The 121,896-nt window shown below is 45.0% G+C and overlaps 3 protein-coding genes and 1 non-coding gene across 4 annotated transcripts in view; 2 read left to right on the top strand and 2 right to left on the bottom strand.

Moving 5' to 3' along the window:
- Positions 1-334: 334 nt before the first annotated feature.
- On the top strand, positions 335-66,326 carry spock2 (SPARC (osteonectin), cwcv and kazal like domains proteoglycan 2). Its single transcript, XM_078530940.1, has 10 exons — positions 335-592; positions 31,476-31,518; positions 40,207-40,321; positions 46,108-46,213; positions 51,078-51,192; positions 56,967-57,083; positions 58,817-59,035; positions 59,689-59,751; positions 63,913-64,050; positions 65,316-66,326. The coding sequence occupies exons 1-10, from the start codon at positions 422-424 to the stop codon at positions 65,459-65,461; spliced, it is 1,233 nt and encodes a 410-aa protein (XP_078387066.1). The 5' UTR covers positions 335-421; the 3' UTR covers positions 65,462-66,326.
- LOC144668723 (U6 spliceosomal RNA) lies at positions 44,490-44,592 on the bottom strand. Its single transcript, XR_013573547.1, has one exon. It is a non-coding gene; the product is annotated as a U6 spliceosomal RNA (small nuclear RNA).
- Positions 66,327-107,203: 40,877 nt separating the features above from the next.
- LOC144668664 (DNA damage-inducible transcript 4-like protein) lies at positions 107,204-108,969 on the top strand. Its single transcript, XM_078530956.1, has 2 exons — positions 107,204-107,559; positions 108,062-108,969. The coding sequence occupies exons 1-2, from the start codon at positions 107,355-107,357 to the stop codon at positions 108,541-108,543; spliced, it is 687 nt and encodes a 228-aa protein (XP_078387082.1). The 5' UTR covers positions 107,204-107,354; the 3' UTR covers positions 108,544-108,969.
- A 1,114-nt stretch (positions 108,970-110,083) lies between these two features.
- The window catches only part of tysnd1 (trypsin like peroxisomal matrix peptidase 1), a 16,429-nt gene continuing 4,616 nt past the window's right edge, over positions 110,084-121,896 (bottom strand). The window contains 2 exon segments of the mRNA XM_078530945.1: positions 110,084-113,226; positions 115,396-115,581. Of these exon segments, the coding sequence (XP_078387071.1) occupies positions 113,009-113,226; positions 115,396-115,581 (404 nt within the window). The 3' untranslated portion in view covers positions 110,084-113,008.

Here is a 121,896-nt window from a genome sequence, read left to right as displayed (position 1 = left end):
TCTTCTGGTCTGAAGAAGATGACTAATTTTTTTTTGTGGTTTTTAAAAAAAAAAACACCTTATTGACAAAATATCCGAAAGGGCATGACAAAACATTTCAAAATGGCCATGACAGAAAGTGTAATGATGTTCAAATGTTCTACATGGAGCATGTTGCACACTTGAGGTGCTTCAATGAAATGAAACGAAATGAAGTTGCTGGACTTGTACACGCGTGTGTCAGAGTGTTTATGTGTATGAGTGTGAGTTAGAGCGAGGTGCTGTGTGTATAATGTGGCGCAGACTCGCACAGTCTCAGATTAAAAAGGAGAGGGAGGGAGAGAGGGAGGGTGAGTGGTGAAAGCGCCTGGGAAATATAATCAGCTCACATTTCACAGCAACCAACCTGCGGGATAAGTCACATCAGTGAGAGCCTCGGACAATGCTGAAGGCGCTGAACTTTCTCCTCGTCCCCCTGCTGCTGGCTGGTGCAGCCGACAAGGACAATCCCGAAAAGGGGGGGAATAACGGGAATTTTCTGGAGGATGAGCAATGGCTGTCGGGCGTTTCTCAGTATAGCCAGCAGATCAGAGACTGGAACCGCTTCAGAGACGTGAGTTTCCCCCCCACCTAGAATTTCAACCAGATGCATTGACGTGAAGACGAGAAACTGACCTATTCCCGTTTGAAATACAGCAGAGAAATTGGGGGGAGGGGGGTTTTTAAAGAGAAAAAAAAATGGGTTTTTTTTTTAAAAAAGAAAAAAATCAAACCTGTTCAGAAAATGATTACAAAAGGCAAATGGTTTAAAGAGCAGGTGAATTTGTAACGGGGAAAGCTCATTGCTGTTAGAATAATGGGATTATTATGGAAATGCACCAATATTTTCTGTCTGTCTGTCTGAATTCACCTGTCGATAGTGAGAATATTGTCCATTGCACCATTTATATATAGAGGGGGGTTTAGTTCGCTGTAAATTCTTGGAGGCTTCAAACCGATTTGTTTGCATCTGCCAATAGGTATATTAAGGTTGTAACTGATGTTTATATTTATACTTTAGCATCAGAGAGAGTTCGTTTCTCCCTGTATCTGTTGTGATAGGTTTTGGGGGGGGGGAGGAGAAAACAATGGGGTTTTTTTTTGCTGTCGGGATTAAATGCTCGTATCTGCAATGAGACTCCCCCCTAGGGAATGAAACGCGAGCCATAATGTTCGCCAGTATACCGGGCTCTTCCGAGGCTCTGCTTAGTCTCAGTCCCAGCCCTATCCCTGCGTCAATACATCCACCTCCCCCACCCTCCCAGCGCACAGAGCCGGCAGGTTTGAATCTGTTAATAAACCCGAATGTTGTTACCCCACCCCCATTTCACCATTGCTTTTTTTAAAAAAATAACTTTAATGAAGATTGCAGAGGGAGGCTAAAGTCTTTTAAGTAGGTCATCTGCAGGCACTGGGATCAGTGGTCCCCTGCATGATGACATCTTCCAGGAATAGTGCTAGGTGTCAGGGTTGATACGCACTGTTTTTTTTTGCTTTACAGGAGTGGTTCAGAGTGTCGTCTCCCCTTTTATTCTGGGTGTTATTTCAGCCAGTTGCGGTTCCTGAATTAGCAAAATACTGAGACACAGCAGCTCAGTGCGAGGAGACAGGGTGTGTACCTCACTTTCAGCTGCTTCACGGTTGCATACCTGAGGGATCAGAACTTGTCCCTTATCTCTGGGGATGGTGACTGACCTGCTGGCCAGTTCCCTTTGTTTTTTTTTGCAAAGGGAGGTCTTGTGGCGCAGTGGGTAAAATCTCCCAAGTCAGAAGCTCCGGGTTCGAGTCCCATCCTAAGGAAGGTGCATCCATAATGGGGAGACTATCAAATAAGAGCAAAATACTGCAGATGCTGGAAATCTGAAATGAAAACAGAAAGTGCTGGGGGGAAAAAAAAAATCTGCAGGTCTGGCAGCATCGGTGGAGAGAGAGAGAGAGAAGCAGAGTTAACGTCTCGAGTCCAATATGACTCTTGGGCGCAGAGTTTCGAAACGTTAACTGAGTTTCTCTCCAGGTGCTGCCAGGCAGGTTGAGTATCAGCCTTGTGCAAATCCTTTCCAACACTCGCCAATGACAGGCGATGAGAGTGGGAGAGATTCCTGGTCAGCCACATGATGGGAAGAACATTGGAGCCTCTACCATCACTGTCCATAGCTCCAGAGGACAACAGGCATGTAGAAGTGAATGTTGCCACAGCAACTCGGACTCCCTGAGTGAAGTGTAACACACACCAGCACAGCTTATTAAATAGTTTGGGAACCGCCTCCCTCTGAAAAGTATTAAACACACTGTTTATTTTTTTTAAAACCCTTGAAATTATATAGCGCCTTTCAAGACCTCAGGATGTCTCTTCACAGCCAATTAAGTACTTTTTTAAAAAAAAAATACAATCATTATTGTAATGTAGGGAAACATATAATGTAGGCAGACAATTTATGCACAGCAAGATCCCACAAACAGCCATGTGATCATGGTCAAATAACCTGTTTTTCACAATGTTGGTTGTCGAGGAATATTGGCCACAACATGAGTGAGAGATCTTCAATGATCCTTTACATCCCGAAACACTCAAACCTCAAGATAAGCAATTAGAAGTCCGAGCTAGTTTATTCCACATTCACTACTAACAGAAAGGGGTTATTGATTCTGGATCAATTAAAAAAAAAGAGGAACTGGGTCAATGTGCATTTAGAAAAAAGGGTTAACAGTTATGCAAATGTCAATAGATCTGTTTAACTCACCATGTGACTGGGAAGGGAATCTCTCGGGTGGGGAAGGGATTGAGCCAGTTATCCATTGGAGTGTAAAAGGAGCCTGTTCAATGGGCTGAATGGCCTTTTCTTAGTGCAGATTTTATGTTCTCACTCTGGTCCCCAGTTGCCAAGTTTGGGATGCAGTTCTGTTTTCCATAATTGTGTTAAACTCATTCCCTACACACACAATGCTGTGATGCACATTGCTGTAAGCCAAAACCATCTGTGCCCTTGTGCATGTAGACACCATTGGACAGCTTCACCGATCACAACTCGATGTCAGTGATGCTGAGTAGACATGATTTGGCACACTGTGAGACTGCAACACATCCCTATGTTGAGCACAAGTAAACTAATTCAATGCCCAATCACAACAATATTATGTTTAAAAAAAAGTTGCAGATGCAGGGAAACATCTGATTCCTGAAAGGGCCTGAGTGATAAGAAATCACCCACCCAACTATTGATACCTTAACTTTGAGCCAAACACACTGATCCTCTCTGCCTTGCTTTTTAAAAAGAGCAGCATTGCAAAAATTCACAAACGTGAAAACAACATGATAGACTTGTAGGCAAATGCTCAGAATAGAATATTTCTCTAAGAAGTCCCCTTGACAGCAACACATTCACTTAAATCTGTGATCTGAGCCCTGTTTGTACATCAAGCTTCATTTAATTAAAATGGTTCAAGAAGATAGATATTCACGGCTTACAAACCTGTGATTGTGAGGCTGTCACAAAACATTAAAATAAGAAACTGAGGCATGCATATGGTTCATGCCACTTAGGACCCCAAAACGCCTTACAGCCAATTAAGAACTCTTGAAATGTGAACACTGTTGTAATGTTCCAGCAACCACAACAGTGCAACACACTTGTGAATTGGTGCAGGCACCGTGAGTATAAGGGCAACTTTCTTCCCTCCTTCATCCATTCCTCCCCCCCTCAGCAGGGAGTGAGCTATGACCCTCAGAAGCAGACGTGCATCTTCTGGATGAAATTAGCTGCATATCAGAGGTGATGCTGAGTGAGTGACTTGGCTTGAAGCACTTAACTTACAAATCTTTTTGACAGTGTTGTTCCCAGAGCAGCCAAGATCAGTGATAATGACATAAGCTTAGAAATTACTGGAGCTGATATTGGTGGAGCAACACTTAACTCATTTGTGTGAAATTCTCCCACCTGCTATTTTAACAGGCATCGCATCTTATGCATTAGTAGCTCCATCAGTTATCAGCAATAGCAATGTCACTTTGGGGGAAGAAAGTGGTGGGTTCGAGTCCCACTCCAGAAACTTAAGCACTGAATCTGGGCTGACACTCCCAGTAGAGTACTGACAGAGTGCTGCACTGTTGGAGGTACTGCATTTCTGGTGAGACCTCAAATTGTTTGTCCTCATAGGTGGATGTAAAAGATTGCACAGCTTCTATTTGAAGAAGACTGGGGGAGTTCTTTGCAGTGTTGTTGCAAATAATTATCCTTCAACCAACATTACTGAAGCCGATGATCTGATCATTATCACATTGCTGCTTGTGGAACTTTGCTGTGTTTGTATTAGCTGCTGTGTTTCCTATATTTCAACTGTGTCTATATTTCATTACCGTTGCAGCATTTTTGGACATCCTGAGATCACGAAAGGTGCTATATAAATGCAAGTCGTCTTTGATTAAAAGAGTGTATGGAAAAATGGTATTGTGTGGATCATTAATATCACCAATTAATTCCTCTCCCCAAGTAGCAAATAATAATGATTGGTGAAAATGGCAGAAATCTACCAGACTCTGAGGAACCTTTATAGTAAATGTGACTTCCATTAAATGGTCATAACAGGGAACTTTGGAGAATTGTGCGAGATCCTTGAAGATCCACTTCAGAGACACTAGTGAGTCAGTGGGGGTTATTTTGATTTGGGTAGGGGGGTAAAATGGACAATGTCAATTCAGCTACACATTATACCTCTTTCCCAGTTTTCTTTTGATTGACTTTAAACAGAAGAGATATATATCGGGTAGCTGAATTAGTATCGCTGAGTTACCCAAGGTCAAAATTAACCCCAATAGGATTTTGTTTCATTGAGATAAACTTGCATTTACACAGCAGCTTTTCATGTCTCGAGCATCGTAAGTTGTCAGGTCAAAAACAGAATTACCTGGAAAAACTCAGCAGGTCTGACAGCATCGGTGGAGAAGAAATCACCGCATGATTTCTTCTCCACCGATGCTGCCAGACCTGCTGAGTATTTCCAGGTAATTCTGTTTTTGTTTTGGATTTCCAGCATCTGCAGTAGCTTTTAGCTTTTTGTTTTTATATATGAGAGTGGTCAGGTGCTTTGAAGTGCAGTGATTGTGGCCCGGTAAGCAAATGTGGCTGTCATATTTTGTGCACAGCAAGATCCCACAAAGAGCAATCTGATGAATGACTAATTAATCGCTTTCTGGTGGCATCAGTTGAGATTGGAATGTTGGCCAGGATACTGGGAGAGTTCCCAGCTTTTATTTTAATGTCATTTTGGGACCTTTAACACCAGGCAAGAGATTGTTTTAATTTCTCATTTCAAGGGTAGATCTAATGGATACAGATTCATTCTCTGTAGAGAATCAGCAAAAGGACCAGGGGGAGATGAGGAGAATTTCTTTTATGCGGGGAGTTATGATGATCTGGAATGTGCTGTCTGAAAGGGTGGTGGAAGCAGATTCTTCCCAAAAGATAATTGGATAAGTACTTGAAAAGAAAAATTTGCAGGGCTATGGGGAAAGAGCAGAGGAGTGGGACTGATTGGACGGCTCTTTCACAGGGCCAGCACAGAATCGATGGGTTGAACAGCCGCCTTTTGTGCGGTAAGGTTCTGTGAATTCAGAGTGAAAGAGGGTAAGGGTTGGACATTCTTCCTTCTGTTCTCAGTTCCAACGATTCCTACTTCTTTATGAAAAGGGTCCAAGAAATTACATCTGTTGGGAAAATCATAGTAACCCATTTCCCCCAGAATGACAGAGGGATCGTTTTTGGTTTCCTCAATATGCTCTTTCCTATTTCACCCTTGACCTGTACCCTTGCTTTCTATCACTGACGTTGTCTATTTGATTGATCCTTTCTTGACTATGAAAATGCTCCACTTGTTTCTTTCAAGCTGCTGTCCTTTTGCCTCCTTCCTCGATTGTATTCAAAGGCTCATCTCACAGCCTCTTGGTGAAGCACATTTATCTCAGGATTTTTTTAATGTTGTTCAAATTTTAAATTTCTTTCCCCTGCTGTTACTTGTATATTAATTGTGTTTAACTATAGGCAGTTGGTGGGCATTAACTGGAGATTCACTTGTGCCCCAGTAAATAGACACAGACTGAAACTGTGCCAAGAAAGCAAAATACTGCAGCTGCTGGGAATCTGAAATAAAGACCAAAACATGTTGGAAATACTCAGCAGCCAAGCAACATCTCTGGAGAGAAAAATAATCGACATTTCAAATCAATGATCCTTCATCAGAACAGGTCCAAGACTGTGGTTGTTGGATTAGGAGGTTCTTGCTTGTAACCATATAAATAAATGCTTCTAAAAGTGTGTAAGTCCAGTTATATCCTTCACCAAGGAGTTACCTGGAATATAACACCGATATGTTGATGTCAAGCTTTTAAAATCCAAACTTGCAGTCAGCAAATGACTAGTTCTTGAGTTATCATTTATTGCTAATAGTTGTTTGGTAGCACAGAACCTGAGTATTGCTGGAAAAAAAAGAGACATACCATCCAAGTTTTTCGTCTTGCACTCATCAGGACAGATCATGAGATTACCAACAGAAAAGGGAACAACAATTTATACTGCATGAGGGGAGAGTGCTGATTGGTAGTCTGCCAATCAAAGTCCACTTGCCAACCAATCAGCACTATCCCCTCATGCAGTATAAATTGTTGTTCCCTTTACTATTGGCAATCTTGCGATCTGTCCTGATGAGTGCAAGATGAAAAGCTTGGACAGCATGTCTCCTTTTTTATTACTCATTCACAGGTTGAGGGTTTCAATGGCTGGGCCAGCATTTATTGCCCATCCCTAGTTGCCCTCGAGAAGGTGGTGGTGAGCTGCTTTCTTGAACTACTGCAGTTCACGTGGTGCAGGTACACCCACAGCGCTGTTAGGAAGGGAGTTTCAGGATTTTGACCCAGTGACAGTGAAGGAACACTGATATATTTCCAAGTCAGGATGGTGAGTGACTTGGAGGGCAACTTCCAGATGGTGGTGTTCTCATCTATCTGCTGTCTTTGTCCTTCCAGATGGAAGTGGTCATGAGTTTGGAAGGTGCTGTTGAAGGAGCATACTTATTTATTGCTACCTGAGTTAAACCGAGGACCCGTCTGCCCTCTAATGGTGGACGTAAAAGATCCCACGGCTTTATTTCAAAGAAGCCCAGAGGAATTATCCCTGTTGTCCTGACCAACATTTATCCCTCAATCGACAATGGATTATCTGGCCATTATTGCTGTATATGGGAGCTTGCTGTACACAAATTGGCTGCTGCATTTCCTTCATTACAACAGTGACTACACTTCAGAAGTACTTCATTGGCTGTAAAGCACTTGGGGCATCCTGAGGTGGTGAAATGCACTTTTATGTCCCTAGTTTGGACTTCAGAATTTCATTTTGGTTTCTCAGCAGAAGGATGCTCCAACTTGTTTTCTCTAAATCCCTTTCTAGTATAAGCCCATTGGATTGGAACAGCACCAGAGACTCTGGTTGATTTTCCACCCCCATCCTAGTCCAAGGTCAGTGTTAAGGGCATTATTGTCACCTTGGCTAAGATTTAGCAAGATCAGCATAGATTCCCTGGAAGGTGCCATGTTAAGCCCTAAGAGCAATTCTCCAGTTTCCCTTCCCTGCAGGACTACAAGGTGACAGCTCCCCCTGGGAGTGTTTGAGGTCACAAGTGGAGCATGTTGGAGAGGCGACAGCCTTTGGCGTGACCCCATGTCCGGTCATTCTGTGTTGCTTTCACTCGGATCGATCCCGCCAAGGTCACATTGTTAGTGACGACGCACTAACACAGCAGTCCATCTGGCTGCAATGTGTAGAAATCCTTTTGGACTTCTTAAAATAAAATGACAAGTGCACAGCAGTGGCTCTTGAATGAGTGTCAATCCTGACGTTTTGGAAATGAGTTGCAGGCAGCTCTTGCTATTGTTTCCACCCCCACTGTCTAACCCATTTCCATGGCAGCAAGCTGCACAAGTGTAGATCTCCTCTCTGCACAAGCTGCAGTGCCTGTGTACCTGAGCTCGGGTGAACGCAGAAGCTGCTGTACCTGGACATTCTGCTGCCTTGTGTACTGAAAATTAACAAAGCATCGCCTGGTGGGTTTAGGACATAACAAACTGTAGCCCCTTATCACAAATATTTCACAAATGCCCCAGAGCACTTTCACATGCAGTGAACTCCTTTGACGTGCTAGGGCTGTTTTAATGTGGCAGCCGCCTTGCGCACAGCAAGATCCCAACAACAACCGTGATACAAATCAGCGGTTCTAAGTCAGCGGCGTGTGGACCCCCGGGGGCCCATAGAAAATTTCCAGGCAGTTGCAAAATAATGCGCAAGCTGAAGGTGGGAGTGGAGTGCAGCTGTCGTGTGAGCAGCACAGAGTGGGCTGCCTGCCTCAAAGAGGGGAGCATGTAGGGAGGTAGGTGCACTGAGAGCAGCATCAAAAGTAAATACCTGTTTTCTTAAAGACCTTATTTAAACACTCGTCGGGTTCATAATTATAATTTCAATGGTGGTGGGGGCCTGTGATTACTAATCAGTTTGAAAAGAAAGCCTTTCAACTGAAAAGAAGGTTGAGAACCACTGGTATAAAGGGTCAGTCAATCCATTTTTTGGTTTTGAGGGATGAATGTTGGCCAGTGCACCCTGCACATAGTACCATTGGATCAGTGATGTTGGCCTGAACCTCACTTTGTGAAAAAGCTGCCATGTTGAAGCCAGCAATGCTGCCTCCCACACTGGTCAGTTTGAATGCTATGAATTTCCAGGATTGCGACTCTTGCAGGTTTCGGAGAAACACTTTTTTTTTTGCAAAAACATCCCGTTAGAAAATGCAATGTGTGCAGCAGGTGACTGACCTGAGAGCTCAGTCAGACACACCATGAGAAATGCAGGTTTTGGAGGCCTTACGGTGGAATGTGATTTGAAATTGTTATTGTCAGAAGTTTGTAGCTGTCTTTGTACATCGATGTCAGGAGACATTTTGTCCACTGTGGCTATCTTGTGTTGATGGGATCATATAGGAACCTTAGGTTGACTGTCTCTGCCTATTTCGGAATGGTTAAGAGTTGCTTAGCCTGAGGAAACGTTGAAATCTATTGATGTAAGGAACAAAAGCAAACTCACGCTCTCATAATATAATGAGTGATTTGATGTGCATATAAGGCAGGCATAAAGCATAGACTATTAGAATGTTCTCAGAGTGAGACTGGACACATTCATTGTTACCGCAAGGCCACTCAGGATTGTTCACCTCAAGCCTTGTAGATGTTTACAAGTTGTACCTGTCTTTAACTAACTGTGTTATAAGTAGAAATGCATTTTAACTTCTTGTATTATAGCTTCGCTAATAACAGTAGTGAACATATATACTTTGAATAAAGCTTCCTCTGATCTTTTGCGTATTGAAGCAAGAAAGTTATAATAAACCTGTATCGAACACTGGTTAGTCTCACCTGGGGATATTGTGTGCAGTTCTGGGCACCACACTTTTAGGAAGGATGTGAAGGCTTTAGAGAGGGTGCAGAAAAGACTCTCAAAAATGATTCTGGGGATGAGCAACTTCAGCTATCTGGATAGCTTGGAGAAGTCGGGACTGTTCTCCTTGGAGAAGAAAAGGTCGAGAGGAGTAAAAACAGAAAGTGCTGGAAAAACGCAGCAGGTCAGGCAGCATCTATGGAGAGAGAATTGGACTCAATGTTAACTCTATTTCTCTCTCCACAGATGCTGCTTGACCTGCTGAGGTTTCCCAGCATTTTCTGTTTTATTTCCAGCATCCGTAGTACTTTGCTTTTATTTTAAGGTTGAGAAGAGATTTGATAAAGATGCTGAAAATTATGAGGGATCTGGACAGAGTAGAGGGGGAGAAAGTGTTCTCTTTGGCAAAGGATCAAAAACCAGAGAACAGTGAATCAAAGTGATTTGGCAAAAGAAGCAACAGCAGCATCATAGCATTCCAAAAGTACTAAATAATCAAGGGGCGAAAGAGGGGGAGGAAACAAATACAATAACTATCACTAGAGAAAATGTACGAGGGAAACTATTGGGGTTAAAGGCCAATAAGTCCCCTGGACCTGATGGGTTGCATCCTAGGATATTAAAGGAAGTAGCTACATAAATAGTGGATCTTCTAAGAATTCTTAGATTCTGGAAAAGTCCAAGAGGATTGGAAAACTGCCAACGTAATGCCCTTATTCAAAAAGGGAGGGAGAAAAAAAACAGGTAACTATAGACCAGTTAGCTTAACATCCATCACTGGGAAAATGTTAGAGTCTATTATAAAGGATGTAATAGCAGAGCATTTAGAAATACATAATATAACCAAGCAGAGTGAGCAATGCTTCATGAAGGGGAAATCATGCCTGACAAATTTATTAGAATTCTTTGAGGAGGTAAAAAGCAGGATGGATAAAGGGGAACCAGTAGATGTAATATATTTGGATTTCCAAAAGGTGCTCGATAAGGTACCGCACATAAGGCCACTTAATAAGATAAGAGCCCCTGGTGTTGGGGGCAGTATATTAGCATGGATAGAGGATTGGCTAACTAATATAAGACAGAGGGCAGAATTTTATATTCAGCGTGCGGGGGGAATGCCTGACGTGCCGGAATGTAAAATGACACGTGATGATGTCAGGCGTGTGTTTTGACATCATCACGAACTTGCTGGTCATTGAAAGGCCTATTTAGACCATTAACTAGGTAATTAAGTTGAATTTTATGCTGCCCGTCCAACCTAACGGTTGACGGGCAGGTGAAAAGGCCAAGCAGCCTTTAGGATTTTTAGGAAACCTCATCCACAAGCGGGATGAGGTTTCCTAGAGCTAATACTGATGAAATAAAAACCTTATTTTGAAAATAAAAGCATGTCCCATCTCATGTGACGCAGTCATATGAGGGGACATGTTTCATTTAATTTTTAATGTCCTTATATATTTTTTTAAAAAGCGTTTCAATCTCCCTGAGGCACGGAGCTGCCTCAGGGAGATTGAATTGCTCATTCACGTGCATGCGCGAAAGACAGCTGGATCCGACTCCCTTCTCCCCCCATTCACACAGGTAGCGCTCAGTGCTACCGCTCGCGATCCACGCAGGACAGGCCTTAATTGGCCGGCCTGCATGAAATCTCAGTTTGGGGCCAATCGCAGGCAGCGGTTGGCTCCTTGACCGTTCCCGCCAAGATCACCTGACGACTGGAAAATCCTGGCCAGAGAGTTAGATAAGGGGGGCATTTTCAGGATGGCAACCTGTAACTAGTGGAGTGCCACAGGGATCAGTGCTGGGACTTCAACTATTTACAATATACATTAATGACTTAGATGAGGAAAGTGAATGTACTATCGCCAAGTTTGTGGATGACACAAAAATAGGTGGGAAGGCAAGGGGTGAGGATGACACGAAGAGTCTACAGAGGGCAATAGACAGGGTAAGTGAGTGGGCAAAAATTTGGCAGATGGAATATAATGTGGGAAAATGTGAGGTTATGCATTTTGGCAGGAAGAATAGAGGAGCTGAATATTATTTAAATGGAGAAAGACTGCAGAAAGCTGCAGCACAGAGGGATTTGGGGGTCCTCCTGCATGAATCCCAAAAAGCTAACATACAAGTTCAACAGATAATAGGGAAGGCAAATGGAATGTTGGCCTTTATTTCAAAGGGAATGGAGTATTAAAAACAGGGAAGCCTTGCTAAAACTATACAAGGCACTAGTTAGACCACACCTAGATTACTGTGAACAGTTTTGGTCCCCTGATCTAAGGAAAGATATACTGGTATTGGAGGCAGTCCAGGGAAGGTTCACTAGGTTGATCCTGGGTATGAAGGGATTTTCTTATGAGGACAGGTTGAGTAGGTTGGGCCTGTGCTCATTGGAGTTTAGAAGAATGAGAGGCGACCTTATTGAAACATATAAGATTCTTAGGGGGCTTGACAGGGTAGATGCTGAGACGTTGTTTCCCCTTGTGGGAGAGCCTAGGACCAAAGGGCATAATCTCAGAGTAAGGGGTCACCCATTTAAGACAGAGATGAGGAGGAATATCTTCTCTGAGTGTAGTGAATCTGTGGAATTCTTTACCACAGAGGGCTGTAGAGGCTGAGTTGTTAAGTATCTTCAAGGCTGAGATGGACAGATTTTTAATCAGTAAGGGAATCAAGGGTTTCGGGGAAAAGGCAGGAAAGGGGAGTTGAGGATTATCAGATCAGCCATGATCTCATTGAATGGCGGAGCAGACTTGATGGGCTGAATGACCTACATCTGCTCCTATGCCTTATGGTCTTATGAGGAAAAATCATTTTATGAAGTGACTGGTTAGGATCTGGAATGCACTGCCTGGAAATCTGGTGGAGGCAGGTTCAATTGTGACTTTCAAAAAAGAATGTGATATTACTTGGAGAGAAAAAGTTTGCAGAGCTACAGGGAAAAGATGGAGGAGTGGGATGAAGCGTTTTGCTCTTACAAAAGGCCAGCATGGAGGCTGAATGGCCTCCTCCTGTGCTGTAACTATTCTATGATTCTAAGACCAAATGTAATATAAATTAGGAAGGAGGCACACAAAACCAGCGCTCCTTGTGACTGGACATGAGTCACTGTCCATGGTGCCAAGACTGTCTGGTATTAGTTATGTAATTGATAGGGTAAGGGTTGGCAAAGGAGAAGCCTGTCCATTCTTCCAAGAGTGGTTTCCTACCCTGTCCTTTGGATGTGATGTCCAACATCTGCCTGCTCCTGTGGTACAGATGCCACTATTCAAATTGTCCAATGCTTTTCCCTTCGCTTAAAAAAAATACACCCGAAACTAGATTAACTGGTCATTAATTTCATTGTTACTCGCAGGATCTTGCCCCAACAATGACAGTGACCACATTTCAAAGTCTTTCATTGGCTATAAAACGCTTTTGGAGCATCCTGAGGCTGTGAAAGGCACTATAAAAATGCAAGTTATTTCATGCACTTCCTGATTGTAGCATCAAGAGCAACATTTTACAAACAAAATGGATGCAGCAACATATTAATGGCAGGAAGCAAACCAATCGAATGTTAAACATTTCCACAAGCAACTCTGTAGAGGAGCCCAAGGAAAAGATTGTCTTGGCTGAATCATAAGTATTCATCAAAGTCGAGGCATTCTTGTTCCAGAGACTGCTGGTGTAATAGATGCCTACGGTTGAGTCAGGCTCCCGTGACCTTAGTTCAGTGTACAACAGAAGCATTTCACACAATAGCTAATTGCTTTTGCTGAACTACATTAGTGTCGGAACCTAATTGTATGTAATGCTGCTGCAAGAAATTTAATTAAATGGTCCTTCACCTGCATAAATTTGCAATTTTCAATATCGTGAAGCCAAATTATTTTGTATATCCTACAATCACATTGGCCGGGAGTATCTAATCAATGTGTCACCTAGTATCAAGGAGCCTTGGGACCATGTTGAAGACTAAATCCGTGCTCCCATTAATTTCTACAAATTGCTCACACTATCAGACCTTTATATTCTCATTTAGGTTTACAAAGGAAAAGGCTTGCATTTATCAAGCGCCTTTCACTACCTTAAGAGGTCATGAAATGCTTTGTAGCCAATGAAGTATTTCTTGAAGTGTAATCACTGTTGAAACGTGCCAGATAAATTGCACACAGCATGGACCATTGACAACAAAAACAGCAATGAGATAATCTGTTTTGGTGATGCTGGTTAGGAGATAAACATTTTGTCAGGACTGAGGGGACAACTTCCCTGCCTTTTTTTGAACGGTGCCATTAGATCTTTTACATTCTCCTGAGAGGCCAGGCAGGCTATTAGTTTAAAGTCTCCTCCAAAAGGCAGTACCTTTGACAGTGCAACACTCCCACAGTGCTGTGCAGGGACTGTTGACCTGGATTATAATCTGAAATCTCTGGAGGTGGCCTTGAACTCTAAAAATTTCTGACACTGAACTCAGTGCGCTACCCACTGAAACAAGGCTAAGATTTTGAGTTTCTGTTTTAGGTTTAGCCACTGACAAAGCCACAGTGGTTAAAAGGGGCCCTTCCTGAGCCTCCAGGAGGACGGAACTGGATATCTCAGTAAATAACAGCTATCGGTGCAAAGAGCATTGAGTTGGTTGGTCTGCTGTGACTCCTGGGGGCCACAAGTGGCTCTCGGGCCTGCTGTAGGAGTAGTGGGCTGTTTAAAGCCCCTGTCACGTGAGACGCCAGTGAGTATAGTTCATGTTCTGTCATGCTAGCCCATCCAGGCAGATCAGTGAAACATCACAGTCGTTACACAGCTGATGAAGTTGATCGTTGACACTCAGCCCTGTGTTAGCGCTCCCTTGGTTGCTCCAGCTGTGCTGACTAATGAGACCAGCAACAACTAGTGTTTATATAGCACTTTTAACAAAGCACAATATCCCAAGGTGCTTCACATAAAAATTGGCACCAAGCATAAGGGCAGGTGTCAAAGAGGTAGGTTTGAAGGGGAGGAAGTTTCAGAGTTTAAGCTCTAAATGGCTGAAGACATGGCCGTCAACAGCGGAGAGAACCGAGGGCATACTTCATCAATACAACTCAGTATCAGACCAAAGGGGCTCTTTCACCCTGGAACATAACATAAGAACATAAGAAATAGGAGCTGGAGTAAGCCGAGGCCATTAGGCTCCTGGAGTCTGCTCCATCATTCAGCAAGGTCAGGCCTTACTGAGGTGAGAGTGACTGCCCTTGACATCAAGGCAGCATTTGACTGTGTGTGGCATCAAGGAGCCCTAGCAAAACTGGAGTCAATGGGAATTTGTTGGGGGGAACTCTCTGCTGATTGGAGTCATACCCAGCACAAAGGAAGAAGGTTGAGGTTGTTGGAGGTCAATCATCTCAGTTCCAGGGCATCACTGCAGGAGTTCCTCAGGGTAGTGCCCTCGGCCCAACCATCTTCAGCTGCTTCATCAATGACCTTCCTTCCATCATAACGTCAGAAGTGGGGATGTTCACTGATGATTGCGCAATGTCCAGCACCATTCGCGACTCCTCAGATATTGAAGTAATCCATGTCCAAATGCATCAAGACCTGGACAATATCCAGGCTTGGGCTGACAAGTGGCATATAACATTCACTCCACACAAGTGCCAGGCAATGACCTAACAAGAGAATCTAACCATTTACCCTTGAAATTCAATTTTTAAAAATTTATTCATGGGATGTGGGTGTGGCTGGCTAGACCAGCATTTATTGCCCATCCCTAGTTGCCCTTGAGAAGATGGTGGTGAGCTGCCTTCTTGAACACTGCAGTCCATGTGGTGTAGGTACACCCACAGTGCTGTTAGGGAGGGAGTTCCAGGATTTTGACCCAGCGACAGTGAAGGAACAGCGATATATTTCCAAATCAGGATGATGAGTGACTTTGAGGGGAACTTCCAGGTGGTGGTGTTCCCATGTCTCTGCTGCCCTTGTCCTTCTAGATGGTAGTGGTCGTGGGTTTGGAAGATGCTGTCTAAGGAGCCTTGGTGTGTTTCTGCAGTGCACCTTGTAGAAGGTACACACTGCTGTAACTGTGGGTTACTATTGACCAGAAACTGAACTGGACTAACCATATAAATACAGTGGCTACAAGAGCAGGTCAAAGGCTAGGAATCCTGCAATGAGTAACTCCCCTCCTGACTCCCCAAAGCCTGTCCACCATCTCCAAGGCACAAGTCAGGAGTGTGATGGAATACTCTCCACTTGCCTGGATGAGTGCAGCTCCAATAACACTCAAAAAGCTTGACACCATCCAGGACAAAGCAGCCCGCTCGATTGGTATCCCATCCACAAACATTCACTCCATCCACCATCAATGCACAGTGGCAGCAGTGTGTACCATCTACAAAATGCACTGTAGGAACTCACCAAGCCTCCTTAAACAGCACCTTCCAAACTCTCAACCACTGCCATCTAGAAGGACAAGGACAGCAGACACATAGGAACACCACCACCTAGAAGTTCTCCTCCAAGTCACTCACCATCCTGATTTGGAAATATATCGCCATTCTTTCACTGTCACTGGGTCAAAATCCTGGGACTCCCTCCCTAACAGCACTGTGAGTGTACCTACACCACATGGACTGCAGCGGTTCAAGAAGGCAGCTCACCACCACCTTCTCAAGAGCAATTAGGGATGGGCAATAAATGCTGGCCCAGCCAGTGACACCTATATTCCGTGAAAGAATTTTTTAAAAATCGGATTGTGGCCTTAACTTCAGTTTCCTGTCTGTCTCCACATAACCTTTGACTCCCTTGTTGATCAAAAATCTGTCTACCTCAACCTTGAGTATATTCAATGACCCACTGCTCCCTGGGATAGAGAATTTGAGAAATTAACCATCCTTTGAGAGAAGAAATTCGTGCTCATTTCCATCTTGAATGGGAGACCCCTCGTATTTAAATTGTGTTCCCTGGTTCTGGAATCCCCACAAGGGGAAGCATCCTCCCTTTTACCCTTTCAAGCTCCCTCCGAATCTTATGTTTCAATAAGATCACCTCTCATTCTTCTAAACCCCAATGAGTATTGGCCCAAGGTGCTCAATCTTTCCTCATAAGAACATACGATTAAGATCTGGAGTAGGCCATTCAGCCCCTCAAGCCTGCTCCACCATTCAGTAAGATCATGGCTGATCTGACTGTGGCCTCAACTCCACATTCCGCCTACCCCCGATAGCCTTTGACTCCTTTGTTAGTCAAGAATCTATCTACCTCTGCCTTAAAAATATTCAATGACCCTGTCTCCATCACTCTCCAGCGAAGAGAGTTCCAAAGATTCACAACCCTCTAACAGAAAAAAATTCTTCTCATCTCTGTCTTAAATGGGAGACCCCTTTTTAAACTGTGTCCTCTCGTTCTAGTCTCTCCCACCAGGGGAAATATCCTCTCAGCATCAACTCTGTCAAGTCCCCTCAGGATCTTGTTTCAATAGGATCACCTCCCAATCTCCTAAACTCCAACGGATACTGGCCCAGCCTGTCCAACCTTTCCTCATGAGACAAGCCCTTTGTTCCAGGAATTGGCCTAGCGAACCTGACCTGTGATCCTGAGCTGTTGGATTTTCAGGCAGGTAAAAGTGCCACCATCTCGGGGCAGTGTTAAAGGTTGGACTCCCCATTTAACCTTTACATTTGAAGCAAATGGACAAATAAGTAGCTACACGATGGGGAGATGCTTTTAACTGTTAGTATGAACAGTTCCTCACTTCCTCATGCTTTCACATGATGGCCATTCCTAGGTCAGAGATGCAAGCTCTTTAATGGCTCACAAGAAACACACGGTAGTTGGGCTGGTCAAAATGCTGAACTTAAGCTGCCTTTAACCCTCCGTGACCTCACTCGCTTCCCCACGAGTCACTAGGTGTCTCCACGTTGCTGTTCCACACAGGATGAAATTGAACCCGTGCCCTAAAAGCCCACAGCCCACAGTAAGAGGGAGACTCCTCCCATTCACAGTGCCACTTGAACAAGGTAATGGGTGAAACGTTCTGGTAATTCAGGTTTATTGTGGGAAATTAAAAAAGGAAAATGATAAATTAAAATTAAAAAATTAAAAATTTATAAATTTAAAAATCATTCACCAATTGGCAAATTCTATTTAGAAAGATTTCTGTTAAACATCGCCTCAGAGCTCAGACCCTCTCAAACCGCGTCAAATCTAATGAGCTACATGGAGGTGTAGTGGCTGCTGTTAAAAGCAAACACAGCAGCCATTTTAAGCACAGCAAGATCCCATTAATAGTGATGAATTACCATTAAATCTGTTTTTGGTGGAGCTGGTTGAGGGAGAAGTGTTGGCCCTTTGGGATGTGAGGAGAATGTAAGCCCTTGAACATCCTTTCCAAGCTCAGATTGAATATTAATGTTAAGAAACAGATCAGACATAACAACAATCATTCATCTGTGGTGGGAGGTGTACCGTTTAACCATTAGTTTAGCAGGCAAGGATTCATTTGAGATTTCATAAGCATTTCTATTTTAATAATGCAAAATTCAGCATGACCTTGGAGATGCTGAGGAGGATTGCTTTGCCTGACAGCACAGCTCTTAGCTGAAGGTGAAAGCAGCACTATTTTAAAACACAGACTTGAGACCTGGTTTCTTCATCAGAGCTAATTTCCTTAATTCGAGCAGCCTAATTCAGTGGCTGCTGCCTGGGTTCCCTCACGGCACAGAGGGTAAAGGCCTGAGCCACACAGGACAGAATCGCCTCGGTTACAGTAGGGCGTAGGGAAGCTCAGTCTTAAGATTAGAGCTCAGTTGCTCGGGAGTGAAATGTGGAAGCATTTTTTTCACACAAAGAGCCGTAGAAGTGGGTCAGCTCTCTTTCTCCACCTCCCCACCCCCACCACTCCAATCTCAAAGGGCTGGGGTTGAAAGAGATGGGGGTCAAATAAAATTTTCAAGACTGGGGCTGACATTTTTATCCGGCAAGGGTATCAGGGATTTGGACTTGAGGTGCTGATTTGCCATAATTTAATAGATTGGTGGAACAGGTCGGAGGGGCTGATTGGCCCCCTCCTGTCCCACCCTGATGTTCTAGTGGAAACATCACAACACAGGCGATTGGCAACACATATGTTGATTAAATGGATCCTGATTATGGGACTGGTATCAGTTTTATATTTATCCAGATACTAAGCTGTTGTTGTGGCTCGATGCGGTCATTTCATTTCCTCAGTAACTATCTGCAGTAATAGTGATATCATTAGTTAATCAAGTAGTTAACTGGTTTAAGCCCTGGGTGTAGCTCTCTGCCATCTTGTCTCTCCCCTCCCTTCCCCAGCCCTTCCCTATCCTCCGCCCCCCCTCCCCCACCACTTGGCACACCTCCTCATGGCAAAGATGGGCTTCCATCTGCCATTCGCAAACTTCCAACCAATCTACCAGGCAACAAACCAAGACCTGGGAGGTGGGATTAGGCTAGGGGGCAACTCATTGGGCAGCACGGACCTGGTGCACCAAGTGGCCTCCTTCCGTACTGTAAATTTCTATGATTCTGAGACTTGAAGGTGAGGGTGGCACCCGCTGAACCAAGGCTGGCAGTAGCCCAGGGGTTGCTGTAGATTGTTAGTGTACCACGGTGGAGAAGCTGGACGCACTCCTTCTGGTCACGTCACACCACTATCGTAAGTCGCTATCAGCAGTTGGATCTGGCTTAGTGTCGCCGTACCTGGTGATCACGTGCCTTTATTAAAGGGATTGCCTGCAATGGGCCCAAGCTTTAACCTTGATCTGTTGGAGGAACTGGACGCAGTCTGGCATATTTCTCATGAGGTGGGGTCCACTCATAGCCTGTACTGAAGGGATTGTCTTATATTGGTTTGACTTAGTGTAAATTTATTTCCTCCTAACTTACTAATTGTTTTATTTTTCTTTCCCACGCTTTCTCTCCATCTTGTGCTGCCGGTCAGGAAGTGGAGGTTAGTGGTAGTTCTACTCTAGTGAATTGCTAATTTGTGGTTACCGTAAATATTCTAGTATATGGTTTAGTTCCTGGTTACCATAAATACTCTTATTTCTGTTACTGTAATTCTGTAATACATCTTTTAATTACCATAAATACTGTTGTATTACAAAAGAGAAATAGAACCTTATTTAAATTCAAAACAGAGACATTTGAACAAAGAAGCTGTATTTAATTATGTCTGCCAGATGTTATTTCCAAAATGGCTGCTCATATCTCTTATGGATCTGGCCAGCAGGTACAAACATGGCTACCTCTCAGTATTAGGCATCCACCCTGTGCAACCTAGGGCATCAAGCTGTGGATCAATAGGTAGTACTGTTGCCTCTTGCCCAGTAGATTTTGAATTTAATGTCCACTGTAGAGATTTAAGTACAAAAGCTAGACTCACTGCAGTACTGAGGGAGTGCTGCGCTGTTGGAGGTACCAATTTTGGCTGAGTAGTTGAGTGAAGATCTGCTATACAAACGACTGCTGATGTCACTGTTACATCATGGCCTATATCAGTCATTACCATAACCATTCTATGAATCCATTACACCTCCCCTAAGTATGCTATCAGCTATTTTAATAACTGTTCACTATTTTTCAAACTATTTACATTGCATTTACTTTAAACCATTTACATTGCATTGGCTCTACCACCTCCTCCCCGCAAAGTCCACCGGTCAGGGGTTAAGCCTTTGTGGTGCCTTCACCACTCTGCTGGACTGCATTGCTATAACTGCTACATGGTGGTCCTGAATTGGGTCTTTGGGTGGGTCAGCATCTCGCAAGCTGCTTGAAGTGTCCTTGGGGTCTCCATCACATATCTTGCAGTAATCGAAGGCCTGTGTTCTCCTTAACACCAATGAAATCAGGGCTCTCCTGTTGCGTTGGAAAGTACCAGATGCTGTTTGGACCAGGTATGACCTCGGTTGCTCCATTCTTTGAAGGACCACACCTTCTGATTTCCAATCTCGGATTCAAACCCTTTGGTCCAATGTTAAGGGGGCTAGAGTCCTGGCCCTATATCTGGAGTTGTAGTTGTGTTTCTCACAGAGGCCAGTCTCCCTGTTCCTTACCCTCTTGTGGTTGGCACGGGTTACATTGGTTTGGAGGTTCCTTGTGTCTTCAAACCTCAGCCCATGAGCAGTGTAACTGGTGAGAATCCATTAGCAAGAGGTATAGCATGGTGGTGCAGCAGGGCTGAGTGCCAGACTGAATTCTTGGTCATTAGGGCCTTGATGGTCCCTGCCACGCGTTCAGCCTCCCGTTAGCTTGTGGATGGAGAGGGGGAACTAGTGACACAAGCGATCCCATTGTCATCAGTAAATTTCCTAAAGCGGTCATTGGCAAATTGTGGACCATTATCTGAGACAGTTTCATCTGGAAATCTGTGTGTATAGAACATGGTCTGATCACCAATTCTGCTGTAGTGGCCACTTCCAACCACCTGGCATAGTAACCTACAGCAACAAGGTGTGTCTTGCCCTGATAATCAAAAGAGGTCGAGCCCCACTTTCTGCCAAGGTCGGTGTGGGAAGCGGAATGATACCAGGGCCTCTGTGGCTGTTAATTCTGTAGGTGTAGCAGGAGAGAATGATATCTTGGACAGCCTGCCCAGCCACCACACAGATTGCAGCGCTCATGCTCCGCACTTTGCAATTTCCAGGCGGCCTCCGTGGATCCTGTCCAGGATCTCTTCTCGCATGGACTTAGGAATGACCAGGCGGTGATCAAAAACCAAGAGGTCATCCACTATGGTTAATTGTCTGCACTATTCATGGTATTTACAGAGGAGCTGGTCCACAGGACTATATTTAGACCAACCTTTCTGGCAGAGTTCACTTACTTGGGCACATTCCACATCCTCTTTTTGTGCACTTCAGATGTTTTGCGGCTTTTTGGCGGTGATCGGCAAGAAGTTCATTATGGTCGAAGAGAATGCTTCTACTTTGGAGTCAAGTGTGAAATCCTGGGCAGCAGCTTGGTCCACTGTAGCTCTGGAGAGAGTGGCAGCCGTGGTCTGCCACTTACTGTCTACTGGTGATGCATCAGCATCAACCGAAGGCGGAACCTTTGAATGCTTAGGGGCATTTTAACAATCTCTGTGGAATTCAAAAGGATAATGAGAAGTTTGTGATTGGTCACTATGTGGAAGGGTAAGCCAATTAGGTAGTCGGAGAACTGCTCATGTGACTACCAGTGCTTCCTTTTCTATGGAGGCATAGCGTTGCTTTGTTTCTGTGAATGCCCTGGAGGCAAAGTGTGCAGGCTTCCTGTTGCCATCCCTCTGGATTTGAATGAGAACAGCACCAAGACTATTTGAAAATGCATCGGCGGCCACCACTGTGAGCAATGTTGGATCATAATGTGCCAAACACATTTGGAGAGACCAGCCTTTCCTGGACACGTCAAAATGCATTGGTTTGCTCAGTGTTGGCTTTTTTGTAGAAGATCCCTTCTGTGATGGTGGCTAGGTTTGAGATAAGTTTGCCAACCTGATTTACCATTCCGAGGAACCTCTGGATGTCTGTAGCACACTTTGGTTGGGGGAAGTTGCTGATGACTTTCACTTTTTGATAGCCTTTAATTTGAATAATGTGCCCCAGAAATTTGATGGTGGTTTAGGCAAATTCGGCACTTCTCATTTAAAATGAGACCTGCCTCTTGTAGGGCCTTGAGAACCTCCCAAACCCTGTGGTCATGCTCCTCTCTGATGGACCCATCGGTAAGGACATCACCCATGTGACATGCTACTCCTTGTTTACCTTCTAAGATACTGGACATGGTTCACTCGGTATCCCTGGAGCTGATGAGATGCCAACGCGAAGGTAGTTAAAGTGTCCAAACAGCATGATAAAGGTTGTTAACAGCCTGGATTCCCAGTCAAGGGGTATTTGCCAAAACCCGCCATTAGCATCAAGTTTGGTGAAGGGGATGCTGTTGGCAAGCTATGTCAGGCTTACCCTTCCACAGAGAGACCAATCACAAACTGTTCATTACCCTCTTGAATTCCACAGAGATTGTTAAAATGCCCCTAAGCATTCAAAGGTTCTGCCTTCGGTTGATGCTGATGCGTTCACCATTGGGTGGACTTCCCTCTGTTTAGTTGTGTGCAGTTAGCGCACAGCCTGAGCTGACTGTTTGGGGACTGTTTCCAGGCCCGAGTACCACGGGGATGGTTCTGTGACTGGGGATATGACGCCTCTGTGCAGCATGTGGTCAAGTTCCTCTTTGGCTCTCGGCAGTAGAGGATGCGGTTTACCCTCCTGGGGGTAAATGAGCACACCGACGTAGCTCTGGAAGCAGTGTAGTATGGTATTTGTTTTTTCAGATTACCAAGCCCCTGGAAGAGTTGTGGGAATTCTCAGCAGAGTTCAGTCCTGTTGTCTGGTTGAAAAAAATGTATCCACTTTTTGCAGAATGTCCAGTTGCACACATTCCTACCAGGTAAAGAGACACTTTGATTATGCAGAACATAGAGGGTCTCTGATCTGTCGCCCGTTGTGGCAAAGAGTGGCTGTGATCTGACCTTTCACCTGCAGATTCGTTCCCCTGGACCTTGAAGTTTAATATTTGATGGCTGGACAAGAACTGTGTTGTGCCATGCTAAATGATCGGTCAGTATGGAAACACCAACGCCAGTGTCAAGCTTAAAGCGGTTTTTAAAACCTTTAACTTCCAAAGTGACGGACCAGCAGTCTTATTGATGGTCTTGTACCACTCCCAGGAAACCGGAGATGGTGTTTGTTTGTGGCCCCTATTCTGCATGACTTGTAAGTCGTAATTATTCCATTTTCATATTTATTCTGTTGTTTTCTCCTCTTATTGGATGTTTTGAATAAACTGAATTGCTGGAAGTGTCCTGCCCTCCCACATCGGAAGCACTCTGCACCCCCTGTTGGGCAGTCTCGCTGGCTGTGTCGTCTCTTTGCAGCACAGCGTAAGCTCCTCAAGATGGCTGCTGTAGGGTTTCCCGCCCTTTTGGCAGGTGTGGCGAGCTTTTGCGTGGGTGGGTTTTACGTCCTGAGCCCCATGAGTTCATTCGTCGAGGAAACTCAAATTGCACGGCTTCATATACACTTGTTGATTGAAGCTCGCTATCAATCACGGAGAGAGACCGACATAAGAACAAACTGTGATTGTTTATTGCAACAGAGGGCAGAGCACTCAATCCTTGCATGTTCCTACAACCACCTCCAGCTCTAGACTTACAGTTAACCAGTAGCCCACACAGTACAGTGATTGGTCAGTACTGTCACATGGTTGGTCCACTTGCATTCTCTTAAAGTTACATGGTACTCCACTTTACCACATCCCTCCCCCTTTACTTAAAAAACACAGTTGGCAAACTTAATAACGTGAACTATTTACACTAATGTCTATTTATAAATCAAGTCTCTCAAGAGGCTTTCTCAGACGCGTTGAGAGTCGTAGTTCAATAACCTCGGCTGGTTTTTCCCAGATCTCCTTTTCGGGGGACAGTTGTCCACTAGGTTCCTCAGTGGATGATTTCATCATCTCCCGGGTGCAGTCACGTTCACTCCTGCTGCCCCTCCCCTCCGAGCTGAAACAGATAAGGGACAACAAGCACAAAGCCACATAGAGAGAAAAAATTGTTTTTCTTTTCGAGGATTGTCAATAATTCCTCTTTTTCTTCCTGCATGTCCCGTATCTTGGTCTTTTCTTTAATTTTGCTATTGGCTGGATTAAACTCAGGCGTGAGCTGCACATGAGTAAGCTCAGTAGTTGGGTTTTCCAACAGCTCTTCTGAGGACCCAGGGCCTTCTAATTTTAAAACTTCATGGCTTTTATGCAGCTGCTGCTTCAGCTGTTTCAATTCTTTCCTATTCCCATTAATAGTTTCCTGGAGAATTTCATATCATTGCCCCTTCTCAGCTAATTCGTGCCTTAACTCGGCCAGAGACAGGTTTAACTCTTCCTTTTCTTCTTCATATCCTTTTAGTGGCACAAATTGGGAGCTAATTGAATTTTGTAACGCACGAAATAGGCTTTCCTTTTTTCAAAGGATGCTGACTTCAGCTTGAACTGAAGCTTCCAATCTTAAAAGATATTTCCTTTATTCAAGTATCTGAATGTATGTTCTCCAATGATGGACATCGACACTCCAGTATCAACTTCCATCTTACCGGGTTGTCCATTGACTATAATGCCTTTTTGGATTGGTTTGGTTCTACCCACTTTCAGTTATATAATGAATGGGTGTCTGATTCTATTTCTTCTGGTTCTTTCATGAGACATATGTCACGATTTCTCCCTTTGCCTTTAAAATGCTGCCTCAGCCTATCCCTGCAGTGCTGCCTTATGTGAGCATAGCGGTGGCAGAATAAGTATTCGGCTTGTTTGAATTGTCGATCGCCCACTGGATGGCTGGATGCATTTCTCTCATTCATTTTGTGGGTTTTCACTGTGGTACCGCTGTTTTTTACTGATCTGAACATAGGGGGCATTTCCCGTCTTTCTGTGGGGTCCGATGTTTTCGCACCTTGTAGTTGCCGGTCTGTCCCACCCACCAGATGGACGGCACCATTTTGTGCATTTCTTATAGCTTCCGAATTTCTAACAGCACTCTCCATGGCTGTGGCTAATTCTAATGCCTTATTGAAGTCTAGATTAGTTTTGGCTAGCAAACGCCTTTGAATAGTGTCATCTCCAATCCCGCATATCAGCCGGTCTCTCAACATATCACCAATGAAAGTTCTGAATTCGCAATATTCAGTTAATGCCTTTAAAACGACCACACAGTCAGCTATTGTCTTCTCCGGAAGCCTGTTCCTTGAATTGAACTTGAAGCGCTGCATAGTAACTGGTCTCAGGTGGCTCTGTACAATTTTTATTAATTCATCGAAAGTCTTCAAGTCTGGGGCGCTGGGTGACGTGAGGCTGCGGATCAGCCCATGTGTTTTGCTCCCGCATGAGGACAAAAGAATTGCCCTCTTCTTCTCCTCCCCTGTGATAGTCATCAGTGGTAAAAAAGTACGCTAGGTGTTCGACATACTGAGACCAGTCGTCTGAAATGGGGTCGAATGGATCGACACGCCCGAACTGCGGCATCATGAATGACGGCAAGGGGACTGCGCTTCCGATGGCTTCCCAGTTAATGACAAATTCAGGTGTATAACTTACCGTGGCTTCCTTGACTGCCATCGGGTCGATTCGTGTTTTGTCTTCCGCAGAGTTGCCTTCTCCCTGGGGTCTCTTTATAATTTTCCACACATGGCTATTTTTCTAGCATGTACCCTTTTAAATGTACTGCCGCTTTAAGAGTGGTCACTTTCTTTAACTCTGTCTCTGCAGTTGTCGGCTTTTCTGTGCTGGGTTTCGTGCTCTTTTCAAGTTTTTGGTGGGATCCCCGCGGTCGACATTCTGCTGGGGTTTTTTCTTTTTTTTTTAAATTTAAAACTGCAGCACTGCTTTCTGCTCTGATTGCCGTCTATTTTACAACATAAGTACAGATTCTCTTTCTAATGTTTTGCTCATTCATTATTTTTTTTCCTCGTCGCCAGTTTTATGTCTTGAGCCTATGAGTTCACTAGTCGAGTAAACTCGAATTGCGCGCCATCATATACACTTGTGGCTGATGCTCGCTATCAAGAAAGGAGAGACCGACCTAAGAACAAACTGTGATTTTTTTTTATTGCAACAGAGGACAGAGTACTCAATCCTTGCATGTCCCCACAACCACCTCCAGCTCTAGACTTACAGTTAACCAGTAGCCCACGATGTGCAGTGATTGGTCAGTACTGTCACATGGTTAGCCCACTTGCATTCTCTTAAAGGTACATGGTACTTCACTTCATCACAGTGGGGCTACCATGCTTGGGCCTAAATGGTGAGTGGACATCTCCGAAGCCTTGGTGTGTTGGCTGGTGAGAGGCCAATTTCACTTGGTTCGGCCTGACTAGCACCGTGAAGTGGCCAATCGAGTGTGTGATTGTCCTTCAAGACCTTATGTTAGCAACAACTAGCTACAGTGAACGAGTCAGTAAGGAGCGATTTGATGGATTCTCCTGGTTTGTGGGATCTGTGGTTGAAGCGCCCTCGCTCGACACCGAAGTTCCGTTTTGGAGTAAAAAAAACGCGTCGAAGGCTTTTAAGACCGATTCAAAGTCTGTGGAACTTCTACCCCCTGCCTGAGATGGCTCTCGCCAATGATAGGCTCTAGGGTGAAGTGGAATGAACTAGCCTGGTGCTTCTGCTCTATGGTAAGGAGACCTGAGGCTGCTCAATACCTCCAGACGTTACCCTCACCACGTCTTCCCTGGTCCGCCCCTGTGCGGGTCCTCAAGACTTTCGAACAGGCGGGGTTGGGGAGTGACTGTTTGTTGAGTGCTGCCATTGCTTTCCTATTGGCCTCCTGCTTAGGACCACATGCGGGCTGTCGTTCCGATCAGGGTTTGTTCCAGTTGCGGCCTGTGGGTATTCCATCAATGGTACCAATTCTGGGTTAGACTGGTGTCACCGCCGCTGCTGCCATGTTTCATATACTGGCAAGCGGCTTGGTGTATCTTATCCAGAGAGACTGTAGCCTGACTCAGGTAGTTACCTCAAACTGGTTTATTTACATGATGAGCTACTGAGTAGGCACATCTCCTCCGAGTGCTGCCTGCTCTGTCTGCTGTACAGAGCGTCTAGCACATGACTACTGACATCACTATTACATAATAGCCCATAGCACTCATTACCATAACTATTCTATTAACCCCTTACAGGCAATAATGGTAGCTAGTTGTTTTCTTCCCATTCAGTCTGTGCATCGCTCTCCTGCACTAGTGGACCCTTGGTCACCCCTTCCCTCCTCTAGGCCCATATGATGTCTTTCCAGCAAATGGAAACTCAGTCTCGTCTGATTAGCAGAGAAAGCTCTGGCCCTCGCCCTCAAGACGCCTATCTTCACAGATCAGCAAACGTGCAGGCTGTGGGTGGCGTATCCCTCGCTTTTTAATTAAACAAACACCTCCTCCTCAATGGAACAAATTAACACTCAGATGCTGAAACAGTCCAGGGTGTTGTTCTCAAGCCTTTACAACACCAATTAGAGAGCTCGGTCCAGAAGCTTATATTTGTTTGTGGCGTCCATTGTATGGACCTCAGCAGCTAAAGTCAATGCAATGCGGCAGTATTGACTGATGGTGACCGAGGCTGTAACACACAAGATTGCAGTGCCAAGGGAGTACTGCACTGTTAGAGCTGTTGTGTTTCAGTTGAGACATTAAACAGAGGCCCTGTCTGCACTCTAAGGCAAACATAAAAGATACCATGACACTATTTCAAAGGTGGGCAGGGGAGTTCCCCCCGATAACCAACATGGCTAAAGTAGATTATCTGATCATTATCACATTGCTGTTTGTGAGAGCTTGCTGTGCACTATTTGGTTGCCACCTTTCCTATACTACAACAGTGACTACACATCAATAAGTACTTCGTTGACTGTAAAGTCTTCTGGAACATTCTGAGGTTGTGAAAGTCGCTATAGAGACAAAAACCATTTTTTTTATAACTGCCACACGTATAAACATCACCAATTGAATAGACAACAACATGTGAATTTACAAATATACATAAGGAGCAAATAATGATTGAGTGTGATCTCAAGACATGCATTTAGTTAGTCTGAAGTATTCCTTTAATTCCAGGTGGTTCTGCTGACTTAGGCTATGCTTCCATGGTTGATGACGTTATCTGAAGCGCTCGATTGAGTTACTGCATCGTAAATCACTTCTCCCCATCAATTATTCTCTCTGTGGTGTCTGGCGCATTCTCTCCAGACAGAAAAGGGATCAATAAACACACTCTTTCAGAGTTGTCTTAGCCCAGCAGCCCCTTAGAGAAAGACTGCAGCAGCTTCAGCCCATTGATGGATTTCAGCTCCCCAGGAACAGAGTCGATAATGTCAGAAAAACAGGGCAATGCTCGGAACCACAGCCTGGTGATGGCATTGAGCAAAATTGGACCAAACCCATAAATGTGTTTGCAAGAGACTTCTTGGCCCGTTACTTTAATGGGATATAAAACCCATTTATTTCAAAAGCATTAAAACAGCAAATTGGACTCATCAACACGAGTCAAGATTTCAATAGTTAATACCCCACCCCAAAAGTCCTGGGGTTATATACTTGAATACCAAACAAGCACATGTTGTCTCTAATTTAGTTAGAGATATATTGGTATCGCTGAAATGAATAAATTATATTTGCTTGAAAATCTTGTATTGGCACATTTTTAATTGTCTTTACGCCCAGCATTGTAAACAACACCAAGTGAGATACAAAAATGCGAGAGATTATTTATTTATATATTAATGTAATTTCGCTTCCAAATGTTACTTTCCAATTTATTTTCTGACTGGTGAAAAGCTAGGAACAAGTGGAGGTCCAATGAGACTTGCAGGGCCAGGTACACAGCTTATTAAAATGTCATGAACAGCTATGGAAAATAATTAAAAAGGCTTTCAGTTGGCCTTCAGTAGCGAAACACACAAGGGGGCGGAAGTCGTGCTTCAGTGATACAAAGCCCTGGTTAGACCTCACCTGGAGCTACTGTGAGCATTTCTGGGCACCACACCTTAGAAAGGGTATATTGGCCTTGAAGGGAGTGCAGCATGGATTTACCAGAATGCTACCTGGACTCCAAGAGTTAAACTACATGGAGAGATTAAACAAACTAGCATTATACTCCTTGGAATTTAAAAGGTTAATACGCGATTTGATCAAAGTTTTTGAGCTATTAAGGGGAACAGAGAGAGTAGATTGGGAGATTGGTGAGGTGTCTAGGACTAGGGGCGTAATCTAAAAGTTAGAGGCAAAATTTGCAGTAGGAAACACTTCCACCACTCCTTCATTGCATGTAGAAGTTTGGAGCTCTCCCCTGTAAATGGCAATTTATGCTGGATCAATTAATTTTAAAACTGAGATTGATCGATTATATTTTTGTTAACTAAAGTTATTAAGGACTATGGGGCAAAGGTGGGTAAATGGAGTTAGGTTGCAGATCTGTCATGATCTCATGGAATCTCAATGGGCTGAATGGCCTCCTCCCATTCCTGCATTCCTAAATGACACTACACACTGTACTTTAAACAATCATGGCTCATTTTTCTCAGTAATATATTGAGTCAGTTCTTTTGTACACACTTGTTTGCCCTTATTCTGTGGTGGCATCTCTCCTTGTTTACTGTAAACCTATTGCTTTTAATAGTCAGTTAGCTTAAGCCCTGAAATTATTAGCCTTTGAAAGCTTGGTCCATTCATTTGAAATTCATCCCAGCTGTTATTTATTAGAGTGCACCTGTTTAAGTCGATCAGCATTTTGAAATACACTGACTGTGTGCTAATATTGGCACAGCACAGTTTCAGGGGCTTAATATTAAGGTGTCAGGTCAGAGCACTGCTACACCTCACCAGTTCTGAGCCACTGGACATTTTGGGGACTCCTCTGGCCGGGTAATGTGGTCTAATTTCACCTTCTCTCTGGTCGCTGGTGTCATATGGTCTTTGGTCCCTTGGTGACCTTTTTGCTGATACCCCTATTTAATTTGCTTCTTTGCAGTGAGTGCCCTGAGGGGTAGTGCCCAATTTGCATGGTTCCACTATTGGCCGTCATGCCCTCAGTCACCTGGGCCTTAAGCTCCGAAATTCCCTCTTCACCTCTCTCTCCCCTCCTTTTTTTAAGATGCTCCTTAAAACCCACCTCTTTGGCCTAGCCTCTGGTCAGTTGTCCTAATGTCTCCTCATTTGGTTCAGTGTCAATTTTTTTGTACAGTTGCTCTCTTTAAAATGCTTTGGAATGTATTATTACATTATAGGTGCTATATAAATGCAAGTTGTTGTCTTCGCAGGAAGCATCATAATATACAGGATAGATCATAATATAACCTAGAGCGATCCTAGACAAAGCTCCCTGTCCATTTACAGGCAGCTCTTCTGTGATTTGACCCTTAGTACCTTTCAAGTGTTCCAAACCTTGTGTTCACATTAACCTGGAACATATCTTGTAATGTGGATCTTATAAAGAGAGGAGGGAGTAGCATTTATAAAGTTTTTTTTTGCAGGGCATCCCAAAGTGTTTCACAGCCAATTAATGAAGTTTCAAATGTCATCATCTGGTGTCACGTTGTCAAACTTATGCAATGCAGACAAGGCCTTAGATTAATGTTTCATGAAAAGAGGCATCTCCAACAATGGACCAGTCCCTCAGTGCTGCACTGAATTAGCAACCTAGGTTATGTGGCGAAGTCCTAGAGTGAGGCACGAACTGATGACCTTCTGTCTTAGATGCATGAATGCCATCACTGAGCCAATCATATGGTCATGTAGTATGTAATATATTCTCCATCATGCCACCAGCAAAAAAGAATCTATAAACTGTACGGTTAATTGCATCAAGTGTTGAGCTGATGCTGTGGAGAAAATTAATATGGCTTGAATGGGTCAAGTTTGAGGAGATGTATCTGGCTTTGCAACATCAGTTCATTACAAGTATCAGTAAAGGCAGGGCAGGTCTCCCAATCAGAATAAGCAGAAATCTTCCCTTGTTTTGTGCTTTTCCTGGCAACAAGTGTGCATGGTGTCAGGGAAGTGGGAGGAATACAATCTCCGTCTTACTCCCATCCTTCCACCATTGCAGTCACTTTTAATTTGGTGTTCACACAGAAAACAGATTAAAATTTAATCCAATAATTTGTGTGCTGGAGAATTGCCGAAAGAGTCAGAGCAATATCCTGGGATGATGTGGGAGGGAGAGAGGGATCTGTGGGCACAAGCCAAAAAAAATTAATTTCATTTTTAAAATGATCAGGAGTAAAGAATGCAACAGTTGGTGAATGCAACAAGCCACTGAACTCCGAATAATAACGAATTGTCCCTGAGATTTGATAAGGTGTCACATGAATGCAAGTCTTGTATTGCTTTTAAAGTATGTCAGAGCTGCATTAAGAGATAGTGGATTGATGGTGTATACATGATTAATATTCTCTTTGAATTACAATACCTTTCTCCTTTTGTGCAGGATGACTACATCAGAAGCTGGGATCAGAAGCCTTTTGATGAAGGTGAGTCCTTCTATTTAAGAAAGGATATACTTGCATTGGAGGCAGTACAGCGATTGTTCCTGAGATGAAAGGCTGAGTAAATTGGGCCTATATTCCCTGGAATTTAGAAGAATAAGAGGTGATCTCATTGAAACGCTCAAGGTTCTTAAGGGGCTTGACAGGGTAGACACTGAGAGATTGTTTCCCTCGGCTGGGAATATAGAACACAGTCCAGGATAAGGGGCCAGTAATTTAGGGCTGAGACTAGGAGAAATTTCTTTACGCAAAGACTTGTGAATCTTTGGAATCCTCTACGCAGAGGGTTGTGGAGGCTCCATCGTTGACTATATTTAAGGCCGGGATAGACAGCCTTTTGGTCTCGGGGAATCGAGGGATATGGGTAGTGGAGTTGAGGCAGAAGTCAGCCTTGATCATACTGAGTGGTGGAGCAGGCTTGAGAGGCTGTAAGATCTACTCCTGCTCTTATCTCTTGTGCCCTTGTGTTCTGTAAATGTTGAGGAACCTTTTGGTGATTTTTGGGACCAAGGCCATGCCAGAATTTCATGAAACCTGGTTACTTAACAATTCTGTAGTTTTAGCACAGTGTCCTTCACTTCAGGTCCTGTACCTTGGTTGCAGGCTAGGCTGACGCTGTGTGTGCGTGTGTGTCTGCGTGCGTATGTCTGTGTCTGTCTGTGTCTCTCTCTCTCTCTGCCTGTGTGTGTCTCTCTCTCTGTGTCTCACTCTCTGTGTCTGTGTGTGTCTTTCTCTCTGCCTCTCTCTGTGTCTCTGTCATCTGTAAGGATTTCTCTCAATCGGCTAGGGGCATGAGTCAATGTTATGAAACCATGTCTTATTAATGACTGTTAAGGTGGTAAGAGAGCAGCAAGTTGGATAACTACTCTGGAAAAGCAGAATGAGTTTGGTGTCGAATGCTCAGTGTAGGAAATGCAAGCTCCCTGTGCTTAGCTAAATCGGTCCTACAAATATCTAGGATCTGAGGGATCACCAGGGTAGGGTCTCTCCAATTACTTGGCCCCTGTTGGAGCTTTTCTATCTGGTTTTGTTAGAATGTTAGATACTTTCAGGGCCCCTCATGGATTCGAATGTATCACAGATCCAGCTTTAGTGACCAGCTGTTAGATTTGGCTCACCACTCTCATTTCAGGGAGGGCAGCTTGTGGATGTAGCTTGGGATGGAGCTATCTGAAATGCCACCCATCATCCTTCTATACAGAACGTATATAGTTGGGGGAACTGAGCCAGTGACAGAAGAACTAGAATTTAGAGAAGGCCTATTAATGGCCACAGACAGCAGTGAGGTAACTGACCAGATAGTTGAGGGATAGGTATTGGTCCAGGACAGGTGTAACCCAGCACCAGACAAAGCAAGGTGATGAAATGCCTCCTGAGTGTGGCCAATCAGCTCTGAGTGGACAAGGGAATTGTCAGAGAATTGGCTCATCTAAGGAGTGGCAGTGTCAGATTGGTGGTTTTTCTCGGAGTCTCTCGCTAATTCTATTAACATGAGGAGTTCAGCCTGAGCAAAGAGGTGGGACAGAGAATAAAGGGATAACAAGGAACGTGGTTGGGTAGAATTTACCGCACATCTCTGGCCTCCTCCCCCCGCCCCCCCACATCGGTCTGCTGTTTCCTGCCGTGACAGAGATTAACACAGCAACACACAGCTGCCAGTGTTAAATGGATCAATACCTCAATGGCTCCTGGGCAGCGTTGTGTAGCCTGGTGTTGGGACTGCTTGTCCTTCTCAGCTATCAGAAATCAATTGTAAAAGCACAAAATAAATCAGCTGAGCATCACAGCCAGAGACGTGTGGGATGGTGCAGGGCTGAATGAGCAGAGGAGCCCTGCGAGAGAACTAAAGCTCGGTGTGAAGCACCTCAAACAATCATTGATTATGCTGCAGAAGAGACAGGTCCCCACAGAGGGACTGGGGGGGGCTATAAAGTTGGGAGTTTTGGGGCCACAGACAGGCTCTCGACAGCATTAACGTTTCGAGTCCAATATGACTTCTTCTGACGAAGCGTCATATAGGACTCGAAACGTTAACTCTCTTTCTCTCTCTACAGATGCTGCCAGACCTGCTGAGTTTTTCCAGCATTTTCTGTTTTTATTACAGATCTGCAGCATCTGCTTTTATCTTGACAGCACTCTCGCTCTTAGTGAGGCACAGCCATTTTATATTTGACCCGCAGCCAAACTCTGCTGAGCCGAGGCTTCAGAAACCCGGCTAGATTGGCATCACATAAGAACGCCTCCAAGCTGCCTTTCGTGTTAGCTTTCGCTTGATGGTTAATACTGATGTCGCCCAACAGAAGGGCTTCATACAATCTGGTGCGATTCCGTTTAGACTGAAGCTGACATGGTCACCGCAGTTGCGATTGATTGGATGCCTCTGCCAAAGAGCTGACACAGGCACAATGGGCCAAGTGGCCTCTCTCTGTGTTGTATCATTCTATGCCGCCCCCTCCAGCACTACTGTAGCCATTCCAGGGCCTGCCTTGCGTGGCATTTCCAGTTCGGCTGCTCTGTGTTATGGGACATGCCCTCCTATAAGCAGCATTGAAACTGTCCTCAGGGTCAGCGGACAGGGGAGCCTCTCATTCTAGGGCCGAGAGATTGGGCTGGGCATTTTACAACACTGATTACACTTCAAAGTCTGTAGATGAGATGATCTGGGAGATTAGATGTTGTATAACTGTGACTCCCCGACACACTGCAAGCCTTTGAGAAGTCAAGTGATATGGTCACCTTTTGCCCTGTGTGTATTGCGTAGGTACCAACAGTTAGCAGTTTGCTATACGTGACCCAGATAGCAACTGATGTTGGTGCATTGTTAATTTTTACCCGAGGTGTAGTTTGTAGTTGTGTGAATCATTACAGTGAGACCCATGGCCAAGAGCGGACATGAGTGATACACTACCCTGGTGCTAGTATGCAGTGCGTATAAAGCAGTTGACACTGAGACATGCACCAGTCCTACAGCCCTGCCATGAATGGATAGGTGCGGTTTATTCTCTGTGTACTGACCACGTACAGCAGGTAACACTGAGATGTGAACTGTGAAGTCTCAGCCGGGAGGGAATGTTTAGCATTTAGCAGTCCTCCTGTCTACTTGGAGAATGGTGATTATTAATGGCCAGTTGAATCATAAAAATGGATAACTTGGCATGGAACAGAATACTTCATCAGTGTTGTAGGGCCTGCTATCCAGCAAATCAATTAGCAAAGTCCATATGGCAGCTACAGGACAATATTTGTTGCTACTGGATGAGATTATGCTTGTATTGCAATGAACTTGTATTTTTTTTTATATTGGATGCTTTTCTTATTTATAATTTCTCTTTTGTTTTCCCTCTCCTTTCCGGAATATTGTTGGCCCTTACTGTTCCAGAGATGCCGGGCATTCTACACTGTATAGTCCGGAATGCCCAGTCTGTGAATAGCACTCTCACAATCTTCTAACACAGAAATTACATAGTCACTGGGAAAAATTGTGGGACCACAAGGAAAGATTGGGGAAACAAGCCTACTAGATCTCTCTTCAAAAGAGCCGACACTGGCTCGATGGGCCAAATGGCCTCCTTCTGTGCTGTGCTATTCCATGGTTCTTTGAAATTACTTCAAACTAATCAGCATGAGTAGCACCGAGGGACTAAGATTCAAACTCGTCACAGAAAATTTAGGTCTAGCGTCTCAAAACGTTCTTCTTTGCGCAGAAAGCGATCGGCGCTTGGAATGGATTCCTGATCGGGAAGCGGGCGGGAGAACACTTTAAATCATCAACGTCATCTAATGAAAATAAAATGAGGTGGGGGAGTGTGGGGCCCTTCTGGATAATGGCCTAATTGGCCTTCCTCATCAAATTAATGTTGGTGACAATTTAAATGAGGTTTACTTATGATTAAAAACAATTATCCACCTTCACTAGCTGAGTCACTTAGTAAGAGGCAATTGAGCCGTTTAGTTGTCACACAGCAATTTGGGCACCCAAGTTTGTGCTCAGCAAGATCCCACAAAGAGCAACATGATGACGACCACATAATTTGTTTCAGGTGTTGGATGAGGGATGAATGTTAGCCAGGATGCCGGGGAGAACACCCCTGTTCTTTTTCATAAGGGCAAAGGAAATAGAAGCAGGAGTAGACCATTTGGCCCATCGAGCCTGCTCCACCATTCAATAAGATCATGGCTGGTCTAATTGTGGCTTTAACTCCGCTTTCCTGCCTGTCCCCCCAACCTTTAAATCTGTTGCCAATCATAAATCTGTCTAAGTCATTGAATATACTCAATGACCCAGCCTCCACTGCTCTCTGAGGGAGAGAATTCCAAACACTAATGACCCCCTGACAGAAGGAATTCCTCTTCATCTCCATCTTCATTGGGAGACCCCTTATCTTTATACTGTGCCCCCTAATTCCCCAAGAGAGGAAACATCCTCTCAGCATCTACCCTGTCACAATCTGTTTCAGTAGGATTACCCCTCATTCTTCTAAACTGCAATGAGTATAGGCTCAACCTTTCCTCGTAAAATATCCCCTTCATCCCAGGAATCAGCCTAGAGAACCTCCTCTGAACTACTTCCAATGCAAGTATGTCCCTCCTTAAGTAAGGAAACCAAAACTATTATACACAGTACTTTGTGTGGTCTCACCAATGCTCTGTACAGTTGTAGCAAGACTTCCCTACTTATACCCCATCCCCCTTGCTATAAAAACCAATTTTGAATAGTGACTTGGAGTCTTTCACCAGAGAGCAGGCTGTTTAACATCCATCCGTAGGATGGCTCCTCTGACATTGCAGCACTCCCTCGCCGCACTGGAGTGCTTGGATTATCTGCTCGGGTCCCTGAAGTGGGGCTTGAACCCACACCTTCTGAATCAGAAGTGAGAATGCTATCTCGTGATTGGTTACCACACCAAGGAAGACGATCTGATTTTCTGACCAGTGAATGTTCCTGTGCACAGGATATAAAAGAATGTGTATCCATGAAATACCATAAAACCTCTCAGCTGGGAAATTTATTCCCAGTAACTTCTCTATTTAACTAGGCTTTAATGATTGTTTAATGAAGTCATTAAAGTTTAAGGACTCCTATTTCTCACTACCTTTTAGACAGCTCCTACATTCAGACATTTAGTGGCAGTGGTGGTTCAAGCTGTAACAATCCAACACAGCTCCTCTAAACACCATGAGCTAATTTACCATCCATACCACTGACTGCAGTGACCTGCCTTCCTCTGGTTGTTTAACAACAGCAATTTGCATTTGTATAGCATGTTTAACACAGTAAAAATGCCCCAAGCTGCTTCTCAGAAACATTACCAGACAGGAAAAAAACTGACACCACTGTAAAGCCACTCACCATCCTGACTTGGAACTCTATCGCTGTTCCTTCACTGTCGCTGGGTCAAAATCCTGGGACTCCCTCCCTAACAGCACTGTGTGTGTACCTACACCACATGGACTGCAGCAGTTCAAGAAGGCAGCTCACCACCACCTTCTCAAGGGCAACTAGGGATGGGCAATAAATGCTGGCCCAGCCAGTGACACCAACATCCCAGCTGAAAGCTTGGTCAAGGAGTAGGTTTTATGGAACATCTTAAAGAAGGAGAGAGAAGCAGAGAGTTTTAGGAAGGGAGTTCTGGAGCTAAGGGCTGAGAAGGCTGAAGACATGGCCACCCATGGTAGGAAGATGGAAGTGGGGTTGTGCAAGTGGCCAGAGTTAGACGAATGTAGAGTTCTTGAGGGTTGTTAGACTGGAGGATATTACAGAGATGGGGAGGAGCGAGGCCATGGGAGGATTTGAACACAAGGTTGAAATTTTTAAAATCGAGGCATTGCCCAGACCGGGAGTCACTGTGTGTCAGTAAACACGGGGTTATGGGGAGTGGCGTGGTGGGGGAGGGTGGTGGGGTTTGATGGGTGAGCGCATCTTGGTGTGAGTTAGGAGACAGGGAGCAGAGTTTTGGAAGAGCTCAAATTTACAGAGGCTATCTGAATATTGGAGCATTCAAGTCTGGAGGCAATGAAGTCACAAATGAGGGTTTCACTAGCCGATGGACTGAGAGAGGTGAGGGCTGGCAGGGCAGACAGTGTTGGGACAGGGGAGGAGTTTTAATTCTGCCATTCCTGAGACTGTATTGCTTGGAATCTGTTAAGTCCACCCATCGAACATTGCCAGACACAATGGAGGTTTCAATTGTATTTAAGAGGAGGCATTTTTAGGACATTGCCAAACTGAGAGGGCAGACATGGAACATCCTCCCAGGCATCTTTGCACGAGGCAGACCTGAACCTAATGTGTGAGAGTCGTGTGTAACTGTGTAGGAATAAGGACCTGATTCTACTTGGGCTCCCAATTCTGGTTGGACATATTCCTGGAGATGACATCACTTGACCTCCTCCCTCCAATTGCCCTGCCCCCATGCTCCCACATTGGTCAGCTGACATGTCCAGACTCTCAAGCCACAGCCAATCAGGGAGTAAATAGACACTCTATTAGCCAATTGGATGATTAAAACCAAAATGTTCAGATAATTTTTTTAAGAAACCATACTTTTTATTGCGCACATGGTATCTCTCCAGGGTGTTACTTGCAGCAGTGTCCTGGAGATTAATCTTTAATAACTGGAGACTCCAGGGCAATGATGGAAGGTTGGTAACCTTTGATTCTATTTTACGACATTCTCCTTGATAAAAGGTTTCAATGCGGTAGAGAGGCTGACCTTAAAACCTTAGCCTGCCGCAATGCCAATGGGCCCTTTGCACGCACAGTGTCATTGAGCGCCTGGCACACCAACGGAAGAATCGAGCTCCAAGTGAGGCCAAGGAGGAGCTTAAAACGTTCCAAAGAAAATCTGAAAAGAATGCAGGAACATTCGAAAAGCTGAAGCCGCTGTTTGTTTTTTGGGCCATGTGTATGCTGTTGTGTGGTTGTTGCATTATCTGATAGCAGTTCACTGGGAGCCCAGTAAAATCTCAGCATTAATACAGTGCAGCAGAATGTTGACTGTAGTCTTGGCTGCAATGCTCACACTCTCCCCTGCAGTGTCAGGTTGAGCTTTCCAAATATGTGCTACAACAACAGCAACATTAATAGAACCATTCCAGAAGGAGGCCATTCAGGCTATTGAGCCTGTACTGGCCCTTTGAAAGAGCTACCCAATTGGCTCCAGAGCCCACCACTCCCGGCTTGCTCTTTGCCTCATAGCCCTGAATTGTGTTTTTTTTTCCCTTTCTGATTATTTATCCAATTCTCTTTTGAAAGTTGCTGTTGAATCTGCTTCCACTGCCCTTTCAGACAGAAGGTGCATTGTAATAAACAACATGCTGTGTTCTGAAAGAATTTTTCTCCCCCCTGCCTTTTTTTGTTGCCAGCAACAAGTACTTGCGACATCCTCCTTAGCTCTGCTGACTGGATTGTGACTCAGACATCACAAGATCATTCTGAGACACAAACTCATTTGCAATCTTTGGGGAAAACTTCTGTGTTCTTAAACTTCTAGACCAGACTGTAGTCACTGCAGACATTAAACCTTGAACTTCAGATATAGTGAGTTCTCTCTGGAATGGGTGTCGGACGTTTACACTTAAGGCTCATTCCAGAATGTTCCTTCATCTAGTGCCCAAGATGTGTCTTTAAATGATGAGGTAGAGAATGCTGGTTTCTCTTTGTAAACCAAAACCAGAATCACCGGTAAGTGAGCCTTTGAAATGTGTGATTTCTCAGAGTGTGAGATTTCCAACGCTTTTTTAAAAGAAAACACATTTCCCTTGATGAATAAACAGGACTGAATCTCATCCCCTAGGAAGAGCCAGAATTCTAGAAACTCCAACCTCGCCGCAGATCAGAAACCAGAATATTTAGCTGTCGGTTTTCTCATTGTTGACCCATGATGGGGACAGAGTTGTTGTCACCCCGTCAGACCAACTTCAAAGCCCCAAGTTGGTTTGTCAACAGTTTCTGTCAACGAGACACAAAGGGATCATCCAAGCCGGGGAGTGGAGGGAGGAGCTGGGAGGGAGGGGAGAGTAGAGGGAAGGAGTGGAATGGGAGGGAGAGAAGAGGATCGGAGGGTGCAAGTGAGGACGGGGGAAACAGGAAAAATCACAAAAGCTAATCCTTGGTATCAAAGAATTTGGTTTTGAGATTAGACGTAGGAACATAGGAGCAGAACTAGGTCATTCGGTCCCACAAGCCTGCCCTGCCATTCAATTAGATCATAACTGATGTTCTACCTCAATGCCATTTTCCTGCACTATCCCCATATCCCTTAATATCTTGACTAACTAGAAATCTATCTATCTCTGCCTTGATGCTAAAGCATAGACTTTAGCCATGAAGGGATTGGATGAGAGGAGATCATTTTACAGAGGTAAAAAAGATTATGTATGGAATAGAAAATGTAAATTCTGATGATGCTTTGTTTGAAATGAAGACTGAAGGGCAATGGGTACAAACTGATAAAAACCTAAAAGGTTGCATAGTTTTGAGGTCCTGAAATAAAATGAGTTTGAGTCGGAGAGTGAACTCATTTGAGTGTGGAGGATGGTGTGTTTGCATTTTAAGGGGACCCCTAACCAACGAGGTACTGACAGATAAAGAGGCATGGAAGGTCACGACTGAGAGATTGGCTGTGTCTTTATTCTCCTGTTTGTAAGTAACTTGTGCAATTTCCTCTGCAGCGCTGGATCCCACCAAGGACCCCTGTCAAAAGGTGAAATGCAGCCGACACAAAGTGTGTGTCTCCCAGGGCCAGCTGAGGGCCATGTGCATCAGCCGCAAGAAACTACAGCACAGGTTAGACCCCGTGTGCAGCACACACCAACACCTTCACTCGCTCATTGCAAGAAGCACTTGTACAAATGTGTTCTCGTTATGTGCACTCCCTCAGACTCGGTACATGAGGATGCACACACTTCAGATAATGAGTCACACAGGTACCTAAATAATGACATGCACACCCCACCCCCCACCCTGATAAGGACACCTGCGTAGATAATGAAAGACACGTGTGCTTCCGTCACAGAACTTTGCAGAAGGGGAACATGTGCTGAGAATTTGGGCATGGAGCTCAGTGCATGCAATTCGTAGCCTGTGCGATTTTCCAAACATGAAAATGGCCAAAAATGACCAGGAGAAAGAAAGAAGACCATTACCCCTTTGGACTAGGCCCCAGCAGCAGTAAGCCTTCAAATCCTGTGCACCATATCAACCGTCATATAACCATCATCCACTTGTACCTGACTAGATTCACACCCAACTCCCAGCGGCAAAAGGGCTACTCCACTGTTCTACATGGGTTCATGAGTTAGATTGAAACAAGGCAGGCCACTTGGTTTAGCCTGGCTCGTGTCACCCATCAGATTGAAGGAGATCTTTGTCCACTCGAACCTGCGTTGAATTCAATCCCAATGATCGTGATATATCCTGAGTTAACCTAGGCATCAGGACGTGAGGATACTGTGAGCAGCAATATCTTAATTGACTAAATTCGATGTAAGGATTGTCACATGAGTGATGACACTGCTTTTTGAGCTGTGCAGAACTTGTGTAAAAATGATCCCTGATAATGAAACCGAATCCTTTTTAAAACCAGACTGTATTGATTGTTCTACATTATTAATGCACCGAGCGTCTCCTCTGGGACTATAATTGTCCTTGAGTGTAGCAAATGTCTTGTTATGGTTGGAAATATGGGCAACATTGGGGATTTTCTTCCTCGTGTGCTGGGCTAAAGCAAAACTTATTTCTTCTGACTCACAGGATGGTGGGATGTGCTGGAACAGACTCCCAGAGGAGGTGTTTGTTTCCGCCTCATTAGCACTCTTAAAAGGGAGTGGATAAATTATGTGTTGATAGAGGGGACTGAGGGTTATCGAGAAAATAATGTAGTATTTCTTTTTTGGTAAGACAGAGGAAGGGATTTAGATTTCTTAAAAGTGGAGAATTAACGGACTGGCCCCTGGACAGGTTGTGAATATGCTTCAAAGGCTGAACATTTCTTCAGTTTTCCCCTTGATGTGGAGGGGAACTGGCCATTGGCAATCCTCCGCAGGCTACAATAACAACTTGTATTTACACAGCATCCTTAATAAAATGTAAAATAAAGGTGCTTCACAGGAGCATGGTAAAACAAAATATGACGCTGAGCCACATTTGGAGATATTAGGACAGATGACCAAAAACTGGGTTAACAAAGGCTTTAAGGAGTGTCTCGAAGGAAGAAAGAGAGGTGGAGAGGGTTAGGGAAGGAATTCCTGAGCTTAGGGTCCAGGCAACTGAAGTTACGGCTGTCAATGGTGGAGCAGCAGAAATCTGGGATACTTGATCAGAATTAGAGGAGTGCAGATATCTCAGAGGATTGTGGGGCTGGAGGAGATTACAGAGATTGAGAGGGTTGAGGCCATGGAAGGATTTGAAAGCAAGAATCAGAATTTTAAAAAATGAGGATGTTGCTTGACTGGGAGCCAATGTAGGTCAGTGAGCACAGGGCTGATAGGAGAGCGGGACTTGGCACGAGTCAAGACATGGGCAGCAGAGATTTGGATGATCTCAGGTATACAGAGGGTAGAGTGTGAGAGATCAGACAAGAGTGCATTGGAACAGTTGAGTCCAGAGGTAACGAAGGTATGGATGAGGGTTTCAGCAGCTGATGAGCTGAGACTGAGGTGAAGTTGGGCAAATGTTACAATAAATGATAACTGTGTGCTGAAGGATGATGGATGTTAATGCATGTCCTGCCAGACTCCACTGTCTTAATCTTTCTTGACAACCTAGTCTCTCTTTTTTGGGTCCACTTATCTCAGTGGTATTTGCTAGAAAATTAGTGAGGGCTGTATATGTGATATTGAAAAATTTTGATTTGCTGCATGAGAGTGGAGGGGGGTGGGGTAGAAGTGGGGGAAGAGTTGTCAGGGAGGAGAGTCGTGAGCGTGGGGTTGGGGGATTGCAAGAGTGGGGAGTGATGGTTTCTTTCTACAATCATTTTGCAGTCTGTTGGACGCAGTGGTACGGCCCTCGGAGCTCATTCCCTTAGGCCGCGCCCTCTGAACCACGGCGAGGAAAAAAAAATCACACGCGGGCATGTCCTGGGGTCTCAAGCCAACCCCAGAGCTGTCCCGCCAGAGTCTCTGCTTCCCAGTCGTTGCTTCGGAGCAAGAGGAGGAACTCAAAGTCTCAGTTGCTCATGGGGTCGCAACCCACGGCTTTGGGAACCTCCAGCTTAGGCAGTCAATTTATCATCATATTCCGGTACAAAAAACAGCCCAGGGAAATGTAGCGAGAAGGGCCGCAAGGAAGACACGTGCGAGCTGCATGTGACCCAGGGACTGCAAAGTGAATCCCAATACTTTCACTATTGGCTACCACACCACAGAATCAGAACGTTGGCTCAAAATTGTATTAAACTTCTTCAGACCCTCGGTTAGACTCCATTTGGAGTATTGTGCGCACTTCTGGTCCCTAGGGGCAGAATTTTCCGGTTGGCGTGTGGGGCCGGGACCCACAGGCAGACGTGTAAAATGACGCGCGGTGACTTCAGACGTGCGTCCCGATGTCACGCCGCGTCATTCAGACTTTCAGCCGACTCTGCTGCGCGCCTGCCAAACTGTCAAAGGCCTATTAAGGCCATTTAAATATTAATTAAAGTTATTAACGGAGCCCAGGCGGCCTTCGCATTTTTCATGGAGCCTCATCCACGGGTGGGATGAGATTCCATGAAGGGTTTATAAATTAAATACATTTTTTCATTAATGTTCCTTGACATGTCCCAGCCCATGTGACACTGTCGCATGAGGGGACATGTCTTAAAATAATTTCTTTTCTTTATTTATTTAAACTTCTAAACCTTAAACTAATCTCCTTGAGGCACAGAGGTGCCTCAGGGAGATTTCTGAGCTCTGTTGCGCGCGTGCGTGAAAGAGCGCAGGCCTCGACTCAGGGAATCCCCTCCACGCCCGCACAGTTAGCGCTCAGCGCTTCCGGGCGCACGTCACGCAGGGTGGGCCTTAATTGGCCCCGCCCACGTAAAATGGCGGCGCGGACCCGATCGGGGACGCCGATCAGGTTTGTGTCTGCTCCTGCCCGCCCCAGCACAACCCCCCCCTCAACGGGGGGGGGATTCTCCCCTATGTTATAAAAAGGATGTAGAAGCTCCTGAGAAGGTGAACAAAAGAGATTTGCAAAAATGATACCAGAGTTGAGAGGCTAGGGCTCTTTTTTTTATCCTCTCAAAGAGAAGACTGAGAAGTGACCTGATCAAGGTTCTTGAAATTTATAAAGCGGTTTGGTAGAGTAGGCGTAGAAAAGTTGTTTCCATTTGTGGGAGGGTTCGAAACTAGGCCCTGTAGATATCATCACTAATAAATCCAAATAGGAATCAGGCGACACTCGTGTGTGAGGCTCATGAAACTCAGGCTGGGATTTTCCAGCCCCGCCCACCGCGGGACCGGAAATTCCCACCCGAAGCCAACGGACCTTTGGCTGGTCCGTCAAATTTTCCATCTCGCCTGTGACGATTCCTGCTGTGGGTGGGATCGGAAAATCCCAGCCCTGGAGTGTGGAACTCACCACCGCTTGGCACGGTGGAGGTGGCTAGTAAAGGTGCATGAAAGAGGGTAGAAGGAATGGGAGGATATGTTGATATCGGGCAGAAGGAATGGGAAAAGGCTCATGTGGAGCATGAACACTAGCATAGATTGGTGGGGCCGAATGGCCTGTTTCTGTGCTGTACTTTCTATGTGGTGATTAAGTCTGAAGTGACTGCAGCTGCATAAGTTTAAACGGCTGTAACTTCGGCAGAGAATTCGCACATATTCAGCACTGTGGCCCTGTAAATTGCCACTATCTCTGATAAAACCTCTTCAGCTTATGCCTGACACGTGATGGAGCAGCATTGGAAATTTAAATGAACTGGGTTGCCCTATCCAGGTAACCTGAATTTCTACAAAGGAATGTTTTGAAAGTCTTAAATATGGAATGCTTCACGAATTTGCGTGTCATCCTTGCGCAGGGGCCACGCTAATCTTCTCTGTATCGTTCCAATGTATAGATCTAAAGTCATCGCTGATTGATCAATAATTGCTCTAGACAGGAACATAGAATTGGTAGAAAAGAGCAGGCCAAGATCCACCCACTTCTCCTTCTACCACACTGATAAGTCACTTGATTCAATGATAATGGAGCTGTTGACTAATCACCAGAATCAATCATTATCAATGAGTCCACAACAGACCCAGGCATGAGGTGCAGAAAACCCCTAGTGTAGAAAACCTTAATTCACTTATCCCATTCAAAAGCGCCACATTTACCTCATTTCAAGGCTCACATTGCATTGTGGAACACTATATATTAGTCATTTTCTGAAATCTTATCTAATTTGTATTTAAGTTGATCAATGCCATCAGATTCCCCCATCTCCCTAGATAACCTGCTCCATAAGTTGGTCATTCACTCACTGATGTGGTACTGGGAGGTAATAGGCCACGTTAAAAGATTGCTACATCCTAGGGTTGCCAGCCCTCCAGGACTGGCCTGGAGTCTCCAGGAATTGAAGGTCAATCTCCAGGACACTGCTGTGTGCGACCCTGGGGAAACGTCATCGGGACGTTAAAAAAGAGTTTTAAAAGATTTTTCCTTGAATGTTCCTCTTGACCAGATATGGAAATATTGAAAATTGTGGGAGGGGTTGGGTGGGGGGTGGGGGGAGGCTGTTTGGCTGACAGTCAATCATCATCCAATCAGGTAATGAGTCTTTTTGCTTTCCAATCGGTGTAGGAAGGCCGTACGTCACAAGGATGGATGTGCTGGCCGACTAATAACTGGAGTGTGGGGGGCAAGTCATGTGATGAACCCTCCAGAAATACATTTAATCACAATTGGCAACCCTACTACATTCCCACTCCCGCTTCCCACTTCATGCATTGTCCTCCGGGAGCCTTGCAAGCCTTTTGCCGCATGGACAAACTCCAGGCCGCCCATGCAGGTACTCCTGTCGGGAGCTAGCATTGAGAGGTTGCACGGTCTGAGCGGGTGGGATGGGTGCACTTTTTGCCAGTGTGTATTCTCGGTGAGTACAGCTCTCTAGCCTGGAAGATGATGCAGAAAATCTCCCCGCGTATTTTGAAATTCTCTATCCTCCATATAAACAAGGATTCAGTCTTGGAATCTACGTACAGAAAGGGGCCATTTGGCCCTTCATCCCTTTGCTAGATTTTTCACAATCTGATCCTTTTGCCTGTACTTGCTCCTGAATTCATTTTTAAATGATGCTCTAACCTCTGCCCCCTTTTGCCATTTCTAACAACCCTGAGTGAATTTAAAAAAAAATCTATTCTGAATTTTTCCTATAATAACCAATTACCAATGATAATTACCAATCTTGCACTATTTTACCCTCTTGAAATTTTTCATAATTTTGAAAACCTCTGAGATTTTCTCTGCTTCTTGCAAACAGAATAGTCCCGTAAGGAGGCTCAGTTACTCAGTCGAGTTGTCAAGGGGAAGGTTTGGCTCCCCCAGGCGAGGGAGGGGTGGACCAGTGTGTCTGAATGTGCTTCTCACTGCTAAATATCTGTTTGTTTTAGAATCAAGCAATCTTCTTTGGGGCACGAGGATAGCACCTGCAAACCCTGCCAAGCAGTTCAAACATCCCCTGTGTGTGGCTCAGATGGGCACACATACTCATCACAGGTAAGACTGGCATCCTGCAGCCCACAATGGCAGGAATGGTCTGGAAGGCGCTGCCCGAAAGGTGGGGGTGGTGCTGCATAAGCAGATTCAATAATAACTTTCAAGGGGAACTTGGGTAAATGCTTGAAGGAGCAATGGGGCAACAGCTGAGAACAGAGGCTAATTGGATAGCTCTTTTCAAGAGTTGGCACGGGTTTGATGGGTCAAGCGTCCTCTTTCTGTGCCGTGCCACTCTGACAGTACAAAGGCCCCGTTTGAAGTGGTATTGTGACTGGACTGGTATTCCAGAGACCCAGGGTAATGCTCTGGGGACCCAGGTTCGAATCCCACCACAGCAGATGGTGCAATTTAAATCCAATAAAAATCTGGAATTAAAAGTCTGATGATGACCACGAAACCATTGTCGATTGTCGTAAGAAACCCACCTGGTTCGCTAATGCCCTTTAGGGAAGGAAATCTGCCGTCCTTACCTGGTCTGGCCTACATGTGACTCCAGATCCAGAGCAATGTGGTTGACTCTTAAATGCCCTCTGAACAAGGGCAATTAGGGGTGGGCAATAAGTGCTGGCCTAGCCAGTGAAATAAAAAATAGCCAGACTAACTTTTTTTTACACAGTTTTTAATAATGTGACCCCGGCAGCTAATTAGAAAGTATTTTGAGTTGCTGGGAAAGTTTTCCTGTACAGTTTTTTATTCATTCATGTGATGTGGGCATCACCAGCATTTATTGCCCATGTCTAATTGCCCTTGTTCAGAGGGCATTTAAGAGTCAACCACATTGCTGTGGGTCTGGAGTCACATGTAGGCCAGACCAGTTAAGGACGGCAGATTTCCTTCCCTAAAGGACATTAATGAACCAGATGGGTTTTTACAACAATCGGTAATTGTTTCACGGTCACCATCAGATCTTTCAATTCCAGATGTTTTTTAGTGAATTCAAATTTCACCATCTGCCATGGTGGGGTTCGAACCCAGGTCCCCAGAACTTTACCCTGAGTCTCTGTGACAATATGATGGACAAACCTCTGAGCCTTTCAATTTATTGGCATTGCTCATGTTGGAGTCTGGCCCTTTATCTGGCTCTTCAGATCAAGGGGAGTGGGGCATATCCATGTGACTGTGTATTCCTTCCCTCTTTCTTGTTATTTATGTTTTAAGTGTCTCTTCTCTGCTCTGTTAAGTTTCTCTTCTCTTCTGTTTTGCCTGCTTTGCTTTTGGAGCGTGGGTGGGTGGTTGGGTTGGGGGATGGATCTAGTCCATGGATCTTTTGCCAGGGGGAGGGTCGGACTACATGCTCACAATTTCCTTTGTGCCTCCTATAAGCATTGGTCTCCATTGGGAGACTGTATCACCCTTTATGCTCCTCATGCTTCTACTTCCTTCATTTAGTTTTGCTTTGTGTGTTGATAATAGCTGGTGCCCAAGTCAACCACTTGAGTTGGAGCTAGAGTCACGAATAGGACAGAACAGGTTGGTGAGGGTGGAGTTGGGGAGTGTGGGGGGTTTGGTAGCAGATTCCTTCCCTGATGGATGTTAATGAGTCAAATTAGCAGATCAATTGAATTTAGTTCCACGGTTTAACAGGGTGGTATTTGAACTCCAGTGACTTGCTAATCCAGTCCTACAACCACGGGGCTACATTACCCTTAGGTTACTGCTCAGCCTATTCAAAGGGCAAAGTTAAATGGCATTATATGTTGACCAGGTTGTCTGGGCTCTCTGAAGGGACTGGCATAATGTAGCCATCATGAGTGTTGGTATTTATGAGGTTGTATTAATATTTACTCCATTGTTGGTTCTTACGTTATCACATCTGTGATTATGATATTTTTAACAATTCGTGAGTTTTGTTTTTCATTCACAGGGTGTGGCCATTGCTGGCCGGGCCAGCATTTATTGCCCATCCCTAGTTGCCCTTGAGAAGGTGGTGGTGAGCTGCCTTCTTGAGCCGCTGCAGTCCACATGGTGTAGGTACACCCACAGTGCTGTTAGGGAGGGAGTTCCAGGATTTTGGCCCAGCGACACAGTAGGAACGGGGATATATTTCCAAGTCAGGATGGTGTGCGACTCGGAGGGGAGCTTGCTGGTGGTGGGGTTCCCGTGTATCTGCTGCCCTTGTCCGTCCAGGTGGTAGAGGCTGTGGGCTCGGAAGGTACTGTCAAAGAAGCCCTGTTGAGTACTTCACTCAATCCCACTTATCACAGGAAGGCTTGTGTGCTGTTGGTGAACGTCCTTTTTCACTTTTCTGTTTAAACTCTGGCTCAAGGTTCTCCGTTTGTACTAATTTTAGTGTCCCTCCATAGCCCTGCCTAGCCTTAACCCTGCAGCCTCCTCCAGCACAGTGCCCCAACTCAGTCCCTGGGATTCCCAGCCGTCCTTTGCTCTGTGGAGCCTTTGATCATCGAGATCCTTTGCCGGCTGGACATCTGTCACCACCTGCAAAACCCAGCACGTCAACCTCACAGCCAGATCTCTCCTGTCATTTCCCTCCCACAACCAGCCCAGTCTCGTTTTCCCCCCCACTTCTAAGAAAAAAAGACTTGCATTTATATAACGCCTTTCACATACCCAGGGCATTCTAAACTGATTTACAACCAACTAAATACTTTCTGAAGTGCAGTCACTGTGGTGATATGGGAAATCCAGCAGTTAATTGCAAACTCCCACAAACAGCAGCGTGAGGATGATCAGATAACCAGTTTTAGTGCTGTTGGTCGCAGGGTTGTTATTGGTCAGGACACCACAGAGAAATCCCCTGCTCTTCTTTGAAATAGCGTTGTGGGATATTTGACATCTACCTGAGAGGGTCGGCTGGGCTGTGGCCTCGATCACTGGGGAATGTCAGTCTTGATTTTGTGTTCAAGTCCCTGGAGCGATGCTAGAAACCACAGCCTGTCATTCAGAGTGCAGCATCCTGCTCACCGAGCCACAGCTAACACCTCAGTACCTCATTGTGACACACTTTGATTAGGCTCAGAGGTCAGTGTGGGAAAACTGCGCAGGCTGCAAATCATGTGTGTTAATCTCAGTGTTTGAATTTCTGGACCGGAAATGTTAATATGTTACACCCTCTTAATTAGATTGGACCACTTCTTTTGCACTAATGGTGTTGTTGCAAGGGTCACGTTGCAGTGCCTGTGATGATAGCCTTGGGTTTATGCCCAGGAGCACTCAACTGACCCAGAATTGAAATGACTTTCTGAAGGAGAAAAATGACAGGAGAGAATTGAAGGAAATGAATTAAAACCATAACTGCAGCATTTAATTAATTAGCCAACAACTCGTTCTCCAAAATGAACAATTCCACAAAGTAGATGCATTCAAATGAGATCATCCATTGATTGGTTCTAATTTCACTTTATCTCTTGCACTCTGTCTCTCTTTCTCTCTCCCCCCACCTCTGTCTCCCCGACTCCCCCTACCCCCTCTTCCCACCCCCTCTCGCTCCCCTCCACTTTCTGCCCCCTCTCTCTCCCCCTCACTCTCACTCTCTCTCCCTCTCACTCTGTCTCTGCCTTACTCTCCTTCACTCTCCAACCCACTCTCCCTCTCTCTCCCCCACTTTCTCTTTTCCCCCCTCTCTCTCCCTCAATCCCTCTCTTACCCCACTCTCTCTCGCCCCCACTCTCTCTCTCCCCCCCACTTTCTCTCTCTCCCCCCCACTTTCTCTCTCTCCCCCCCACTTTCTCTCTCTCCCCCCCACTTTCTCTCTCTCCCCCCCACTTTCTCTCTCTCCCCCCCACTTTCTCTCTCTCCCCCCACTTTCTCTCTCTCCCCCCCACTTTCTCTCTCTCCCCCCCACTTTCTCTCTCCCCCCCACTTTCTCTCTCCCCCCACTTTCTCTCTCTCCCCCCCACTTTCTCTCTCTCCCCCCCACTTTCTCTCTCTCCCCCCCACTTTCTCTCTCTCCCCCCCACTTTCTCTCTCTCCCCCCCACTTTCTCTCTCTCCCCCCCACTTTCTCTCTCTCCCCCCCACTTTCTCTCTCTCCCCCCCACTTTCTCTCTCTCCCCCCCACTTTCTCTCTCTCCCCCCCACTTTCTCTCTCTCCCCCCCACTTTCTCTCTCTCCCCCCCACTTTCTCTCTCTCCCCCCCACTTTCTCTCTCTCCCCCCCACTTTCTCTCTCTCCCCCCCACTTTCTCTCTCTCCCCCCCACTTTCTCTCTCTCCCCCCCACTTTCTCTCTCTCCCCCCCACTTTCTCTCTCTCCCCCCCACTTTCTCTCTCTCCCCCCCACTTTCTCTCTCTCCCCCCCACTTTCTCTCTCTCCCCCCCACTTTCTCTCTCTCCCCCCCACTTTCTCTCTCTCCCCCCCACTTTCTCTCTCTCCCCCCCACTTTCTCTCTCTCCCCCCCACTTTCTCTCTCTCCCCCCCACTTTCTCTCTCTCCCCCCCACTTTCTCTCTCTCCCCCCCACTTTCTCTCTCTCCCCCCCACTTTCTCTCTCTCCCCCCCACTTTCTCTCTCTCCCCCCCACTTTCTCTCTCTCCCCCCCACTTTCTCTCTCTCCCCCCCACTTTCTCTCTCTCCCCCCCACTTTCTCTCTCTCCCCCCCACTTTCTCTCTCTCCCCCCCACTTTCTCTCTCTCCCCCCCACTTTCTCTCTCTCCCCCCCACTTTCTCTCTCTCCCCCCCACTTTCTCTCTCTCCCCCCCACTTTCTCTCTCTCCCCCCCCACTTTCTCTCTCTCCCCCCTCTTTCTCTCTCTTCCCCCCCACTTTCTCTCTCTCCCCCCCACTTTCTCTCTCCCCGCTCTCTTTCGCGCCCCCTCGCCCCCCCTCTCTCTCGTTCTCTCTCTCTCTCGCCCTCCCTTCTCTCTCTCTCTCGCCCTCTCTCTCTTTCTCGCCCTCCTCCCCTTCCACAGTGTAAGCTGGATCTACAGGTATGTCTGACTGGGAAACAGGTCAGCCAGCAGTGTGAAGGCAAGTGTCCATGTCCAACAGAGCGTACTCCGACCTCTGACCCCAGGAGCAAATCAGGTGACTGCCAGGCGCGGGTACATTAATAATAATGGCAATGACAGGCCTTGTCACAGTCAGACCAGCCGGGCACAAGCTCTAGACTGAACATCGCTCAATGTCCGTTGATGGTTGTCATTGAGTCTACTCAAGAATGGGATTGATAGGTGTTTTTTGGACACTAAGGGAATCGAGGGATATGGGGATAGGGCAGAAAAGGGGAATTAATGTAAGAAATCAGTCATGATTGCATTGTTTGGCAGAGCAAGTTAAGGCCTATTCCTGCTCCTTTTTAAAAACATTCTTAACCAATATTCAAAGTCCTAATCTAGTTAGGCCAGAATGGTATAGTCGAGGAAAACTGAAGATGAGTGTGTTAGAATGTCTTCATTGATCCCCGGCCTTGATGGCTGAGATCAGCGTTTCACGGAGTGGGAGGATAAGCTGTAAAGTCCAGTCCCATGTCACTGTCAGCAGTAGCCTGACCGCGTAGTGAGAGCAGCCAATCCTTCATCTCACTATCAACCCACTATTTTTGCTGCTTCTATGTGCTTGTCCTGAATCGACCTTTTGAAGGAAGGTGCTAAAGTCAGAAAAAAGTCTACATCTCAGCTGCACTTGTGAGGCACCCACTTCAGCTTTGTCGCAATTTTGTGTATGTATATAAACTGGCCGCAATGTTCCCCTGCACATCCACCTAAATAAGTCTTGGCCCTGAATTTTACACTTGGCGAGCCCGGGACTGGTCGGGAAACGGGCTGCTACCCACAATCGGCCCCCGATCGCGATGTGTCACCGGCTGACCAGTTAAGGTCCGCCTAGCATGAAACGCGTCCTCCCAATGGTTGGGAAGGGCTGGGGTAAGGGCGTGTTGGCTGCCGGGTCCAATGTTGACCCGGCGGCCGGTTTAAAAACGGCCCAGGCGGCTCCTTGAAGGCTGCCAGGGAAGAACGTATTTTCTGCGTTCTGAACACCGAAGTTATGCCCTCAAGTGCAGCTGGAGACGCCAGTGGGAGGGCAGGCCGCATGGGCATTCGGCCCCCAGGTTCTCAGGTGAGTGCCTCGCGGTCCCCCTGGAGGGGGTGGCTGCCAGGAGGGACACCCTTGTCCCCAGAGATGAGAGGAGGAGGCCACCGCACCTCACCCAGAGGGCATGGAAGGAGGTGGCAGACCGGGTGAGCCACCATGATGCTGTGCGGTGCACCTGGGTCCAGTGCTGCAAAAGGTTTAACAACCTGCTGCAGTCAGGGAAGGGTGAGTACCGTGTTGGCATGGATCAGTGTGTTGAAGTGTTAAGGCCTGGTCGTGCCCCTGTGGAGCTCAGGGGTCTTAGAGTCTGAGTGCCAACTGTCAGTGACGCCGGAGCTGGCCGAGGGGGTGAGCCCTGGCTGCTTGGACTGAGTGTCTTGCGGCTCGAGGGCCACGACTCAGATGTGCCCTGTGAGGTGTTCCTCAGCTGGGGTTGGCCAGGCTGCAATGGTGCTGCAGGTAGAGAGTGGACTAATCAATGCTCCTCTGTCCTTTCAGGAGAAGACATCCCATAACAACATTGAAAGGTCACGGACAGGCGGAGGCCCCGCTAACCTCCTAATCCTAACAGGACACGAGCAGGACATCTTGGAGCTGGAGAGGCGCCAAGCACCTCGGTCAGCCGGCCACAGAGAGAGGCTGGGGTGTCAGACGAAAGTCAGAGTGCAGTGCACAGAGGTGAGAGTTTCGAATGGTGCAAATATTCTTGTGTAGTCTCTTCATTGATGGGAGCCTCAAAACCGGATTCCCCATTGATCATTGAAAGACGATGGCACCATGATGCAGATCTCCATTGTCTCACCAGGGTGCCTGGCATGCACAGTGACAGTGTGATGACTTAAATTAATGACATGTCCTTGTTCTCCCTCAGATTCGCTCGCACTCAATCGCAGGACCTCGAAGAGCCACCCCTGATGCCAGAAGACCTCCGGGCTTCACATGTACCTGCACCACACCCGCTCTCTGTACCAGGCACCAGCGCAGATACCAGCACCTCGGTGGGCATTAGACCCTTGGCTAGAATGTTGGTGCACAGCGGTGAGGGCACTTCACATTCGCTTGAGGTGCAGGCGGAGGTAGAGTGCCCAGGGCACCGGCAGTCGGAGGACTGCTGGAGGCTGGAATGAGGCTGAGTCGAAGGCTGATGAAGAGCCTCTAGAATCGTCCATTAGGCGGCAGATGCTGGATGTCCAGCGGGATGTGTGGAAGGATCTGGCGGAGATCTATGAGGGGTATGCATGCCATGGACTCTAGTGGAGGGGTCCATGCAGAGCATCAGCACTGCGTTGACCCTCATGGCTGAGCGCTCTGCCCCCTCCATTGAGAGAGTGGCGACTCTCATGGAGAGGCAGCTCCAGGGACAGAATCAGGGGTTCCTGGGGTTGCGCTCGGACCTGCAGCCCTTACACAGGCAATGACCTCAGGTGGTCAGTGCCAGTGTGGGAGATGGATGATGCACCCAGTATCCCAGTTAGGTGCCTGTCCATCAATGGTGAGCAGAGAGGTCCAGAGCGACCTCACGTTGGCGCACGGGCTGCTTGTTGTCTCTGCGGGCTCCTCTCAGGGCACTCTGGATGACGGCACCAGCTCCTCTGCCCCTCTGCCAGTGACCATGGCAACTGATGAGGCTGCGGTGACTGGGGAGATGCCAGCTGTGGCACTGGCCGCTCCCACCCCAGGCGGGGCCAGCACAGGCTTCACTGGCCTTAGGACGACCACCAAGGTCATCAAGGCCAACAGGACAGCAGAGTCAGCAGCTGTCTCCAATGTCGGTGCCAGCGAGGGGGATGGCACCAACACATGGCACTCGCAAACGTCCGTTTAGCACAAGAGGGACTGGCCACAGGTGATCTTCTGTTGTGTAATGTTTTGTTTATGTTTACTGGTCAGGGAATGAAGACCAGAGAAGGTGATGTTAATTTTCTTGGATTGTCAAAATGAGATAAATTTTGGTTTCCTCCTAATAGCCTGAGTTTGCTTCAGCTTTTTATTTTTTTGGTGCAGGGTACGCCAGTGTGTAATACTGGACATGAGTGGCTCTAAACTTTATTGCACAGGCACTGAGTGGACTTTGGGTTCAAATGAAAGGGACATTTCAGACATCCCGGGATGGAGGGGGCAGCCCTGGCGTGAGGCGGAAGCAGATCTTTGGCAACCGAGCTGAAGGAGCGTTGGATCAAGGTGTCCCTGGTGTCCCTGTCCCTCTGGAGGTTACAGAGATCTGCCTCCACACCCTCAGCGTTCTCCTCACCGTGCTCATCTTCAGACTCACTACTGGATTCATCTTCTGTGGCCTGTGCAGCTGCATCAAGATCCTCTTCCTCCAGTGGGTCCCCCTTCGCCAGTGCCAGATTGTGGGGAGCGCAGCAATCCAACCACTATCAGTGACACCCACTCTGGGGGGTATTGTAGTGCACCCCCTGGACGGTCCAGGCATCGGAAGCGCATCTTCAGAAGACCTATGTTCCTCTCTATTACTGTGTTTGTGGAGGCATGACTCCTGTTATACCGCTGCTCGGCCTCTGTTCTTGGGTGGCAGAGAGTCATAAGCCACCTCTTCAATGGATAACCCTTGTCACCCAGCAGCCATCCATCCAGTCGGGCTGGAACACTGAAGAGCCCCGGCACCTGGGAGTGTCTCAGGATGTAAGCGTCATGGGAGCTGCCTGGGTACCTTGCACAGACTTGTAGAATCTGCATCCTGTGGTCACACACTATCTGCACATTCATGGAGTGGGAGCCCTTCCTATTGATAAAAACACCCGGCTGACCCACTGGCGCCTTGATGGCCACATGTGGGCAGTCGATGGCACCCTGGACATGGGGGAACCCAGCAATCGCTGCAAAGCCTCTGGCTCGCTCAGCCTGTCTGGCCTCTTCCGTATGGTAAATATTAAAGGTCAGTACCCACCTGAACAGAGCGTCTGTCACCAGCTTCACACAACCATGGACAGGTGATTGGGAGACTCCACAAAAATCCCCCACTGAGCCCTAGAAAGAGCTGGAGATATAGAAGTTGAGGGCCATTGTGACCTTCAGCGCCACTGGCATGGGATGTCCACCCACACAGTCGGAGCTGATCTCAGGCACAATCATCTGACAGATGGAGGTCACTGTCTCCCTGGAGAGGCAGAGCCCTCTTCGGCATTGCGCCTCGGACATATTGAGGTATCTGCATCACCGCCCGTAAATCCTGGCAGCGGGATAGTGGCGTCTTCTGTGGCCCCTTCGGCCCTCCATTAGCTGCTGGCCCTGCACCCCTTGTGCCTGCGCCTCTCCTCCCACAGGTTCCTCCCCTGGAAGTTGCATTAGGACACTTGGCCTCCTCTCCCTTCTGCCCCTCTCTTCCTCCTCAGAGGAGGTTCCTCCAGCAGAGACCACAATCCCCATTCCCAGGGTAAGGGAAGGCTGTCTGATACCTGGAAGGTATCCACACAGTCAAAGTCCTCTGGGGGCCTTGGAGACACCAATGAATCCTGAAATGAAGCCTAGAAATGCTAAGAATGAAGCTCAACAGTGATGAAGCTGTAAAGTTCAAATGGCAACAAGCAGCAAACTATCTCCTAAACTCCTCACTACTCACACTGCCAGTGCTGCTGAAACTTTTTATCCCACCCTTGGATGAGGTTTTGCAAACTGTGGGCTGCCCGCCTGCCCGTTTTGCCCGTGTGACGAGCACGAAGTCGCCTGGGCAACGTAAAATTGGGTTCAGTTGGGTTTTTAATGGCCTTAAGTCGCCTCTGAATTGATGGTGGATGTGGCTGCAACTCCTGCATGTGCCCGTCAACCTGAAGATTGCGCGCGTGCGGGATGATGTCCGATGTCTCCGCACGCTACTGTACATCTGATTGAGTCGGGTGTGCGCCTGCCTGCGAGGTGTAAAATTCTGCCCTTAATTTTACAACTTGTCTAAATCTATAATTCACTTGAACTAACACTGGATCTGAGCAATAATTATGAATGTTTAACTATGCGGCTCCAAATCTCCAGGCTTTCTCACCCCAGGACTCGAGTGCACAATGCAGGCTAATGTGGTTTGATTAGACACTTGTATTCCATGTTCTTAAAATCATTTGGATGAAATAATTAATTCTGACCTCCCTTTTAATACTTCCAGTATTCTTCTAATGTGCCCCTAGTTACTAATTGTGTAATCCATAGCTTTGGATTTGTCATTTGATTATTGGTGCATGAACAATTAGTGCAAATTTACTTTCCCTCTCTTTTAAATGTTAAGCTTTGGACATAAAAATTGGTAAATGAAACAAGACTCACTTCATCCACTTTGTCTTCCACCATCCTGGTAGTGAACAATGCAATGATAATGGAGTTGTTGACTGATTGCAGTGATCAGCCTCTATCGATTAGTCTACTACAACAGACTGAGACATGAGGTGAGGAGAAGCTGAGTGGCGGAGAGTTTTGGAAACTTGGGGATGGTGAATGACACAGGCAGGAGATATTGCATTGATTGCCCATTTTACCGTCTGCATGATGTTCAGTTCCATTGACTTCAAAGAGCTAAGTGTCAAGATATGTTGTATAACTAGTGACCAATGGACCTGTTTTGCTTTTCCCACCCTCGCCCAATGTTCATTTTCAATCCTCATAGATGTAAAGTCCTTCTCAAGCACACAGCACTTAGAACACATCCTGTCTCAAATAGGCAACATGTTCAACATTCACACCCCAGCATCCCATAGCATCATTTCACACTTAACACTCCACAAGGTATTGTTTCATTTGCTCTCTCTTTCCCTCTCTAGCTGGCTGCACAGGCCAGGATCTGGCAGATCTCGGCGACCGACTCAGGGATTGGTTTCAACTACTGCATGAAAATGCCAAACAGAATAGTTCAGGGAGCCCTGGGAGCGTGCCTGATGGTGAGTTTCTGAGACATTCTCTAGTGGATAGAACAGGCAGAGAATTGTTGGTGCGTACATAACAATACATGACTGGCACACTGTACCAGTGCACAGATTACACATACCAACATATGCCGCACTCAGTACTGTGCCAGTGTGAGCATTGTGTGCACCTGTACTCAGACCTGAGACTAATACCAACGAGACCCACATTGATATTGATCCATGATTGCTACACACAGTAGCTGCACTGGTATTGTTCTGGGACTAATATACACTGTACCTAAAATAAAAGCAAAACGCTGCAGATGCTGGAGATCTGAAATAAAATCAGGAAGTGTTGGAAAAACTCAGCAAGTCTGGCAGTGTCTGTGGAGAGAGAAGGAGTTTCGAGTCCAATATGACTCTTCTTTGGAACTTCAGGCTTCCGATGAAGAGCCATAAACGTTGGCTCTGTACCTCTCTCTACAGATAATGCCAGACCTGCTGAGTTTTTCCAGCATTTTCTGTTTTTACTGTACATTATACCTGTTTTGGCAGTGTACTGACACTGGGTACACTGTTCTGGGACTCATATACACAATTGCCCAACAGCTCTAGCCTCCATTTGTGGGCTGTTTGATGGCATAGATTTAAGTTGATTGGCAAAAGAACCAGGGGTGCTTTATGAAGAAAGATTTTTATGTGGTGAGTGTTTAAGATTTAGAATGTACTGCCTGAAAATTTTATTTATTCATTGGATGTGGGCGTCGCTGGCTAGGCCAACATTTATTGCCCATCCCTAATTGCCCTTGTTCAGAGGGCATTTAAGAGTCTCAGTGCTGTGGGTCTGGAGTCACACGTAGGCCAGACCAGGTAAGGACAGCAGATTTCCTCCCCTAAAGGGGTAAGTGAACCAGATGGGTTTTTATGACAATCAACAATGGTTATCATTAGACTTTTAATTCCAGATTTTTTTATTGAATTACAATTCCTCCATCTGCCGTGGCAGGATTTAAACCCGGGTCCCCAGAGCATTACCCTGGCTCTCTGGATTACCAGTCCAGTGACAATATAACTGCACCTTCACCTCCCCTACTGTAGATTCCGATAGATCCCCTATAGATTAAATACTAGCTTTAAGAAAAGAATTGGATAAATACCTGAAGGAGAAAAATTGCAGTGATTATGGGGAGGAACAGGGGCAGTGGGACTAACTGGATTGTTCTTCGAAAGAGCCAGTGGAGACTTGATGGAACAAATGGCTTCCTTCTGTGTTATGCTATTCTATGATACCACAAGTGCTAAGATTCTCCAAGATCTTTGGAGTAAAGGGGAGGAGAATTCACAAACATTTCACCAATTAGGCTCCAAATTTTGGACTGGGTTTGACCTGCACCTTCTCCAATTCCCAGCATCACCTCCAACGGCCCATCCACCAACCCGAAACCACCAGAAAACAGATTAAGTGGCCATTCACGGTATTGTGGGGTCTTGCTGTGTACAACCTGGCTACGGTGCTGGCCAACTGCTACATTTTCATTCAGTGTGAAGTACTTTGAGACGTTTCAGAGTCTGACACTTAAAGTGTTGGCAGGAGCAAATCCTTCCGTATTCATTGTGTGGCTGTGTTTCTGCCAAGTCCATCTGGAGATTGCATTATATCCAACCTTTCAGAAAATGTTTTTAATGGAAAATAGTGCCTTGGTTGACCAAAGGTTTATAGTTATTTCTTAGTCATATCTAGCATAATCTCTGCTCTTTTTCTTTAGTGTTGGATAAAAGTATGGTGGCCAGCTGTAGGGATTCGATTGGATGGATGTTTTCCAAGCTGGATACAGATGTGGACCTATTCCTGGATGAGGCGGAGCTTGCTGCCATCAACCTGGACAAATACGAGGTCTGCGTGAGACCTTTCTTCAACTCCTGCGACACCTACAGAGATGGACATGTTTCCATGGCCGAGTGGTGCTTCTGCTTCTGGAGAGAAAGTAGGTTGTGCGGTGATAATATGCTAGCATTTGTGTATGGTCCCTTACTTCAGCAAGTGTTCTGTCTGTGCAGACCAGTGAACAAACATATATTTTAAATTATATCCACAAACTAAGCTCAGTGAGTAGACTTTCAACTTTCTGTTGCAGATCAAACCATTTCTAGCATCTGCCCAATTTTCATTTGTGGTTACACAGCCCAAAACCACCACCTCTTGCTATTGTCCTCCTCCTTTCAAAGCCTCCTCCATCTTTTGCGTCAAACCTTCAGTCGCTCCCCTTAAATTCTTCTAGTTGCTGTTTTGTAGCCACCCTTTCTCAAGCTTTCAATCTTGGGATGTGGGTGTTGCTGCACTTCTCCAATTCCAATCTCTTGGGCATCTCCAGTTTTAATTGCTCCACCATTGGTGGCCGTGTCTTCAGCCGCTTACCTCAGCTGTAGAATTCCTACCCTTCACCTCCCCAACTCTCCTCCTCCGAGAACCTCCTGAAAACCTCCCTCTTTATCTGCCCCAATATCCCCTTATGTGGCCTGGTGTCAAACTTTGTTTTGGGTAGTGCTCCTGTGAAGCGCCTCGGGACGTTTTGATGTGTGACCGGCGCTATGCAAATGCAAGTTGTTGTTGTTGAATGATCTCTTTGTGTTGCCACAGAGCCCCCCTGCCTGGCTGAGCTTGAGAGGATCCAACTGCAAGAGGCAGTGCGGAAAGTGCCTGGTGAGTCTGAGCTGGAAACTGTAGTTTTTCTCACACCCCCTGGGGATTTAATAGCTCACAGCCTCAAGATTTTGAATCCCAGCCAAATGAACTCTTCTGTGCAAAAAAGTATCCGAGGCGCATCCCCTTTGCCTCAGAGTAGCAGGTAGAATGATTAAATGCTTGAAAACTGCATGCTAGTGAAAGGCGTTATACAAATGCAAGTTACCTTTTGTTTTTGCAAATATAACCTAAGTATTGGATGCTGAGACAGGTACATTTTGAGGCAAGCTTGTGGAACTCAAAAAGGGTAAATAGATCTCCTCACAAATGTCTTGACAATACTTCCTGACTAGGCTCGCATCGGACGAACAGGTCAGGTGTCTTCAGAGCTTCCCAGTGCAGGGTCGGGGATGACCATCGTCTGCTTGCTCAGTGGTTATGGTCCTGGACTAGCGACCTGGTTAAACTCACCATGACAAAGCTGTGATATCAAAGTCAGTAAGTCTAGTGGTTTATGGGCTTGCACCTGGAAAATGACACATGGAAGGTCTGGTCATATTGTCCAAACCCAACTGGTTCATTAATGCCCTTGTCACACAACTTAAAGAAAGAAGTTGTATTTATTTAGCACTTTTCATGACCTCTGGACAATGAAGCACAGACAATGAAGTATCTCTTAAAATGTAGTCATTAAACTAATATGGGAGCTCCCACAAGCAGCAATTAAATAATGACCAGATCATTTATTCTTTCATGGGATTTGGATGTCACTGGCAAGGTCCTTGAACTAAGTGGCTTGCTTGACCATTCAGAGGGCAGTTAAGAGTCAACCACATTGCTGGGAATCCAGAGTCACACACAGGCCAGACCAGGTAAGGATGGCAGATTTCTTTCTCCAAAGGACATTGGTGAACCAGATGGGTTTTTCTACAACAATCAATGATAGTTTCACAGTCACTATTACTGAGAGTAGCTTTATATTCCAGATTTTATTAACTGAATTCAAATTCCACCAACTGCTATGTTGGGATTTGAACCTGTCCCCCCAGAGAATTAACCTTGGCCTCTGGAGTTGAGTGACTTTGCCCCTATGCCACTATCATCTCATTTTAGCACTTAAGTATTGCATAGGACACTGGGGAGAACTCCTCCATTCTTCTTCAAAATAGTGCCATGGGATCTTTCATACCACCTGAGAGGGCAAACAAGGCCTTGGTTTAACATCTCCTCCAATTGGAGGCAGCTCCTAAAGTGCCTTAGTACCACACTGGAAGTGTCGGCCAAGTTTGCATGTTCGTGTCTCTTGAGTGGGACTTACCAATGAAGTATCTGAACCAAAGGCCCACACTGATAAAGCGATGTCTGTTATCTCTAAAGTATGATTCTGGGGACAAATAAATGCCAAGATTTTATTTAGGGGATATGGCCCCGCCCAACGACCAGAGCATCAGGAGTCAAACGCTGGGTTTAAGGAGAGTTGGAAGTGTAGTGGTAATATCATTGGACTAGTAATCCTGAGGTCTAGGCCAATGCACTGGGGACATGGGTTCAAATCCCACCACGGTAGCTGGTGGAATTTAAATTCAATTAATTAAACTGAAATATAAAGCTAGCCTCAGTAATGGTGACCATGAAACTATCATCAATTGTCATAGAAGTCCCTCTGGTTTACCAATGTCCTTGAGGGAAGGAAATCTGCCATCCTTACCTGGCCTGGCCTACACGTGACTCCAGACCCACAGCAATGTGGTTGACTATTAACTGCCCTCTGGCCGAGCAACAGCCACAGTTCAAGGGCAATTAGGGATGGGCAACAAATGCTGACCTTGTCAATGACGCCCACATCCCATCAAAGACTCCAGCAGCCCTGATTGCCATGACCTACTTTTATGTTGTTCAGTTAATTAATTGCCTTGTAGATGCCAGTGAGGAATTGTGGGGGGGTGGGAATATTCTGACAGGGACGGCCCAGCGTGGGCCACGATCAGGAGGGACCCCGGCCCCTGAGCCCACGGAGGCAAAGTGCCCCCCTCCAGCGGCAGTGGGAAGAGGCCCTTAAGTGGCCATTAGTTGGTCACTTTGGGACCTCAATTGGCCTTTGGGTGTGCAGGCCAGCTGGTAAAATACCAATGGAGGTAGGAAAGGGACGGCATGCTACCCCCTGCCATCCCACCCAATTTTGTATTCCTGCCCATCCCCAACCGTTCCTGCTAGCCCGCTCCCAGATAGAGCATAAAATTTAGACAAAAATCCCAATTCTGCATTTAGCCCTTGGATCTAGGGTGTCTTCAACATGATCCCTCTCTTGAATTTTCCCTCAGTCTTTTTGGAGAAGTCCAAATGACTTGACTTGAATCATTGACTCAGTGGAAGATTGGGTTCTGTGTGTGTGTGTGTGTGTGTGTGTGTGTGTATGTAGGGGTGTATGTGTGTTGGGGGGGATGGGGGGAGGGTATTTTGGTTGTGAACATGTATCCACTCTCCGTTATACTGCAACACACGATCCTCAGGCAGTGTACAAGGCTTTTCCATTTGCCCTGACATCTTGTGCAATGATATTCGGCTCAGGACTTCAGTTTGGAAAGTGTTCCAGCATCAATGTTTGCAAAAGCAAATCAGCTTATAGGCTGCTCAGCAGATAAGTGACGGTTAATGATTGGGACCATCAATTCAGAGAACTGGTTATTTGCGGTTTGAGAAGGTTTAAGCCACGGTAAACCAAAGAGTAGATTAGATTGTTTCTGTAGTTTATCTCTAAAACACATAAGCAAACATCAAAAAACACGTAACTCCGGCTTGTTTAGTAGAATGGCCTGTAAACTGGGATAGCCTTTACCTTGCAAAGCAGAAAGCGTTTGGTGAGCAGAATAGGTGAATAAGTCTAGTTCTGTTTTTACTGAGTGGCCGATATTGAGTGGGGTATTGGGGAATACATCCTTCTGACACTGTCCACTTTTCCCTGAAAACCAAGGAATTGTTCCTTCGATTGAACATACGGGATTGGTTTAAGACAACATAGACTTAAACAAACTGAATTCCCTATTTGTGTTTGATGATCATCACACTGCACGACCCCAATCAGCTTAAGTAGGTCGTGTTGTTAATTTTTGCGCTTTTGTAGCAGCTGAGGCTGTCATTCAAAAGTAATTTGTTGTTTACAAATTCATTGGCATTTAGACATATGTACTAGGCACTGGGTGTCAGCTGGGGCTCAGTGAGTAGCACTCTTGCCTCCTGTATCTGAAAGTTGTTGGTTCCATTCCTACTCCAGGCACTTGAGCAAAAAAAGCAAAAAACTGCGGATGCTGGAAATCCAAAACAAAAACAGAAATACCTGGAAAAACTCAGCAGGTCTGGCAGCATCGGCGGAGAAGAGCACAGTTGACGTTTCGAGTCCTCATGACCCTTCTGTCTGTTCTGTTGAAGGGTCATGAGGACTCGAAACGTCAACTGTGCTCTTCTCTGCCGATGCTGCCAGACCTGCTGAGTTTTTCCAGGTATTTCTGTTTCTGTTTTTGTACTTGAGCGTGTAATCTAGGCTGACACTCAGTGCAGTACTGGTGAGATGTTGAACTGAGGCCCTGTCTGCCCTCTGAGATAGATGTAAAAGATCTTCTGGCCTATTTTGAAAAAGGGCTGGGGAGTTATCTCCGATATCCCTCAACCAACGCCTCAATTCAAGTTATCCACTTTGAGGAATAATCATCACTATTTGTGGGTCTTGTGATTTTTATAATGATATAAAGGCACCAATCACTCAAGGGATTGTGTAAACATGTTGTGGGTTCATTTATTGAGATGAGGCACATGGGGACATGTTTACAAAGACATAAAGCTTGAAGACACATCTGCAGCAGAGCTGTGTCTTTGTGTGTCTGCTCAAAAGCAAAAGTGAAACTGAAACTGGACCGCATGACACGCTTCCTTTCTAGTGATGTCATGCTGCAATTCCTTAACGGCATATTACAACAGTGGGAGCTTGCTGTGCGCAAATTGGCTGCTGCATTTCCTGCATTAGAATAGTGCCTGCGCTTTAAAGGCATTTCACTGGCCGTGAAGTGGTTTGGAATGCCCTGAGGTCATGAGATGCGCTATGCAATGTAAATTCTTTAACTCTTTTAAAGCGTTGATGGCTAAGTTCTGTCCGCCGTGTCTGACTAACCCCTCTCTCTGCTTCAGGTACCTTCATTCCCAGTTGCGATGAGGATGGTTACTATAGGAAGCTCCAGTGCAATACTTATTCTGGCGAGTGTTGGTGTGTTGACCAGCAAGGTGGTGAGGTGACAGGAACTCGGGTTAAAGGAAACCCTGACTGCGGTAATAACCTCATCTTGCATTTTGCTTTGATCTGATTCTTACCACTCCACGACTCAAGTTTTCCCCCAGGGAAACCCATCTTGAACTTTGGGGCTGAAACATTTATTCGTTTCTGGTGGATTTTGGGGATAAATTGCTAGGCCAGGTAACGTAAACTCTTGCTGAAGGGTCGTTGACCTGAAACGTTAACTCTGTTTTCCCCTCCACAGATGCTGCCTGACCTGCTGAGTATTTCTGGCAATTTCTGTTTTGATTTCATTAATTTGGCTTGTGCCCCCGTTTATTTAGAAGTTTGAGGAATGATCTAATGGAGGTTTTTAAAATGTTAATAGGTTTCGATAGGGTAGATAGAGAAGAACTGTTTCTTTTAGAATCAAGAGTGAAGGGATATAATCTGATAATTAAAGCCAGGCCCTTAAGGAGGGAAATCATGAAGTATTCATTCACACAAAGGGTCATAAACTCAAGCCCCAAAAAGCTTTGAGATGCTGATGGTGAATTGGAGCTTTCAAAACTGAGATCAATAGATTCTTGTTTAATAAGAGTATCCAAAGGTATGAATAAAGGTGGGTAAATGGAGTTAAGGTACACATCAACTATGATCTAATTGAATGACAGGGTGAATTTAAGGGGCAGAATGGCCTCCTCCTAATTCCTCAAGTTCCTATGTTGCTATCTTGTGCTATTTAAGGTGGCAAGGGATGTCGGTGTTGGGACAGTGAATACTTATTTTATGAATGTTACCCTTGTGCATGTCAATTGCTCTTTCTAGAGATGTGAACTTTCCAGGATTGTCCGGGACTCCACAGAAACTAATCAGACCAGGAGGACAATCTTTAACCTCTTAGTTATAAGAAATATTGGAGATAGTTAAAAAAAAAGACTTTTTGACTGGCAGTCAGGAATATTCAATTGGGTAATGAAGAGTTTGCTTGCTTACCAATTGGTGAGAAATGGAGGGGCTCCATGATGATTGACATCTTGGGCAACCAATGACATGAGTATGGGGGTGGGGCAGTTGTGGTGAGAGATTACGTGATGCTCTGAAAACTTGTCCAACCTGAGCACCTCCTTTTCTCCTCTCCCCCCCACCCCCTCCCCCAATTCTCTTAATCTTGCCATTGCCCTTCCCTCCCTCTGTCCATCCCTTCTGTTCCTCCCCTTTCACACAGGTCCTAAATACCAATATCCTTATTGATATCTTTCCTCCACTGTGCGATGATCTGTGCGCTGTGACTAAACCTGATTTTCTGCCACTTTCACAGATGATTTGATCAGTTTCTCTGGTGATTTTGGCAGCGGAGTTGGTTGGGAGGATGAGGAAGAGAAAGAGGCAGACGAGAATGCAGAAGAAACAGAGGAGGAAGAGGGTGAAGCCGGGGAGATGGACGGTGGTGGTTACATTTGGTAAAGCAGCAACAGCAGTACGATAAGCACTGCTAAATATTTGGCCCTTGTTTTCCACCCTTCATGAAGCACCTTTACTCTTTCTGATTAACTCATCCTCTGTCACACAGTGTACACTACCAGTTTCCAGTGACAACCAGTGAATATGTAATTCACACTACCCACTGCACCGCTCGATATTGCTTTATCACACTGACACTAAGGGGCACAGAAAGTTACCAGCAGTGAGTGGCCAGACTCCCCTGTGATGTTGCTGACCAGGACAAACATACCATTTTATACTTCACAGTGCAGAATGCATTGCAGTCAAAGCAGAAGGACAGGGGGAGAGGTCTGAGGGAGTCATTGCTGTCGGAGACATTTGAGCATCAATATAGTGAAATCGAGAGGGAGGTGACAGCTGTTCATTCTAAAGTAACGTTAGTGGAAGGTGTAGTGAGCAATAGCAGTTCCTCAACCCACCCTCCCCTCACCTACCCCCCACCCCCCCCCAGCCCCACCCCCACCCCCTCACCCACTGGCCCCTCACCCACTGCACCATCAGTCACCATTCTTTTACCCACCATCCTGTCACCCACCATCCTCTCACTCACCGCAGCCCCCACGCACTGTCTTACAATGTCAATCCCTCGCCCAATGCCCTTTCGACACCGCCCATCCATGTGTGCCAGTAATTACGGCATTTCTATAAGTTTGCATTAAATTAGACGTGAAACTCTGATTACTTCCAAAGTGGGGAATAAATCACACTCCACGTGGTGCAACATTTCTGCTGAGTGTTTAATGTGAGAGAGGGAGCAGGGGGAGGCAGTGGTGTAGTGGTATTGTCACTGGACTAGTATTCCAGAGACCCAGGGTAATGCTCTGGGGTTCAAATCCCACCATGGCAGATGATGAGGCTTGCATTCAATAAAAATCTAGAATTGACCAGGAAACCATTGCTGATTGTTATTAAAAACCCATTTAGTTCACTAATGCCCTTTAGGGAAGGAAATCTGCTGTCCTTACCTGGTCCACATATGACTCCAGACCCACAGCAATGTGGCTGACTCTTAACTGGCCAGGGGCCATTAGGAATGGGCAATAAATGCTGTCCTAGCCAGTGATGCCCACGTCCCATGAATGAATAAAAAAGTGGGAGAGCCTCCACAGGGATTCAAGTACATTTGTGAATGCAGTTTGCCAACATCATCCACAGCCTTGGATACTTTGTGTGGGGAAATGCCACTTAACCCAACCTCTTTGAGGTAAAATCAGCAGTCCTGACACTTAGTGTAAAGAGCGGGTCTGTTTCCTGTCAGCAGAGATACTCCCTCCAAACACTGGAATGATATCAGTACCACTCTGGGGGGATTGAGTATGAGGATTAAACCCCCAGGTTTAAAAGTGTCCAACTTTGAGTCAGAGACATGTTTAATACAATATGCACAGGACAGAATTGTCAAAGAGGCCTATTTAATATTTCAGTTTCAGAAACAGATCATGTTTCTCTCTGGAAGCTATTTGCAGGACTGATTATAGCACTAAAAAGGTGTGACTGAAAATAAACGCCTGAGTGAAACATTATCGTTAACAGAAGACTTGTCCTGTAGAACACTAACTGGGTGTTAGTAATTCCTGTTACTCAATCAGGCTGTGTGGATGTACAAGTGTCAGAGGGACTGATGGCCTGTTGTTATGAAACTAGTGATGCATAAGTTTGTATTCCTGCTCGCACATGTGTTAAAGTTACCTCCACTGTCCTCCCCACTATCTCACTAACCACCGGTTAAAAGGATGCCTGTGAATTTGAGATTATACACCCATGCATGATTACAATGCTGTTGCTGAATTACTCCACAAGGGGAGCACGTGTGACTGATGCAGGAAGAGGGCACATATGCATGCATTCTGACACACACCTTCACACACACATCATACACATGCACGCAGGTTCACATACATGTTCATACAAACATTCAACATGTATAACATGCACATTCTGACAACATGCACATTCACACACACATGTTCACACTCCACACACATGTTTTCACATGCACTTTCATGCACAACACACACATACACACACATGCGTGACATACACACATACATTCTTTTTCCAAAAATGTACTTTATTCGTAAAATTTGTAAATGTGCATTACATAGCAGTTCAAAATTCCCATTATATAAAGTGCAATACAGATCTGTTTTTGTCAGTACAGTATGTGACACTCTGAGGTGCCTCACTACACTTAACGTTTACAGTTTATAATTAGAATATTTATTTTGTGTCAAATATACAGTCGAAGTTTCCAGCCCCTCGGTATACTATGACGGAAGAGCCTTAGACAGTGGCCTTTCCCATTTGAACCTTTGTGGTAGCTGTCCCAAGCTTTGGTGCATCCCTCAGCCCCTCATCCTGGACCTTGAGTAATGTGCCAGTCTGCAACACTCGATCATGAACACCTCCTTGCACTGGAAGACCAGCAGGTTTCGGGCAGATCAAAGAGCGCCTTTCACCGAATTCACACTTCCTAGCACACATTCAAATTCACAGACACACATAATCCAACAAACCTACCCTGTACACTCACACCAATCTCTCATTGTGGTGGTCATAACTTCCATTACTCAACTTCACATTGACAGATGTAGGAGATGCAGGAGTCACCACTGGACTGGTAGGAGGGAGAATTTAAGATCACAGGGAAGATCCAGATGATTTAACCTACCCCAATTGTCATTGGTGCTCATGGAAATTTCCTTCCTGGGTATTACTAATGAAACCCTAAACAGGCTCTTTTGTAATGTTAGTGAATACCAGAGCAAATTCTCATAAACATCTTTAGAATATGCCAACAATCAGGGCAGAATAGTAACAGTTTTGCTCTGCATGAGTTCCTCCTATACCTGACACAGGTACAAACGAGTGAAGGACAGGTTCAGTACTGATGCCAGGAGGGACTTCACAGGGAGACCAATAGCAGCAATAATCTTTATGGCCACAAAGCTCTGGAGTTGCTCAAGGGGAAGTTAAGAGCTGTGATGGGATAGATTTTCAGCTTCCATCGGAAAGATGTGCTGGACTGTTTCCTTGCCTTCGTGTCGATCAGTGCTTGATGCTGTCTACAGATGAGATGAGTACAAAATTATCCAGTCAAACACCACTCCCACCCCCTCCCACCTGCCTCACCTTTCAGGGAGTTGTTCACAAACTAAAGGAGTTACAGGGATGGTGCTTGTCCTGTACTTCAGTGGAGTCACTGACCCTCAGAGAAACCCACTCCCACACTGACCCTCAGAGAAACCCACTCCCACACTGACCCTCAGAGAAACCCACTCCCACACTGACCCCCAGAGAAACCCACTCCCATACTGACCCCCCAGAGAAACCCACTCCCACACTGACTCTCAGAGAAACCCACTCCCACACTGACCCCCAGAGAAACCTACTCCCACACTGACCCCCAGAGAAACCCACTCTGACCCCCAGAGAAACCCACTCCCACACTGACCCTCAGAGAAACCCACTCCCACTCTGACCCCCAGAGAAACCCACTCCCACACTGACCCTCAGAGAAACTCACTCCCACACTGACCCCCAGAGAAACCCACACTGACCCTCAGAGAAACCCACTCCCACACTGACCCCCAGAGAAACCCACTCTGACCCCCAGAGAAACCCACTCTGACCCCCAGAGAAACCCACTCTGACCCCCAGAGAAACCCACTCTGACCCTCAGAGAAACTCACTCCCACACTGACCCCCAGAGAAACCCACTCTGACCCCCAGAGAAACCCACTCTGACCCCCAGAGAAACCCACTCTGACCCCCAGAGAAACCCACTCCCACACTGACCCCCAGAGAAACCCACTCCCACACTGACCCCCAGAGAAACCCACTCCCACACTGATCCCCAGAGAAACCCACTCTGACCCCCAGAGAAACCCACTCCCACACTGACCCTCAGAGAAACCCACTCCCACACTGACCCTCAGAGAAACCCACTCCCACACTGACCCCCAGAGAAACCCACTCCCACACTGACCCCCAGAGAAACCCACTCCCACACTGACCCCCAGAGAAACCCACTCCCACACTGGCCCTCACACCAGCCCACACCTACACTGACCCTCACGCACGAGCACACACACTGACCCATACAATGACCCACATATACTGACCGTCCTGCACTAGCACACGCACACTAACGCACACCCACTCTGACCTTCACACCAATCCACACCCACACTGACCCTCACACCAACCCACACCCAATCTGACCCTCACACCAACCCACACCCACACTGACCCTCACACCAACCCACACCCACACTGACCCTCACACCAACCCACACCCACTCTGACCCTCACACCAACCCACACCCACTCTGACCCTCACACCAACCCACATCCACTTTGACCCTCACACCAACCCACACCCACACTGACCCTCACACCAACCCACACCCACTCTGACCCTCACACCAACCCACTCCCACTCTGACCCTCACACCAACCCACTCCCACTCTGACCCTCACACCAACCCACTCCCGCTCTGACCCTCACACCAACCCACTCCCGCTCTGACCCTCACACCAACCCACACCCACTCTGACCCTCACACCAACCCACACCCGCTCTGACCCTCACACCAACCCACACCCGCTCTGACCCTCACACCAACCCACACCCGCACTGACCCTCACACCAACCCACACCTGCACTGACCGTCCCGCGGTAGCACATGCACACCAGCCCACACCCACACTGACCCTTACAGCGACCCACACACTGACCCTCATGCACACCGACCCACACCCACACTGACCCTTACAGCGACCCACACACTGACCCTCATGCACACCGACCCACACCCACACTGACCCTTACAGTGACCCACACACTGACCCTCATGCACACCGATCCACACACCAACCCACACTGACCCTCATGCACACCGATCCACACACTGACCCACACACCAACACACTGACAGCTCTTTTGCTGATGTTTAGGATAAGAGGTTACAGGTACTTGTTCTGGTCTTTTCAAGGTGCTCTGACATCAGACACTCTGCAGAGTAATTTTCACTTTGGGGAATAGTGTAAGTTGCACAATATCACCTGTCCGTTAACCATTGCCCACAATTTCATTGACTTCGATAGGAAGGAGAGTCAGCAGAGGGGTTTAACAGGCGAACCAATCTAGCGTCCATTTTACATGCTTCCCCCAAAGTTAAAATAGTTTGCGAAATACACTGAGATAATGTTCCTGTGGAATGGTGGGAAAATAGCATCAAAGGTAACAGTGCATGGAACCATCAACAACTTGCATTTATATAGCACCTTTAATGTAATGATTCATATTAAGCCCCAGTCCAGGCCTATTCCTCAGGTGTGCAGTTCAAAGAGCACTAAGAGTGTAGGGCAACAGTATAAATTTCAGGAGGTAGTTCTCTTGCTTAAGTCAGATAACCCTGAGTTCAATTCCCGCTTCAGGGACTTGAGTGCATAGTCCAGGCTGACTGTCCGGTGTGGTACTGAGGGAGTGCTGCACTGTCAGAGGCACCGTCTTTCAGGCGAGGTGTAAGGTCCATCTGTCCTCTTGTGTGGATGTGAAAGATCCCATGGCACTATTTGAAGAAGAGCAGGGAAGTTCTCCTCAGTGTCCTGGTCAATATTTTCCCATCAACCAACACCAAAAAACAGAGAATCTGGTCATTATTATGTGGCTATGGGGCTTTGACTTGTGAAGGCTGGTAATGCATTACTGGGATAGAGGATTTAATAACAAAATCTTGAAACTCTTTAAACACTGCACTGAAATTCTTTGCTGGTCACAATTACCTAAGCATCCTTCGGAGCTCCCGCCATGGAGAAGAACTACTTGATTGAGCTTCCTGTCATTCGGTCTGACCAGTTTGAATTGACCTTATACCTACACAGTTCTGCCCATCTTCCAGCTATAGTTCTCTAATTAGGTGACATTTGTAGCTTAGAGCACTGGGTACCAAGCAATTGGCCTCTTGATTGTAGCAGTCACTGCTTTCTCCAATTAATTACTCCAAACGCACTCAGTAATGTACATTATTTTTCTCGTCAGAGCAATCAATCACTTATTTGGATGTGACAGCCTTCATTTGTCTGTAAACGATGTAGTCGGAGTCTTAATTCTAGGCCCCTGTGGATTAGATTTTTTAATTTCCGGAGTGCAGATCATTTCGCAAGGACCAAGTGTTACTCGAGAAATGTGAGTCCATTGTGATGTCTATTCTTGTCCAACACGTTACTGAGGTTTGAAGAATGAACAAAAAGTGCTATACAGTACCTAATAATAGAGTTTAAAGATTTTAGCACTGCTTGAGGTAATGGAAGGAATTTACATGTTTCTTAAATTTGCAAGGTGGGGCGGTCAACAAGTTGGAATGGGAGGGGAGCGTCTGTAACAGAATAATCAGACTTAAACACGGGATGGGACAAATATTTAACCTTGTGCTCTGAATTTTATTTTAAATTGTAAAGGGAGGGGTGAGTGATGCAATATGGCTGGACCATTAGGGTTTGGTTCTCCTTCAAACACACAAAACAAATCCTTTTTAATGTTAACGAACTGCAAAGGCAAATCGAGCAATGGAGCCTCCATCTTAGCATAAGTTTTGCCGCGTTGATATATAGTTTACAAGAAAGCTTTTAAGAAGTTTAGAGTAAAGTTGTGTTTGCATGCCCGTCTTTCATAGGAGCTAAAGTGCAATACATGTCCGCTTAAGTTGTATAAACGGAGTGCAGAGTAAAGTAGCAAATTAGAGGGTGCATTGTGAAACCATGGAGTAACTCCACATAGAGAGCAATCCCATTCTTGCACAGTGCTGGAGATAGTTCGAGAGGTTGGGTGGGTTGAGGGAAGGTTGGAGGGACCCCCTCCATTGATGTCACATGATAGTAGTGAGGAGTTTTGACTTGATTCTCTCCGTGACAATGGACTTGTCTGTAATGCTCTAATAATCTGTATATGGAACAATCTCATTCCCATTTTTCACACACTGGGTAGATTAATGTATGCCTTCAGATCCATGGGACTTACTCAGAATGTATAAATCTTGTTGTACTGAATGTTAACTGCTTGGAGATGTCTTATTCTCAATATTTACATTGTATTTGATAATAAAATAACCCATTTATCTGAGCACTGTTGTGTTTTGTCACTGGGTATGCTTAACACAGGGTCCTGCCACCCGCCATCGCGGTATTGCTGCTTCTCCTCACTAATTGCTGTTCCTTCTTTTATGTACAAATTTTCTATTCCAGCTATTCTAGTTGCACGGTTCCTTATTTTCAAATTCTTTAAATTTGATTGGCTGATGTGTAAATTTATTCCAGCCCAGTTAGACTAATTCCAGTTTCATGCCAGTTGTCTGAAATGCAAATTTACCGATTCTGATTTGAATCCATTCACTAATTCACCAATGGTCATCAAGACATTCCTCAGAAAACAATTAAATTACAAAAAGTAAATTTGGAAGCTTTTTTTTGTGCCTCGATTACATTCAGTCTACAGCAAAGAAACAGGCCATTCAGCTTAACTGGCTCTATGCTGGTGTTTATGCTCCACATTGTCGTGTTATAATGATATAAGGCAGCAATCACAAAATATGTTGTAGGTTCACTTATTTGGAATAGGCGCATAAGAACAGCTATAGATAGGCAGAAAGCGTCAAGACATCAGCAGCAGAGCTGTGTGTGTGTACTCTGCTCAAAGGCAAAAGTGAAACTAAGACTGGATCAAATGACATGCTTCCCTTATAGTGATGTCATGCTGATAACCCTTAAAGGTACAACACATATGAACCTCCTCCATTACTTCATCTCGTCCTATCAACATATCTTTCTATTCCTTTCTCCCTCATGTATTTACCTTAAATGCGTCGATGCTGTTCACCTCATGTGGTTCTGGGTTCCACATTCTCACCACTCTCTGGGTAAAGAAGTTTCTCCTGAATTCCCTGCTGGATTTATTAGCAACTATCATATCTATGGACCCCAGTTTTGGACTCACTCACAAGTGGAAATTATTTTCCAATTTCTTTCCATCTCAGCCAACTGACAACTATCTAAACATAAGGCTGCAAACATCAAAGCAAGAACTCCACATTTAATACACCTTTACTCTGTCAAGTGCCCTCGTTAAGGTTTTTAATTAAAGGTCTCGGCTCTTCTCAATAGCCAAGATCTGACAGGCGATTGTTTTTTCCCACTCTGGTGCTTGCAGTCCTGGGGATGATGCAATCTGTGCATGTCAGAGTGATTCTCTCTCTGCACAACACAAAGCATTTCTTTGTTAATACTGTAATGAGATTTCTGCGCTTATTTACTTTCCCAAATCTGCTAAATGGACTTTTACAGCTTCATTCTAGTAAAATTTCACATTCACACTATATTATCAAATACTTTCATTGTTGCATTGTGTATAGAATTGCATTACATGGAATTTGCTGCACAGTAACAGCTCACTTGGTTTATGCTCGCATGAACCTCCTCCCACCCTATTTCATCTCATTCCAATATCCTTCTGTTACTTTCCTGCTTATCTGTTTATCTAACTTCCCCTTAAATGCATCTATTGCTATTTGTCTCAGCTACTGTGTGGTAGCCATTTCCACAATTTCGGCACTCTCTACGTGAGCTGTTTTTGTCGAATTCCTTATTGGATGTATTCGTGCCTATCTTGTGGCCCCCTCATTTTGAGCACCCCAACAAAAGATGACACACCTCCACATCTGCCCTACTGAACCCGGTCATAACCTTAAAGCTTTCCATCAGGCCACTGCTTTGTCCTCTGTTTTCTACAGGAGAGACCCCAAACTGTTCAACCTTTTCTGATAGTTATAACCTCTCAGTTCTGGTATCATCGTTGTAAACCATTTTTACATCTTCTCCAGTACTTTTTTTTAAATCCTTTTCATTATACAGAGACCAGAATTGTGGGCAGTATTTCGAATGTGGTCTAGAACAAAGATTCTTTATACGTTTGTAACATAACTTCACTGGTTTTCAATTCTACTCCTTTAGAAATGAACTCCACTGCAATATAATGGGAGAGCAACTTGCTCATATGTTTTAAGATGCTTGAGAAAGATTTAAGAGAAACAAGGGTTTTCTGCCCTTTTTCTCTATTTCTGTAACTTCCTCTAGCCCTACAACCTTCTCTGCGCTTGCCCAATTCTGGCTTCTTACACATTTCCGATTTGCATCACTGCACCACTGGCAACTGTAGCTTCAGCTATCTGGGCCCTGAGCTCTGAAATTCCCTCTGTAAACTCTCTACCTCTACTCCTTTAAGAGGCTCGATATAACCTACCTTGTTGGCCTGCCCTTACTCTGTGCCTTGGTTGTCAGGAAAGTAACAGAAATTTTGTTTGATAAAACTGCTCTAATGTGCCTTGGAAGTTTGACTACACTAAAAGTGTCATAAAAGGTGTTGATCTTCTTAGCCTGACCTAGTACCAATCACTGAACAGGAGTTAGGGATTTACAAGGAACTACCCATGTACAGAAATTTCATCTCCGTCTTTTGTACAGGACTACAGGAAGAATCTGAGCAAATAAACATGTTTAGTGGGACAGTGCACGGTTAAACAGTGTCACCTTAGCAACCAACTATCATAGCTGCAGAATCTGGACTACCTGTAAAGAATGGCACAGAAGGTCCACATTCTAGTAATATGTCCAGGCCAATATTCAACCCACACCCAACATTCCGAGCAAATTATCATATTGCTGTTTGTGGGAGCTTGCTGTGCACTAATTGGCTGCCAAGTTCCTTACGCTGCAACAGTGGCTCCATTTCAAAAAGTGCTACGTTGGCTGTGAAGTGCTTTGGGATCTCATATGCTTGTGAAAGGTGCTATGTAAATGCAAGTATTACTTTCTTTATAGCACACAGTGCCATAATGGGCTACTTACTTCCTGTGATAAATTTCCTGACATTCCACTGGAAAGAGCTGACCGGAAGTGGGCAGTTCATCTAAAAAGTACCCAGCTCGGTTATCAAGGGAATTCATTTTACACATGTCACCAATGCCAAGTGAGCTATAGAGAATGTGGTTAAAGGGGACCTTGGGATCAAAGGGACAAGGGTACAGTTTGCTGGCCTAGCAACAAGGCTTAGGTGCTTTCCAACATCTAGTGATGCATGAGGCAGACAAAGCACATGCTTATGCCTGTTTCTGTAGCTTGATTATCCCTGGAACAGGTCATTAGCCTGAAGTTAGAGGCTATAGCTTGAGGGATGCCACTCCTTGCCAAGCACAGCTAACCAGGAGACTCTCCCGCTCTTACTGCCTGATGTGGGCGTATTGGAAGGATTTATAGGCTGACAATCAACTGGTTTGGCCAGATTATGGACACACCTTCCACAGCTATCAAATCCTGGGGTGGAACTCAAACCCAGAGAGTTTCTGGTTCAGAGGCAGGGGATGCTACCCATTCCACCATAAGACCATCCTAGCCAAAAGACGTTGTATTAAAGAGTAAATTCAAGAGGGGAGAAAAAGGTCTACACATGGAAAATTTCATTTGTTTTATTCCTAGGACATGAGCATTGCTGGCTAGACCAGCATTTATTGCCCTTCAGAAGTTGGTGGCAGGCTGCCTTCTTGAACCACTGCAATCCATGTGGTGTAGACCAGACCAGGGAAAGACAACAGATTTCCTTCCCTAAAGGAGGCTAGTGAATCAGGTGGGTTTTCACAACAATTGCTTCATGGTCATCATTAGCATTTTAATTCCAGATATTAGATTCAAATTCCACCATCTGCTGTGGTGGGATTTGAACTCAGGACCCCAGAGCATTACTGTGGGGTTCTGGTCCAGTGAAACCAGCCCTACACCACCACCATCTCCCCCTATACAAAGGAGCACTATGTACACCTCTACACCCTCCCTTTGTTCAGAGCAGGCACTAGGACCCAGTGAGACTGTTCGGTCTGGCCCGCTGCCTATAAAACTGTCTCAGAGGCCAATGTTTGCTGAGCTGTGCTGAGCCTTCAGGCTCTGGACAGACAGGGGGTGTGGAGGAAGAAGAAAACAAGAAAAACAAGTCATGTGCATCAACTAGTTCAATCCTCTCGTTATAAAAAGAAACTTTTTAAACTCAGTGCGAACATGGCACATGAAGAGGCTGAAAATAAACATTTATTCTTCCTTCCTTTAGGAACCAATCTATTTATTACCAAATAAATTCTGTGCACATATAATTTAAATAGCATTCACAGGGAAGTATAATCTCCTTTCTCTAGCGTTTCTATGGAACTCAAGTTACTACAGATAATCGCTCTGGAGAAACTCTGGAATTTTTACCCCGGTATATGTAAAAAGGAAAAAGTTGCATTTATATAGCACCTTTTGAAACCTCAGGACGTTCCAAATTGCTTTACAGCCAATGAGGTATTTTTGAAGTGTATTTTAGAAAACACGGCAGCCAGTTTGCACACAGAGAGTTCCCACAAACAGTAATGGGACAATGACGGGATAATCTGTTTCTGTGTTGTTGATTGAGGGATAACCATTGGCCAGGAGTAGATTGGTCCCTGGGGTGAGGGGGTTGTCCTATGATGAAAGGCTGAGTAAATTTGGTTTATATCCCCTGGTGTTTAGAAGAGTCAGAAGTGATCTCATTGAAACACACGAGATTCTGATGGAGCTTGACAGGGTAGACATTGAGGGGTTGTTGCCCCTGGCTGGGGAATCTAGAGCACGGGGGCACAGTCTCAGAATAAGGGACCGATCATTTAGGACTGAGATGAGGAGAAATTTCTTCATTCAAAGGGTTGCGAACCTTCCTACCCCAGAAGGGATGTGGATGCTCTCAGCATCCTCTCTCTGAGGGTCACTTTTCAATGGATGCTTCTATTTGTCTACCTCTCTGGTGGTGATAATGATGTGAAGATATGTAAGAGGGTTGTATGAGGAGACACTGAAGCATGTATACTTGGGCTCCTGGGTATGAAGTTAAGCACAGGATAGAAGCCGTACTCTTTGATTCCCAGATTCCACAGCATAAAAGGTTAGGTATGAGATAGCAACCATGTGCCTGTAACCTTGAGTGTCAAGATTCGACATTTGATGCTTTGCGTGAAACTGAACTCAAAACAGCTCCCAGAAGTGTATGTATTTCTGTACAACTGTGCGTGAGGTGTGTGTTGCATCCTCAGTGAGCCCTCTCTCTCTCCTGGATCAGTGATATGCCAGTTCCTGTCCTGAGCTGGAAGACTTCTTATTTTCAAATTGGCCAAATTCTACCTCAGTCAGTCATCTTTAGCAATGAGGAGTGATTGGATAGGCTTGGAATAAGAACAGAAAATGCTGGAAAAACTCAGCAGGCCTGGCAGCATCTGTGAACTCTGAAGAAGAGTCATACGGGCGTGAAACATTAACTCTGTTTCTCTCTCCAAAGATACTGCACGACCTGCTGAGTTTTTCCAGCATTTTCTGTTTTGATTTCAGATTTCCAGCATCTGTAGTATTTTGCTTTTATTTTATTGGATAGGTTTGGGTGGTTTGCTTTGGAACAGAGGAGGCTAAGGGAGATTTAACTGAGGCCTGTAAAATTATGAGGGGCCTAGATAGAGTGTATAGGAGGGACCTATTTTTCTTAGCAGAGAAGTCAGTAACCAGGAGGCATAGATTTTAAAGTAGTTGAGAGTAAGTCAGAGGTGAGTTGATGAGGAAACTTTTCACCCAGAGGGTGGGTGGGGGTCTGGAACTCACTGACTGAAAGGGTGATAGAGTGAGAAAATCTCATCATAATTTAAAAATACTTAAATATGAACTTGTGGTGCTGTAACCTCCAGAGCTCCGGACCAAGAGCTGGAAGGGGGGATTAGCCTGGACAGCACTTTCTCAGCTGACACTGATGCGATGGGCCGACTGGCCTCTCTCTGTGCCGTGAGGTTTCTATGCCTCTGTGTTTTTTTATTACAGGGCAGGAATTCCAATGACTTCACTCAACAACGAGCAAGAGATGTGAAACTAATTGGATAGCTCTTCCGAAGAGCTGGAACTAATACAACAAGCTGAACGGCTTCCTTCTGTGCTGTATGATTCTATTAATAACAGCTGAATGCGACACTGAGATTCTTTCCAACCTGCCCTTTGCCCCAATGCCTATGGTTTGAAGCATCCTTGCACTTTTAGTCTTGGTGCAGTGATAATGCGCTTTCTTTGAAATCAGCAGATTGTGGGTTCAAACCACACGGGAGGACATGAGCATCCTCTAAGAGAGTACGGCAATGCTGCCTTTCGGTTGAGATGCTAAACTGAGGTCCCCCATCTACATGTTGAATATAAAAGATCCCAGGGCGCAGTTCGAAGGAGCAGCAGGGGAGTTTTCCAATGTCCTCATCCTCGATCAACATAATCAAAACACACTAACTGCTCATTTCTCTATTTGCTGTTTGTGGAACATTGCTGTGTGCAATTTGGTGCCTGTATTTGCCCACAAAACAACAGTGACTATATTTAAAAACTTGTCTGTAATCAGGGAGGGCAATTTCTTTCCGTTAATGTAGCAAAGTCAGTTATTACTGCTTGAGTGGCAGTGGTCATATCAGTAAACATAAGTCATCCAGCATTGGGGTGAAGGGTGGGGTTCAGTAATGGAATGGTTTTGTTACTGGACTATTAATCCAAGGAACATAAATTCAGATCTCATCATGGCGGACTGAATATTTAAATTCAGTTTACAAACGCTGAACGGAGATAAAAACTGGGATCAGTGAAAGTAACCATGAAGTTGTTGGATTGTTACAAAATCCCAACTGGTTCATTAATGTCCTTTAGGGAAGGAGATCTGCCATCCTTAATTAGTCTTGGCCCATACCGATGATGGCATAATGGTAATGTCACTAGGCTTGTAATCCAGGCTTATGCTTTAGGGACATGGGTTCAAATCCTACCATAGCAGCTGGTGGAATTTAAATTCAATTAATAAAAAAGTCTCAATTAAGATAACAATGAAACTATCACCAATTATCATAAATTTCCATCTGGTTCACCAATGCCCCTTTAGGAAAGGAAATCTACCATCCTTACCCCAAAACCGACATGTGACTCCAGACCCACAGCAATGTGGTTGCTCTTTGACATGGTCTGGTAAACTGTTCACTTCCAAGGCAATTAGGAGGTGTCAGCTGTGGCTCAGTTCATAGCACCCTCGCCTTTGAATCAGAGGGTTGTGGGTTCACGTCCCACTCCCGGAAACCAAGAACTGTGATTGTACTTGAAAGAGTTGCAATCTGTGACTGTTGATAACTCGAAAGAGTTCCAAGGCAATTAGGGATGGGTAACAAATGTTGGCTTTGCCTGTGATGTCCTCATCCCATGAAAGAAAAAAAAAAATCTGACTCCAATTCCCATACGAACAAAGATTGCTCTAATCCCAAGGATAAATTTTTTAAAAATGGTTTTGGTGGCAATTGTTTTAGGATGAATGTTATCTAAGGGGACTTCTTACCCCTTTCTCAAATGACATCACGGGATGATTAACCGCCACTTAACCGGGCAGACAGGGTCTCATTAAAACACCTCATCCAAAGACAGTGCTGCACCCTCTCAGCACTGCACTGGAGTATTGGTTTGGATTGTACAGACTCTCAACATCTTGAGTTCTTTTTTTACTCTTTCACGGGATGTGGGTGTAGCTGGCTGGGCCAGCATTTATTGCCCCTCCCTAATCTCCCTTCAGGAGATGGTGGTGAGCTGCCTTCTTGAATCGCTGCAGTCCATGTGGAATGTGTGAGGTGAGCAATGGCCTTGACTGGAAAATGTGGGGAGCAACAACTTGCGTCTATATAGTGCCTTTAACCAGATAAAACATCCCAAAACGCTTCACAGGAGCATTATCAAACAAAATTGAGCACCTTGCAAGCCACATAAGGAGATATTAACAAAAAGCCTGGTCAAAAAAATAAGCTTTAAGGAATGTTGTGTTTATGTCTTGAGTCTATGAGTTCACTAGTCAAGATGAAGCTCGCTATCAATCACGGAGAGAGACCGACATAAGAACAAACTGTGATTGTTTATTGCAACAGAGGGTAGAGCACTCAATCCTTGCATGTTCCTACAACCACCTCCAGCTCTAGACTTAGAGTTAACCAGTAGCCCGTGCTGTACATTGATTGGTCAGTACTGTCACATAGTTAGTGCACTTGCATTCTCTTAAAGGTACATGGTACTCCACTTATGTAAGGGAGGAAAAATAAAGAGGTTTAGAGAGGAAGGTCCAGAGCTTAGGGTCTAGGCACCTGAAGTCACTGGTGAAGTGATTAAAATTGGGGAAGTGCAAGAAACCAGAATTGGAGGAATGCAGAGACCTTGGAAGGGCTGGAGGAGGTTATAGAGATAGACAGATGGATGGACTTGAGAATGATGTTCAGAATTTTGAAATCGAGGTGTTGCCAGACCAGAAGCCAATTCAGGTTAGCAAGCTGCATGAAATAGGCACATTAAATCGTATTCTCATGTCTCTGTCTGGGAGTTGACTGCAGGAGATGCTTTAATTAACTGGCTTAGTGGTCTCCTGTTTCTTGCTGGTAGTATAGTTCAGCATCAGAGTTTCTGCAGGTGCAGAGAGACAGCTGTTAGAAATTGAACACCGAAAGCATGTTATGCCCAAATACAGAGAGCAACTAGTCTTTGAAATTCATCAGATTAGCCGGGGAAGAGACAGGAAGAGATCTGAAAATGGTAGACACAACACTGGCCATATCCAGTATCTGTTTGTGGCAGTCACCAAAACAGATGATGTGGGATTAGAGCTTGGTTACTGGTTGTGGGATCTTACTGTACGCAAAATGGCTGTCACATTTGCCTATATAAGGACGCTTCAAAAAGAATTTCATTGGTTTTGCTGGAAAAAGAAAGACACTGTCAAAGCTTTTCATCTTGCGCTCATCAGGACACACACAAGAATGCCAAATTTCAAAGGGAACAGCATGAAAGAAGAGTACTGATTGGTTGGCAAGTAGGCTCTGATTGGTCTAGGTGTTGGCATGGAGAATCCAACAGGGAACTATTGCCCCCAGGCTTTTGTTTAATTCAAAAAAAAAAGTAATGCCTGGACATGTTCCGTTTGTCTGCAGAGGACAGGTCCCAGCGTATGAATATATGTTAGTTCTAGCAAACGTAAGTGAGCCATGCTGCAAATCATCTAAATTAATTGGTCGTAAAGAGCTTTGAGATGTCCTGAGGTTGTGGAAGGTGCTATATAAATGCAGGTTTTTCTTTTTTTTCAAAGATAAATTAATTGGCTGCAAGCCACCTTGGGATGTCCTGAGGATGAAAAGGGTGCTAGATAAATGCAAGTTGTTTCTTTTTAAGCAGGAGCGGTTAAAATCTATATTTCTGTAGCATGCACCCATTTAATCTGTATCTGCCTGGTGTACACTCGCTCTTGTTATAAATACTAACATTAGAGGTACTGTTCTACCCATGGGAACACGTGTATGAAACTGAGCCATGTGCAATCCAGTGAAGGTGTTATCAGCTGCCAATCAAATGGGCAGAAACCTCTTCATCGCTCACCAACTGTCTGCTGCTCTCACATAACATCTCATGTGCCACCGAGTTTTGAACGAAGATCTTTCAGAAAGTCAATGAACCCTCATTACGACAGATGTAGCAAGACTGGTGCCAATGTATATTAACTAATGCTCAGTCCCTAGCCTTGGGAGTTGATGAAACAAGGTCCAGAGTTGGAAAACAGGATATTCGCCACTTGGCTGCAGAAACACCATGGGATGCATTTACTTTCACTAACTGCATGTAAAATTATCCTGAAACTTTTAAAATGTTGATGCAATGCCAAGCCCAACTGGAGGCAAGATCAAAACTGAACAGATAACGCTACGAAAATAGTTTTGGGGCAGCAAATTAGAAAGGATGGTTTTTGACAGTGTTTGTATCAGTGGTGCCTGATCCGATATACAGTATCCCCTGCTTTAGACTCGCTCCCAAAGTCAAATTGATGCCATGAGAGAGGATGTTGTTCAGTGCAATATCACAAAGTTAGGCCTGTCCAGTCACTGTGCCCAGGGCCTTGAATTGTTGAGAGTTTGAGATCCACTCTCGAAGCACATAATCTAGGCTGGTGCACCAATGCAGTACTGAGGGAGTGCTGCATTGTCAGAGCAGTAGTCCTTTGGATGAGACTTTGAAGCAAAGTTCCACACGCCTATTCAAATGGACATTGAAGATCCCATTGTATTATCTGAAGAGAAGGGAGTGTCCTAGCTATCAACCCTCCCTCACCCAAAACCGCTAGAAAAAGATTAACCATCTCATTGCTGGCGTCTTATCCACAAGGTAACAGTCAGTGCATCACAAAGGAAAGGAAAGAACTTGCATTTATATAGCCCCTTTCCCAACCTCAGGACATCCCAAAGCACTTTGCAGCCAACAAAGTAATCACTGTTGTCACTGTTACATCAATGCACATTCAACCAAGGAAGGAGCTGGAGCCAGTCTTTTTTTAACATAGATTTATTCACAAAACGCACATATCATGGGTGCAGACTCCCTTTTCCTTCTATTCACTCCAGTCCCAGGTGGAAACCAGTTCTTATATATATTTAAGAATAATGCCTTGACATTTCCCCAATTAGTAATATCTGCTCTCACTTACAACTAGAGTTTGCATTTAATTATCAATGGATTTGCAACATTAACAGTAATGTAGGGAATCGTGGTCACCATTTACACACAGCAAGATTCCACAATTAGCAATGCGATAATGACCAGATCAAGTGCTGTTTCTGGTATTGGTTGAGTGATAAATATTGGCCAGGACACTGTGGAGGACTCTACAGCACTTCTTCGAAATAGCGCCATGGGATCTTTTACATCCACCTGAGCGGACAGGCGAGGCCTCGGTTTTAACACTTCATCTGAACTATCCGCCTGGATTTTGTGCTCATATCTCTTGAGTGGGGCTTTGACCCACAACTTTCTGTCTTAATAGGGGCAAGAGTGTTACCCAGGTAGCTGATAGCTTGTCACCTGACAGCGTGTGCCTAATGCTTTGAGATGGTTCTGGGGGATCTGATAACACACATTATAAAATCAAATCCACTTTTTCTTATTGCAGTACCCAAAGGGTTAAAGTGTTTCTATAACCAGTTCCATCTGCTTCTTTGTGCTGAGTAGTACATTATGTATTTACAGTGGGAGGATTCAATGCAGTTCTCAGACATCTGGATCTGAACTGAATGTGCATACTCAGCATTTTCACTCACCTCTGACCCTGATCTGGTTCACTGAGTTCAGGGGCCTGGCTGGTGTTGAATTACCTACCAGTTTGCATGTGCTGTGAGTCTGAAAGAGACAAATAAGAGCGCTGCTGACTGCCACTCACACTGCCTGTCAAGCAAAGTGTAACAGCTTCCAATCAGTGGGGTATGTACAGTAGTTGCCAACAGCAAAAGCAGCCGTGGCTGAGTGGGAAACACTAATTGTGATTTAGAAGGATTATGGATCCATGTCCCACTCCAGAGGCACAGAATCTAAGCTAGCACTCCCCAGTACAGTACTAAGAGAGTGCTGCACTGTCAGAGGTGCCCACTTTCATATGAGACTTTAAACTGTGGCTCCATCTGCCCTCTCAGATTATGTAAAAGATTCCACGGCCACTATTTCAACGAAGAGCAGGGGAGATATCCCCAGTACCCAAGCCAATATAATATCCCTCAACCAACATCATTAACATAGATTATCTAGTGTTACCTCATGGCTTTAGGTGGGACCTGTTTGTGAGCAGTTTGTACTTGCTTACTTACACTGGCTTCCGGTCAAACAAGGCGTTGATTTTAAAATTCACATCCTTGTTTTTAAATCCCTCCATGGCCTCAACCTCCTATCTCTGTAATCTCCTCCAGCCCCACAAGCCTCCAAGATAGCTGCGCTCCCCGGATTCTGGCCTTTTGAGCATTCCCTGATTTTAATTGCTGCACTATTGGTGGCCGTGCTCTCAGTTGCCTAGACCCCAACCTCTCCACCTCTCTTTCCTCCTTAAGACACTCTTTAATACCCACCTCTTTGACCAAAGCTTTTGGGTATCTGACTTAATACCTCCTGATGGCTCAGTATCATATTTTGGTTTATAACACTCCTGTACACAGCTTGGGACATTTCATGACTTTAAAGGTGTTATATAAATACAACCTTGTTGTTGTTGACCTTGTCTAGAGTCATTGCCTGCTATTTTTCTTACATCATTTACACTTCATTGGCTGTGAAGTACAATGGGATGCCATGAAAGGCACTACATAAATGCAAGATTGTTTGTTCTTTTCTCCCCTCCTATGAAGGTGTTGACTACTTGCCGTGGTCCCATTCCTCCGGCGCTGTTGGCCTTGCGCACTTCACACAAACAGTTACTATTCTAATGTGATCCTGGACTATGTGCATTGGCAGAAACCAACGTCACAAGGGATATTGTGACTAGGCCCTTTCCTCCTCCCAGCCAAGTTCCCACCACACACACACCCACCACCACCCCCCCATCCACCCACCCACCCATACACCCACTTTCCTGCAAGGGACAACAGCCAGAGCTGTTTTGGTTTTGGGTTTGGTGGTAAACCAGAAGCAGCAGCTCCCGAAGTAAACTTACTCTGTTTGCGAAGGCCTATGTGCTTTCAATCAGTTTGTCATTATGAACCTAACAAAAGGGAACAGAATCAGAGAATCATAGAATGGTTACAGCATAGGAGGAGGCCATTCAGTCCCTCATACCTGTGTCAGCTCTCTGCAAGTGCGATATAGCGAGTCCCACTCCCCTGCCCGTTTCCCTCTAGCCCTGCAGCTTTTTTTCCCTTTGGGTCCTTATCCATTTCCCTTTACATCGCATTATTCAGTCTGCCTCCACCACCCTTTAAGCAGTCGCTGTGTAAAAAAGAATCATAGAATGGTTACAGCACGGAAGGAGCTCATTTGGCTTGTCATGTCTGTGCCAGCTCCCAGAAGATTTTCCTTATGTCACCCTTGGGTCTTTTGTCAATCATGTTAAAATCGGTGACCTCTGGCTATTGGCCCCTCTGCCTCAATAAGAGCCATTTCTCTCTATCCTGGCCCCTAATGATTATGAGCACCTCTATCAAATCCCTTCTAAACCTTCTCCTCTCCAAGGAGGATAGCCCCAGCCTCTCCACATAACTGAGGTCCCGTATCCCTGGAATCATTCTCAGGGATCTTTTCTGCACCTTCTCTGAAGTCTCCACATCCTTCCTAAAGATGAGGTAGGGAGTGGATTGTGTTCCAGTTGAATTTATGTTCCAATGAAGCAGATTAGATAGAACTAGGGGGTCACATTTTGATTTATACCGGGCCAGATCTATGTTCGACATCAGGAGGTATTTCTCTTCCTGGCCCGTGGGATAGACTGTCATCTCATTTGGTTGACACCGATTCACTGAATTCCCTTAAGTGAGGGCCGATCCTGTTTCTGACCTGGTGCAAAGATCACTTCGTACAAAAGGTAGGTATGGCCGGGAATTGACAGGGCCAGAGCGATTTCCTGGACCAATTTTGATCACCTAACAGAGTCAGAAAGAAATCTCCTAAATTTCTTCCCCCCACCGCCCCCCCACCACCACACCAGTAGACTTTTTTGTCTGGGTTTTTCACCACTCCCAGGAGATCAGGTAGTTTCGGGGCAGGGTGGAGAGCATATATATTGTCATTCACAAGGTTTGACAATTGTGTGGGACAGGCTGGGTGGACTGGAGCCTCTTTTCCGGTCTATTATTGCTTGTATGTTGGTAACAAGTTTAGTTTGGTAACAAAGACAGGAAATAGTTCAAAATGCTCAGGCAGTATCTGTGGGGAAACAGAAGTCTGTCAGGCCCAAGGTCTGAAGAGTAGAGTTGCCAACCCTCCAGGACTATCCTAGACTCTGTGGGAAATAAAGATTAAGCTCCTGGACACTGTTGTAAGCAACACCCAAGGGAGACATCATGGGGGCATTAAAAATAAAGTGTGTTTCATTCACTCTGTTTGAACACTTTTTAGTTAGAAAAAGATTGAAGATGAGAAAAGAAAGTTGTAGAACTGTACAGGGCGTTTAAGGTCACATCATGAAACCTCCAGCAATATCGCCAACCACAATAAATGTGGATTAACTGAGGGTCTTTAGATCCAAAACATTGACTGTCTGCCTTCTGTTTCTTCATAGAAGTTGTCTGACCAGCTGAGTATTTCTAGCTTCTTCGGTTTTTCTTTGTATTTCCATCATCTGCAATATTTTTTTTAACATTTTGTTAAAAATTATTATTTTGTTCTGGAACTAGTTTTATCAGATTGGCATGCCAGGCACCAGTGGTAGGAGTACAGTCTTAAGCGCACTTTGGACCCAGTCAATGAGCAGCACAAACCGAGGGCCTTCACCATTTGTTGGTGCAGCAGCACTGAGGCAATTTGCCCCCCTACAGCCAACCCAAAATCCAGGCTGACATTCCAGTGCAGTACTGAGGGAGTGTTAGTATCGGAGGTGCAGTATTTTGGATAACATTAAACGGAGGTCCCGTCTGCCTTCTCAGGTGGGTGTAGGGAGGGGAGATGGTGGCGCAGTGGTAACTAGTAATCCAGAGGCCCAGGCTAATGCCCTGAGACAAAATCCCGCCATGGCAGCTGGTGGAATTTGAATTCAATGCATAAATCTGGAATTTGGAGCTAGTCTCAGTAATGGTGACCATGAAACTATCATCAGTTATTGTAAAAACCCATCTGGTTCACAAATGCCCTTTAGGGAAGGAAATCTGCCATCCTTACCCAGTCTGGCCTATATGTGACTCCAGGTTCACAGCAATGTGGTTGACTCTTAACTGCCCTCTGAAATGGCCGAACAAATCACTCAGTTCAAGGGAAATTGGGGATGGGCAACAAATGCTGGTCTTGCCAGTGACACCCACATCTCATGAAAGAATAACAAAGAAAAAAATGTGAAAGATTTCATGGCATTATTTCGAAGAAGAGCAAGGGGGAGTTATCCCTGGTGTCTGAGCCAATATTGATCCCTGAACCAATATAATTGAAACAGATTATCTGGTCATTATCACATTGCTGTTTGTGGGAGCTTGCTGTGTGCAAATTGGATACTGTATTTCTTATACTACAACAGTGACTCCACTTCATTGGCCATAAAGCACTTCAGGACGTCGTGAGGTGGTGAACGGTTCTATCTAAATGCAAGCATTCCTTTTATCTTTCCTTGTATTGACTGATATCAGATTAGGGGAATATCTTGCAGTGTGGCTAATTGGAATTGTCATGTAGATTGGCTACAAATTGATGGTATTGGGATTTAAAATGGGGAGTCTAGGAATGAGCAATGTTTTCAGCTCCTTGGCTGCCATAATGATTACTTTTATGTTAGAGTCTATTATAAAGGACGTAATAGCAGAGCATTTAGAATTACATAATCTAATCGACAATGGAAGGGCAGTGGATGTTATATACATGGATTTCAGTAAGGCCTTTGACAAGGTCCCTCATGGCAGACTGGTACAGAAGGCAAAGATGCACAGGATCAGAGGTGAGCTGGCAAGATGGATACAGAATTGGCTTGGTCATAGAAGACAGAGGGTAGCAGTGGAAGGGTGCCTTTCTGAATGGAGAGCTGTGACTAGTGGTGTTCCGCAGGGATCAGTGCTGGGACCTTTGCTGCTGTAGTATACATAAATGATTTGGAGGAAAATGTAACTGGGCTAATTAGTAAGTTTGCAGATGACACTAAGCACTAAGGTTGGAGGAGTTGCAGATAGTGAAGAGGATTGTCAAAGGATACAACGGGATATAGATCGGTTGGAGACTTGGGCGGAGAAATGGCAGATGGAGTTTAATCCGGACAAATGCGAGGTAATGCATTTTGGAAGGTCTAATACAGGCAGGAATTATACAGTAAATGGCAGAACCCTTAAGTGCATCGACAGGCAGAGGGATCTGGGCGTACAGGTCCACGGGTCACTGAAAGTGGCAACGCAGGTGGATAAGGTAGTCAGGAAGGCATATGGCATGCTTGCCTTCATTGGCAGGGGTATTGAGTATAAAAGCTGGGAAGTCATGCTGCAGCTGTATAGAACCTTGGTTAGGCCACACTTGGATTATTGCGTGCAATTCTGGTCGCCACATTACCAGAAGGCTATGGAGGCGTTGGAGAGGATGCAGAGGAGGTTTACCAGGATGCTGCCTGGTCTGGAGGTTATTAGCTATGAGGAGAGGTTGGAGAAACTCGGATTGTTCTCACTAGAGTGACGGAGATTGAGGGGCGACTTGATAGAAGTTTACAAAATTATGAGTGGCATGGACAGAGTAGATAGTCAGAAGCTTTTTCCCAGGGTGGAAGAGTCAATTACTAGGGGACATAGATTTAAGGTGAGAGGAGAAAACTATAGAGGAGATGTGCGGGGCAAGTTTTTTACACAGAGGGTTGTGAATGTCTGGAATTCGCTGCCAGAGGAGGTGGTGGAAGCAGGTACGATAGTGGTGTTTAAGAGGCAGCTTGACAAATACATGAATAGGATAGGAATAGAGGGATACGGACCCCAGAAGTGCAAAATGTTTTAGTTGACAGGCAATATGATCGGCGCAGGCTTGGAGGGCCGAAGGGCCTGTTCCTGTGCTGTACTTTTCTTTATTCTTGTTCTAATCAAGCAGAGTCAGGATGGCTTCATGAAGGGGAAATCATACCTGACAAATTTATTAGAATTCTGTGAGAAGGTAACAAGCAGGATAGATAAAGGGGAACCAGTGGATATAATATATTTGGATTTTCAAAAGGCATTTGATAAGATACCGCACATAAGGCTACTTAATAAGATAAGAGCCCATGGTATTGGAGGTAGTATATTAGCATGGATAAAGGATTGGCTAACTAATAGAAGGCAGAGAGTTGGGATAAGGGGGACATTTTCAGGATGGTAACCTGTAACTAGTGGAGTGCCACAGGGATCAGTACTGGGGCCTCAATTATTTACAATATATATTAATGACTTTAGATGAGGGAAGTGAATGTACTATCACCAAATTTGCGGATGATACAAAAATAGGTGGGAAGGCAAGTGTTGAGGATGACACAAGGTGTCTACAGAGGGATATAGACAGGTTAAATGAGTGGGCAAAAAAGTGGCAGATAGAATATAATGTGGGAAAATGTGAGGTTATGCATTTTGGAAGGAAGAATAGAGGAGCTGAATATTATTCACATGGAGAAAGACTGCAGAAAGCTGCAGCACAGAGGGATTTGGGAGTCCTTGTGCATGAATACCAAAAAGTTCAACAAGTAATAGGGAAGGCAAATGGAATGTTGGCCTTTATTTCAAAGGGAATGGAGTATAAAAATAAGGAAGTCTTGCTAAAACTATACAAGGCATTAGTTAGACCACACCTTATTTTGGTCCCCTTATCTAAGGAAAGATATACTGGCATTGGAGGCTGTCCAGAGAAGGTTCACTAGGTTGATCCTGGGTATGAAGGGATTTTCTTACAAAGAGAGGTTGAGTAGGTTGGGCCTGTGCTCATTGGAGTTTAGAAGAATGAGAGGCGACCTTATTGAAACATATAATATCCTTAAGGGGCTTGACAGGGTAGATGCTGAGAGGTTGTTTCCCCTTGTGGGAGAGACTAGGGCCAGAGGGCATAATCTCAGAGTCAGGGGTCACCCATTTAAAACAGAGATGAGGTGGTATTTCTTCTCTCAGAGGGTGGTTAATCTGTGGAATTCTTTACCGCAGAGGGCTGTAGAAGTTGGGCTGTTAAATAAATTCAAGGCGGAGATGGACAGATTTTTAAACAAGAAGGGAATCAAGGGTTATGGGGAAAAGGCAGGAAAGTGGAGCTGTGGATTATGGCAGAGCAGACTCGATGGGCCGAATGGCCTACTTCTGCTCCTACGTCTTATGGTCTTACAACCTGTGAAAAAGTGTTCTCAATGTTCTCCTTAAAGAAGCTTTTTTGCCACAATTAATGTGCTTTGATGTGGCTCTTGTTAGTTAAACTCTAAATGACCTGACTCTCCTGAAACGTCTCAGTACCTTTAACTGATGTAACATTGCACTCAGAGTCACACCTGCCGCCTCCCAGAAGCACAAGCCTTGTATGGACTTGCTCAATATAAAAGCTGTTGAGACTTGCTAAAACTGGTTGCTGGGTAGACATATTTTTGGGCAGGGTTGGGGGCGATTGGAATGGGAGCTCCTGTGATGAAACCTCCAAGAGTATTTGAAATCACAGTTGGCAACCTTGCCAGCTAAGGAATTTAAGGACATAGTGGTAATGTCACTGGACTAGTAACCCAGAGATCCAGGCTAATGCCCAAGGGACACAGATTCAAATCCCACCACAGCAGCTGATGGAATTTAAATTCAATTACTTAAATCTGGAATGTAAAGTTAGTCTCAGTAATGGTGACCATGAAACTATTATTGATTGTTGTTAAAAACCCTCCTGGTTCACTAATGTCCTTTAGGGAAGGAAATCTGCCGTCCTTAACCAGTTTGACCCACATGTGACTCCAGATCCACAGCAATGTAGTTGACTCTTAACTGCCCTCTGAAATGGCCTAGTGAGCCATTCAGTTCGAGGGCAATTAGGGACGGGCAACATATGCTGGCCGTGTCAGTGTCGCCCACACCCCATGAAAGAATAAAGAAAAAGGACTTGACTATGCTCAATGAGATGTTCAAAATTGAACATTTTTGTTACAGTAGATAAGAAGAAACTGTTTCCACTGGCAGGAGGGTCAGTAACCAGAGGACACAGATTGAAGATAATTGGCAAAAGAACCAGAGAGAAGATGAGGAGGCTTTTTTTTGCAGCTGTTGTTATGATCTGGAACGTGCTGCCCGAGCGGGTGGTGGAAACAACTGTCATGTAGAGGATTGGAGAAATACTTTGCAGGTTCTCTGAAAGAGTGAGGTGGGAGTGGGGGGGAGGGGGGTACTAATTAGATAGCTCTTTCAGAGAGACAGCAGAGGCATGATGTGCGGAGTGGCTTCCTTTAGTGCAGTGGTCTGATGTCCTGAGAAAGAGTTGAAAATGTTGAGCAACTGAATTCTGTTCCTCCATAGCTGCTGCCTGCCCTTATGGGCAGCAAGTCCTGTGTGTGTTGCAATCAAAGCTGCAGTCAGTTGCACAAATTCCCTGCATCTAGGAACTGACAGCAGTGACAGTGTCACGGGTTTTGTGCAATGGACCCAGAAAAATATCAAACGTCACAGATCTGTCTGGTTCCAGCGGACAGTTATAGTGAAGTTACCTTCCCCTCTCCTTGTACTTTTGTATTACATAGTGGAGCCCAGCATTACTGACACCAGCTTAACCAGTTGTCTGAGGAACAGCACCTCATCTTTCAATTAGGCGCTTTACAACCTTCTGGACTCAACATTGAATTCAACAATAAAAGCAAAATACTGCAGATGCTGAAGATCTGAAATGAAAACAGAAAATGCTGGAAAAACTCAGCAGATCTGGCAGCATCTGTGGAGAGAGAAACAGAGTTAACATTTTGAGTCCAACATGACTCTTTGTCATTGGAGAGACCAAACGCAGATTGGGTGACCGCTTTGCAGAACACCTTCGGTCTGTCCGCAAGCATTACCCAGACCTCCCTGTCGCTTGCCATTTCAACACTCCACCCAGCTCTCTTGCCCATATGTCCGTCCTTGGCCTGCTGCATTGTTCCAGTGAAGCTCAACGCAAACTGGAGGAACAGAACCTCATCTTCCGACTAGGCACTTTACAGCCTTCCGGACTGAATATTGAGTTCAACAATTTTAGATCTTGAACTCTCTCTTCCATCCCCACCCCCTTCCCGTTTCTTCCCCCTCCTTTTTGTTTTTTCCAATAATTTATATAGATTTTTCTTTTCCCTCCTATTTCCATTATTTTTAAATGTATTTCCACCCATTGGTTATTTCTACCTTTTAGTATTCCCCCACCCCCACTAGAGCTATCTGTACCTTATCTGTCCTGTCTTCTACTCTTAATTAGCACATTCCTTTGGATAATATCACCACCTTCAACACCTCTTTGTTCTTTTGTCTGTGACAGCTTTTGGTTATCTCCACCTATTACTGGCTGCTTGTCCTAACAAACCCCACCCCCCCCCCACCCTTAAACCATCTTATATTTCACCCCTTTCCTATTTTCACTTAGTTCTGTTGAAGGGTCACGACGCCTCGAAACGTCAACTGTGCTCTCCTCCTCCGATGCTGCCAGACCTGCTGAGTTTTTCCAGGTATTTCTGTTTCTGTTTTTGTTTTGGATTTCCAGCATCCGCAGCTTTTTTGCTTTTATGACTCTTCTTCCATTTTTTAATTATCTTCCAATTTTTATTATTGAGTCCAACAACTTTAGATCATAACTTCAGCTCACATGTCCTTTAGATCCATCTTTCTGTTTCTTCACTTGTTCCACTATCATCTCCTTTTGCCTTGCACCATCACTCACTTTGTCACTTAACTGCTCCTGTCTTCCACCCTCTCGTCCTTCCACTATGTTGTTCTCTTCCCCCTTTCTCTGCCTCTCTGCTTGCTTATAAACGGCTTTTCTAATCTTCCTGCCAAAGTGGACAAGGTTTCACTTTCCAAATTTCTGACAAATATTTGCTCACTCGTTTAACCAATCCAAATCCCTTCATAGACTCTTTATGGCCTCTTGACAACTTACTTTCCTATCTATCTTTGTGTTAAGTAATTTAATATTTTTCTTCCTCTGTTTGGCACAGTGGCTACATTTGAAAAGTATTTCATTGGCTATAAAGTTTTTTAAAACAACAGCTTGCGTTTATATAGCATCGTATATCCCAAGGCACTTCACAGAAGTGTTTATTAAACAAAATTTAGCCGTGAAACACTTAAGGAGACTTTAGGATACAGCGAGGTACGTTTCAAGGGGAGGGAGAGGGGAGTGGAGAGGTTTAGGGACAGAGTTCAAAGCTCACGGTTCAAGCAGCAAAAGACAGATTGCTAATGGTTGAGCGATGAATTGGAGGAGTGTAGAGGCCTCAGAGAGTTGTAGGGCTGGAGGATACAGAGATAGGGAGAGGTGACCCCATGGAGGGAATTGAACACAAGGATGAGAATTTTAAAGTGGAGGTGTTCGAAGACTAGGAGGCAATGTGCATCAATGAACACGTAGGTTACGGGTGCCTTGAGAATGTGGAAGACAATAAATAAATAAAGGCTCTTTCTTTTCTTGCAGTAAGTACTTAATTCAAGGAATCATGTGAAATTGATTGTCAGTACAATTTAATTGAATTTCTTAAGTGTTTAGCTCCTGGGTCTATAGGAAGTGGTGTTTCACAACCTCACCTGATGCTGGTGTGGTGATACGCACAATCTGATGCAGCAGAGTGACTAACATGACCAATGTCGTAGACAGGCCACGGAAACCACATTTTGCGTGTTACATTGCTTCTGCTGTCTACTTTACAGTAACCAAACATGCCACAATCAGACTGATGACTCATTGTGAATTACAGGCAGCTCCTAACTCACCCACTGAGTGTTTTATCTGTAGCATTAGTAATATTCCTGTTTACTAAGAACAGAGAGAGAAAGAGAGAGAAAGAGAGAGAGACAATGAGGTGATATTCTCACCTCTATCAACATTTGCAGATTTTTTGCTAAAGCTGGTTTTATATTTTGCTCATGTTTCTGCTTCCTGACAGGAGTTTTTTATACAGTCTGTAGCAACACTGGACTTAAACTTGCAAATGTAACTAAGGATCATAGCAGCAAAGACTTCATCTTTGCCTGTCGTGAACCCTATAAGCTTGGTGTCCCAGTTGAACTCAGATTCTGACCACATATCACGACCAACTAAGACCACCTACTTCAGACTCCGTAACTTCTCCCATCCCTTATCCTCCCTCAGCTCATAAAGGGCTGAACAGTCATCATGCAATTGTTATCTCTAGACTCATCCATCGCAATACTGACCTAACTGGCCACCCATATTCTATAACCATGAGCCAATCTGAAACTTTGCTGGCCATATCCTAACTTGCACCAAGTCCCATTTACCCATCAGACCTTTACTGGCGAACATAACATTGGCTCTTGGTTGTGCAACACTTCAAATTAAAAATTTTCATGCTTGTTTTCAAATCCCTCCATGCCCTCACCCTCCCTGTCTCTGGAACCTCTCTCAGCTCTACAACCCTCCTAGATCCCTGTGTTGCTCCAATTCAGGCCTATGGTGCATCCTCCAATTCCTTTGCCTCAACAATGGTGATTATGTCTTCAGCTGCCTGGGTCCTAAACTCAGGAATTTCTTCCCTAGACGTACCCACGTCTCTTGACCAAGCTTTTTGTCGTCTGTCCTTATATGGCTCAGTTTCAAGTTATGCTCCTGGGAAGCACCTTGGGGTGTTTTATGTTAAAGGCACTAGGTAAATACAAGTAATTGTTTGTTGCTGATGTTGATAGAGTTAAAAATAAGGCTGCCATCTCATTTTTCACTCATTTTACACTATTGCATAAAGTTGAGAATTATCGCAATGTATTATTGTAATATTATGTGCTGGTTCAGAAGCACCAATGTGTGTGTCACATCACACCATCCGATTATGTTCACACTGATTGGATGTTATGTGGTGGATCAATGGGTAGCACTCTTGACTCTAAGTCACAAGATCAGTGATTCAATGCTCCCAAGAGACTTAATCCCATAATCTAGGATGACAATGCAGTACCGACAGAGTGTTGCACCATCGGAGATGCTGCCTTTCCTGTATAAGATCCCATGGTGCTATCTGAAGAAGAACAGAGGAAGTTCTCTCTCATGCATCCTGGACAATATTCATTCATCAACTAACATTCTCTAAGCAGATTATTTTATTATCACATCGCTGTTTTTGGGACCTTGTTCTGTGGAAACTGGTTTGCTAGGTTTTCTGATAGAATAACATTGACTATGTCTTTAAAAGTAACGTGTTGTCTGTAAAGTATATTGTGAAATCCCAGGGATGTGAAAGATGCTATAGAAATTATTCTTTAATTCTCAATTCATGACAGTCTGAGTCATTGACCCTCCCTCCTTGCCTGAGTGAGAGGACAGACTGGAACCAGTTCTGGGGACTTTTCAGTGACATTTTTTAGGGAAATTTTGTATTTATATCCCATTGGGGGATTACTTTTCGAAAAGTAGTAACCGTTGTTGGGTAGTGATATGGGAGTTAGTTTATGCGCCAGAAGGATCCCACGCATCAACGGGGTAAGTTACTAGTTAATCAGATCTCATTTCGATATTTATTGATGGAGAAATCTATTGCCCTGTCCTCTCAGGCCACTTACTATCTGGAGACATTTACCATCAGAGGCTATGTCTGCAAATCTGGCAGCAGTTCACCGGACACCAAGTTGATCTGGTTATTATCATATTGCTGTTTGTGGTAGCTTCCCGTGCACAAATTAGCTGCCACTTTCTTAAAGCGTCAACACTTCAAAAGGACTTCATTGGCTGTCAAGCACTTTGGCACATCATGAGATTGTGAAAAGTGCTATATAAATGCAAGTTGTCCTTTTTGTTTTGTTTTACGAGCAAACGCTTCTCTTCCATTTTAGAGACATGAGACAATGGCAGAAAGTCTTGTATTTATACTGCACTATCACATCTCTGGTAAACAACTTCAAGCACTTCATAATTAATGACTTTGAACTGCAGTGAATGGTTTTCTGTGTGCAAGCACAGCAGCAAATTTAGAACTAACAGATCTGTGATAATGCTCCTATGAAGTGCCTTGGGATGTTTTACTAATTAAGGCACTAGATAAATGCAAGGTGTCATTGTTCTGCACCAATCAGGAACTGCTCAGAACCAAAAACCACAGGTGGAAAGTTTTTTTCATTAAACCAGCCAATGAACAAGAATCTAAGATTCGAATGTGCCTATTTATCTTGGATCTTTAAAAAAAACACTTCAGTTTGCAAAAATTAACCCAGGAGTGTTTTAATACTTTGAACTTAATGTAATGTGGGACCTGTTATAATTATTAAAATATTGGTCAGTAAGCACTAAAACACTGCAATTAAATGTGCGTCTTAAAGATTTTGCATATCAAAGTGTTCCTGCACTGAGCAAAACAAGCTCTTCGCTCTCCTCTCAGGGGCGTCTGGCCCCAAAGGATGTGGTTTTATTCTGCAAAATATTGTACAAACGGGCCAAATTACACAACTCACTGCACCTGGGTCCTAGTGTCACTATCAGTTGACTCAATTTCGTCACTTGATTTCTAAACTGCATATATTTATTTATGTTTATGTTAAAGTCCAGAGTGTATTTTCCTCCCAATTTTCTTCCACATTCTCTTCTGAAGGCTCCTACACTGTGCAAACCACAGAACCTCCAAATATTATAAAGTATTACATAATATTTACAGTAAAGGAACAGGCTCAATAGATGCATGCATGCAGCTATGTGTGCTCCAACAGCCTCATCGTATTCCTCTTTGTCTAAGCCCATCAATATGTCCTTCTATTCCTCTCTCATTCATGTGATGATCCATCTTCCCCTTAAATGTATCTACACCATTCACCTCAACTACTCCTTGTGGTAACGAGTTTCACATTCACCACTCTCTGGAGAAAGATGTTTCTCTAGAATTCTCTATTTCACTTACTAGTGATAATCTTATATTCATAGGGCCTAGTTCAGGTCTCACCCACAAGCAGAACCATCTTCCCTTCTTCTATCTTGGCAAAAGCTTTCATAATCTTAAAGACCTATATCTGTCTACTCCTCCCCAGCCTGTTCAAACTTTCTTGATAGCTATAACCTTGAGGTTCTGGGATAACTCTAGTAAATCATGTTTGTTCCTTCTCCAGTACCTCTATATCCTTTTTATAATATGGGGCCAGAATTGTTTAAAATACTCCAAGTGTGGTGTAACCAAGGTTGTACACAAGTTTAAATAATTTATCTGCTTTTCAACTCTATTCCTCTAGAAATAAGCTCAGTGCTTCATTTGCTTTTTTATGGCCTTATTAACCGGCACCCATTACTTTTAATGGTTTGTGTATTGGTATTCCTAGATTTCTCTATTCCTTTATCCAATTTAGAGACTTATTTTCCAAGGAGTATTGGGTCTCCTTATGCTTCCTACCAAAATGTATCACCTCATGCTATCTATGTTGCAGTTCATTGGCCAATTACATGCCTGTTCTGCAAATTTATTAAAGCCTTCTTGCATTTTTTCACTTTCATCTGCACATTTTGAAATTGTACTTCTAAATCCCAAGTCCAAATCATTGATGTAAGTGGTGAACAACAATGTTTTCAGATTTGATCCTTGTGGAGCACTGCATCCCACCAGTTGCCAATGTAAGCAACTACCTTTAACCTCTGCTCTCCATTTTCTGTTTTGTTGCTATGTATATTAAGTATGTAAGTTCATGAGTGTCACCTGGCTATAATCGGTCATGGATGCATCACATATATCCTCAGCCAATATCTAAACACATATTGGTGTACATGGACTTCCAAAAGGCATTTGATAAAGTGCCACATAACAAGCTTGGCACAAAGTCAAAGCCCATGGAATGAAAGGGACAGTATCAGTATGGATCCAAAGTTGGTTGAATGACAGGAGACAGAGAGTAGTGGTGAACAGCTGTTTTTCAGACTGGGGGCTGTCTGGGGTTCCCCCATGGGGTTACTGTTAGGATTCCTGCACTTCTCGATCTTTATTAATGACTTTCCGATGACACCAAATGTGGAAGCACTGTGAAGTGGGAGGAGGATAGTGAAAAACCTCTGGAGGACATAGACTGACAGGTGGTATGGTGGACGTGTGGCAGATGAAATTTAATGCAGAAATGTACAAAGTGATATATTTTAGTAGGAAGAATGAGGGAAGACAATATAAAAGATACAATTCTAAAACAGATGCAGGATCAGAGGGACCTGGGGGTAACTGCACTAATTGTTGAAGGTGGCAGGGCAGGTTGAGAAAATAGTTAATAAAGCATATGGGATCCTGGGCTTTATAAATAAAAGAGAGTACAAAAGCAAGTAAGTTATAGTGAACCTTAATAAAACACTTGTTTGGCCTCAACTGGAGTATCCCTATTTGCCGATAAGTGCAGCTCCAACAACACTCAAGGAGCTTGACATCATCCAGGACAAAGCAGTTCGCTTGATTGGCACCCCTTCCACAAACATTCACTCCCTCCGCCATCAACGCACAGTGGCAGCAGTGTGTACCAACTACAAGATGCACTGCAGTGACCCACCAAGGATCTTTAGACAGCACCTTCCAAACCCACGACTGCTACCATCTAGGACAAGGGCAGCAGACACATGGAACACCACCACCTGGAAGTTCCCCGCCAAGCCACTCACCATCCTGACTTGGAAATATATCGCCGTTCCTTCACTGTTGCTGGGTCAAATTCCTGGAACGCCTTCCCTAACAGTACTCTGGGTGTACCTACACCACATGGACTGCAGCAGTTCAAGAAGCCAGCTGCACCACCACCTTCTCAAGGGCAATTAGGGATGGGCAAAAATTGCTGGCCTAGCCAGCGATACCCATATCCCATAAATGAATAAAAAAGTGTTCAATTCTGAGCACCACACTTCAGGAAGGATGTGAAAGCAGTAGAGGGGGTGAGAAAAGATTTATGGGAATGGTTCCCGGGATGAGGGACTTCAGATAAGTGGATAGACTGGAAAAGCTGGGACTGTTAGACTATGGGCCAAGTGCTGGTAAATGGGATTAGGTAGGCAGGTCAGGTGTTTCTCACATGTCGGTGCAGACTCGATGGGCCAAAGGGCCTCTTCTGCACTGTGTGATTCTGTGACTCTGTTCTTCCAAGAGAAAAAGTTGAGAGGAGATTTGATTGAGGTGTTCAAAATCATGAGGGGCGGACAAAGTAGCTAGAGAGAAGCTGTTCCAATGGAAGGAAGGGCTGTGAGCCTGGGGACAGGGTTTAAAGTGATTGGCTAAAGAATCAATGGCAACATGAGGAAAAACATTTTTATCCAGCGAGTGGTTAGGATCTGGAATGTACTTGAAATTGTGGTGGAGGAAGATTCAATTGTACCTTTCAAAAGGGAATTGATAATTATCTCAAGACAAAACATTTGCAGGGCTATGGGGAAAGGGTGGGACTAGCAGTGTTGCTCTTGGAGAGAGCAAGCATGGACAGAAGGGCTGAATGTGTTGTAATTATTCTATAATTCTATATATATATGTAGCAGGATCACAGGAAAAAGACTAGAAGTGGAAAACTGGGTAAACAGCTGCAATCTCACACCAGCCTGGGTCTTTCAGAGAGCTTTAAGTTTTAAAAAATATATAATTATTACCTTGTTAATAATGTTAAAGGCAATGTAATTCCTCTCTCTCAGCTTTTCCCATGGTACATGGGGTCCCCATAATGTTGGTTGATTACCCTTCTCCATTCATATCGACCATCACTTTTGGATTTAGCGGGTAAGTTTTACAGCCAGACGCTCTTCTTCTTCCCCCCCCCCATTTATCCAGGCTGGGGGATACACACCAGCTTGCCTATGCTAGTGGCTGGGTTTTCCCCCCTGTGGCTGGGTTTTTCCCCTGTGGCTAACAAAGCCTGGAGTGGGATTGGTACGCAGAGCATTCTGACCCAGAGGCAGGGGTGCTACCGCCTGACCACAAGACTCCAGGCAATATGATCCTTAAAGAAAATAATTATATACTGACTGGATTATTTGTCATATAAACTAGTGAATGTATCAGCTTTAGTCACTAACCCCCTTTTTGCTTTCAAAAAATGTCCTTATAATAAAACCTTTGCTTCATCCAGGCTTTGGACCATCCCATTAACTTTTTTGTTTGTTTCTTTGTCGCTGCTACTGTGTTTGTGCTGTCAGTCTTCATTCCGTAAGAAATGTACGTTATTTCAAACAAATAAAAATGGTGAGGTGTAAGATTTTACCTGTAAACGAAACGGGAAGGGTCGCAATCCTATTTGAAACAGATCTTTATTTGTTTAAAATTAATAATGGAGACCAGGGAGTTTGTTGGAAAAAATGTTCCGAATTGTAGAGAGCAAGTGTGGACTGCACATTTGGGTGCCCCTGTAACAGACTGACTAGCACTAGGACCCGACGGCCAGCTTTTCCCTGTAAGCTGAATTGGGTTTCGTGTGGTACTTACTGTATGTGATTTGCATGTTCTGGGCTCTGGTTTCAAAGCGAACCTACACTCACCAACACCCCACTTCCACTACCATTTATCTTCGATAGAGCACCTTTGAACTTACTCAACACAGCTCCTCAGGGACAAAGGAGAACAATTCAAACATTGCCGGGCTCAAAAACAATTGAATCTCTTTTAAGAAACAATGGTGAATATGACTTGAAATCGTGGAGTAAATGAAGGCCTTGCCTAGGAAGCTGCCAGCACATGTACAACAGTCAAAATGCACAGAATATGCTGCATTTATACAATGCTGTACAGCACTACATCCCTGTGTTTATGTTTTAGCACAATACAAAGACTTGGATTTAAGGTTTAAGCTCATTCAAAACTCAGCTTACCATATCCTAACGCCTTGATTTAAATTTTTTTTTTCAAGTCCCTTATCGCTTGGTCTCTCCCTATCTCTGTAACGGGCTCCAGCCCGACGACCCTCTGTGATCTCTGCACTCCTCCAGTTCTGCCCCCTTGCGAAACCCTGATTTTAATTGCCCCACCATTGGCGGCCGTACCTTCAGCTGCCTGGGCCCTAGACTCTAGAATTTCACCCCCTCCCCAAACTCTCTGCCACTCTCTCCTTTAATCCTACATCTTTGACCAAGCTTTCGGTCACCTGTCCAAATATCTCATGTGGCTCAGTGATGTCAGATTTTGTTTGATAATGTTCCTATCGAGTTGGGGCATATAAATGCAAGTTGTTGTTATGGTTTTTGATATAATGCATTATCCTTAGGGTGCATACACACTACATCTATAGTGGTGTTGTGTTATGGCATAATGTACTATTCCCCAGTGCAGGGGTATAGGAATAAAGACCTGACCTAATAGTGCAACAAAGATTCAGTGAGGTAGTAAAGACTCACTTCACATTGGAAACCAGCTTTATACAGACTCTAAAATTGTAGTGTGAACACTTTATCAGAAATATCCTACATGCATTACGTCAGCTGTCACACAGTGATAACTTCTGAGTCAGAAGGCCATGGGTTCAAGTTCCGCTCCGGAGAATTGAGCACATCAACTACACTAATATTCGAGTGTAGTCCTGAGGGGGTGCTGCACTATCAGAGGTGTTATCTTTTAGATGTGATGTTAAACCGAGGTCCCGTATGCCCTCTCAGCTGGTTTTAAAAGATCCCAGATTTTTGAAGAGGAAGGGAATTCTCCCTGGTGTCCTGGTCAATATTTCTCCCTCAACCAATACCTAAACACGGTGAATTGTCACATTGCTGTGTGTGGAAACTTGTTGTGTGCAAACTGGTTGCCATGCTTCCTGCATTACAACAGTGATTATGCTTCAAAAATGACTGAATTGGCTGTAAAGCACATTGAGTTGTCCTGATGTGCTGAAAAATCCCATAGACTGCCCTGAACAGCAATACCAAGCTGGTATATATAAATACTATTTTGCACTGCTGTATTTGTAAAGCTTTTAAGATTGCCTTCCGTACCCTGTACCCACCCTCCCCTGCCACCAAGAGTTGAAGACATTGAATACATTGGTGCAAATCCACAAGGGTTTTTCACCTTCTGGTACAATATGTGAGACGAATTGATGAGAGCTGTTGACCATGAAGAGAACCACATCAGTGCTTTGTCCTGTTGTCACTTGACACTCCCATTCTTCACATAACGTTCACAATTGCAGTTACCAGCTGAAAAATATCTCTTCACACCTATCACCTTAATAATCCTAGCTTCATGGTGCAGCTGATTAAGCAAAACCAGAGCCAGTATCACTAACACTGCCCTTAACCTAATATAAATGCAGTTCCATACAACACAATATTCATATCCCACATAAGCATGTACAATATTATTTATATATACGTTGCAAAGGAAGTATGGTATTGATATATATTAAATATAATTGTTTAGGGGGGTCTTGTGGTGCAGTAGCCCTGCCTCTGAGTCACAAGCTCTAGGTTCAAGACCCACCCCAGGACTTTATAGCCATGGAAGATGCGTTCATAACCCAGCCAAACAGGTTGATTAACAACCTGCAAATCCTTCCAACACAGGCCAATGGCAGGTGGTAAGAGCGGGAGAGATCCCTGGTCAGCCACATGATGGAAATAATGTTACAGCCTCCATCACTATCCATAGCTCCTGACTACAACATGCATATAAAAGTTGCCATAGCAACTTAGACTCCCTGCGTGAACTGTAACACACCACCATCATAGAATTGTTCCACTATATAGATTATCAAATGTATAAACTGCAATTTCCCTATATTAAATGAAAATAGAAATCAGAATTCATCTCTTCTCCTAGTAAGAAACTAAATAGCAATTAATTATCATCCAGCCTTGCTTTCTTATCTGATTTGATACAAATCTGGGAACAATGATACCTTTGCTTCATCGGCAGTTTCTCTCTTTTTGCATGCAGCATCAGACTGGTTTGTGAATCCAGATTTACATTCTACATGGACCCTTACATTTCTACTATGCAGGCTGAAACTAATTTAAAAAAATGTTTATCCTAATTTACCTCTTGTAGGTTTATGACGTACCTTGTATAAGAGCTGATTTCATGTGAAACATATGAGTAATACTGGAGTAATTGTGTCAATACTGTTTGTATAAATGTTACTGCAGCCTACCCAGTATGGATTTGATGCAAGATGTTGCTCTTTTACAGAATATCTGATGGGTATCTGTTTCCTGCAGCAAATCCTTTAACTGGCAAATAATCTTTGAGCAATTCCAATGTTGTCCCTTTTACAGGTTTGTTGCCAGGTGTTGTGACAGGCAAATTCACCACAAATGTTTAGATGTGTTCTAATTTTGAACATGCATACTAATCTCCTCCAATGTTTCATATACCATGAAACTTCCCCCCCATCTCAAATAGCTTACTGCTTAATCTAATTTTTTTTGGACAATAATGTACTGCAGATTAAACATTTATAGGCACCCACTTATGTTCCAGATATAATCCTGACAATAATGTCTGATTTCCTCTCCACCGATGCTGCCAGACCTGCTGAGTTTTTCCAGGTAATTCTGTTTTTAATAATGTCTCTTTACTGCTTTTAAGAAGGCCATTTCATTTGCAAAAATCTTCGAATAAATTTAAGAAACACCCCTCCCAGTCTGGTGAGTTGATTTTTTTGCTGAACTATATACTGTATAAATGCCTAGATTATTAATCCAGAGAATGTGCATTGGTTGAAGGAGTCTAGAAGGAGGTGTAAGACACAGGATTAAGAACGAGATAAACTTCTTTACATGGAGGGTCTTGAGGGGGCTGGGTTCACTATCAGAACTAGTGATCGAAGAGATCATGTCAACATTTAAGAATAGGTTAGATAGGTGGTTGAAGAAAGGAGAATGAAGAGGTATGACTCAAGGGATTAGGATGGACTATTGATTGTGTGGAGGCTAAACAGCAACAGAAACAGGTTAGGTCTAACATTGTACTTACTATGTAATGACCTACCCTGACAATTCAGTACTACACTGAGGGAATGCTGCATTATCCTAGGTGATATCTTTTGGATAAAGTTATTCAATGTGTGGTTGTTTTCCAAATCCCTGTCAATCTCTTCTGCAATTCCATGTTTGAATCACTCTGGTCTGATTTTTGTCCCTGCCGCAGTATCAAAATTATTGAAACCAAAGTCTTTGTGACTTTGACCATGAAGTCATCTTTCCTTGAACTCTGCTGTAGCTTTCATTATTGTTGACCACATCATTCTCCTCCACCCTTTCTTCTTCTACTGTCTAGCGCGGTGGGACTGACCTTCATTGGTTCCATGCTTAACTCCAAACAAGTCAAAGCCTTCCCTGCACTGTTACTTTGACCCTCTCCTCTTTCTCATCAACATGCTGCTCCTTGACGACATGGATCAGCTTCTACTTTTCTCTTTTAACTACCTCTCTCAAACCCTCCACTATTCCAGGGTTGGCAGGCTGTTTGTCCAGTATTGAATTCTGTAATTTTCTACAGCTATACATTGGGAGGACTGAGGCCATAATCCTGAGCAATCTTCCACCAACTTTGTGGTCCCTAACCACTGATTCCATTCCCCAACTAGTCATTGTCTCAGGCTGAACCAGACTGTTTGACACCAAGGGATCCTATATGACCTGAAGCTCAGCTTCTGACCCCATAACATGTTCTTTTCAATGGCTGCCTACTTTCACATTCATATAACTTTACCGCTTGCCCAGACTATTAGCTGCTGAAACCCTCAAACATGCTTTTGCCAGATCCACATCTGACTCTCTTGGCTGGCCTTCAATCCTCCAAAAATTTCAGCTCATCGTAAACATTGCTACTGGTATCCTACTCACCTTTCACTCCTCTCCTCACTGACCAATACTAGCTCCTGATGCCTCAGTATTTTAATTTGAAATTCTCACCTTACTTAAATTCCTTTATTGGCTCACTCTGGTTTATCTTTGATCTTCACCAGCTCAACAACCCCTCCACCAAACTCTCTGTCCTTCCCACTCCTGTGCATTGTCCCTTGCTTTGCTCCACCACTGGCAGATATGCCTTCTGAAGTCTAGGCTGAACTAGAATTCCTTGCCTAAACCCCTCCATTCACTCTCCTCCTTTAAAAGGAGGAAAAACCTGCATTTATATATCGCCTTTCATGACCTCAGGACATCCCAAAGCACTTTGTTTTTGAAGGGTAGTCACTGTTGTAATAGAGGAAGCACAGCATCCAATTTGTAAACAGCAAGATCCCACAAACAGCATTGTGATAATGACCTAGTAATGTTAACTTTTTAGTGCTGTTGATTGAGGATATCTATTAATCAGGACACTGGGAAGAACTACCTTGCTCTCCTTTGCAATAGTTCCATGGGATCTTTAACTTCCACCTGAGAGGGCAGATGGGACCTCAGTTTTAACATAATTTCAATAGGCAGCACCTTTGGCAGTGCAGTACCCCCTCACTAATGCATTGGGGTACAAAGCTATATTTTGAGCGTCTTGGAGGGGGTCTTGAACCTATGATCTTCTGACTTACAAACAAGAGTACTACCCAGCGAACCACAGCTGACATTTGAAAATCTGCCTTAAATCCCACCTCTATGATCAATCTTTTACTTATCCATCCTAAATCCCTCTACGTCTCTGCGTTCGCAAAACCTTGATTACGCCTCACTGAAGTACCTTGGGGCATTTTCCTATTTTAAAAGTGCTACTTAATTGCACGTTACTGTTGTTCAGATAACAAAACTGAGGTCCCATCTGCCTTTTCCTGGCACAAGGAGATGTTAAACAGCGTTCGGCTCTGTTGGTAGAGCAGGGAATTCTTATTGGCCAACATGCCCTCCTCAACCAGCTTCAATGACAACAGTTCGAACTAGTCATTGCTACTGATGCAATAACAAAAATAGCTGGAAAAACTCAGCAGGTCTGGCAGCATTTGCGGAGAGCAGCACAGTTAACGTTTCTGACTCTTTATCAGAACTGATGCGTTTGTGCCGTGACAAAACGACTGGCATCTTTGTCTCCGTCGCAATGCCAGTACTGCAAATGAATCGTTGTACCGAATGCTTGGAGATGCTTCCGAGATCTGATAATAACTTGCAAGCATTTCTGAATTAACAGTGCAAACTGAAGTTAAAATGCAACTCAGCTGCAAATCCTATTGCAACAGATGGGGAGAGGAGGCAGGCGGCAATTTGCCTTTCAACGGAGGGGGAAAGAAAACCAAATCTGAAGATTGCAAATCAACGTTGTCCCCCCCCCCCCCCAACACATCTGCTTCGCATCACTTTGACATCACCGTGCAGATTATGTTGTGAAGATTTCTGTAACACCACCCCCCCCCAGCCCCTCCAGGGAATGCACACTGTACTGAGTTAGACTGATTAATAACATGCCCGAACAAAACCTTCCCCTTGCTGGCGCCATGCCAGTGACTGTTTGCAACCACCCCCCCCCACCCCCACCAACTCTCTCCTTCACACAAACTGTTCTATCTGCCGCTGGCTCCCAGCCCAGAACAAACTGCAAAAAAAAACCACACCGCAAGTTGTTGCAAATCTGAAACAAAAGACACACAGACCAGAAACAAAATACTGCAAAACCTTAGGCAGCACCTGTAGAGCCAAGGAAAGGTTATAACTGAAAAGTTATAACTTGTTATTTTTTTGTGCGTGTTATTGTTTTCCAGGCGCTACCCAGATGTTGTTGACACTGAGAGTTCCTGCGCTCTGTGCTGTACAAGATCCAGAACAAATTGTCCCCGGGACATAGACAGGCTGCTCTGCGCAGGCGCAGGGAAGGGGGGGGGGGGGGGAGAGGCCCCAGCCGTGGTGGGCGGGGCCGAAGTAGGGCTTCGGAACGTGGGGAACGTGCAGCCAGCGCTGATTGGCTGAGCCGCATGCTCGCTGTAGCGAGCCCGCTGCCGTACATGGAGCGCGGCTCCTTGTACAGAACGGAGGGCGGGGCCGGGGACCTGGGGGCGGGGCCGTGGACAAGGGGGCGGGGCCGGGGGCAGGAGGGGCGGGGCCCACAGGCGGCCCTATATAAAGCTGGGAAGGGGGACGGGTTTTTTTGTTGCCTTGGGTTCTCAGCTCCAGGGGTGGGCGGGATCCAGAGACGGGGGAAAGCGGCTGAGTTTGTGCCGGGCGCCCGGGGTGCGACTTCGCCGGTCCCTCTTTTTATATATATTTGAAACCCCCCCCCTTTCCCCTTCTCCGGTCAGCGATGTGTCACGGACGCGCTGCGGCTCCTCCACCCCCGCTGCCTCCTTCCTCCTGGGGGAAGCTGCTGCAGAAGATCGCCGACCTGACCGGCGGCTCCGTCCCGCCGGAGCATCAGCATCAGGCGGGGGTCCCGCACCCTCAGGCGGCGGGGGCCCCGCACCCTCAGAAAGCGCCTGAGAGCGATCCTGGGCTGGACGCGGACAGCGGTGAGTGGGCAGGGGGTGTGTGGGCAGGGATCTAACTCTCTCCGCCTGTTACAGACGCTGCCGGACCCGAGTTCCCAGCTTTAATTTCAGATGTTGCAGGGTCTCCACTCGCTCCCTTAATGTAACATCACTGGATACTTCCCAAACCTCTCGCTGTCAAACCCCCTTCAGCATTGCTTTTGCTCCTGTTTTATCCATTTTACTAACTTGACTTAAGTTTTCATTATCTTTAATGTTATTTATGCTCATGCATCAACTCTCACTTATCAACTCTCCTTAATATCTGACCCAATTCTCCTTATTAAATGTGTCAATTGCATTTTAATGCACTCTTCTCATTCCATGTTAAGCTTGTCTTGTGAATTCCCTGTTGCTTTTTTCAGTCTCTATCTAGTTTTAATGTGTCTGCAGATTACCAGATGTTAAATGTTAATTTCTTGTTACCTTTTGGAGCCCTGAACCTGGTTTTAATGTGTTTCTCTCTATTTTTTTTGGGGTGCAGATTACGGGAGTTTCGATTCTGACAATGACTCGATCACTGACGATCCCTTCGAGGAGTTCCTGTGCGCCGATGTGATCCAGTTGATCGAGCAGAGCCTGTCCGAGGCCAAGCACGGCGCCCTCCACTGCTTCAAGCTCCTTATCCCGGACCAGCTGACCGCCCAGGTGGCCGACGAGCTGCTGCGGCTGGCGGCCAGCGAGCCGTGCGGGCTGCGGGGCGCGGTGCTGCACCTGAGTGTGGAGGACCAGGACGGCTGCAAGGAGGTGGATCGGATCGTGGTGGACAGCAGCCTGCCGCCCACCTTCGAGCTCACCCTGGTCCTCAGACTGGAAGCCGGCTTGTGGTCCAAAATCCAGGACCTCTTGAGCTCCGGCCCCTCGTTCACCCCCGGGTACAGCCAGGCACTCCGGCTTAGCCCCCGATTCCGAATCATTAAGAGAAAACTATACAGCTCCACCGAAGTCTTCATTGAAGAATGCTGAGATGGTGAAGTGGATGGACACTGACAGAACAAAGACCAACCGGACCAGAAACAAGGTCCCACCTGGACTGAAAAGACCTGTGATCCCAAGAAAAGGTCACTCATTAACCAGGTTTAACCCTGCACACCAGCTGAGAACTAAGTTAGGAGCTGGTTCACAAATTGCCTTTTCTTGAAGTGCAGTGTTAATCTCTGTAGAGCTAGTTCTGTACTGTCGAGGGGCTATTGCGCTGTCTCGCAGTCTGAAGGGCTTCAGTTACAGACATGGTGCTATGTGTGTTCACTAGTGGATGCCCCTAACTGGGGAATAAGTGGGTCTGCAGGGCAGCCTACCAGAAGGACAGATTTGTATACAAAACTTTTTTTGATACTTTGTTGTTCTTTCAATATAGTTTGTACTCTTTAAATAAAAGAACATCTCTTGGAACTTTTTTGTTGTTTAATTTGCTTAAGACTTTGTCAATGATGACATAGCATCAAATGCTAGTGGCAGTTGACTGGTTTTTTTACTACCTCAAAGGATATGACTTCAAATTCTTGTGTAAACCTGTTCCTGGGGCTAGACATTTGGTTTGGATTAAGAATTGCATCAGCCATGTCTCTGTTTTACTGGTGCATGTGTCCTAGTGCTTGTGGCTTGAGGGTTTTAGATATTCCAAGACTCTTACTGGTGATTCTGACTTTAAATCATAACACCAATTAATTGCAATAGCCCAGCCATTTAGATTATTTTCTGCTTCTTCTCCCTTGATGGCGAAGCTAGTTTTTTTTTTTCTGTATAAACTTCTGAGTCTTCTGGCTGTCAGCACTTGTTCATAGTCTTTGTTCCTTTGTCCCATGAATTCTCTTCAATGGCTTTTTTCCACCCTCCCTTCACCCTACTCCACTAATTTTTTCCCCCCAAGCTACTATATGGCCTGAACATGACCCACTTCAGATTTCAGCCAATATGAAGTTTAGCCTTGTGCTGACAGGAGTAACAAGGTCTGGATATTGACGGAACCTGTGCCTGTCCCCTTACCTGTCTGCTTGAGTAGCTTTATATAGGATATTGGAACCACCCACTATGCTAATACTTGACTCATCACAGCAACCAGAGACATAAATGTCTGTAAAGTGCCTTAAAGATGGTTTTATAACATTAACAGTGCTATTTAAATGCAAGTTATGTAGATCCACTCTTTGGTCCTTTGTGAACTGTTGGTCAGCATCTGATTGAGGCTATCGTTCTATAGCCACAGAGACTGAAGTTCTAGTTTAACTTCGGACTAGTAGTACAATATAAAGAGTGTTAAACTACAATCACAAGCTATTTTTATGTTGGGAAAGCTTTTCTGGAGAAAAGCTAGTGGACTCAGTATTAAAATGTCTAATTAAATGAGCTCAATATACTTTGTTCCACAAAAACAGTACTAGTACCTTTAACTTCACTTTAATTTATGAAGTGACTAGTGTTCTAATCTTTTCCCAGGTCATTAATTTGTAATAGTTCATCAACCTAGTTTTTAACTCTAACCAGTTTTAAAAAGAATTATGGCAACTTGCAATCATAAATTGTTTTTATTGCAAAATAATCCCAAGCAGTTTAGAAAGATGCTAAATGGCATATTGAGATTATTGAAATGTGTAACTCCACTATACAGACTGCTTGTGGTTAGCAGACTAGGGTAGGGAAAGGAAATCACTCATAATACCCACTCCTGCTGTTGATCCAGTCTCTACTGCAACATGTATAAATGGTGGTCATTACATTAGGCTTGGCTGTGTGACTAATGACACCTCAATGATTCATTAAGCTTTTGGTCACCTATCCTGATATTTCCTTCAGTATCTGTGACAAACTGATAATTGCACCTTGGGATATTTTACTACATTAACAGCATTATATAAATGCATGTTGTCCAGGCTTAACAATGGCTATGTGGGTGAGGAGGAAGAGAATGTTGAAAAAAAAATAACAATAGTTGAGTTCCTTTTGGATGCTGTAACCATGCAGTAGGTGTAACAAAAGCAATAAAATTATGCTGTTCCTTGAATATTCTGTCCAATATCTTTCCCACAATTTGCGGAACTATAGGCAGATAAATAGTACAGCTGGGAGCTTGGATAGTTCTAATAGTGCAGATTAAAATTATGCTGTATGCATTGATAGAGATCATGTGACACCTTATCAAAGGAGGGAAGCAAATCATTGGTCCAAATGTTGCACTTGTGAATCTATGGATCATCTAATTGGTTACTTTGCGTCTCTGACAATACGGTTTCTGGGGGAAAGTTGATGCGTGCCAGACTGTGTTAAAAAGGAACCAGCTGTTCTGAAACGTGTGCTCTGCTATGCCCAAACATGGAACTAAACTATGAGCTTCCCTGATAGTGTAGTGGGTGAAGGCTGTGTCAGTTAACTCACCAAAAGATAACATTTCTGTAACCCTGTAAGTTTATTTCCCTCGAGCACCCATCCAATTTCCTTTTGAAAGCCTTGAGCATCTCCAACACCCTCATAAACAGTGAGTTCCAGGCCGCTACCACTCGCTGTGTTTTTTAAAAAAAACTTCCTCACATTCCCCCTTGCATATATTGCCCAAAATCTTAAATGCGTCCCCTTTGTAGTCCTTGCGCCATCAGTCAATGGGAATAGCTTTTCTTTGTCTATCTTATCCTAACCTGTCATAATCTTGTACACTTCAATTATATCTCCCCTCCATCTTCTTTGCTCCAAGGAGAACAACCACAATTTCTCCAACCTAACCTTGTAGCTAAATCACCACCACCTCCCCACCCCTGCCCCTTCCATCCCTAGAACCGTTCTGGTAAATCTCCTCTGCACCCTCTCAAGGATCCTCACATCCTTCCTAAAGTGTGGTGACCGGAACTGGATACAATACCCTAGTTGTGGCCAAACCAGAGCTTTGTAAAGTGCAGCATAACTCCCCTGATTTTTTTTTACTCAATACTCCTCCTGTGAAGTCTAACTCTCATGCTGGGTGGAGTATTTATCCATTGGAACCAATGATAGGGTTTTTGGGACACTGAATTGCTTTAAAATATTTCAGAAATAGACTGTATATCAGATCTAACTTCTGGCTTGGATCCAAATTGGATGAATTACATATGTTGCTGATAATTTAAGGTTGTTTTCTTAATGCAAAACAAATGTAAGTTTCCAATAATTTGTCTGGAACAATGTAAAAAACACAGTGGGAATTTGTTGGTAGGGGGTTTTGTCTGAATTAAGAAACTTTGAACTGGGAGTAGATTATTTTCCTCCTATCTCACACTGTAAGAAAACTTGTACACTTACTTAGCACCATGTGTCAGAACATCTCATTCAATACAATCATGGCTGATTTCCACCTCTGCTTCACCTCCCCACACTATCCCTATATCCCTTAATTCCTCAAGTATCCAAAGATCTATCGATCTCTGACTTGATTGTACTCAACAACTGAGCATCCACAGCACCCTAGGTAGACGATTCCAAAGATACAGGAGCCACTGAGTGAATATATTTCTTCTTAGCTCAATTCTAACTGGCTGAGCCCTTATTCTGAGACTGTGACCCCTAGCTCTGGATTCCCCAACCAGGGGAGACAGCCTGTCAGAACTACCCTGTCAAGTCCTTTTAAGAATTTTACATGTTTCAGCGAAATTACCTCTCATCCTTCTAAATTCCGGGTACATAAAATACCCTTTGATCCCTTTCGCCCCACATTGAGGAAGGAATAAGATACCTGGGAGCTTGGACAATAATTAAAATGCGGTGGACTAACTGAACATTATACTGACATTGTGTCCCCTGATGCTATAGATCATTTTACTGTCAGGTACAACCTTGTCAAAAGCTTTCTGAGGCCCCTTGAGATCACACCTATTACATTTCCCCTATCAACCATACCTGTCACCTCCTCAAAAGAGCACCAGGACATGCAGGCACAAACCTTTTGGTACGATTTATTCTGTTTAACTTTGTTTGAAAACACATTCTTCTGTATGCCCTGTTATGGTTTGAAACATGCTGATCAATTCCTTTTCTTTGGTCCTGTCATGTGATCAGAAGGAATGCTTTATAACTTTATATCAGCAAACCACAGTTACAATGGAGTTAGCTAATGGAAAGAGTCACATTGCTTAACAGAGATTCATGACAGCATTTTATACAAAATAATCAGAACCCGAACAACAATCTTGTTGAAAGATTCAAGTCATAAGAAAGCAAAGTTCAAACAGTTTATAATCATCATCCAAGCATCAGAGATGGGATCACTGCCTTGTCATCTCCATGTTTCTTAGATTTAAGACTTAATTTGCATCAGGTGATCTATAAACATTGGGTTCTAGTATAGTCCAGGTCATCTCGTGTGGAACCAGGGGAACCAAGCTCCTGTCTGCTGGATTAATCTCCCAACAGTTTCTGGGACCTTTCACAATGAGGGGTCAAACCAATATCCTCGGTGACCCCCTCAGAACTACAGTTTGCTCTTCTGAGGAGCTGAGAAGCTGTCCTGGAGTTGCCAAACTGCACGTAGCCGATCACTCACTTTGTTCAGTCCCTCAAAGACTTTGGCATCCCTCGTTTGGTTGTAGACAGAAAGCAGAGGCCGCAGGACTGTGATAGGAAGGCTGAAGTTCAGGTGGGGATAGGTAGCTCCTGCGCTGTTGTTTCGGGCGTTGCTGGATACAATTCCTGGATGGAAAAATGACACAGGTTTGACACTGGAGGATACTTATACATTCAAATCAAGAAGAAACTTTAAAGGTGCCATCCATGCAAAAACGTACAACCTCGGGGGTGGGGGTCGGGGTGGGTGGGTGGGAGAAGGAAGGATGGTACAGCAAAATGAGGTGGTAACGTGGCATTTACCACTCAACAACAAAAATGACTTGCATTTGTACAGTGCCTTATCCAACCACAGGATGTTCCAAAGCACTTAACAGTCAAGGAAGAACTTCTGAAGTGTAGATACTTTTGTAATGTAGGAAACGTGGCAGCTGACATACGTACAGCAAGCCCCCAAAAACAGCAATGAACAATCTTACCATCTCTGTAGAGACCGATAACTTATAAAAAGAGATTTGAATTCAGTGACCGATTGAAAAGATTGCACAAGATTTCAAGTTTTAAGTCTTTAACTGTAATAAGCCAACTAAAAGCAACATTAACTAACACTAGTTTTGTTTTTTTTATTCACTCATGAGATATGGGCTTCGCTGGCTGGGCCTGCATTTATTGCCCATGCCTAGTTGCCCTTGAGTTGGTGGTGGTGAGAAGGTGGTGACCACTGCAGTCCATGAGGTTTGGGTACACCCACGGTGCTGTTTAGGAGGGAGTTCCAGGATTTTGACCCAGCGACAGTGAAGGAACGGCGATATATTTCCAAGTCAGGATGGTGAGTGACTTGGAGGGGAACTTCCAGGTGGTGATGTTACCATCTATCTGCTGTCCTTGTCCTTCTAGATGGAAGTGGTTGTGTGTTTGGAAGGTGCTGTTGAAGGAGCCTTGGTGAATTCCTGCAGTGCATCTTGTAGATGGCACACACACTGCTGCTTCTGTGTGTCGGTGGTGGAGGGAGTGAATGTTTGTGGATGTGGTGCCAATCAAGCAGGCTGCTTTGTCCTGGATGGTGTCAAGCTTCTTGAGTGTTGTGGGAGCTGCACTCATTCAGGCAAGTGGGAGTATTCCATCACACTTGTTTGTAGACAACTTATATTTTAAACTATAGATAAGATCCTCCATGTGACTTTTAATATGACCAACAATCCTACGTCACAATTGTACTTCACTCTGTTCCTTAAGTGGTCACTTTGTTCTTTTGGAACCAGTCCAAAGCTATTCTCCGCTCCTGATGGTCTGCTTCCTTCAACCTTTCCCAGCTGGGAAACTTCCAATCCCAGGACTGACTTTCACTATGAGGGTTGCACTGAAGATTCCTTCTCTCTAGCCCAGGCTAGACAAATCTACCTGCCTCCTTTAAATCCTCAAGAACTTGTTCTTTTCAATCTGCGTTCAGCGTGAGTCATCATTTTCTCTGTGAAGGACTGGCTGCCTCTATTTTTTTATGCTCTCGCTCTCTCTTTCAGATTCTTGCAGATTGACTTGGGTCTGTGAGATTCAGTGATAGCTTAGGGGACAAAAACAAAAATAGCTGGAAAAACTCAAGTCTGACAGCATCTGTGGAGAGGAAGACAGAGTTAACGTTTCGAGTCCGTATGACTCTTCGTCAGAACTGGCTTAGGGAACCCTGTAATCCGATACTACAATGACTTTCTATGGACTCTTCCCCTCCCAAAGCCTATCTCCATGACAATGTGAATCACATGGGCCTTATAACCATATAGAAATGCTAAGTAGCTATTCTCCAGACCCTCAACTCTATTCTATCTTGGAATTAAACAGACAGTTTAAAGTATAACGGTTTATAAAACCTGACATTCTTAACACCTTCCTGTGAGACTTGGAGACTAACAGTCTACCCACAGTCAGCACAGATGCTCTTCCCATTCATTGTCCACAGGCATGAACATCAAGCATCTGCTCATCAAATCTCTTGATTTAGGCCTCTCTTGTCCCCATAGCAACCAAGCCACTCAGGCTTGTTGTTGGTCAGAATTCAGAGCAGGTCACATGATCTCCTTCATTCCTCCATTTCACCTTAAATTAAAGAGACAATCCCAAAACATAACAATCTTATAAGCTTCATAATTAACAACAGATAATGTTTATTTTTTAATGACAGCGATTGTGGGATAAATATTGGGCAGGACACCAGGGATAACACCCCTACTCTGCTTCGAATAATTGACTAAAAGATGTCCTCCACAAACTCTAACCATTAAGCAATGAAAGCCAACCTACCCAGCAACTCTCCGCTGCTCCTTCTGAAGACAGGCCCGCCACTGGCCCCAGCATGAACTGCACAGGTTGTCTGGAGCATCACAGGCTGGTTGTCCACAGTGATCACAGCAGACAGAACTCCAGCTGTCACTGAAGGTCCACAGCTTTGCCCAAACACCCCGTAGCCAATGACACAGACATCCTCTCCTGTTGGCAAAGAGACACAGCTTCACTGAAGGTATTACATAGCATGTACAGCACAGAAACAGGCCATTTGGCCCAACTGATGTTTATACTCCACCAAACCTCCTTCCACCCCTACTTTAACCCAATCATCATATCATCCTATTCCTTATCACCTTATGTGTTTATCTAGTTTCCCCTTAAATGTATCTATGCCATAGCACCCGAGCCCCAGGAAGACGGGAGCAGTGAAGCGCTCAGCGCACCCCAGCTCCGGGAAGCAGGAAGCAGCAACGCCCCCGAAGGAGAATGGATTGGAGAGTCTTCTCCAGCAGAGAATAATTCAAACTTCACTCCTTGTACAACCCCCCGCCCCGATGTCATCTGAGCGTAACGTCTCCAATGGGGTGGTTCAGGGCAGCTTCCTTATCCCATCCAAAGGGAGACAATTTGCGAACACTGGGTATGCAGGAGCAGGCCAAAGGAGTGGAGCTATCAAAGACAACAGGTCTGGTAAGCAACAAAATGCTTTAAAAATGAGGATAAAGATTGTATCCATTAATTTGTGTAGTGTTAAAACTACTACGCAACGTGTTGCGACCTTGGATTACCTTGCCAATGTCAAAGCTGACCTGCTGTTTCTGCAGGAGTGTGCGATACTGCACCTCAGCTCCTACAGGCAATGGTCATGATGGTGGCCCCACGGGCCATCGATCTGGTCGGGAGGAAACGACTCTCGTTCCTCCGGCCTGGGTATTCTGCTGCGGGGAGGCAACTTCACCGTTTCCGAGGTTAAGGATGTAGTGGGCGGGCGCCTCCTCGTATTGTACAAGAATGCTCCACTCCGGTTAATTAACGTGTATGCTCCGGCTCAAAACAGCAAGTGACTGGCAGTCCTTCAGCAGCTCCCACTGCTGCCGGTGGCTTCCAGGCTGGTCATCTTGGGCGGTGACTTCAACTGCAACATTGATGCAGTTGGATGATCCAGCAGGGCCAACAGCAGACTGGATTCCCGACGGAAACAGTAAAGGATGCTAAGCTGCACGATGTCTTCAGCAACCCTGCAGATGGAGCGCAGCGGAGATACATCTGGTTGCGGCCAGACTGGTCCATCCATTCCATGAGAGACTTCCTGTTTGCCTCCTGAGCATTCACAGGCAGATCCACCGAAGTCAAGCCGGTGTTCTCTGACCACTGCCTCCTACTGGCCGACAGTCACTTAAGGAAGACCAGTGGGTTGGCAGGGGGACATGGAAGCTGAACATGCAACTGTTGATCCCAGAGAACATTGCGGAACTCAAGCGAGATTACAAAGGTTGGAGAACCGTGAAACCCCTCTTTGAGTCCCTGACACACGGTGGGAAGCGATCAAGGAGAACATCGAGACGTTTTTCATCCTCAAAGGTGTTCAGAAGGCTAGAAAGGAACAGAGGGAAATATCTCAACTCCAGAAATACATGCAGAATCTGCTGCAGCTGCAGTCGGTGGGGGTCAATGTCATGGAGGAACTCCAAGAGGTGAAGAGCCAGCAAGCCTCGCTCTTTGCCTCGGAGGCCTCCAAGATCATCACCCAGTCCAGAGTCTGCTCCATGGAGCAGGATGAGACATGTTCACCTTTCTTCTTCCAAAAGGCACACAGAGAGAGCTCTGTGATCAGCAGCCTGAAGGAAGAAGACGGCTCAGTAAAGTCATTGCAGTCTGACATTTTGAGGATCAGCAAATCCTTTTATGCCAGATTATATAACGTGAAACCCACGGACAGCACGGCCTCCCAGTCCTTCCTGTCCTCTATCACGGAGGTCTTAGGCGACAGTACACGGGAGAGTTTGGACAAACTGCTAACTCCTGATGAACTGACTAAGGCCCTTGAGTCCTTCGAGAAGAGTAAAACTCCCGGAAGCGATGGCTTACAGGCTGATTTGTATTCGGCTCTGTGGGACTGGATGGGCCCAGACCTGCTAGAAGTGTATGAGAGTATGCTCCTGATCGGCAGCATGTCAGAATCCATGAGGAAAGGCATCATCACCCTCATCTACAAGCACAAGGGGAAAAGGGAGGAAATTAGAAATTGGCGACCCATCTCACTGTTGCATGTGGACTATAAGATTCTGTCAAGGTCATCGTCAATCGGGTCAAGTCTGCTCTGAAATTGGTGATCTATTCTGACCAAACCTGCGCTGTACATCGCAGGAAGATCACTGACAGCCTTGCGCTACTCAGAGATGCGACCGTCTATGTACAGGACAGGGGTGTGGACACCTGCCTCATCAGCCTGGATCAGAAGGCCTTTGACAGAATATCGCACACCTACATGGTGGATGTGCTCTCCAAAGTGGGGTTTGGGGAGGGAATCCGCAACTGGATCCAACTGCTCTACACTAACATCAATAGTGCAGTCAATGGGTGGGAATCAGAAAGCTTTCCAATTAAATCTGGAGTCAGGCAGGGCTGCCCTCCTTCCCCTGTCCTGTTTGTGTGTTGCATAGAACCCTTTGCTGAGTCCATCAGGAAGGATCCGGGCATAAGAGGAGTGACAATCCCAGGCAGTGGAGGCACTCAGGTCAAAGCCTCCCTGTACATGGACAATGTCACTGTCTTCTGAAAGGGAAAGGTAGGGCAAACAAGTCCAGAGCTCCCTGGATGAAAAAGGAGATAGAAATTAAGATAAAAAAGAAAAAGTGTGCTTATGACAGGTGTCAAATAGAAAATACAATTGAGAACTAAGAGGAATACAGAAGGTTCAGAGGGAAGGTGAAAAAGCATATTAGAGAAGTGAAGAAGGATTATGAGAAAAGACTGGCAGCCAACATAAAGGGGAATCCCAAAGTCTTCTATAGACATATAAATAGTGAAAAGGTGGTAAAAGGAGGAGTAGGGCCGATTAGGGACCTAAAAGGGAATTTACACATGGACGAAGGGGCCATGGCTGAGGTATTAAATGAATACTTTACATCTGTCTTTACCAAGGAGGTAGATGATACCCAGGCCATGGTGACAGACGAGGAAACTCTGTCACTAGAAGGGTTCAAAATTGATAAGGAGGAAGTGTTGAATAGACTGTCGGTATATAAATTTGACAAGGTACCGGGACCGGATGAGATGCATCCAAGGATATTGAAGGAAGTGGGAGTAGAAATTGCAGGGGCCCTGGCCATAATTTTTCAGTCTTCACTAGACTCAGGGGAGGTGCCAGAGGACTGGAGAATTGCAAACATTACACTCTTGTTCAAAAAAGGTTGTAAGGATAAGCCCAGCAATTACAGACCAATCAGTTTAACTTCAGTGGTGGGCGAGATTCCACAAACAATTACTCGGGATAGAATTAGTAGTCAAATGGAAAAATATGAGTTGATAAGGAAGATCCAACATGGATTTCTAGAGGGGAAATCATGTTTAACTAACTTGCTGGAGTTTTTTGAAGAGGTAACAGAAAAGGTCGATGAGGGTAATGCTGTTGATGTGGTGTACATGGACTTTCAAAAGGCATTTGATACAGTGCCACACAACAGGCTTGTGAGAAAAGTTATTGCTCATGGAATAAAAGGGACAGTGGCTACATGGATACAAAACTGGCTGAAAAATAGGAAGTGGGGAGTAATGGTCAATGGATATTTTTCGGGCTGGAAGAAGGTTTGTAGTGCAGTTCCCCAGGGGCCAGTATTAGGACCCTTCCTTTTCCTGATATATATTAATGATCTAGATCTTGGTGTGCAGGGGACTATTTCAAAGTTTGTGGATGATAGGAAGCTTGGGAGTGTTGTGAACTGTGAGGAGGACGGTGTGGAATTTCAAAAGGACATAGACAAGTTGGTGGAGTGGGCAGATAGGTGGCAGATGAAGTTCATTGTGGAGAAGTGTGAGGTGATACATTTTGGTAGGAAGAACATGGACAGACAATATAAAATAAGGGGAAAAATTTTGAAGTGGGTGCAGGAGCAGAAAGACCTGGGTGTATATGTGCATAGATCACTGAAGGTGGCAGGACAGGTGGCGAGAGCAGTTAATAAAGCATATAGTATCCTGGGCTTTATTAATAGAGGCACAGAGCACAGGAGCAGGGAGTTAATGCTGAATTTATATAAGACACTTGTTAGACCTCAGCTGGAATATTGAGTATAGTTCTGGGTGGCACATTATAGGAAGGATGTGAACACATTGGAGACAGTGCAGAAGAGGTTTACGAGAATAGTTCCTGGGATGAGAAACTTCAGTTATGAAGATAGATTGGAGAGGTTGAGACTGTTCTCCTTGGAGAGAAGGCTAAGAGATTTGATAGAGCTGTTCAATATCATGAGGCGGCTGGATAGAGTAGATAGGGAGAAACTGTTCCTGCTCATAAATGGATAAAGAACGAGAGGGCACAGATTTAAAGTGATTTGCAAAAAAAGCAAATGTGACATGAGAAAAAACTTTTTTACACAATGAGTGGTTCGGGTCTGGAATGCACTGCCTGGTGTGGTGGAGGCAGGTTTAATCGACGCATTCAAGAGGGCATTAGACGATTATTTGAATGGAAACAATGTGCAAGGGTATGGGGAAAAGGCAGGGCAATGGCATTAGGTCATTTGGAGAGCCAGTGCAGACACGATGGGCTGAATGGCCTCTTTCTGTGCCATTAAAACTTTGTGATTCATAATGCCTAGTTTTGGATTTTCCCCACAAGTGGAAACAACATCTCTACTTCTACCCTATCAATCCCCTTACATAGTTTTAAAGACCTTTGTTAGGTCGCCTCGCATCCTTTACCTTGCTAGAGAAAAGAGGCCCAAGGTTAGAAATTCATCTTGGGACGGGTATTAGATTTGCCACAAGTTCAGTCAAAAGAATGAAATATCGGGCAGACAATCAATTACACAGTCCACGACAAATTTCTAGCCCCCAGTCTGTTCAATCTTTCCTGATAGTTATAAGCTCTCAGTTCTGGTTTTTGCACCTTCTCCAGTTCACCTACATTCTTTTTTGCCACATGGAAACCAGAAACGAGTGCTGTCTAACCCAGGTTCAATACAAGTTTAACATAATTCCTCTACTCTTCAATTATGTCCCTCCAAAAGGGAACCCCCAAGCTTGGCTTGCGTTTTATGGCTGTGTTAACCTGCGTTGCTACAGATTGTTGAATCAGTACCCCCAGATCTCTTTGCTCCTCTGTCCCAAGGGGTATGTGACCCCCATGTTCCTAACAAAATGCAGCACGTCACACTTAGCGATATTGAAATGAATTTGCCATTTAGACATCCATTCTCCAAGTTTATTAACGACTTCCTATATCTTGTATTTTTAACTGTAACCCCCCGCCCTCCAATTTGGTGTCATCTACAAAGTTTGAGATTGTACTTTAGATTCGCAAACCCTAATCGTTGAGGTAAATTGTGACCCCAACATCAATACCCATGAAACAGCAGTTCCCACTTTCCGTCAGTCTAACTGACTACCTTTAACCCCATCTAATTGTGTCATGTTATTTCCCATTCAGACAATAAACAGATCTTGTTTAGGGTGATAGTGTCTAGAGAAATGAGAAGCATGCATTTAAATAATGCTTCAGTGTACAAAAAATAAAACCCTTCACGCGAAATGGAGTAGTTTGAACGTGTGCCAATATGAACACTGCAAGATCCCATACACACAAACCCAATAAACAAGCAGTTTATCTGTTTTTGTTGCTAATTGCTGAGGAATGTTGTTGGGGAACCTGACTTTGCACCTTGTTCAAAAACCAGCACCTGCAACAGCGCAGCACTCCCTCAGCACTGCCCTGTAGTTAACCAACAATCTGTGCTCAAGTCCTGACATGGGGTTTGAGCCCAGGAGCTTCTGATGGCGATAGTGCTACCAGCTGACAGAACAGGAGGAAAGTCCCCTTTCTAACAGCTGCAAGGGAACTGAAACAGCCTGATCATTTATTTTTGAGATAAGCAAGCTTCCCAGTCCCTGTTCCATAGCCAGCAAACTCAATGGCTGCGCTCCCGTTCTTCACTGGGAGCTGGTGTCGGAGGACAGGCTGCTCTCCCCCATTGTCACAAAGACTCTGGCAGCACTCAGCTGGGCTAGCCTCGCCTTGTTTCCTCTTTTCTGACAGTCAGCTTTAGCCCAGCGGTTAAACCTCACGTTCGGTGTGAGCCATGGCGTAGAGTTCTCATCTCCGAGTCAGGAAGCTGTGGGTGCAAGTCCCGGTCTAGGACTTGAGGGCAAAAACAACACTCCAGTGCTGTAGTGAGAGCCGGCCGCACAGCTGGAAGTGGCACCCTAAGCCGAGGCCTCTCCGATGGATATAAGAGACCCCGTGGCACTATTCGGTGGAGGACAGGGGAGGTCTTCCTGGTGCCCTGGTCAATATTC

Source organism: Cetorhinus maximus, chromosome 27 (assembly GCF_964194155.1).
Source record: "Cetorhinus maximus chromosome 27, sCetMax3.hap1.1, whole genome shotgun sequence".
NCBI lineage: Eukaryota > Metazoa > Chordata > Chondrichthyes > Lamniformes > Cetorhinidae > Cetorhinus > Cetorhinus maximus.
This window is presented reverse-complemented; position numbering and strand designations above follow the sequence as displayed.

What these genes read in the sequence shown, in the direction of transcription:
- spock2 (XM_078530940.1), top strand. Translation starts at nt 422, where the DNA reads ATGCTGAAGGCGCTGAACTTTCTCCTCGTCCCCCTGCTGCTGGCTGGT. An exon ending in TGACCCCAGGAGCAAATCAG is followed by an intron (nt 51,193 to 56,966) that starts GTGACTGCCAGG and finishes TTCCCTCTCTAG; the next exon opens with CTGGCTGCACAGGCCAGGAT. An exon ending in TAAAGGAAACCCTGACTGCG is followed by an intron (nt 64,051 to 65,315) that starts GTAATAACCTCA and finishes CCACTTTCACAG; the next exon opens with ATGATTTGATCAGTTTCTCT.
- LOC144668664 (XM_078530956.1), top strand. Translation starts at nt 107,355, where the DNA reads ATGTGTCACGGACGCGCTGCGGCTCCTCCACCCCCGCTGCCTCCTTCC. An exon ending in TGGGCTGGACGCGGACAGCG is followed by an intron (nt 107,560 to 108,061) that starts GTGAGTGGGCAG and finishes TTTGGGGTGCAG; the next exon opens with ATTACGGGAGTTTCGATTCT.